The sequence below is a fragment of the Varanus komodoensis genome, unplaced genomic scaffold, assembly GCF_004798865.1.
Source record: "Varanus komodoensis strain SLA01 unplaced genomic scaffold, ASM479886v1 scaffold5, whole genome shotgun sequence".
In the NCBI taxonomy this organism is placed as follows: Eukaryota; Metazoa; Chordata; class Lepidosauria; order Squamata; family Varanidae; genus Varanus; species Varanus komodoensis.
Genome location: NW_025336087.1, coordinates 50,634,916 through 50,779,094, shown reverse-complemented (window position 1 = coordinate 50,779,094; position 144,179 = coordinate 50,634,916). Strand labels below are relative to the sequence as shown.

General features: G+C 42.1%; 1 protein-coding gene, 2 long non-coding RNA genes and 1 other non-coding gene across 4 annotated transcripts in view; 2 read left to right on the top strand and 2 right to left on the bottom strand.

Annotated features, from left to right (window-relative positions):
* The window catches only part of LOC123031560, a 15,228-nt gene extending 7,157 nt beyond the window's left edge, over positions 1 to 8,071 (top strand). The window contains exon 4 of the long non-coding RNA XR_006416319.1: positions 5,587 to 8,071. This is a non-coding gene — a long non-coding RNA (uncharacterized LOC123031560). The remainder of the gene's footprint in view (positions 1 to 5,586) is intronic.
* Positions 8,072 to 37,748: 29,677 nt separating this feature from the next.
* LOC123031618 lies at positions 37,749 to 89,740 on the bottom strand. Its single transcript, XR_006416337.1, has 3 exons — positions 89,478 to 89,740; positions 40,833 to 40,964; positions 37,749 to 37,943 (listed from the first exon to the last, which is right to left on the bottom strand). It is a non-coding gene; the product is annotated as an uncharacterized LOC123031618 (long non-coding RNA).
* An 8,170-nt stretch (positions 89,741 to 97,910) lies between these two features.
* On the top strand, positions 97,911 to 98,018 carry LOC123031693. The gene has a single exon (XR_006416374.1). It is a non-coding gene; the product is annotated as a U6 spliceosomal RNA (small nuclear RNA).
* Positions 98,019 to 136,429: 38,411 nt separating this feature from the next.
* On the bottom strand, positions 136,430 to 143,889 carry DMRT2 (doublesex and mab-3 related transcription factor 2). The gene is made up of 3 exons (XM_044446620.1): positions 143,398 to 143,889; positions 141,682 to 141,784; positions 136,430 to 137,592 (listed from the first exon to the last, which is right to left on the bottom strand). The coding sequence occupies exons 1-3, from the start codon at positions 143,887 to 143,889 to the stop codon at positions 136,559 to 136,561; spliced, it is 1,629 nt and encodes a 542-aa protein (XP_044302555.1). The 3' UTR covers positions 136,430 to 136,558.
* Between the last annotated feature and the right edge of the window lie 290 nt (positions 143,890 to 144,179).

Here is a 144,179-nt window from a genome sequence, read left to right as displayed (position 1 = left end):
CTGGGCTACCCCCTTTTAGACTGCATGTTGCCCAGGAAAATCTCTCTGCAAAAAACTCTAAATAAATAAAAATGACATCTGCTTAAATAAAAATAACATCGTATGGAAAGAACTAGAATGACTTTGCCCTTAAAAATACTACAGTCTGAGGTGAGAAGCACATTTGCTGTTGAAAATTTACAGAATGAGAATCTTCAGGAGTTAAACAGAATTTGCTCAGCACCGTGAACTCTTATTATAACTGTTCACCAAGTTATAAGGGTGTAATCCACATGCACTTATGGATACATCTGCACATGCTCAGTGGAGAAGGTTATGAGAGTGAAGGTTATAAGAGTGCCCACCATCATTATGGGCAGGAAAGTGAAGTTCCACCATCAGTGGAGTTGGGGGAGGACTTTGGGTGTTGCCTGCTTGGTGTGTAAGAAAGGGCTTGAAACGTTCCTTTATGGGGGGAAATGACAGCCATTTTCTCTAGAAGAATGCTCTACTAAGACTGTGATGAAGGAAGCAAAGATCTACCTACTTTCATGTGGTAGCCAAGAAATTTGCAAGACAAAGAGAGCCGCAATGTAAAGACTACCTTAAGATAACCCTATTTAAAATTTAAATGGGAAGATATAGGTATGTATGTCTATATCTATGTATGCATATATGTGTGATTAAGCAAGATATCATTTACAAGATATGATAAAATTACTTGCTTTCGCATCAATTTGCTGTGAGTCCCTCTAGGGGGCCCATATTAGAACACATAAGCAAAGGATGAAGAGCGCTATTTGGTTACCATGGCCCTATCATGAGGCAGATGGAGGCAGCCACCTCAGGCCACAGGAGCTATGGAGGAGCTGGAAGGTTGCCAGTGATGGCCCTGCCGATGCCTTCTCCCCAGCAATTCCCCCTCAGCCAGCACTGTGATGGTGCTGAGTTTTGCCGGTGGATGTCCTGGAGTAGCAACTTTCTCCCAGTGTGTTACAGGCAGCATAGATCGGGAAAGGCCCCTGACCAAGCAGGTGGACAAAGAAGCAGCCAGTCCAGGCCTCATGGTTCAGCAGGCGCTGATTGTGCTGCTTCTCCACATTTACTTGAGCCTAAAGCAAAGAGCAGCCAGGCCCAGCAGTGGTTGGGTGTTTGCATGATGCTCTCTCCCCAAGGCTTCCCGGCTGCCCTTGGGTCCTTTGGAGGTCCCTGTCTGGTTGTTAGTGTTCGAGCTCGGAAAGCTTCTGAATATAGCCAGGAGGAAGGCAGAGATACCACCTTGTCTTTTGCCTGTGGCATCAAAATATCTTAGATAGTACTAGTTCCCTTGGCTTCATCTCAGGTGGTACTCAGAACTCCTTCCTTGCATGTACATACACCTTGGTTCTTGTACTCATTATGCTTTCCTTAAAAGAAAAGAAGAATTTCCTTTGTTAATGTCTACTTTTCATTCATCTTCCTGATGTAGTCATGACCATAGCAATGTCCAAAACCTTCTCTGAAGTCTCCCTACCTTGTTTGTGAACTTTTTAATATGAAGCATTTATTTCCTGCTTGGAATTCCCTACTCACAGTTCTTTATGGATTCTTTGGATGTCATCAGGATCTTCCAGGGTTTTTTTCTTTAAAAAAGGGAAAGTCTGGCACTACATTGTAAAATACAAAATAAAACTCTTTCAACTTGTGTATTTGTGCTATTCCACTATACCACAGTGACACTAGAAGTTATATGGTGGAAAAGCAAGAAAGGAAACAGTCTTTGGGTAGCACTTGGATCTCAGTTTCACAATGAAACTCAGAGTGGATGCAGCTGATTAACATCTTCAAGTAGGAAAGCTCTAAACTGGTAGGTGACTCTACTCTCTGTTTTTTCATCTATCATTGGTTTGAGGCTTTTGGTGCTCTGCACATCTCTTCAGCTCTTCCTATAGACAGCTGCATCAGTTTGAATGGAATATGATCTTGAGAGAATGAATCCCTCACTCAATATGTTGCACACCTGTTTTTGACCAAGGGAAGGGAAGCTGAGTCCCCCAGAGCAGTGAAGCTAAAGCTTTGCTGTAATATTTTTCTGTTTATCTTCACTCAGTATCAGATGCTCCACGTATATACCAGCTGGAATAATATGGTACTTCAGTGCTCCTGCCCACCTACTAATAAAAGCTATGCAGTTGACTCTGTAGCTCCTATAGGTTGTGGTTCTGTAATCCAGTAAACAGATAAAGGCTGGTAGTCATTCATACAGGGGTGGGCAATATGTCAGCCTCTGAATGTTTTGGCCTGCAACTTCCATCGGCCCTAGCCAGCATCACCAATGGGGAAGGATGATGGGACAGAGCTGAAGACTGAAACATTTGGAAGGTCTCAAGTCACCCACCCTGCTTTATACAATCTGAAAACCACTCTTCTTCCAGAGCTGAGGAATATAATGTACCAGTAAAGACAACTCCCATCATTTCATTTGTTTCTGCCAATGTAATCATACCTTTGTCTTAAGACTTTTTTCTTTAGTTTTATACATTTGGGCAAAATGCTTAATATGAGCTCATATACTGGACAGGAATTCAAGCAGGCATTTGTGGCTTTTGATTATAGCTGTGACACTTGCTTCTGTGTGAGGATTTTAGTAGTGCCAAGCTTCTTGTGATCTGAGGCTGTTGCCTGAGGAATATGCTTGTGCAGTCAGGTTTTCATGTATTCTTTTCTTCTGCTACACTTCTTAGCTGCTTTGCAGGCTCTTGCCTAGCCCTGCATACTTCCAGATCTTTTTCAGCAATCTGACCGTTGAATGTATCTCACATCATGCCATACTTTGCCATCTTTATTCCACATACATATGTTAATGAGTGATTCACACAGCACCCCACATCCTGAAGTTTGTAACAGTGTTCTATCATACCATGCCTTTTCTTTTATGTCAAGTTATAGTCAAGAATTTCTTTCACAAGAAATGTTTTTTGGGATGCTTCCACCTTTCCCAGAATGGTATCCTCAAGATGCTGTTAACCTACAGCTTGCAGCACTCCTGATCTTTCACCTTCTAGGCTGGAGGTGACAGGAGTCAAAAGTCCAAAACATCCAGAAAGTTCCAGGTTGGGGAAAGCTGCTTCAAATATAGTAACCAAAACTTGATTCCCCCACAAAGGATTGTCATTGAAGCTGAAAAGTATTAAATACTGCATCACTAGCATATAAAGAAATAGTGCTTATTGAATTATCTCATCTTTCTTTATTATGTATTTATTTATTACATTTTATGCTCCACTTGCAGTGCAGTACAACATAAAATCTTGATTCCACCTTCTCCAATTCTCTACAGCATTAACTTCAAAGCCCAGATTTCTTGTAACTGCTGCTTTAGCTGCTCTCATCTGTTTTATGTTCACTCCTTTACTTTCAGTTTCTCTTATGTCACCATGTAATATTTGCTGTTGCAGACACTGTAAAATAAAGTCCCAGCAGAGAAGTGTGGAATACGCTAATCTTAGGTAATACATCCAAATGGCTGCTGCTTGTGATTAATTTGCTGTGGTATTGCTCAGAAATATTTCCCTCCCTCAGGCGTTCAGCAAGTTCATCACTCCCATTATCACTAGAGGAAAAATGAACCTGAAAAGAAGTTAGGAACAAAGCCAGAAACTTCTTTGTGGATCTCCTAATTTTGTGGATTCTGAAAATAAGAAAGCCTTCTGCCTAATTTGAGCCTTGTGAAATTTGGAGATCTCAAAGTATTTGGCAGCAGAAGAGGGGAGATCTTAAAGGCTCAGTCTTTATGAAGCGGGACTAAGGGCTATTGCACAAAAGGCATTGGCCATTGGCTCATGGGAAAAGCCACCAGGAAGACACAGCTGCTGGTGGGTGGAGCCAGAGACAGAAAATAAAGGGTGGGGTTTGCAGGACTGCACAGTTTGTTTAATGCCTCTTGCTCTCTGCCACCCACATGAAATTAGACTGCATTCTAATTAGGTTCACCACCCCAAGAGTAGAAGGTCACTAAGTTCCACATAAATCAGAGAACTGAATACAACCTCTTGCTGTTAGGAGCTTTCATACTTGCCTAATTAGATTCAATATAGACACGGACCCAAACTAAAAATATTTTGATACCTTATAAAATTTATTGCAATTTATAGTCAAGATAAAGTGTTTATCTTCTTTCTGTTTAGCCTAAGGATCCTTGACATTTCTAGTTTAATACTAAAGAGTAAGTCCTATTACTGTAACACTGACAACTCTCTTAGGACTTCTCCACATAAGGCTTTTAACCTACCTTAACTGAATCTTCTGCTTCCTAATTCTTTGCAGAATTAAGATCAGCTCCTTTACATGATTTTCCCCTCCCCAGGGTAGGGGTGTCCTTCTCTGCCTTTCTGTATGTTTCATTACACAGCCACAAGATAGCAGTGTGATATAGCAGAACTGTGAAAATCATTTCATTCAGTAATGCTCCACTTGCCTCCATTTAAAAAAGATGCAAACATGCTTGGGAAGCACAATAGAGGCCTTGACTCCAATCAGAAAAAGCACCACAAACTACAGTGAGAGAGAAATCGTGAGCGCACAATAAATGTCTTGCAAAGAAGCCTAAACTTGCCCAGTCTGCCACAGCTACACCAGAAATAATGTAGAAAACCAGAAAACTCTTTTAAAGAGCAGATTGCAAAAATGCTATTCATCTCTTAACCTTGATTTCATTCATTTAGATTTTTCGGAATAGAAATGATCTTTTTTAGAAATTATAAAAGAAAATAAAAATTGAATGCTGGGTAAAATTAGCCAAAACCAAATCAGCAAGGAGACAACCATTTTCCGTCAGGTGAAAAGGTGAAATAAAATTGTCTTGGTAATTCATCCAAAACTTAAAAAAGGAGAGACCCGACTATACTGCTAGAGAAAAAGGGTCCATAACTTGGGTGCCATGAGAGACACGGCCCTTTCTCCCATTGTGACCCAGCCAGTTGGACACAGAACAAGGCCCTTCCAATCACTGAAGGCTTTGTAGATTTAAAAAACCCTGCACATTAGTTTGATGGTTTGTTTATGTAATCTGGGTGGTTTTCTCTCTTGTGAAATTATGTCACAAATCTGTCTATGAAGACATTGGCATAGGCCGCAGAGTAGACAAATGACAAAACATTGTTTATTACTTCCTAATGGCACTTTTCCGTTTATTTATTTTTGTAACTTTAAAAAATCCATATGGTGAGCATGCGTTACAAAGCTTCTCACATCACCTAACAGCCCCTTGTTAACATATGGTCTCCTAAATGTAGATGTTCATCAGCTTGACTTTTTTTAAAGCTACTAGTAAAACATAACTAAATATGAAACAGATGCCCAAGTGCACCTTGGGATAAATGTATTATGGAGAGAAAACCATCCCATGTCTCTTCAGCATTGCATTCAAATGTAGCTAGTTTTAAAAAACAAGCCCAAAATGTGGCCATGTGGCATACACCTGCTTCCTGACCGCAGAGCAGTTTAAAAAGGTGTGTGTGCGTGTTTATCTTCTGCATTGTTCATTTTCATTTGTAGGTTGCATGCTAAGCCAGTAGCTGCAAGGTCTTATGGGCATTTTTAAGATAACGAGTTCTGAATCTCTTTCAGAGACTGCCTGAGCACCGGAAGGGCTTTTGAGTACTGGGCAATGCTGAAGGCAAAAGAGGCAGAGCCAGAGGGGCCAGAGGTACTGTGTTTACTGCCACTAACTGAGGGGCATTTCACCGTTTTATAATGGGGTGGGGGGAATGTACAAAAGCCAGGAAACTACCAAGTATTTGAAGGAAGAGGGGAATGCGCCTTCATAAAGGGGTTGTGTGTGATCCTCTGGAGAAATCAAGGGCATCTGATTGGAGGTTGTGCAGAGCTGTTTTCAATAATAGGAAAAAATATGACAATTCACAAAACAACAAATTTTATACACTTGTTGGTCCTAACACTTCTCTCTTTCTCGGCATACAAAGTGATTTAGGGCACAGTGCTAAACATAATGCTAAATGTTGTAAGCCATCCTGAGATTGTTGTAAAGGACGGCATATAAATGTTTTAAATAAATAATTAAAATAATCACACAGGGAAAAGGTCTGCGACTCTCAGCATGTCCCAGCCAGCCTACTGATTGAGGCATGTTGGGAAATGTATGGTCAATCAGGGAAAGGATTGTGCTGGCAACTAGCCTTCAGGATACACAAAAGTCCAGAAAATGTGTTCATTCAATACTTAATTATTAAGTTTCTTTATCATATCAGGTGAAGAAGGCCAGGAGAACTGATGCCTTTAAATTAGGATTAGATAGCTTTCTGAAGGATAGTATCATCAAAGGTTTGTGATCATCTTACTTAAAAAATGAAGCTACTCATGGGCTCAGTGAAAATCTCAATCAACCACCATGAGATGATTCCATTCTTTGAGATGATGCAAAAATCAGTACTTATTCAAAGCAAGTGAGAACTCACTTCCACACTCCAGAAACTTCAACATTTTAAAATATAAAGAATGGGAAGGGATTATGTTCTATAGTTCATTTAAAAAGTCATGACCAGTGTCCCTCTGTGACCATCTGATCAAATAAGGCAAGCAACTTTCATATAATATAAAATAAAATTCAATTTTAAATCTATATTAATTCATGAACTCACCACTATGTTTGCCACCCCAAGTTGATTGGCACAAACGTCGTTTCATGCTGACCTTTTAACTAAAGGGTTCAATGCATATCAATATCAGAAGTAAATCCATTCTTTAGACACTGTTGGAAGGTCATTCCCAAATAATTTATGCCACAATCTGAGCATATTGTTAATAATACATAAGACCATGTCAGTATCAATTGAAAAAGTCAAATGACACAGATTTCAGCATGGATAAATGGCCATGTGAATTGGTTTTGGTTCATATTCTGTCATGACAGCCTCATACACCTTACTTGAAAATAAATGGAAGTCTCACAGATTGATTTCAGGTTTCAGCTAGTCTCAAATAAATGTTCATAGTTTCCCCTGTCAGAGTATGCCTCATGTTGACATGGGCACTGCCTGAGCGAAAACTTGATTTGCTCTAACATACTGACCCATACATTGGCTTTGTTTCTCTGTATCAATTCTAAAATCCTAAGCTTTTAAACTTTTTAAAAAGATAAAATGCAAGCTGGTGTAACTAACTTGAGTTGAACAAAATTTTTAATTTCAGAAATCAAAGGTCCAGTTTTTTAAATCTAATTTCCATTATATGCTGTCAATTCAGAGGTAAGATCTAAATGTTAGCATTTCTGTTGCCAGTAAAGGGATCTTAATGTTGCAGTCTAAACATTTCATCTACCTCTCCATATTTCTATTCCCACTATTCAGTTCTAACATCTCACAGTCCATTGACTTCCATCAACAGCACTTTAGGTCAATCAGGGAATTCATCCACATGGAGAGAATTCTGTATGCTTCAGATCTGAGAGTTCAGTTCAACAGCAGCCTTGTGCTAACCAGGGGTGAGTCTATCTGCATTTTCTCATGCATTTGGGTTTCACAGGTATTCAGCACCTGAACAGACATATAGTGGTTCTGTGAAAGATGCGCTTGAGATGAGGGGAACTTTGAGCAGGTAATAAACAGAGAGTAAAGCATGCTAGCAGAGGCAAACATTCTATTCAGCATCACTTCATTGTTCAGTTATTAACAAATGTTGGCAAGATATCCACAAATATTAGGCATATCACTTTCATATTGAGGGTTGAGCATGGGCTTCCTTTCCAGTTAAGGTCACTCAAGGAGGCATAAACCAATTTTGTTCCAATTCAGATTGTAGTCACGGACTATAAATATGTTGTTTATTCATGAAATTATTATATTGTATTCAGCAACTACTTTTAAAGTGGCACACAATACGGTAATTTAAATCTTAATAAGGACAACCAGAGTCTTGTGACACCTTGAGCTCTAGCCCTTTAGCCTAAGTCTTCATTCGTACTTTCCCCAAAACTCTTTGTGGCTTGTGCTGCAACGAACTAACACTGCTATTCCTAAAATAGTATTGAAACAACAGTAAAACTTAAAGCGAACAAGAGTTGGATCCAGAATCTGCCTTCTGTGAGAGGATGCACTCCCACCTACCACAGCCCATCCCCTGCCTCTCCATAGCATTGCCTGAGTGTAGGAGAGGCTGCCATGCACAGACAACCCAAACGTGACCAAATAAAGGATTAACAATTTGCTCCTCTTTCAGGAAACCCAAAATCAGCTGCCTGACCTACAGCTCATTCGGACTAACAGTATGCCTGGCTCCAAAAGTGCTTTACATATATTGACTATTAAAATGGCTGCTAGTTTGAGAGTTTGGACCTCTGTACATCCGATTTATTTTTTACATTTATACCCCCACCTTCCTTCCTATGAGCTACCTAAGTCAGGAAGGGAAGGCCTTTAGAGACCAACTCCAGCATTTTAACCTCCACACTCCAGTGGTTCTATAATTTGTCTCTAAGCTAGAATAGCATTTAAATAAAAATACAGTCACAGTATTTGAGTTAGTTGGTCTCCCAGTCTAGCACTGTGCACCAACTGAATTGCAGCCCTTACTCCCTGCAGAATGGGGAGCACGGTGCTATCATTAGGCACAGTGGGTCTCGGTCCTGGCTGCAAAGCCTGACCTTTATTGTAATCCTGCTAGCTATCCATTAATTCTGATATCGATACCCTATTTATAATCATTCTGTTGTGCAGGGCATGCATCCAAAGAAACACTAAAGAAATTCTTGGAATAAATGGCATTTCAGCAAACAGAATGGTCAGCAAATTTGATTTCGTTATGCGAGCTATGCATATGTTCTTTAATTTCATGCTCCACGATGGAACACAAATACATACCAAATTACAATGGAGCCCCTATGTGTTATAGTATATCCATAACAGAATTAGACTTCAAGTATTCAGTATAGTGAGTGTGACCAATACATGCAGAGGGGAAAATTAATGTGGAAATTTAGCACAGGAAGCGGTGCTGTGAATTTGAACAAATCCTTTATAAGCTGAATTACGGAGCCAAAATACTAGTGCTTAGACGAAGTGTCTTGACCATTGGTAATGGAACATTATCGTATATGCACATTTCTGGAGTGATACACCTGTGAAAATATTTAAGCTTGGTATGCACATTACATTTACCTTTCTTGCCAAACTATTATAGAAATTGCTGTTATGTGCTGTCGAGTCATCTAGACTTCTGGTAACCCTATGGATAAAAACTCTCCAAAATGTCCTGTCCATGACAGTCCCACTCTGTTCTTCTAAGTACAAGGCTGTGGCTTCCTTTATGGATTTGATGAATCTCATATTAGGTCTTGCTTTTCTTCTTCTGCCTTTGACTTTCTCTAGTAGGAGTGCCTTCTCCAGAGATGAGCCTTCTCATGATGTGCCCAAAGTATGACAGCCTCAGCTTTGTCATTTTTGCTTCTAGAGAAAGCTCTGGTTTGATTTGATCCAGGACCCACTTGTTCTGTCAGTCAAGGGTATTCGCAAAGGTCTCCACCAGTGCCGTGTTTCAAACACATACATTTTCTTCCTGTTGGCATTCTTCATTGTCCAGCATTCACACCTATACATTGTCATTGGGAATGCAATAGTATGGATGATTTTAGCCTTGGTTGCCAGTGAAATGTCCTTACACTTGATGTTCTTTTCTACTTCCTTCATTGCTGCTCTTCCAAGTCTCAGTCTTCTTTTAATTCCTTGCCTGCAGTCTATTTGAATCAGTGACTGAGCCAAGGTATGTAAAATCTTTCACAACGTTGATTTCTTCACTGTTAATAGTAAAGTTCTGAAATTCTTTGCTATGCTTTTTGTTTTCTTACTATTCATCTGCAGTCCTCAGGAGCCATTTCAAATCATTGCTGCTGTCTGCCAGTAGTATGGTGTCATCTGCCTGTCTTAAATATTGATGTGTCTTCCACTAATTTTCACTCCTTCCCCTGAGGCTAATGCAGCTTTCCTTATGATATGCTCCGTGTACTGATTGAACAGATACAGAGATAAAATACAGCCTTGTCTGACCCCTTTGCCTATGCGAAACCATTCTGTTTCTCCATACTCTGTCCTAGCTGCAGCATCTTGTCTGTAAACAGTACGCATCGGAACAATCAAGTGCTGACGCATCCCCATTTCTTTCAGGACCATCCATCGCTCCTCATGCTCCACACAGTCAAACACTTTGCTGAAGACTATAGAGCAGTGATGGCGAACCTTTTGGAGACCGAGTGTCCAAGCTGCAACCCAAAACCCACTTATTTATTGCAAAGTGTCAACACTACAATAAAACGTGAAAACTGAGGTTTTAGTTTAGAAAAAACAACACACAGCCAGTCCAAGCAAGGCAGTGCACCGACCAGCCATGCGAAAGCTCGGACAAGTTGCAGCTAATGAGTCACGGCACGTGACGTCATCACCTGGCACCACTACTCCTTTCCGAGCATACGCATGGCCCCTGTGTGCGCTCTTATCCGATGCTCGGCTGCTGGGGCGATGCTGGGGCGATCTGGCTAATATGCTGACAGAGAGGGCTCTGCATGCCCACTGCAGCCTGTGTGCTGTAGGTTTGCCACCATTGGCCTAACCCTACTCCAGTGCACTCCCCTAACCCTAATATATGGCTAAAGTTCCATTAAAAAGAGGGAGATTTTGAAAAAGCCTTCCTTGAGTAGCTTTTTCTGCACAGCTCATCATTTCTGCCTCTTCTGAACACATTTCAACCATCAAAATCATGTCAGCACACCTCATTTTTCTAACCCTAACCCTACCCTGGTGCACACCTCTAACCCTAATATTGAATATAGAATACCATTGAAAAGAGGGCGATTTTGAAAACGCCTTCCTTGAGTAGCTTTCCTTGCACAGTTCAACATTTCTGCTCCTTCTAAACACATCCCAACCATCAAAACCCTGCCAGGACACCTCGTTTTTCTAATTCTAACCCTATCCTGGTGCACACCCCTAACCCTAATATTGAATATAGAATACCATTGAAAAGAGGGCGATTTTGAAAACGCCTTCCTTGAGTAGCTTTTTCTGCATAGATCATAATTTCTGCCCATTCCAATCACATTCCAACCATCAAAACCATACCAGCACACCTTGTTTCTCTAACCTAACCCTACCCTGGTGCACACCCCTAACTCTAATTTAGGGCAAATGTTCCATTGAAAATAATGCAATTTTGAAAACGCCTTCCTTGAGTAGCTTTCTCTGCACAGTTCAACATTTCTGCCCATTCCAAACACATTCCAACCATCCAAATCATGCCAGGACATCTTGTTTTTCTGACTCAAACCCAGTGATGGCGAACCTTTTAGAGACTGAGTGCACAAACTGCAACTGAAAACTCACTTATTTATCGTGAATTGCCAATACTACAATAAAACCTGAAAACAGCTAGTCCAAGCAGACACACACACACACACACAAACATATATATAATTGGCAGCGCACTGACCAGGCATGTGAAAGCTCGGACAAGTCGCGGCTAATGTGTCACTGCTTGTGACATCATTCCCTGACACCGCTACTCCTTTCCGAGCATGCACATGGCTCCTATGTATGGTTCTATTCAATGCTCAGCTGCTGGGGCAATGCTGGGGCGATTTGGCTCATGTACCGACAGAGGGCTGTGCGTGCCTGCTGTGGCACTCGTGCCATAGGTTTGCCATCACTGCTATAAAGCATAGAATGTCTTTTTCTGAAATTCTTTGGTGTGCTCCAGTAGCCAACATATGTTTCTTATATGACTCTAGTGCCTCTTCCTTTTCAGAATCCAGCTTAAACATTAGGTACTTCTCACTCCATATTGGATGCAGTTTATTGCAGCACTTTGAGTATCACTTTGCTTGAGTGGAGAATTAATGCAATGGTCTTGGGGTTGCTGTACTCTTTTGAATCTCCTTTATTCAGGATTGGAATATATATTGAATGTGGGCCAGTCTGTGGGTCATTATTTTCTATATTTGTTAGTATATTCTTGTTAGGAATGAACTTATTCATTTTCTGCAGCTTGGAATAGTTCTATTGATGTCCTGTCTACTCCAGTTGCTTTATTCTTTGCAAGTGCCTTGAAAGCAGCTTTAACTTCACTTTATAATATTGCAAGCTCTTCATAGGATTTCTTTTTGAAGAAGTCTATCATCCTTTAATCTCTTCTGTATGGTTCTGTATATTCTTTCCACTTTCTGTTTATTTTGTTCCATTCAGATAGCATGTTCCCTTGCTTGTCTTTTAGCATTCCTAAACTAGGTTTGAATTTCTATTTGATTTCCTGGATCTTCTGGAAGAGGTCTCTTGTTTTTCCGCTTATGTTGCTTTCTTCTATTTCTTTGTACTGATCATTTTAATAGTTCTTTTGTCTCTGTGTGAAAATTGCTGAAAGATTGAATTCAGGATTCTGACCCTATTTGGGGTATTCTTCTCTAATATCTCTGGTTTCAGAGACAATTCTTCTGGTTCACAGTCAACTACATCAAGTAATGAAAAACTATTCTCTATGGTGATTTTACATTCCTCAGGAATGTTACTGCAGTTGTATTTTGACACTAATTTTTTGTTGCTAATTTTTCTCAGCTTCACTCTGATTTTGGCAGTGAGAATACAGATTCTCCATCTTCTGCTTCTAATACATTGTCTATTTGATTTCTGTATTGGCCATCTGATGTCCATGTATGGAGTCATCTGACTGGTTGCTTGAAGTATGTATTTGCAATAAAACAAATGTTGACTCCACAGAATTCTATTAATCATTCTGTTGCTTCATTTCTTACCCCTAGGTCAAATTGCCCTACAACATTTGTTTTTGTTTGCTTCCTATTTTTGCATTACAGTCACCTAGGTTTAACAGCATGTCTTGTGCCAGTGTGTTATCAATTTCTCTTGAACATCTGCATAGAAGTTTTCAACTTCATCCTTTTCAGCATCTGTTGTTGGCTCATAGACTTGAATTATAGTTATACTGATAGGTATGCACTAATTTTGATTGCTGTTATTCAGTTGTATTTTGGGTTATAGCCCCTTACTGTCTGTGCCAGATCTTGCCTCAATATTACAGCCACACTGTTTCTTCTGAGTTTGCCATTTCCAGAATAAAACACTTCGTGTTTGTCTGACTGGAAATGTTCCATTCCAGTCTACTTTAGTTTGTGCACACCAAGTACTTGATGCTTAACCATTTTCATTTCCTGCCTTATGGTTTCCAGTCTGCCATGGTTTGTATGTCTCACATTCCATGTTCCACTTGTATGTGTTGTGCAGCATCAGACCTTTACCTCTGTGCATATCAGCCACTAAACATCCTTTCCACTTTGATCAAGTCGCATCATTAGCAACAGTGTTATTTGCACTTGTCCTTTGATCTTCCCCAATAGCGTATGGAGTGCCTTCCAACCTGGGTGTCTCATCCTCTGGCACTGGCACTTGTTGCATGCTGGATTGTTTCATCATAGGGTTTTCAAGGCAAGATTAGGGTTTGCAGAAGTGGTCTACCGTTACCTTCTTCTGCACAGTACTGAACAGGGTTATTTTGAGCACTGCTGTCATTGCCTGGGCAAGATCTTCCACCAATCTTGCCTTCAGCTTTCACTGCTGCCAATAATTGCCCCTCGGGAGTTTCTCTGCCCCAATATCTGTCCAAGATACCCATTCTCTTTTTCTCTTTGACCACATGGGGGTCTATATAGAAACATCAGCCGTCATAATTTGATCATTTGAGCTTTTTTTGGGGGGGGGGACAGGGGAGGAAGCTAAATCTTCCATACTCTTGGCTATTTAATGATTATATAAGAGAAAAGTAACATCAGTTGAACTTAGAGAATTTGAGTCACCAACACTGGGAAACACCTATTGTTTTTCAGAGCTCACTAGGCAAAGTGCTTGGCAACATTTGATGAAGAGAGGATGGAATCTAGTGAGATATTTTCTCAAAGTATCTGTTTCCATCAATGGAAGGAAAATGGAACCATCTCCCCTCCCTCTAAAGAGCCCCCCCATCATGCTCTGAAAACCTGTTTGGAGAATTAGGGTCCTTCCAAGGCAAATGTCAGGGGCCACAGGGAGTTGCAAGGGGGAGAAGAGCAAGACATTTATCTACCTATCCATCCACACTTCACTGTTCTTTTTCAATATATTTGTTTGTGTGTGTGCGTGCAAGGTAAATAATACACATGTGCCTTAATCCAATATACCTAGCACATGTGCACATTGCTCCAGCCAGAAAGCTCCACAGAGTCTAAATCTGCTACTAATATCAATGAATGAGTTAAGAATTTAACATGCAGAATAATGCCAAGTGATTTTTACCTTCTTTACAAAGGTAAACTTAATACTTATATGTATTTTTGAAAAATCCCTTTCATTAAGAAAAATGCTCCATGCCAAGCGTCCTCTGGGCTCACATTTCAGGCATCCCCTGTTTCACTGCTTCTGTACAGAGAGGGGGTTGCTGGCTGACAGACAAAATACCTTAATGCACTTCAACTGAAGCCATGAAGCAGCACCAGCCTCGTAGGAGAATATGAGACACCTCAGAGGTGCTTGTTGATCACTTTGCCAAGAAAAAGCATGTTTCCAGTGTTTGTGGTGGGGTGGGGGCATAATCAAATTACAAACAGTGAATATGGGCTAAGAAGCAACCTGCCACAGGAATCTACCCTCTGTCAAACAAAGGATGGCTCTGTTAGTTGAGACTTTTTCAAATAATTGAAATCAGTGGAGAATTTAAACTTATCTCTCCTGGCATTGTTATTTAATGAAGATGTTTGCTAACTGCAGTGTTTGGTGTATTTGATGTTAAGGCTTCTATACATTTTATATATTTTTCATATTTATTATGATTTATGTAATGTATTTTAATATTTGCTTTGTGAATTACTTAGAGCTTTGTTCTGATTTTTGAAATGGTAAGTAGCATCTAAATCTATTGAATAAACAGTATTGTCATCACAGGATTGTATACACACACAGGGATGGCTCCACTAATCCTTTCTTGTCCCTCTGTCTGTCCTACCGATGCCAGTAGTAATGGTAGAAGCATATGAGGAAGCCAGTTGACTTCTTGACCCTCCACTCATTTTGTAAGATGTCACAAGGATGCCAAATGTGAAGCAGAAGGTTGTCAAAGATGAGCTGGTTCTCGAAACAAGACCGTAATCTGTAATACAAAGCAGAAGGAGCCTCTGGGGAACCATTTGTCTTCCTAAGAAGTCTTGTGAACTTCTTTTTAGTATCAGGTGCATCATCTTGAGAAACCATCCTGCATTCCAAGTAAAATTAGTTTAATGTTCCCACATAAAAAGGAACCGTGGCCAGGTGGAAGATCATTACAGGAGGCACATGGGTGTGGAACTAAAAAGGTTTGCACGCTGCTGGAAAGAATTTATGTGGAAATTTATTACAGGTCCATTTGATATGTAAATCACAGCCACTTATGATTCAGTTTCTGGAAGAGGGCAGTTTTATGAGTGCTAAATATCTTTATGAGTGCCAAAATATCCCTTTTCAGGTTAGCCATTCAGAGAATTTTGGGCAAGAGGATTTTAAAGTTGCATGGAAGAACTTAGAAAACATGGATCAGTCCAGAGCTACAGTAGCAGCCATCACAACAATAACTGTATTGAACATATTGTTTTCTAAGCATAGCCGCATGATACTTGGGAGATTCAAGTCTTCCTAAGTGTGTCTACAAGAAAAGTGCAGAAAGTAGAAATAACTCTGGCCTTGGGGAGTGGGTATCGCTGACCTAGGCCATGCCATCTGCCCATACTTCAGTTCCACTTGAAAAGTAGACAGCATAATCCTGAGAAAGTTGCTGGAAGAGCTTTCAATTATCACATACAATGAAGGTGATCTCCATTCTTCTAGTGCCTATTCTTATATGAGTCCTTCATGGCACCATCTGTACACAAATGGGGAATATCAACAGATACCCCCCCCCCCAGTATTTGCAAAAGTACAACCCTAACAACAGTTGAATGTGGAATGAGCATCTTTGCTGGCCACAGAATGTTCGTTTACTGTTAAAGAAGAAGAAACAGTGAACTGGGGGTAGGTAAGGGGCAAAATGGCTCCCCATTCTAGAACAGAGTACCTGAAAAAAGCCTCAGCCTTACTAGCTGGAACTCTGAAATGGAGCACTCCACAGAGTAGCAGTTTGTTGCAAGACACAATTCTGTGGTTAAGAATGCTCTTAATTCTCCTGCATTGAGCTCATGCATTGAAAACAATGTTTAATGATGGCTAGATTATGCTTCATACTGCTCTATATGTCACAGTTGAGCTGAGATGCCTGTCTTGTTTCACAATATGGAGCCTTCACCACCACCACCACCACCACCCTGGCTTAAACCACAGACCTCCACTATCCAAGAGATTATGCCAATCTCAGAGTTAAGCAAGCAGCATCTTTTGCTAGAAGGAGAACTTAGTGGCAAAAAGAGATCGGGCATTCTTCTCATGTTGGGTGCTAAGTATTATAGGCCTCAACAGTGCAATACCCAGACCAATCAGAGGGACAATGTTGGGGCTTCTTGTGATTGAATTGCTGATTGATGAAAATCCTAAATGTAGCAATAATAGTATTCTGGCCCAGATCTTAATCAACATTTAGCCATTAGACACCTGATACATGTAGCTACAATAATTTGGCTATAAAGTATTTAGTGGTTCATCATTTCTCCACATGGATTCATTCATGTAACCAATCAGGGAAGCATATCACCAAGGAAACACATTGCATGTTCTTGTATCTTAATAAAAATTTGATATACAGGAAATAACTGTTGAAAAAAATCATGGCATAGAGATCAACATGACCATCTGTTGATTGCTGCACAACAAACAATGAACCAAGGAATAGCTCTGGCTGTTTCAAGAGTTTTACACATATGAAGATGTATTATCCTTAAAAGGAAAGATGCTGGTTTCTGGTTTTTGAACAGCATTTAAGAACAGATTTCCCGTTACCCAGCAGTGGTGTTTACTACATAAAGAGGTCCATGTCAAGATGGCATTTCTTTGCTCATTTCATCATGATAAGTGGTTAGCACATGTTATTTCAGCATTGCAACATGTTCAGACTCACACTTTGTTAGAAGTGTCAAAGTTCCATCATGACTCACAAACCATATGTTTCAGGTTGGTTACACTGGGAATATAGTTAGATCCTTGTTAAGTGTGGTACAGTGCTAGTGAGAGACTGGGAGGCATGTCTAGCTAGTGAGGAATTAATGTGAAAAGCGCAATACAGATAAAATATAACTTTTTCTCTGTCAATTAAGTAAATACTGCAGGGCCTTCTACTTAACCTGCATGACTGAAGGATAATACTTCCAAGTCAAGTCATTCAGTGGAAAACTGTTTTTTTCTTGTTTCTGTCTAGTGCTAATGCATTAGCCTATTATAAATGATTCTATTATTCTTGCAGGAGGGACGGGTAATTTACACACACTGTCATCTATCAGTAAGACAGGAAAAAGGATAGCCTATCAGAGGAATAGCCAAGGCCCCTTGAACATATTTCTTTGATTAACATTTTAGAACATCCACGGCCAATCGAGTCAGTGAGTGTGCCCTGATTAAAACGGGACACTTAACTTACCCCTACCTCCTCTGGCCCTCTGAAGAGAAAGATACCCAGCAGTCTCTCACAGCCTCTCACTTTCAATTTGGAGAAGGGAAGGGGCACCCGCAGCAGTCCTTGGGACATGGCTTCCTCCTTCTCCGAAACGCCCCGCAAGGGGCAACAATTCTGCCTCTCTCCCAAGCCCTCATGAGAGGTGGCAATTTCTTTCAGAGGTGTGAAGGTGAACAGTAAGTAAGCAGGGGATCTTTCCTCTGTTCCTTACTTCCTATGTGTTGCCAGTGCAAGTAAGAGAAATCCAAAACCCTTTGAACATGCTGCAGAACTTTGAGCGGGGGAAATGGGTTGATGCCAAGGGGAAATAGAGGTTGGTTAGGAAAGCACTGGAACAAAGGGATTTGGGAATGAAGTCTGCTCAGCAGTAATGGAGAGTAAGAATCCAGTGCAGGTTAATGGAAGTACACATGTCAGCCTTATACATATCCATGCCAAAGCATCAGCATGTCCCCACAATTTCAGAGGCCAAGAATGAGGCAGCTCACTTGGGGAAGCATTTCAGCTTAGTTTAGTCTTATATCACCCTGGCAAGATGCTGTAACTGACGGCAGAGTCATTTCAAATGTTATCCTGTACTGAAGTTAAGTGATGGAATGGGGACACTTATCTGGGACTCTCCCCTGACTTCAATGGGCATGTTTTGATTTATTCAATAGATCCACCTTTCCATTGAAAACTGTTGATTTTCTGCCTCCTTGCCTATTTGTCTGATGCAAGGGTCAGTTAAAGCAACAGTTTCCTTGCCAAAAAAAGTAACAGCTGTACCTGGGATACACTGTACCAGTATGCTCTGTCCTTTAAAGATCACAAATTTGAAAACGTGTCTTTTTTGTGCTCCTCTCTTCCATGAAATTGTTTTAAATAGAAAACAACCTGCCCTTCAAACACATACACAGCCTAATGAAAATCTAGTGAAACATGTTAAATGATATGCTCGCTTTTGTGTACTAAATAGAGAGTGTTTTTTCTTAACTATTCACAGTTAAACATAAACAGTATTCACAGTTAACTGTGTTCTTCCTTCAAAGTACTTAGAGGCCTCATAACCCAAACCTGTTTTGTACACATCAGAAATATAGTTAGTGTGTTGTATACATTTCATTTAAATGGTGTAATAGCAGAACCTAATCTGGGCACAATACATACAAAGTTCAAAGCATATTTACGTACCATTCATTTCACTTATACAGTTAAATGTGTTCTTTCTCCTAACATCTATAACGGCATCCATGCAAAGAAAATTCTTTGCCCCATCTTCCCCTATGCAGCTTCCTGTGCCCCCAAAAGTCTCTTCTGAGAGTTGGAGACGAGGCATGGGATATTTTGGGGGAGGGGCGCTGCAGTGGAGGGGAAATGGGGTGGAAGCAGCTTGTGCATTGTGCAATCCGTTTCAGCCAATTTTCCCAACTGCTGTTTCCCATCCCCACCTCACCTCCAAACCCTTTACACACAGCCTCCCAACTCCTATGAGAGGATTTTTTATGGTGTACAAGAGCTTCCCTTCCCATAGATGTCCTTGTGCAAGACCTATGTTACATGCAACCCATTTTTATAGATGTTTGATATTGGCTGGGTTGTGCCTTATATTCAAAAACAGAGGTTCCAACTAGACATCCAGCAAGTCTCCCTCCAAATGTCAGTTTTTTCCATGATAATCAATTGTTATGCGAACAGGCTGAAACACCTTTCATGATCCTTTTTGCATTTTATAATTAATTCTCCATTATGATGTATCTTTCATGTTTACCTATAAACAACTTGCCATTTATGCACACATAACTAATGTATCATTTCAATGGGAACTTCCATATCTCTGCACTGTAAGATAGATCGATTCAGTAATGGAAGTATAAAACTACAAATGCTACATTGGCTTCCTCCAACCTCATACCTTCCCTTTTTCTCTATTGAAATGAGCTCTCTCAACCCATCATTTCCACTGCTCTAATTCTAAGACTGTTGTATGTATATATGATTTTTTAATTAGTACAAAGTTCCTTATTGTTTAAGACTAATAGTGATTCCTCTATCGTATAATACACAATACCTTTTTCCTATGTAAAGATATACTTCAGAGTAGGCTAAAACAATAATATTTGGACTGATTAGGCATGTCAAACACCAGACAAGTCTTGTAATAAGAGATTCACCTTTGTCCAAGATGAATGATACTCTTTTCATATACCATGGAGGAGATTAGGAAAGGCTTTTATTTCTGCTTTATTATATGTATGTTGAAATATTGCAGTCAAGAAAATATAAACTACTAAACAAGATACCAGAAAACCCTGAAAACATGAGAGGGAGTAACTTTGACATGGAAGAGCAGAGCCTATTTCACCCAGCGATTTTGCTCCTCATCATGAATTATAGGTATATGGACATTAAGTGTTGAGAGCTATGCATTGATTGATACAGTTTAATTATTTATGGAATTTATCAAAATATCCATGTGTCAAATCCAAAACCAAGTAAAGGCAAACATAGAACAAATATTTAATATATCTTAATATAAAACACCTTTTCTAGCTATCATGTTCTTTACTTCTGGATAAATCATGCTGCAGGTGTGGCATGAAAAATTGATTTCTGTATGAGACATAAACTACTGATACTGTCCTCTGCATCAGAATTTTCTAATCTAATTAATAAACTATGTGTCGCTTTCCTGAAAACACTGCAGAATTTGTGCACAAATAATGAAATATAGGATTTGAACCATTTGCTACATTTAAATTGTAGTAGCATATCAAATTTGTGTTAATATTGCAGTTGACAGACAGATTCTGATTATTGACCCTCAAAAAATCCATTAGAAGGTGGCATATAAATGCAAAAATAAATAAATAACCCAACAAACATTAACATTCAGTGAGTTACCATATTGGTTAGGCCATTTTCCTCCTTTAAAGGTCTTGTACATTAATTCATTGCAATGGGCTATTAAAACAGTATTGTATTATACATTAGCAAAGAATATGCCCATTTTGGCCTTCAAAATCCATAACAGTTTTGGCCCCATTATTTACCTGTATGAACCTGTCCATCCATTGATATCAGAATGGGAGGCCCTACATATTGGCTCACCTTTAAGATAGCCAATAGAGACAGGGCCTGCTCAGTTGTGGCCCTACCTTATGTGTCACCCTCCCAAGGGTTGTGATGTTGGCCCCTTCAGTTGAAGTCCCTGAAGTCTCTGAAAGCCCATCAGTTTCAAATTAAATTTGAATGGATTTTTATTGGTCATTTGTCTGTTTAATCAATGTGTTATTGCATTCATAAACTTGAACTGTTTTTATACTTTAATTATATTTTACTTGGGGTTGTATTTTTTAATTTTATTCTCTTATACAAAAAATATTATTGAATATTGAACTGCTGAATCTTTAGGCTTGAATGTTGTTTCTTGCCTTGCATAGGCTTGGTCCAGAAAGGTGACTTATAAACATAAAAACAAACGAATACATAAATACAGCAAAATGCAGCTTTGAGCAGAATCTTTTAACTCCACTGCAGTTTCTATGATTAGGAAAGTATGTGCATAGGAGGCCAAACAAGGTGTTGTGATTATTATTTTGGAGCCTTTTAATGTTCTTTAGTATAAGAACCACTCCCAGAAATGGGCTTGGTGGGAGGGGAAGAGGCACTGCCCTTTCAAGTGAACCATGTGGTGTGGGCAGTGGTACCTGAAGAAGTTGCAAAAGAGCTGAAGGGAGTTTATTCTGCACCAATCTTTTTACAGATTTTGGTGCAGCCACGGAGCCTGAACTTCTACTACTATTAACAGCTACTAGTTTTACCCCAGGCAGAGTGATAGAAGGTGGGAATGAAAATGAAAATGGCAAACAAGGTTGTTTTTAAAATTGTGACTTGGTGGGAAAAAAACACATGGTTGTCTGCAATTCTTTGGAGATCCAGTCCATGCACTGGCAAATATACATACCAGGGAGCACCAGCCCCTTTTGAAAATGGTGAGGCTTACTTCTGAGTAGACAGGCATAAGATGGCAGTACATGGCTATAAACTTCAAGAAACTTACTACTGTGAAAGGCTTACTGAGTTTAGAATTACATGGATATGGATTAAGAAATGTGAGTTATGGGTAGAAACACACACACACACACACCCTGTCAGGGAAATGTGAAAAAATTACTAACTACTAAACCAAACTAGCTTTCCTAGTTTAAATACAGTTAAATACTGTGTGAAGTGCATCTAATCCAAAAAGCTGGATTATTCTTGCTTTCTTTTTTGATACCAGAGAAGGATGTTTCTCATTGCAAAGAAATGGTTTAGTTCATTTTGCAGACAATATTGTTCAATTTCCAAGGGGCCTCTTTACCTTATTCTTTGTCTCTTCTTGAAAGACTGGCATAGAGCCAAAGGTTTGTGTGACCAGCTGAAACAAAACAAGGCTGTGCAGAAGAAGGAAACTTTGCAAGGGCAATTTCTCACAGCATTCTAGAGGTAAGGAAATTTGTGCCTGCTGAAGTCTTCTGCAGTGGACTGACCATAGCACACTGGTTAGAGCACATGCGAGCAGAATGTTCCACAGTCAGTTCCTGGCATAACCCAGTTAAAAGGGCCAGACTGCAGGGATAGGAAAAAAACTTGACTGAAACTTGTGATAATACTAGTTCGAGGGACAAGTAATTTCACTTGCAATGGCATGGGAATAAGGAAGCCCTGTCCTCTATTGAAACCATTATGGCTAACTTCAGGACTAGCATGAAACAGAATGCAAAGCAAGTTTTTCTGCATTGGTGCCTTAGTTCTAATAATGGAGTTGTAACAGAAGGCTGTCAGAGATTCCCCTTTCCCCTAGGCCATTAGGCTAATTTCCACCCTGAAATTCCCTGGTCCCTCAATTCCTGGACCAGTCACTGGATTCAGCACATGACAACTCAGGAAAGGGGAACAAAACAAGTTTATTAAAAGCATAGAACAAAGGGGTGGTGGATACTAAAGTGTTACAGCTAAAAGGATAACACAGGGTAAAAGGAAGAGGGGAACAGAAGTTGGAGGGCAGCAATTGTACAAGCTGACCAAGCACCCCACCAATCCTGGGGTCTTGTTGGACCACTTGGACTGAAAACAGTGATGCGAATCCCCTTCCAAGCTACACACAGAAACTCTACCTTCAACAGGGTCACAACCTGCAGGATGTCACATCATTCGTAGACACAAAGGGTGGACAGTGGACAGAAAACCCACAAGAGGAACAAAGGCCTCAGGTCACCAGTAGGGAGATGGCCCCTCTCTTGATCCTTGAGAGGGGGAGTCATTTACTCCAGGTGTCAGTTGTAATCTCTGGAATCCTTGAGGCTATAATTTTGGATAATACCCAAAATACTTCACAAAGGGAGAAGGATGATTCCTAAGATCTTGGGCACCAGACTCTTACTGAGCTGGCACTAGAATTTATAACATGTCACCTCTAAGGACTGAACTCTTTGCTCACTCTCTGGAAGCCAGAAAGCCAGTACACATTACAGGTGTATTCTGCAATGTACCTATTAATCCAAGTAACCCCATTTCAAATCCAGTTAAACTGATACAGTAGGACTTAAGCCTCTCTAAAGTCACTGAATTCCATGGAGGTTAAAAAAACACCAGAACAGCAAGGATCTGAGGGCAACAGGCTTAAAGTGTGTTTAAGCACAATTCTGCCTGTCACATAGATAGAAGGGGTGGGGGTGAAGTGAAGAGTACAGGAGATTTCCCATGCTAGCCTGCAGCTTATCCCCTCAGTTCTATCCCCTCAGTTCTTACCTTCTCAAACTCTGATTCTTGAAGTGTGCTTCTATGAGAGAACTGAGTACCAGCTACTGCCCTGCTCTGCACCAATGTACAAGCACACCCACCCCCTGCCCCTCTCCCTCTCCCTGCTCCCTTGCTGCACATGTGTCCATGCTCCCCCATGCAAAGAACTCGGGAGCTATGTTCCCACTGCAGCCAGGCATATGGAGGGCATCAATGCAGACACCCATGTCAGGGACTGAGATGGCAGGCTCACCTAGGAAAAATTTCTCGGGGGAGTGTTTGTGGGCATCTGCCTGGGAAATTTTCTGGCCGGACGCAAAGAATAGGTTTGTTCACAGGTGTGGCAGGATGGCAGGGGACAACCGGGCTTGTGGACAGTTCTTGGGAATGTCAGGAACAAAACAGGGAAAGAGGGGAAGGCACGAGACAGAGCAGGAGACATAGGCTTTTCAGGCTGATCGCCCTGATGCTGATACCCTTGCATAGTCCATATGCTCCTCATGTGTAAGGCGACTTTCACAAGAGGAGACTGTTGGCTCCCAGAGTAACATAAGGACACAACATTTTCCAAGCAGCTCTCCAGTAAAGTGAAGCAACCAGACTGCACAGAAACGCCATTTCCTGGTTCAGACATGGAAACAAGCCGTGGTGAAGTATGGAAACCTCACAACAAGCCATTGATTTTCCACAGGGTTCCATGGAGACCAAATGTGCCACACCTCACCATGGATGCTGGATTTAGATATAATGACATTGTGGTTTCCACCATGGTTTGCTATTACCTTTGAACCTGCCCACCAGACAGAGGCTGATTGCATTTTCTGCAATCTATTGGGGATTTTTACAGTTCATACCACTGTAACATTTTGGTTTTTTCAACAATGAAGAAAACCACCTGTTGTAATAAATAAGAATTTAGGTAAGACTGTAGATCTTTCTTTCCTTTTTAAAATTCAAGCCATAATATGCATTGCAATATCCTCCAAGACATTTTATTTTACATTGTGAATGATTCCTTCTTACCTTTTTTTGAAGATTTGACAACTGGGACTGAAATTATATTCCTTTAAAAGATCAATAGGATAATATATCTATTGCAAAAAGTACTCTTACTATTTGAAATTTAGCATGAACGATGAATGAAGACCTAAACAATTAAAGTAACATGGTTCTTCCCAGGGATTACGATCAGCAGCAGAGTATATCTGCACAGCACCATTTTGCAAAGGCCAGATGTTCCCTCCCACCATGCATCCCTACCCCTTGCAAACCAGACCAGGCCTGTATGCAAGCTGCACTAGTGTTCTGGCTAATTTCATTGCACATCAGTTGGGATTAAATAAAAAGAGAGGCTGCTTTCCATTAATAGGCTTGGCTTTAGGCTCCGTTGAACATTTACTTCTTTACCTTAAATATATGAAGATTTATTGAGTACACAAAACTAATGCTTACAAATAAACAAAACATTCATTGGTGGAGGGGGGATGCAAACCTCTTACCTTTACTTGTAAAGAAGGAGCAACTGGTGGCAAATGAGAACATCTTGCTGGTAGGCATCTGTTACAGAAGTCAGGTTAGTCTCCTTTCAAAAATCAATGCTAAGTTGTTTGTGCTTTCACCCCTCTTGTTCCCTTAGCTCCTGAAAGTATTGGGGTCACCAGTTCTTTTGTTTGTTTTTGTTTTGTTGTAAGCATTCCCTTTCAGAATTAACCAAGCAGTAATGGGTTGATTTAACTTAGTTAAAAAAAAAATCCTCTTAAGGAAAATAAAACCATGTTTGGGGTTAACAGTGTAGAGGGCACCCAGATAGGAGCATTGTTTTGCAAGTGATGCTTGAAACCAAACATCTTTTGGGAGTTGTATAATATAAAATCCTTTAATAAACAGCCTTACTACAAATTCCACCCGTTCTGAGTGGCACCCACACAACACTTCATAGGTGAAAGGAGGTCCAGGTCTCCTTTTAAAATAGAGCTTTTGACAAGGTTTTTTTTGACAAAGGCATATGCATGTGTCTTTAACAAAAACATGTAAGTATTGACATAAACCTGTCAGTAAACTCTGGGTGGCCTTGTTTGGGAAAAGCTATATTTTCAACAGAAACCTGAATTTTGACATCTAGCTGCCAGAGCTCTGTGCTCTGCCAAATGGAGTGGAATACCCTTTTCCACTTTCCCAAGCACTTGAAATCTAAGGAATGGTGGAAAAGTGTGAGGACATTAAGAAGAGTCAGGTCCAACAAAACGCCTTGAAGGATCTGATCCCAAAGGGGGTAGTATGCTTACCACCCCTTTGTGAATGAAGATGAACTGCACATTTGCTTTCCTTGACAGCTTCCCTTTTGACAGCTGTCAAGAGAGTATACATTTAAAAATGGAACTATTTGCAGTTTCTCTATTCAATGTCCATGGTTGGTGCCAGGTGCACTTTGACAGCAGACATTTATTAGGACATTGTCTAGATAAGATTTCCAAATGCTTGCAATCTAACTAAAAAGTATTTGTAAAACATTAATGGAAAGAATTGCTCATTTCTTGTGCTTAAAAGAATATAGGAAGTGGCAAACCGGTGTCAGACCTTTCAGTACAGTACAGTACAGTACAGTACTGTGTAAGGGGACTTTGTAAGAGTCCTCACCAGCTGTTACCTGGGAGATCAGAAAAAATAAAAGAAAGGGAGGAAAGAACAGGGGAGAAGCTAGTGTGAACACAGAGGGACAACACATCTTGAGCTATAACTCCCTTGGGATGCTGGCTGGCCACTGACGGGGAAGGAGTGAGGAAAGCCCTCAATGACTCCAATCATCTAGTGGGCATACCTTGCATTCTGCAAGCAACCAACACATTAGTATTTTCCAGAGTGGAAATTTGTGATGTGTATTCACGATTACTGTAATTTAATAAACTTTTTTGTAGCATACAGTAGAATGCATGGTTTTACTGCTGATTGATTTTGCACTATGTTGTTTTATTGTTATATTTATTGTTGTTTTGATGCCAACATATCTGAATATTCACCAATTTGATACATGAAAGCTGTATATAATTTAGTTAATTAATTATAGGAGCATTTTCCAGGCAACACCTCTGCTGGACAAATGAAGGGGGAACCCTGGGATATTTTTGACTCATGCTGTGTTCAAAGATTGGCATAAATCTTACTGACACCCGCAACAGTTGTACAGAACTTCCAGCAGTCACTTCTCTTGCCCACAGACAGGTTATGGAGCATATCTCTGAACTGGAATGAAGCTATTTATTGTATGTTCTGGGGGCCTTAAAATCATAAATATGAGTCAAAGTCCTCCAAAACATTATGAAGAGGCAGAATATAAATCTAAATGAATATTAAAAATAGCAGTTCAGTAGAAAGCAAATGTTAGCACTGCTATTAACATGAACAAAATGTTATGGTCTGGCAACAGAATCAATCTGGGGTTGTGGGAGAAGAATCAGAAATGATGCCAAGACTATACGTATGATCACAGGAGTGCAATAATCCATTGGACTGACTCCAGTCAGAACAGTTTCTTGGAAGCAGTTGAGGAAAGAGTTTCGGATTGGGGCCATAGGGAGCCAAGTTTCTGTTTCCTATTGTAAAAATGAAGTTTGTTAAAATGGGGGGATCATAAAAGAAACATAGTGTGAGAAGTTCAACAGTCCAAAAGGAGTGTGTGTGTGTGTGTGTGTGTGTGTGTGTGTGTGTGTGTGTGAAGTAGTGCTGGCAAGCACTGATCCATTTGATGATATTACACTTTTCGCTATGTTGCATTTCAGGACTTAGTCTGCATAAGCCAGCAGCTGCTTCCCTTGGCTCAAAGCATTTATGACTTTATTTTGGACAAATCTTTAACATTTTCATTTGATTTTTCCCAACTCAGCTTTGCACTTCAAAATTTGTTTTAGATTTTACGGTGGGTTCCCCCACCACTGCCGCCCTCTTGCTTTTCTTACAGCTGTAGCCCTTGGAGCCTAACAATTGTGGTGTAGCTCCTCTCAGCCAGCAACATACTTGTGGGGGTGGGTGTTTAAAGGAAGGAAGCAAGCAAAGAAGAAAGAAAGGATGCAAAGAGGAGGAAGGTTACTTACTAACTCTTTGTATTTCCTCAAAACAAGCTATGCCTAACACTATATAAATACTGAAGTATGCAGTAGACTAGAAGTATTCAATAAACATTTACTGTGAATGGAGGCATTAGGAAAGGCTTAGGCCTTGCCTGAATTCCCATGAAATTTATAAATATTTCTTTCATTTGTTCTCCATTTACAATTAGCTGCGGTCAAGCTGATCAAAGACAGGCGAGGCCTGTTGCATGTGAACAGCATCCCTCACAATGACATTCACAAAGCAGAATGAAATATGAAATATCAGGTTTCTGCGGATGTATAAACTTGTAAAAAATCTGAAAGAATAGGAGGCTTTTCACACTGAGTAATGTGAAACATTTGGTGCGGATGGTAGGCCTCTAAAAAGGAAAACCAAGAGCCCAAATCCATCAGGCAATAAAACAGAAGCAGGCAAACTTTTTGAAAACAGCCCTTCACTGCAGTGTTTTAAATATCAATTTGTTGAGCCTGTCCCACTAGAGTAGCTCAGAGCAGTGGTCGCTCCAGCTATTAGAAGGAAAGCAAATTAAAAACAGGACAGGATGGGTTCTTTTTTGTTCTTATACCAGCACCACCACCACCACAACCATCTTGGTGTCTAGCATTTCTATCACGTACCTCAGAAATCCAGCCCAAAGAGAGGCCAGTGTTTCCCTTCCTATTAGTGCCAGGCCCAGGCCAGAGGTTCAATCCTGGGAAAGTGGTTTCTGATGAGGCTGCTACCCGACATCAGAACCCCTCTTCTGCTTCCTGTCTCCACCACCACCGCCAAGGGCTTCCTGGCAGCAGGCAGAAGCATCACAGGGCACTGGTGGACCACAGTTCTACTGTCTGGCCAGAGGCTCACTATTGAAAAATGTCCCGCAATGCCCTGACATAGTATTGCCCTGGGTGAGGCCCCCTGACTGTCACTGGTGTGCCCAAGACGAGCCTCTGAGTGTGAGCCAGTTTCCACGTCGCAGGGAGAGCAAAGAGCACATGGAAACATGCTTGTCCAACTGGTGTGTGGACAGCACCGGGTGAAGTTGCCCAGACTGTGACAGTGTAGCAGCCCTCTTGTCTCCCGCTCGTCATGGCCATCTCTGAGAGGGAAATGCCTATACAGGGCTAGCCTCTTTTGTGAACATTGTTCACGACTGGCTCAATTTTTTTCTGTCTCTTTAGCTTTCTGTGTGTGTGGTCCCAGACTTCTTGGGCCTCACTTCTCAGCCCACTATTGTCAACTGGGCCAGACCCATGACACCAAGCAGTATTCAGGAACAAGAGTGTTCCTATCTGAAATGTTGGATGATACATCATGGTTATGAGAGAAAATGTTAATCAGGGTCATCCTTACTGAGGTGAATGTTGTGCACAGTTTAATTAATCTCATTTCAATTTATAGAGCCATTAGAAATAGATAAATAACTTCAAGAGTTGCAAGCCCAAGAGGTTAAAAGTAAACCTCATCTAGCTTTCATTTTTCTGGTTTTGCAAAGCTTGTTTCTGTTTCTTTCACAGCTGTCAATTTTTAATGGAGCTTAGAAAAAGGAGGATTTTTTAATTGTTTTTTGCATCCATTCCCATAATATCTCAACAAGTTGTGTAGGAAGTCTGTTCTCCACCATTTTGTTACCTACATAATAAACATTTCTGGCAACATGATTCCTTAAGGAAATCATAAGGCATCTGTATGTGGTATTTTTCTTCTTTCTTGACCTGCAAAAAATATGAATGCCTTAAGCTGGACATTTGTTTAAACCAAGGCTTGGTCCCAGCACCTAATTTCAGTCCTAAGAGTTTCTTCAGCAACACAAAAAATAGTGATCTGGTTCATACCATCACCGCAGCTTAAACAAGCCCATGGGCTCTTACTAGGTTATTTGAGGTTTGTTTAACCCTCCAACAACCCAGCCATGTCTGGATTTCATGATCAGCACAGGGATTGTTCAGATTGTGTCTGGTGTGTGCAGAGGTTTAAACAAACCACTGTGGTCACAGTGATCTGACCTTGTGCCTTACCATTGAATGTCTTTCTTCACCATTGTGGGAGCGGACAACCAAAATCCACATTTTTAAATGAGGAAACAGGCCTTGAGCCATTGTATTTCTCTTTTTACAAAACAAGCCTTGTGAGTAAATGGATATAAGAACATAGAAATACATACATGAAATACAAGATGCTACAGACTCAACCTGTACTCCATCTGGCATGCATTGAGGTCAGTTTGGCATAAAAGTTAGCATGTCAGGCTAGGATGGTGGGAAAGCCTTACAGGTTACAAACCATGCTTTAACCAAGAGACTCATTGAATAACCCTGAGAAAATTTCTGTTCTTCACCACAACCTCCCTCACTGGGTTGCTGTGAGAATAAACTGGGGTGGTGGGGGAGATATGCATGCCAGCTTGAGCTTTTTGTAGGAAAGCTGAAAAAATATATACAATTAGTCAAACAGAACATTAGTCTTTTGACTAACTGGTGGGAAACATTAATACTGAGAAAAACAGAACAGGTTCAACTCTTAAACCCTTAAGCTTTGATGTCTATTAGAACTAACTATGTCCCCTCAACATTCACATCTTAAAGGATACTAAGATATTTCAAAACCATGGCAGCGTATGGCACTCCAAACAGTAAAGTACGAACATACTTTATGTGTGTTATACTCTTAAGGTAAATGTTATTTGTCAAACAATCCCTACAACAGGGAGAACTGCACACACATCCTATTATGGTGTTTCTGATAACCGTGTTCATGGGTAAATTTCTAATTCTGTGACTGGAGTAAATTATGAAAATACAGCACATTTGGACACTCTCAGTTCTTTCCATCAGATGCTCCTTTGCTGGTTCGGGTTCCAATCCTACATACACTTACATGGATAAATGTCAGTCCGTGTGATCCTAATGGAATGTATTTCAAGTAAGATTGCATAGGATTGTGCCACTAGAAGGCAGGTCACAATTTTGGAAGAAAGACTAAAGGGAGTCATCAAACACTGAGGGCAGGAAATGTGAGAGCTTAAGTCAAGGAGGATCAAGAACCACAACAAGAACAAGACTGGTAGCAATTCTGAGGGAAGAAATCCCAACTTCAGCTCCTGGAAGATCCAGCCAGACCCTTCTTCTCAACATGTAATTAACAAAAACTGCCCATCATATGGTGCTATGTTGCTGTTTTGTTTTGCTAATCATGAGGACAAGAGCCTTTTTACAATGGGAACAGAAAATCTTCACAGTCTGTACATGCATTCTCTGCCATCTTATATAATTTGTAATATAACTGTAGACTGTAGCAATTAAGATTCCCAGACCTCCAGCAGAAACCAGTGTTCAATGTATCACAATCTCTGGGTGGTACATAATTTGATGTCAAAATCCAGATTACTGTGACATAATTTAATGTTTTATGCATTTCAGATTACTTGCTCCTGCTCCCCCACAAAAGATTAGGGAGTTTAAAGATTAAAAAGGTAAATGGGTGGTATAACAACATTTTTACATCATTTACAGTGTTTATAGTATAAACCCAGTTTTACCTATCATGATGTACCTGGCAAAGAAAAAAACCGAACAGTAGCATATGCAAACAAAGTGGAAAGTGTACCACAAGAGGTTTAAACTACAAGTTATGCAAAAGGTCACACTCATATCCTAGAGGGAATATTTTTTAGAGAGGTGGCTATGTGAGAGGTCACAGTGCTTGCATGCCTTTCTGAAAGATTTTCAAATGCTCTTTGAACAATTTCCTAGCAACGGCTGAGTATCTATAATGTTTCTTGCAATGCAGCTTAAAACTTCATTTGTAGACGAGTCTTCCACTTCGTGTGGAGCAGACAGACATTCTTCTGTGTTGCTAGATTTGCACCCTCTGCCATCACTAACCACTAAAATGTGTCTCAGTAGAAGTCACCTTTCCAAGGAGGGAATAAGCAAACCATGAATCCCAGACTCTTGGAATATCCTTTGATGTTATCACTTCTGTTCTCTAATCAAACCCCCAGATAATCTGGATTTTCATCTATTCCCTCTTTAAATCCTATTTCTATATAAAGCCATTCCTGAACCATCCTAGGAACATCTTGCTTACACCGCCACAGACCCATTAGCTCCACATATAGCCCATAACTCTGCCCCAACCTCATCCTCAATATGTTGCTCTGATATACAGCTTAAGCCCTGTTGTCATTCCATGCTCTGCACAGAATAAAATCTACTACCCTGGAGGCCATAGTGATGAATCTCCAATCTGGAGTTCCTCAGGGTGCTCTTTCCACCATTCTGAAAAACATTGTATTGCTTGTTAACTTGGCACACTTATGCTCATCCTTCACTCCAGATCACTTGTGAATACGTTAAATATCCTCCTCTCAAATGCAGATCACTGCTCAGGATGAAGTGGTAGATGAAGCTGTTAACTTACTGTTAAAAGTTTCTGGATTCACCACAGAATTAACACTGGAGCTTTACATACAGAGCTTTTCTTTTTTCTGCAACATTGCCTCTAGGTGGCACAATAGCGAGGACTTGCACTTTGTTGTGGGATGAAATAAAATACTGCACATTCCTACTCTAAAACAAAGAAGCTGTGAAAGGGCTCTTAAAAAGCGAAAAACTGGAGGGCCAGGATGTTGTTTAAAGCACTTGTAAACCATTGTGAGTGAGCAGTGATGAGTGCACAATAAAAGCCGCACGGAGTGAAGCTCTCCAGCCGCCACCACAAGAACCGCTAGTCCCTCCAAGCCTTTACTTCCTGTTCCTTATCCACTCACCAATCCAATAGGCTCCATCCTCTTATCTTATTCCTGCTTATGTTTCTCAAGAGCCTTTGTGTAAGACCTTGAGCCCCATAAAGACAATCTTCTTTCCATGTGAGCAACATCACATGGGGAAACTTTCAGGGCCCTGCCAGCCTCAGTCTGCCAAACACACACAGGCTGTTCCTACCATTAGTAATCCCAACCGTGTATTTAGGTTTCCCCGAACTCCCACTCAGACTTTTCTGTAGTGCAAGGATGCCATGGAGCCAGTCTGCATGCACCCACTCTTACAATCATAGAATCATGCAGTTGGAAGAGGCATAGCAGGCCATCAGGTCCACCTCCCTTCTCAATGCAGGACTCAACTCACCCATCCAGATTTCAACTCATTCAAACCCTGCTTAATTTCCAAGATTAGGCAGAATCAAGCACTCCAGGCTATATGGAAGCTCAAACTCATGTGGATCCAAATCTTTCCCAGCAGAAGAACTCTACTTGTGTAAAAAAAAAAAAAAAAAAAGGATCTGACTCTGTTGTCCAAAGCCTTTTTGCAATCTTAGTATATCTAATGGGTCCATTCATACTTGTTATTGCCTCTGGAAAAGATGTCATTTGCGCCCTTGCATGTTCTGGAGAATCTAGGCAATGAAGCTAACAAGCCACTGCATTCCAGTATTTTCCTTGTTCTCTTGTTGCTTTAAGAAACAGCCTTTCTATACAAAGCATTTATTATACATTTGTGATTCCTCACTCATGGTAGTTTGCGAGTGCTTTACCTGACGATCTCATCTCCCAGGGCCTCTCCCATTGCTTCCTCTCCCATTGCAACTCCACTGTATCATAGCACCACCTACAGTAGTTGTGTCGTAGAACGAACAGCGGGGGAAATAGAATAACCCTGGGAAAAACTTCTGTGAAGGAGCCCATCTTTACATTAGCCTGCCACTTTACAGAGACTTCTGCTTCCAGAGACTTTGCAGGATCAAAACTGACTCCTTTCCACATCTTTCCCCCATGGGTTTCTTTATTTGCCTTTTTACATGCTTTATTAATAAAACCACAAGGTGACACTGTGGTATAGTGAAATGCATTAGTTTTCTATAGCACCATTTCTAAATAATACCACACTTTTCTTAATCTTAAAAAAGCAGCAGAAATGGCTGCAAAACACAGGAGAAGCCCTGCGTGGGTAAAACACCCACAAAGTACTGTGAGTGAGGATTCTGGAGCATGCAAAAATGTCTTGTGTGCAAGAGCTATTAATCGCACAAAGAAACTGGAAGCAAAAGCGTCCATAGAGTGATGGGTTAAAAGTTTTCATGTACTAAAGCGCAAAGCAATAGTTTAGTTACATTTTCAGTGTAACTGCAGCACCAAAGCAATTGCAGTTAGAAGCGAGGTGCTCTTGACATGGATGAATGGTCTGGAATGGTAGTAACTTTCTTCATAGCTTTTGATGGATTACCTAAGTGCTTCTGTTACCTGCTCTGCACCCATGCAGATTTTTTTTTTTTAACAACAAAAAAGTAAAGTTAAAATTATGCTAATATTTTTCATATTTGTTTGCTGAGAGAAGGAGCAAAAGATTATTTTCAACCCTTCTGTCTCTCCTTTGCCCACCACCAGCCTTTTGTTTGGTGAGAATTTAACATTAATTGGTTGCATGCACTGTGGTGACTATGACTCATTTTGCCCATAGCAGCACCAACTTGTCAGTTAACTGATCAATTAGATGATTTGTTGAAGCATTCTGGTGCAATTTTGAAAAATCAACCTCTAGTTGGCCAACACAACATCCAAACCTGGGCACTAAAGCTAACTTGTTGAGTAAACAACCCAGAGCTAAGTTACAATTAGTAGTTAGATTCACTGGTTATGTAACCCCAGATTAACCTATACTGTTTGGGTTTGGACATGTCACAACCTCTGACTGACTTGGTTGGATGCTTGTGGAATGTGCCCAGGGCCCATTATGGCAAATCCATGATTTGCCTCAGTTACATAAAGATGGGATCAATATGTCCAGCAATGTATTCCTTTCCTCACTACTTTTCTGTATTGCACCTTTATTTTTTTCCAATTTTTAAAAATCATTTTTGTTTTGCACTTCCGGTCCACCTGGCGCCGTCGTTATTTGTTTTTCAGCGCCAGGCTAAGACCTTTTTATCTAAGCAACATTTTAAATGCTAAATACAACTGAATTTTATCTGGCCAGGGCAGCTTATTTTATAATGTGTGTTTTAATTAAGATTATTTTATATGAATATTTTAACTTATTGTTTTATCCATGTTGTAAGCCGCCCCGAGGCTTCGGCGAATGGGGCGGCATAAAAATGTTTTAATAAATAAATAAATAAATAAATTTAAGTGCACAAGCAAACAAGGGATGGATGGATGGATGGATGGACGAACGAACGAACGAACTAATGAACGAACAAAGGCTGGTACAATAATGCACTGCCTACCTTTTTCTTTATCCTGCAGGGGGGCACGGAGGGGTTGTGAGGTGGGATGCAGTACTGTGCTATGTGGCGTGAGGAGCCACAGCAACAATCCTACTTCCAGCTGATTGCGGAAAAGCTATACCTTCACATTAGGAAAGGACCCAAAGACTATTATATGCATGTTGACACTATCACGTAATTTCAAAATTTTGGACAGGCAGAACTTTCCTTGGCAGCATCCAAGCTGATTCTTCTTTGGCAAGATTTGTTCTTTTAGATACTTTATTATTTGAGCTTTAATAACACTTTCCACACCAATTAACCCAAAACGGTGTCAGACTCAATGACCTGAAATTTCCTTGGGCTCCCTCTCCCTCTCTTCTAGCTACACCCACCCCACAATCCCCTTTTAAAAGATTGTGCTGCACTGGCAACTTTCCACATTTCTAATTAGGAAAGCAATTTCTGGGAACTTTGAGCAAAAACCTGTTCTGTTATTCCTAAAAATAAAGCCGTATTTCCCCCCGCCCTTTAAAGCCCAGACTTTAGTAATGTGGCAAAGAAGGGCAGCCGACTGTCCCTCAGAATGGTGACTCAGAGACTGGGCATGCCAAACAGTTACTTGTTCATCAGAAGAAAGAAAAAATGGCAAAACATAAATAGGAGAGACAACTGACCAATCGGAACCACACATCTGGATGCTTAAACGCCTTTCAAAGCAACACAGTGTGCTTTCCATCGGGTTCATCTGCATCTGTGCTTGCTGTGATCTTGCTCTCGGTTAGTTTACTTCAAAGAGTTCTCCTTTTGCCCTCTTAGGTTTCAGATCATTGGGTTAGATCCAGCATAAGCCTCTGTGGATCAAAGTGCTCATTCCATCAGGAGCAGGCTTTAGACACAGCAGAGTTTTTCAACTGCCTGAACAGCTGAATAGAGGAGGAGGAGGCCATTTTTGCCCCTACCTCTCCCCCTGCAGTTCCTTGATCTCCCCACCAAGGCTTTCTGCAGGTGGTGCAGTTGGAGGGGCAAACCATGTGACTTAGCTTCCCCCCTGCTGTCAGCAGGAGCAATCCAAGGGCAAGGGAGGCGGTAAGACAAGGGGTGAGGCAAGGGGTGCTTCCCTGCGACCCCGACTGTAATCCTGCCCCTTAAAAGAAATAATAATATTGCACCATTGCTGGCTTCTTTAAACAGTAGCCAGCTGGTCTCTTTGTTGCATTGCAGGACGATGCATGCGTGCAGACTGAACATAAAATTGTAACATCATAATAGAATAGAATAGAATAGAATAGAATAGAATAGAATAGAATAGAAGAAGGTTGGAAGGAGCCAGGAAAGCGTTTGGGTCCAAACCCCTTGCTGGTGCAGTGCACCAGCTTACAGCATCCCACTCAGATGCCTGTCCAGTTTCTTTCTGAAGGTTGCTAGTGTGGAAGAACCCAGCACCTCTCCAGGCACCTCTCCAGGCACCCACCACCTCTCCACTGTCGGATTGCTCTGATGCACAAGAAATGGCCTTTCCCTTTCCCTGCACAAGAAAGGCTTTTTGAGGCTGCCTGGCAGTGGAGCACAATCCCATGCCTTGGGACAAATTTTAGAAAGAATGGTAGCAAATTGGCTCAGCTCAGGCCAATTCTGTGTGACTCCAGAGACATCACCAATCACCATTTAGTTCATGCGTGAGTCTGGAGAAGTCACAGTCTGTCTTATAATACTTTTATCAGATTGGAGAGCTCATGGGCTGGTTTAAAACTCATTTGTGAGTCTGGAAAAAACATAAATTGGCTTATAATACATTTACACAGTGAAATGTCTCTTTTTAATGTGCTGGATGGATAGCCAACATTTCTATTTTTAAAAGCTCCTCTACACAACGTGAGTCCCACCTGCAGAGACCCCTGGCTTCCACCTCTGTTGATTTGCTTCCTACCCCACCAGTCAAAGGGGCCACAAGCCCAGTAGCCCCAGAGGAACTTGTGCTGGGGGTGTTCTCACCATTGGAATAAAATTCTGGATCTGTTCTAAGGAAGAGACCAGCTTGAAAGAATCAATATTGATTAAGAGTTTCCATGCTTAGTTTCAGAACCTAGAAATAGGATTTTGACTGTAAGCCATCTTTTCTGCACCAAACAAGATTTCCTGGGTAGTGATTACAGTCCATATTATTCTACATACTTGTGCTTGAACTTTTATCTTCTAGGGACAGTAAATCTTCATTTATTAAATGAAATTGCTTTTCAGGCCTACAGGCATCCGTCCAACATTTTAGAAGATGTAACAATGAGGGTCATGATTCAAACCTGTTTGAAAAACACTAACAAATGATAACCAGTTGTGATAGTCATCCACATTTTTACAATATTTAAAAATATGTTTGAATATCCAGAAATGATCTTGTGATTTGATTTATTCTCAATCCCCTTGAAGTGTTTAATAGATACAATATGGTACAACCAAAAAATCTTGCTTATTACTGTTATTAGCTTGGTAATTCTCCAAGATGAAATCATACTTTTCAGGTTATAAATATACATTTTATTGTTGATTTTATGCTGAATTTGAAATATTGCTTCTCTGCTTTCATATTTTCAGTGCTGTATTACAGTACTATAAATCAGCTTAGGAGTAAAGGAATTCTAATTGGTATCAGGTGATTTTTTTTTTTTTTTTTAAGAAAAGGGGAAAAGTTAAACTTACATCCTTTTTGAACAAAGATAGGTTCTGGTGAGGTTCTTTTAATAAAATCAGATGTGTATAGAATGTATCTGATTTATCTTCCTGAAAAGACCACTTGGTTAAAGGAATGCACAGCACACATCAAAGTGTATATAAAATCTGAAAACCACCATAAAGGAACCCTTTAAATTGGTTACTAAGCACATAGAATCCTTTTTTCCTAATGTTTTCCTTATCCATTTTATTTTTATTTTCCATTTAATTAACTGACAGAGTTTCTGCAGCTTCTGCTTATGCTCATTAGATAGATAGATAGATAGATAGATAGATAGATAGATAGATAGGCAGATAGATTTAAAACCACTGAAATAATGGGCAAACCAGTGTTAACATTCCAGCATCTTTATTAAAGTCAGTTAAAGTCCCCGATCATTTATTGTGTCTCAGTGTTCTGACCAGGAACTGCATCCTGTAACCATCTGAAGGAAATGCATTTCAGGTCAGCTGATTTAAAGAACCAGACATGGATCCAAAATGTCATCTTGTTTCCTAATGTCTTCTGGAAGGAACTGAACAAGAGCCTGAAAAGAAAATGTGGAAGTTTCTGTCAGCACTATCCCACCACTTCAGTAATATCATAGAGAGAAGCAGTAAGAATAATAGAGTGCAGCATCTCCAGCTGCTGGGACAAAGAGGTACCTCCAGGCCCACCATCTGGATCTCTAAAGACTCCAGAGCTACACTTCTTCTTCCCAGGCCACATCCCTCAGAAGCTCCACTCTGACCTACTGATGTTATTTACACTATGACACACTTTCCCCCAACTATAAAAGTGATGGACACGATCTTGCATATATTTGAGAAAGGAAAATGCATGGCTGTGAATGCTTTTAAAAATCATGTTGCATGCTGAAGAAAATGTAAGCATTATTTCTACAGCTGTACCCAGTGTTGCAATGCAGACTACAACAGGTTTTCCTTGAGGGAATGCTGGGAGTCCCCACCATTGTCACCAAAGCACAGTAATTGCCTAGAAGCAGATGCTGAGTAGCCCTCTCAGGAAGCACTGGTGCCTAAAGGTACAACACCAGCTAGTTACCAGATCCAGAAGTACTCAAGTGATGATTAAGGATTCCTCGCACATAGAGATATACGCAAGAGCAGGGCTCATGAAGAACATCCCTGTGCCATTCCGCAGAGCATTGTTCGCTCGCTCGCTTGACAGGAAGAGATCCAGTGACCAAGTAGGTAGCGGCATGCACCACTTCTTTTTCTTGTCCCTTGGTTAGTGTGGGGGCAGGTGAACAGGCAGTTTGCACTGGTGAAAGTGAACAGATTCAGGAAGCCCCAGCTGATGGGCCCCTGCCTGGCCATACCTACTCTTCATGCAATCCCTAAGTCCCTGCCTGGGCGAGAAAGTGGTTGGCCTTCCAGTGGGCTTCAGGGGATTTAAAGGGGAGTTAGATATATTTGGGGATAGATTAATGAAAAAGAACTCTGATACCTATAAGGACATTCCAGGTTAAGACTTGGTATCCCCTGAATATTACTTGCAAGTAACTAGTTTACTTGACAAAGGCCAGCTTGACTAGAGACACCATTGCATACCAAAAGAAGGGCAACAAAGTGGGAGCCAATTTGTCCTCCCTTAACAGGGAGTTCCAGAGCCTGAGAGTGGCCACAGAGAAGGTTCTCACCCAGCATGCAATAGGACCAAGAAAAGGGTGTCCCCAAAGATCTTAAATCCAGGTAGGTGTCACAAGCTAGGTTCCCTGCTTTGCACTCACAGAACAACAGACTATTCTTTGGCAAAAAGCTCTTTATTCTACAATGCACTTCCAGCAACCAACAAAGAATGAGTCCCCATGCACAGAGCAGTTCATTAAACCCAATCCAGCAAGAACCCTCCTTTTGAGTAAGTCTTGGTCCCATCCTTCTGGGAAGGCCCCCTTGGATACGGACTAGCCTCATCGCTATTCATTGACCCTCTAGTTGACTAGCCCTTCTCTCCTGACTCCATGTCATGGGTCATACCTAGTCCTCCCCAGAAAACCTAGTCCTTCCCAGAAAACTCACTGTTCAAATTACCCAGGCATCAGGAATCCTTGCCCTGACCCTTCTCTTTCCTTGAATCCATTCCCTTGTTCAAGGATCCCGACATCCCACATTTCTCTGGATCTTTCATAGAAAAAGAAACAGAGAAGAAGGTAGAAATTATATGCTCTATGGACAGGCTGTATGGTTAATATCATGGGAGCCCCATTCGTAGAATGATCAATGAGTTCTAGAAAGCAGGCAGGGCCCATCAAACACCCCTTCCTAGAATACTCCTGGGACAGGAGGAAGAGAACTTCTGTGGCAGCTTTGTTCTGTGCCAATCTTTCTAGGGCAGCTTCTAGGGTAATCTTATTTCTTTGCTACAGTCTCCATTTGAATTAATGATTGAGCCAAGGTATCCAAAATCTTTCACAATTTCAATTTTTTCATTGTTAATCTTATGCAATTCTTCTGTAATCATGGCTATTGCTTTCATAATGTTCAGCTGAAGTCTTGCGTTTGTACTTTCATGTTCATTAGGAGTCATTTCAATTCATTGCTACTTTCTTCCAGTAAGGTATCTGCATAGCTTAAATTATTGGTGTATCTTCTGCCAAATTTCACTCCTTCCTCTGATCCTAATCCAAGTTTCTGTATTATATGTTTTGCACACAGATTGCACAGATGGGAGTTAAAATACACCCTTGTCTGACACATTTGCCTATAGGAACCCAATCTGTTTCTTGATATTCTGTTCTAACAGTAGCTTCTTGTTTATGTATCAGGACAATCAAGTGCTGAGGCATACCCATTTCTTTCTGAATCCTTCAAAGCAACTTGTGAATTTGTAGGCTAAAAGTCTTTGGTAGTGTATTCTAGTTGTAAGTACCTTTTGAGAGTCCAAATATATCTGCTTTCAGACAAAGCAGAGCCAAGGAAAATATTGGCCCAAACATGGACTTGACTACAGTAGCACCATACCTATTTACAATGAATGTCACCAAACAGCTGAAATGGTATTATACATAGTCGTAGTAACTGAGTGAATTGGAGAGGTAAAACAAAGGTTGTAGTCATTGCAACATAAATGCTTAGCTTCCTTAACTTGTATAATGTGGGGTCTAACTCAAACATGAATGAATGAAGGGAATAAGTGGAAGACCCCAGCAACTGAAACTGATAGAAAAGCTTGAACTGTTGCAGTTCTCATTGCTAGAGGAAGTGTTCAGTGAGAAATCATATCCTATAATGGCTATTGTCTAACTATTTGGAGAGCATTAACTAATTTAAATGTTAGAAATCTTTGTGAGGCTCAAAAACTCTGGATTTAGTGAAATCCTTGGGCAGGAGGGTTGATCTGGGAAACCTATTGTAACTGAAAAAAAATCACTTCATCTCTTGGTTTAGAGCATTTATAACATAGGAACCCATACCTTTGTTTTAATGGTGATCATGTAACATCTGTTTAATTTTAAAATTTATTTGGAGGCTTTTGGGGAAATCCCTTGGAGTTTTTCAACTTTCTATTTTCTCGATGTACACCAAGGATATAGAAAATTAATTTCCTGTGCAAAAATACAAAATGACAGAAGGCTCAAGGTTAAACCAATTTACAAAGAAACTCACTGCCAATATTTGTAATATACTGCTCCTATTTGAAATATTTAAGGTGTTGTTTGGCTGTTCTCATGGTATTTATACATATTACGATTCTTGTACAATAAACTTCAGTGTATTTTTGAAAACACTTTGTATTGATTGTTCCCTACTGAATTGTGAACTGTCTGCGCATATGGCTATCCGTTTATTTTAATAAAGAAGAACTCGTTGGAAGCTCCCATTTTCCCACCCTTAGGCCTGTTCTGGAAGGGCTTAGCATGCTCCACAATGCTTCAACCCTAGAGGGAAAACTGATGAAATATAATACCATCAGTGGACGCATCCATTGTTATTCTGCAGTCTTGACTGTAGTGAATGAAAATGCAGGGGGAAATGCAGGGAGGGTGATAAAGACTGTGTTTCAGTTGAGAACCCATTCACACAAATATTTCAGGGTGAAAAGACAATAAATGAAATATGAGCACCAAATCCACATTCTCATTCAATTGATTAACTACTTCCCCTTATTGTACCTTAACAAGCCACTGTAAAATTTATCCAACATGGATGGACAGAGGTAGTGTGGCACCTTGAAATCCAACATACAAGCAGTCAGAGGGGTGCTTACCTTTTGAGAAAGAAAGCCATATTCTCTCAGGCTAAGAGGGTTCAGGCTAAGAGGGGTGAATTGGTCTCAGTGAGAATTGCTCTTAAATAGACTCTCAGTGATTGTGGGGTTTGATTCTGCTTGCTACTGAACTGAACCAGCCGCCTCCAACTAACTCAGCAAGTAAATAAGTGTTCGATCAGTTTGCTTTGGGGTGCTGGGATTTGGTGGAACAGCACAGGCAGAAAACTACCTTCCCTTTTACTTTCAGAAAGAGTACCCCATTTTCACAATTCAAAAAGTCCTAGGAAAGCGCACTCAAAAAACCCCTAAGAAATGAAACTGGGAGATTGCGGCAACATAAGGAAGCTATCAACAACTGTAAGGAAGCGAGACTGCAGGACAAATGCTTCATGTAGAAAAGTGCTCTAACTGATGCGGCGGCATCATTACGCTGCATACAAGACAGATGACACAAGCGCATTCGCCGCTTCAGGGAAAGGACTTTCCAGAAGAAAAGGTCAATTGTCAAACATGTCAAAGAATCTGTAATAAACATTATTTATTCATGCCCGTACATGCTTGATCGAGAAGGGCCATGTTGCAAGCAAGGACAGATAATGAGGGCTGATCATTGTAGAGAGCTGAATGAACTGTATGATCACAGTAAGTGTTCTGCAATATTGCATCTCTATACCAGAATCTAAATTACATTGCTTGTGGCTCCCAGTTTTGAAAATGGAGTGGATGACTCATCTCGTAAAGGAGGCGAGAAAGAAATTCCAGAGTTTTTGAAGAAGGAGTTAGATCTGTTCTAGATGAATTTGTGCTCTACCTGAAGAATCAGGTGTACAGTAAATGGATGCTCCAATGTGGTGCTGGTGACCTCCAATGTCCTCTCTTTTGGTAGTGCTTGAGTGGCTACCCTGTAAGTATTACATTGGGACCCACGAGATGCCTTCTCCCAAGAAACCAGGGTGAGGGGAAGATTATCAGGGGCCTGGTCACTGCAACATGAAAGAAAAGTAGCTGTTACAGCACCTTCTCTTTCTACAGCAAGAGAATATGAAGCAAAAGCCCTGTTTGATACCCCCATGGTAGTCCACATATTCTGCTAAAATGTTCCTGAAAATGACACAAGGTGTGAAGTATAATCCTGGTAGTAGTTGGGCGTCTGGTGCTATGACTTCACCAGGATGAACCTGACAGCCAGTTTAGGTTATCCGCATAAGAGTTATTTGTTGAGTCTAGAAGCATTATGTAAACCTTCATGGAATGTGCAGGTGTGTGCAAGACTGGGAAATAGGTGTGCTGTGACTGAGCATGACAGTCATTTTATGAATGGCCATTTGGGGACCCAAAATGATTAGCCACCCTGTCCTAGGACTACTTAGTCTCTTGAGATCCAAGTGGCGTGAGCGCTTGGCATTCCTTCCACCAGCTGAAGCCAGGATAATGGCAATTTTACAGAGCACAGCGACACTTCTCCCCACCTCCATCCCTCATTACAATCAATCCCATGCAGGTTCTTCACTGAAAACTTGAAAGAGTGGACATCTGCATCCTCAGCCAAGTCTTTTACTGTGTATAGACCTAGCAAGTAGCAAGAGCACTATAAGGTCTAAATCTAATTGTACATTATCAGGGCAACTACAGTTGCTGAGTCTGGAGAAGGACCAGAAGAGAGATCGGGCCCTTTCCTTCACTTCAATTCAAGCCCCAACACAATGGCTCTCCCCGCCTGTCAGCTCTGCATTAGGAGAACCCCACCCTCCCTCCTCTCTGGTCTAAAGAGAAAACACATTGAACTCATCTAAAAGCATATCCAGGAATGAAAATTCAAGATTAGATCATGTATTTGCACACCACAGAGGGCAGAAAAAAGCATAAACCTCAGGAAAGCAAGCAAGAAAGATGTCAAAAGTAGCACCCGCTTAAGAATCTAGTTGAGTAATGTGCAGAAATTTGAGACACTTCAGATTGCTCTATCCAGTAATTCAAGGCTATGGGAGATGAAGAAAGTATTTGCTTTCAGCTCCGTTTTCCTTCTCATTCCATTAGCACCCTGTTATCAGACCAGAAAATCTGACTATCTGCCTTGAAATTGCTTACTGAAGCAGTATCTTCTCCGACTGAAAAATAGTCTAGGAACTATTTAGCATAACGACAGACAGAACACCTGATATATGAAGGATTATTAATCATTGGCTTAACCTGTTTTGTATGGTGTTTTCAAGAAATATAAAGATCTGTCAGTAAAAGCATGAAAAAAGCCTAAGATTTTTCTACCACCATACAAAAGTGTAGATGGAAATGCAGGCTGGCTCATGATACTTCACACCTGGATATTATTTCCATCTTTTCTTTTATGTGTAGTTCTATACAAGTGTGCTTGTTACTTTTAGAACATTTGTTCATTCTCTTCCCATTATGTTATAAGAGAATGTATGAAATCCATCTTCCATACTCCAAAGTACTATATAAGATTTCCCCCACCTCATCACACTTTAAGAGAATAATTGCAAGCAAATTAATGAGATATCTGATTTTTTTCACTCTCACCCTACGAAAATTCGACAGTGACATTATGTTACATTATATTAATAGGTGGCTGGTGTTCTTCACATTTACCTTGAAGTAAGTACCACGGAACTCAATAGGAGTTACTGAATAAAAATGCATAGGATTGGACCATAGAGTTGCTATCTAAAGCACATGTGCTAAGTGTTTTTCTTTTAAGTCGTTATTTTTTTAGAAGTACTGCAAAATATTAATGTGTTTGACAGAAAAATGGTGAGGCAAAGTAAAGCACCCGACAGACAATGATAGTTCCATCACACCGCCACCGTCTATTGTCTTTTGACCATCTCCTTCTGACTTTATCCTGAATCAGACTGGGAAGGATGGGCCAGCATCTCTCCCTCCATCAGGGGATCTACTTGTTAGGAAGAATGCTACGTATCCTCCTCCCCAGTAGATCTACTGATGTGAAATGAAACAATGTGTTTAGTTGCAACGTGTTCTTTCCAATCCAGGTCCTTTAATGAGACACATCGTCTTCCCCACCAACCCCTAAAACTGGAGTCCTGCTGAGGTGCGGCGTGACCTGCATGAGCTGTTTCCAGAAAGTATCTGGTAGTGACACCCATTAATATCTTCTGACTCTGATTTTATAACAGTGCTTGAACAGGAAATGACCACATTTATGAAGATAAATATTGCTATAGCCCCTTTGTGAGATATCCAATGGAACCTCTTCTGAGTGTTTATCTGATGGAAAATTATCTCACTCTTCACACCATTGTTTCCATTGCTCCCCCTCCTATGGGGACAATTCCCCCCATTCACTACCTTCTCCTACTGCAAGAGAAGGCTCTTAAACCCCCTGGAAACAAGAAAGAATTGGAGTTAAATTTCCCTTGAGATTGTCTCAAGTGAAGATTTGGCCTTCACTCAGCATACGATGAAGCTAAGCTAAGGCTAACAAATATTTTTCTGTGTGCAGTACCTCCAGAGGATCCTAGCCAGAAGTACTCATTCCTTTGACAAACCCTGAAGGTGAGATCTAAGAACCACACCCTGAAATTCCCAAGGCAAGCTGGACAAGACACCATTCATGCAGTTAGGAATTGCCTCAGGATCTTTAAGATATAACAACATAACCTTGAACAAGGTTCTGTAACTAATAAGAAGCAGATAAAATCAATTTTTCTGCACCAAAACATCTATTTTAAGAGTCCAGTTCTACAGCATAATAATCCTGTAAAATATTAGGGAGCCTGAGTCCTCAGTTATTACTTTGAAATATCATTTCATTTGCAGCTTTAAGGGCACAGTCCTATGGCTGCCAGACAGATGGAGAGGGCCATAGGGGAGTTTGGTGTCCCAGCTCTCACCTTAAACTCACTCCAAGGTCAGAGCTGGGACTCAGAACACAAAGTGACCCTAAACCTTATGGTCAGTGTGGACAGAACAGTGCTGGCTGCAGCTCCAAGTTCACAAGACCTGGGAGACAGAGTTTTGTGAGCCTTCTGTGGAAGGGGAACACATGTGACATCTTGGCAGCACCTCAGCCTTCTCTTCTCACACTCTATGGCAAAACGGTTAGGTAACCAAAATCAGCTATTTGAAGGGCAAGGGAAGTACAGTAGCACCTTTCACTTCCATGTTCCATCTGCCCTCTGAGATGCTTGTGATCTCCTGAGTTTGGAGGTCGTAGGCAGCTGTATTGGAGTGCAATGCCCATGTATTATTTAGCCAAATTAGGTTTGTTATTCTTCTTTGCCATTTACTAATCATTAACCAACAGTGGTACATGAATGAATTTCAAGCAGAATGCTTGAAGAGTCATTTTTAAAGTCACAGCACTTCCTAACTAGAAGCCAGGCTGCTATGTCTTTTCCTTTTGCAGTTAATAATTCACCAGTATTAAAATCCACAATAGCATTTAAATCTAAATGTCCCTATAGCTACTCCTAAAGGTCCCTATACATTTAGCAATGTCAGGTTCCCATATACTTAACAGTGGTTTTTAATTATAATCCCCAGTGTCTTTCGGTTTATCCCCGTTAGTCTAGAAATCCAGTCTTAGAGAAGATCTTTCTGCTGTTGAATCCAGTGTTTCAAGCTTCTCAGAGGTTAGTTTCTCTCAGGAAACTCGCCTCTTAGCAAAGCAAAGTTCCCAGAGGCATGTCTTCTGACAAGACTCCAGTCCAAGGCCCTAGGATTTCTGCCAAAACATTGGTCTCAGAGGGTAAAGATATCTCTTGTTATTTTTCTAACTCATCCTTGCTTCTACTGTGCTTTCTGTATATGCCTGAACAAATAAGTCTACCAATTCTTGCTGGTTCCATTTAGAAGAATATATGACACAGATGTAGATGGATTATGATAAATTAGTGACATCCAGTTGCTCTCCTAGATTTCATTCATTGAGATTTGTTTTAATGCAAGATGCCTTTTTCCACATGATCAAACGCCTTTTCAACATCCAGGAAGAAGATTCTGTTTAATTTTACTTTAATCATGATATTTCGTCATAATTTAATTCAGTTTTTATTCAGACAAATATGAAAACTTTTATAAGATGCTCATATATTTAAAAGTGTAATATTATATATAATAAATCCTATGGCTGGGGGAAGCTTCCAGCAGCACAGGATTTATTCCATCTCCCTCTCCAAAGGCAGAGAGAAAGTGGGGAGGAGATTGAGGGAGAGCCTCAGAGAAGATCCAAGCCCATGAAATTATCCTGTGAATCTGTGGAAGCTCTGCAACCTTTGTTCCTCAAGCATCTGAGCCAGCGACACCTGCTGACCAGTGGGGCTGGCAGGAAAGAGAGCAGAGCAGTCTAGTATATGGTAGGTGGAGTTAATGCATCATATTAGGCAGAGCCAACTAGTTCTAGTGCTCTCCTCCCCCTTGCAAATACCTTAAGGAGCCTTAGTCATGCATTACGATTACAACTCAGCGTCTAACTAAACTCAAAAATAATTTCTTATCTCATTTCAAAAGGGTTCTATGATGAAAGAATAAAATATGTTAACCTGGTGCTTAAACATAATGAGATGAGCACTAGGCAAGTTTCTTTGGAGGAGAGACAGAAATACATCTGGTCATAGTGGGGGAGGCTGTGACCAAATGACCCTTGTGCCTGCCCAGTCTGCTGTTGTCCAGGCATTCATGGCTGATGGTGAATTATTTCCAAGGCTACCCTGTGACCTCCTTTCTTATGTTGCTTTAAACAGGCTTTGCATGGAACAGCTCTTCTGATAGATATCAGGCATCTGTATATGAGCCATACAGCCCACTGCTTGATCAAGGCTTCTTCCATTTTTTGCAGGAGGATGAACACATCCTTCACGTGAGGTTCTCCAGGAATGTTCCTGTATGTCTTTCTATATGTTCCTATATGTTCCACTGCACAACACAAGGAGGCTGGCTTCCCATAACTTGAGCCTGTTATTCTTTGTCCTACACTCTGATATGATCAAGAAGTTCCTCCTCTTTGTGACAGCCTTTCAAATACTAGTAAAGTTCTATGTCTTTCTCCTCAGTCTTCTCTCCTCAAGGCTATACATGCCCATTTCTTTCAATCTTTCCTCACAGGGCCTTGTTTCCAGTTCCTGGATCAACCTTGTTGCCCTCCTCTGAACACTTTAGAGTTTGTTTTAAACTGTGGTGCCCAGAACTGGACAGAATACTCCAGATGAAGCCTAACCAGTGCTGAATAAAGGAGAACTAGTACTTCATGAGATTTGGAAGTAATATTCTATTAAGGTAAAGGTAAAGGTAAAGGTTTCCCCTTGACGTTAAGTCCAGTCATGTTTGGCTCTAGGGGGCGGTGCTCATCTCTGTTTCCTAGCCAAGGGAGCCAGCATTTGTCTGCAGACAGTCTCCGTGGTCATGTGGCCGGCATGACTAAACTCCGAAGTGTGCGGAACGCTGTTACCTTCTCACCGAAGTGGTACCTTTTTATCTACTTGCATTTGCATGCTTTCGAACTGCAAGGTTGGCAGGAGCTGGGACAGAGCAACAGGAACTCACCCCATGTGTGGATTCGAACCGGTGACTTTTCGATCAACCAGAACAGCAGCACAGCAGTTTAAACCACTGTGTCACCTGCATCCCAATATTCTATAAATGCAGCCTAAAAGAGCATTTTCCGTTTTTGCAGCCACATCACATTGTTGATTCATATTCAGATTGTGATCTACCAAAATTCCAAGATCCTTCTCACTTGTGATATTGCTGAGCCACGTATTCCCCATCTTGGAACAATGCATGAGTTGTATTTTATTAGTTCATTAAGAACATTATTTACGCCCATCACTCCCCTAAATAGCTACTGTTAAATACATGTTCGTCTGCCCTCCTCATCCTACGGATAAAACCAGAGCCAGCTGTGAAGCCTATGCAAGGCCTTGCAAAAATGATGCATTCAAAAGGGTCTGAATTTGACCTCAGTTTAACATTGACCAAAGTGTCATGACATAGTGACAGGGATCCAAAGAGCTGCTTTAGGAATGTCTAACGGGTTGCAGTGTCCAGTGGGCTTTTAGATTTTCAAGCCACCCACCTTTTGAACAGTTGACTGCTAGGTCACTTTACAAACTGCTTTAAAGTGGCCCATTGTTGGTATTGCGCAAGTGGAGAAATCCAAGCCACTTTGGGCTCATGGAACAAGTTGCATGGTTCTTTGGATCCCAGCCAATGCTCTCTTTTGAATCATAAACCATAGAATTGTTTCACAATGTCCAAAGATGGGTAAAATTTGCCACAGGGGCCCTTGCAAGAAGGGGCATAAAAGGCGCTTATCTTCTTTCTATTATGGACCCTCCCCCTTGGAAATCCCATATAAGTAGTAATTCACATCTTTCCCTGCAGATTTTAACAAAATATGTGCACTTTCTAAGTAAATTGTACTCTAGCCTGTCATATATGCGGCATCAAATTGAAAAAAATACTTGCATGTCCTAAAATTGAACATTTTGAAAGCTTTAACATGGTGAGGATATTTGAAAGTGTCAGAGAAGAATATGGAATGTGTAAAGTTTAATTCAAGGCAAATTCTTTATAAAGAAAGGTGTGGAATGGATAAACATCACAGTGATTGGAGTGAGCAAGGTAAAGTGAACTTAAATGGGACATTTCCAGTCAGATAATCACAAAACGTTTTACTCTGGAAATGACATACTCAAAAGGGTGGCTGTAATAGTGAGTCAAGATGTAGTGCAGGCAGTAAAGGGCTACAATGCAAAGTCCAACGGAATAATATCAATCAGAACGCTCAGAAGTCCACTCTCCAAGGATAGCTCCTGAAGAAGAAACTGAAAACTTGTACACAAGCATCCAAGAGGAAATTGATAACACACCAAGACATGCTGATAATCCTAGGTAACGGGTAAAGTGGGAAAGAAAGAAGAATCCACTGTTGAGAGAGAATTTGGCTTAGGGGTCAGATATGAAGAAGAAAATGACTCAGAATTCTGTGAAGCTAACGATCTGTTTATTGCAACTGATCAGATGGAAGTCAAAGGCAGAAGAGGCGGAAGACCAATTATGCGATGGATCAATTCCATAAAGGAAGCCACAGCCTCTATTTACAAGAAATGAGCAGGACAGTCAAGGGCAGGAGATCTTGGAGGGCATTCTTCCATAGGGTCATCATAAGTCAAAGAAAATTTCATTGCACATAATAACAGCCACAGCAATAAAAAAGCAGTTTAAACATTGAATTAATTCCAATTCTTTATTAGCCAGGAGGGTGAAGGATCCTGAATAAATGTGGCTGCATGAACTTGCCAAAGCACTATATGTTATCAGATCTTCTGTCTTATATTCCACTGAAATCTTTCACGTCAACAGTATCCCTGGAGCAGGACAGTGTGTACATATGGTCCACATGGGATCAGAACAGGATTCCTGTTCTGAGCCTGATCTAGAAATTATATCTTTTGATCCTAACTGGCATTTGGTTGCTGGTATTAAGCTGAAATTTATTTGTTAGTTATATCCCATCTTTTCTTCCAGGAGCCCAAAGAGCTACACATGATCCAGCTTTTCTCAATCTTATCCTCACAAAAGCCCTGCATTGAAGGTTAGACAGAAAGCCAGTGACTGACCCAAAGTCAGCTAGTGAGATTTATGGCCAAGTGGGGAAAGAACTTGGATCTTCCACGTTCTAGTTCAACACTCACAATTATGGCACAAAAGCTCTCACCAGAATGTAAATAGCTTTCATCGTCAGATTTTACAGAAATTCTATGATGCTGAATGACAAGTGGTATGTTGTAAGTATATGGCTGATATTTTAATGTACTTGGCTTTTGTGGCATGTTGTAAGTTCATCTTTCAGTGAGATAGCAACCTAAACATAGTCCAAACTGTATTTCAAATCATTTCCCTTATGGCAGCATGGACCCATTGTGCTCTTTATGAAGATATGCTAATAACCAGAGAAAATAATGTATGGAATGAGGTTGACCCTATCTTTGAAATTGGAAGTGAGATACTTTGGTGCTGTTTTTGGTATTTCGTGAAGAAGGATAGATTGATTATTTCATCAGTCCAGATATCTGGCACAATAACTTTGCATATCACTCACAGATATTGCTATCACCAACCAGTGTTACTACAAAAAATAGCCACATTTTTCTGAAGGGGCATGTGTGTGCTTGCCTCCCCTTGTTTTCTCTGACCCCTTTCCCCCACCCAGTCTTCTCTCTCTCTTGCTTTGCTTTTTGTTAGAAGTTAAGAGAAAATGGAAAGTTGCCTTAACACTGTTCAAGTATTTCAAAGTAAATCCATACCACCTTGGTTAGTACATTCTAACATTTCCAAGACCATAAACGACATTCCATGCCATAAAATGTTGCAGGGAGTTATACTTTGTCTTTTTTGAAGAGCTCGGTTGATTCCATTGCACTGAAAAGAATCAGATAAGTGGAACATGGGAAAGGAAATAAAGGGCAATCAAAAATGAGACCAAGGGTGGAGGGAAAGGTTCTGGGTTCACTCTGGAGTTAACTCCATTCTCTATTTCAATCTCAGATAAAACGATTGCTTTAAATCAAGAGCTTCGCTTTCAATGTACACAAACACACACACACACACACACACACACACACACACACACACAGAGGCACAAAATCCTTAATACCCTGAAGGGCTGGAACATCAAAGCTTAGCACCTGAAGAATTCCACATGCTCTGGCTTAATAACACAATATAGAGCATTACATAAATCCTAAACAACATTATTCATGGATATACATACAATAAAATAAATTATTGTCAGGATCAGGTAACCGATATTTAATACCAGTCCAATTCCCTATCAGACAGTGTCCCCACACATTAGGAGGGTGTTGACACAGGGCAGTGAAACATTCTTTGCTTCAAAACTTTTCTGCTTCCTTCCCCATTCACAATTGACATTTCAGTTTTTGGATCTGGCTTCTGCACATCTGCAAGTTACCCAACGGAAATTCCAGAATCTTGCATGCTTCTTTGATTGTTACATTTAAGATATCATGTGTGCTACTAGCTCAGCTGCTGCAAAGCATTAAAGTCAGTTACTCCAAGCTTGTAAAGTACTTTGGAAATACTATAGACAAGGATTAGGGAAGATGAGTATTCCACATGTTTTCAGGGGAGATGATTAAAGTAGGAGTTATACACGACACAGTTAAAGTGATATATTGACTGCATGCTGGGAACAATAGCTTGTGATCCCCCTCTGATGATTTTTTTTCTTCAGTGTTTTTGAAATGATGTTTATTTCAAGCTGTTAGCATTTCTGAGAAGAGTGAAAGGAACATTTTCATTGAAGAATATTTATGAGGACAGATAAAGGAATGATTCTCCCCTTTTAACCTCATTTGTAGTGTGTGTGTGTGTATGTGTGTGTGTGTGGCTGCATGTGATTCTGTGCTGTTTCATTAAATGGGAATCTAAACTGATGGAAGTATGGTTAATACTATTCACTTATTTCAAGAATCCATGCTTTATTTTGCTTTCATTTTGGCAGCACTTAAAAAAAAGAATCAAAAGTGCCAGAAAGACACAGAAGCAACTTGGAATGGTCACAGTGGTGTTTAACTGTGTACCCATTAAAATTGGGTACACAGTTAAGTACCCATTAACATTGCAAGTTAGAATGATAATTGCATGATAATTGCTTGGTGCAGAAAAGTCCCAAGAATGGGAAGGAAACTGCACCAAGTCAGGAAATCACCAAATGATCAGAAGCTGAGAGCAGGAGGACCAGGAGAAAGAGCTGCGTCCTCCTGGGGCTGCATTTGGCCCCCAAGACTGCAGTTCTGCATCTCTGCTGTAACAAAATGTTAGAGCATCAATACCACCAGCAGCAACAATACATTTGGGAGCCACCTTCAAGCTACCACCAAGATGAAAGCAGCATCCAATAGTTCCCCTTGCACTTTAACTGAGGCTAAAATCAGGAAGAGAGTTCTCGGGATCCATCAGATGCAAAGCAACTTTTCCCCCTTTCCACTGCTTTCATATGAACTTTTCTGCCCACTGTGACCAATGACAGAGACATGTGGAAAAAGCCCAATGTGCTTGGGAAAGGCAGGAGAAGACCCACCCCGCCTTCCTCCATGGGCAATGCTAGCAGGACTCCGAATTCAATGATAAATCTTCTCTGCCTCACAAAGGAGTGCTTTGTGAGATACAGCGCTAAACCAAACAGTACCATTTCTATTCCTGGTTAGATCTCCTTTCCGTTTCTGCATAACTCACTTGGTTGATCCTAACCATTCAAGAAACACATCATTAAGTAGATATCACTTATCACTGTTTAGCTACATGCTGATGCCACTGAAGGGAAAAAGCCAATTCAGATGGAAAACAATACTGTTTGGATAGGCAAACACTTGTGAAGCAATGAAAAAACCACAAACATACATATTTAAATGTGATGAGCTTTTTGACACTGCTAAAAATGCTTCTGGAAAACAGTAGGGTACTTTCAGCTCAGCTTAAATCAGTTTGCCAATTACTTTTGCTAGAATGTACCATAAACTGGAAAATTTAAGATAATGCAGTGCTTTTTCAGCATTATTATTCATAGGACTGTTCAAATGTTCAACTACAAATTGAATTCTATGTATGTACCACAAGACTACATTCCTTGGGCTTTTCTGTTTTAACACAAAATTGTTCACACAGACCCAAAGAGAGTGGATTTTATTACATGGCAAAGAGAGATCTGGGATTTGGTTTCCTATTTTCCTCCCCACAGCATCCCAAAAGCAAAAATTTTATAGCTCATATTTAAAGTGCTATCCATTAAGTTCATCTTATAAAGAACACCACGTGCATTCTACAAGAGTAGAAACTGTTCTCATCAGGAAACCAGACTTGGCAGGAGCACTGTGAATAATCAAAGCATTTAGTGATCCCAGTGATTTTCAAAAGAACTAAGACCCAATAATCCTAAACTAATCAGGGAAGGTATTTTTGCTTTTTTCTTGTACAATAGAAAAACAATCAAACCAAACCATGAGAGAAAAAAAGAAAGTAGGAGAAAAATGAAAAATTAGAATATTTGAATTTAAGAAAATGATTCATAGCAATGGTTACATATATATTATATACTTGCATATTCTGGTATATAACTGTACATACTATTATTAAAATACTTATGTATATCCTTCAACAAAAGCATCCCAAATATCCATTTCCAAATATCCATTTGTAAATTGCACTTAAAGGCTACCCATACAAAAACTTAAAGTTTCATTAAGCCCTCCACCCATTGTGCTATTCAAGGTAGACCTCTATCCTCCCAATGTTGTAATATTAGTCTTTTAACTACCAAAAGGATGCAGAAATGCCCCTTACCTTGACTGTCCAAGAGATGGGGAGGTAATCCAAAAGTAAATATGTATCCTTAAATATTAAAGAATTTTCCATCACAAGGTCCGTCTGAATTATTGTGTCTTCTTGAAAAGACACCACCATTGGGTATTACCAAAACATATGGACAAAGAAGAATTAGTGGCATTACACCTCCAGCAACTGGCTGATTTGATTAAACCTTTATTAAAGAGACACTGTCACCTGATATACTCCAAACACCATTTTCTGTTGAATTATTCATTGCCTGAGATCCACAGTCCTTTGTAAAATAGATATTGAAGCACCCAAAGGTTGTACAATATGGGATGCCCATTTCATTATTCCATGCTTGCTTGAGACCTTGAGTATGTTTTCAACCATAACTTGTAGGTTGAGTTAACATTTTGGCTTTGATCAATACTCCTAATAACACAGGCTGTTCTGAAGCTGTAAAAGCAACAAGGCCAATCCTAGATTCTAACAAATCTTTCAGTTGCATGGATTGCCATGCAGCCATAGTTGACAATCCTTATTTAGCCTCCAAAGCAGAGGATGGCCAGATGATGATAAAAATCAGGACTAACAAGCTGATCTAAGTAAAAATCCTCTTATTTGTTTCAAGCATCCAAAACTACAGGCAGTCTCTTTGCAAATAGCTCTTTATTGTTAAGTCACAGCTAGTAAGCTACAGCAACTGGAAGATTTATTTCTGTGCATGAACAGAGTGGTTAGTTAATCCAAACTAGAAACTATGAGCACTTCCAAAAACCCTCCCTTTCAGTAACTTTGGGCTCCACCATTCCCAACATCCACCAAGAAACATTTTCTTGCCAATTTTAAAATCTGGATTTCCCCATAAATGTAATTTTGCATGTGAAGATGAAGATACCAAAACGGAACAGGGAGAGGAATCTAAGTTAAGTGGAAAAGACCACAGTTGAGTATATCTCAGCTAAAAGGCCCAATGCCATAAAGAAAGGTCAGGGCAGTCAAATCCTGCTTTCAGCAGAAGTTGCTTCCTTTTCAAGGATATCTGCAGTGGAGTAGAGCCCATAATATTTATAAAACAAAGCATTAAATCTCTGAAGGCAGTTGCCAGATAGAAATAAAGGAATGTCACATAAAATATAAATGATTCAAGGTATTACATTAATGTTAAGTATATTTACTCTACCCCATAAACTCAACTTTTGGATTCCCATCTGTCAATGTCCCTTAATACCTCATTAATCAACTCCCTCAAATTTAACTTAATAATTTGCAATATGTTTCTTGAGACAAGAACTCCTAAATAAGTAATACATTCAGCTCAGAGTCTAGGGTACATATGTTACCTCCAACAGATGTAAGTTCTGGCTGGTAAATTAACAGAATAACCAAAAAGGTGTCCAAAATCATTAATCACCTGCATCAAGGCTGTAACTGATAATGGGAGTTCCAAAATAAAAAATAGAAGACCAGCAACATAAAGATCAAGTGTATAATCTAACACATTATAGGCAAAACCATGACTATTAGGATTTTCTCATAACACACCAGGGTTCCAAACATAAATCAAAGGGGAAAGAGGACACGCCTCTCTACTACCCCTCTCAAGAACAAACAACTCAGAAAAGATGCCATTGGTCCTAACTCTGGCTCCAAGCATTTCATAAGAGTTTTACATTTTAACCAATCTCTGAAAACCTGAAGGAAAACCAAAATTTGTCAATTCAACAAAGATCAATTTCCAATAAATGTTGTCAAAGGCCTTCTCTACATCCAGGGAGACAATGGCAGCTGTGCCTGTTCTATCCTTATTTAATGCAATCAGATCAACAATCTAAGATTCTCGGCTCCTTGCCTATTTTTAATGAATCCAACCTGGCCTTGTTGGACTAGCACTGTAATAACTTGTAGTCTGTCAGCCAAAATTGCAGTTAGTATTTTAATGTCAACATTAATCAATGAAATGGTTTGATAATTAGTACAGAGGGTATTATCTTTGTCTGGTTTAGGAATTACTGCAATACAAGCATCATTGACTGCTGATGAAATAGAACTATATTCAAAAGAGTTTTACAACCAGTAAAGTTTAGGAACTAGAAAACTTAAAAACGTTTAATACTGCTCAGTTTGGAAATCCATCTGGACCAGGTGCTTTTTCCATTTTCATATTAGTTATTGCTTTGGTAATTTCATCAATCTGGAAAGGCACCATTAAAAACTGCCTTTGAAACATATCTAGACAGGGAATGTGAACCTGAGGGGGAAAAACATTGATTTCAGGGTCTGGTATTTCACAGCCACTACTGTACAATTCTGAATAAAAAATTTTAAATGGAAGATTTATACCTTTAAGATGAGTAACTATCTTGCCATTCTCACATTTAAACATCAGGATAGTAGTTCAAGTTTTTTGTTGTCCAGTCTATGACTATGTTGCGTCCGCAACTAGAATATTGTGTTCAGTTCTGGGCTCCACATTGCAGGAACAATATAGCCAGGAGAGAGTCAGTGCAGCGTAGGGCCACAAGGATGGTGGCCGGATTGCAGGGAAAGCTGTATGAGGCGGGACTGAGGGAACTGGGCCTTTTCAGCCTAGAGGAGAGGAGACTCCAAGGAGAATCTGTTGGCGACATGTAGGTACGTGAAGTGGTGTCACACAGAGGTGGGTAGAGACCTGTTCTCCCCTGCAGAGGAGGGCAGAATGTACTCCGACGGAGTCAAGCTCAAGGAATCAAGGTTCAATTTGGATGCCAGGAAGTACTTCTTGACAGTTAGGACCCCGAGGGTGTGAAATGGGCTTCCATGGGAGGTGGTTGAAGTCCCATTGGAGAGGATGTTCAAGGATAGACCGGACACGCACGTGGTAGGCATGTCATGAGTGGAGCTGGCTGGAGCCGGGGGTACAACTAGATGGCCCGGGAGACCCCTTCTGACTCACTCAGTTTCTGTTTCTATGTTTGTCCAGGGCAATTTGCCAAAGTTTTACTGGGCTGTTCACCATTCTCCCAATATGTCTGACTTAAACAAGTTAGTACAAATTCTACCTGCTGGGAATTGCTTTTTTTCCCCTTTCCATTCATATTTAACATGTTGCACCTCTTGAGAAAATTGTGGATTTGGAGAGAAGGAAAACTGACTTATAAGGCTTTTCAGCCTTAGGTCTCTTTGTTGTTCTTTTTAAATTTTATTTTTATGAGGAGTATAGACAATAATTCAGTCCTAGATGAAAGCTTTGCTAGCCATCCATTCAGTGCAGCATGATTTTCTTGTACCCTCATCTTTTTCAAATTATCCTAGTAATTCAGCAAGAAACTGATTTTTAAAAGGCTTATCATTTAACATGGAAACATTGATGCATCAAAGAGGTTTATTTCTATTTATAAGTAGTTAATCTGAACAGATTTGGGTCTAATATTACTAATATTTCAATTTTAGAGTCTCTGATTTCACATAACAAGAACATGGAAACCAAAAGTTAATAATAATAATAATCATCATCATCATCATCCAACCAAAAACAATTATGGTGAAGCAATAATATAGATGTACGTATAATCTCTCTCCATGCCTCATTCTGAATCAGGCCTTATTCTGCCATATAAGCTTGAATCTCACCATTGCTTGCCTCTTAGGGAATAATGTATTCTGACCAAGAAGGAATCTAGATCTCATTAAAATCCCACCCCTCCCCCAAGCCCATAATCACAGTCAGTATCAAACAATGGCTAGAGAGTCAGCCTGTACATATTAATTGGAACCATTACTTTCTTGTTTTGTTTTCTAACCAGAATCAAAACCAACCACCTGGATCAATAATGGTTTGTGAACTGAAAACAAACATTGATTGTGAATTAAGATCACTACTTCCTTAAACCTGGTTGAAGTATCTGTTGCATAAATACCTCTCATGCAGTATCTTGTCAGCTGATGTGTATCTGCTGCCATCAGGTGTGTTTCCTGCAAAAATCCACATCAGTTCCATGTGCCTTTCATTTAGAAAGCACTTTTCTGTTTAATCCAATTCCACAGCCCTTTGACATTCTAAGAGGTTGCTTTAAACATGTAATTATTAGGAATATATTATTTGCCCTGGTACACATACAAATCTTGCTCTTGCTACAAAAAGATATTTTTCAAAATAATTCAAGGTATAGGTTATAGATACAATACTCTTCATAATACCATCATTGTGCCCTATTAAAACCCCACTGTGTGAAAGGAAAAGTTAGTAAACAAAAGCTGTCCAAAAGGAAAGAATATCAGAAAGGCAAAATAAAACAAAATACATCTTTTGGATGTCAGCAAGCAACAGTGCAACCTATCACGTTCCACCACTACTCATCCATAAATTGTATCACTGATTTTTAAGACCAGAAATACCATTAATTAACAAAAACACTCTAAATGGAGGGAAGGGGTGGGGAGAGAGAGAGAATTAATTTCACTTTTCAGAAGTTGCTTGGAAACTGATCAAGGAAGCTGAATCCCAATTGTAAAATATTGTCAAAACACATAATAGAGTGGAAGTTGTTCCAGCGTTTAAGATCTAGAATATAAAAAGTTATGCCGCTGATTTGCCTAAAGGAAGAGAAATAGTCCTGCACTTAAAAGCAAGTTTACCTGAGACAAGAAAGCACCTCCTCCTCTTTTTCCTGGGGGTGGTTAGTTGTATCAGGAAAAATGCAACTTTATTCTACTTCTCAGAGATGATTCATGATTAAAGCAACTCACAGTGCAATTCTGTACATAGTTATTTGGAAGTCCTATCAAGTTCAATTACCTGGCCTTACTTCAGATAGTGGGCATGGGGTGATAACCGAGGAAGATACTCACTTTGAGTAAAAACAATCTTTTTAAAACAAGCAGCGCCATTATCACACTCAACCCACATCTGAGCAGATGTGTAGCATCCTTGAAAAGCTACTGCCTGAAGAAGGCATCCCCTTCGGAGGACACGATGCTGGTGAGAAGAATACATTGAGTGGATGAACATTTCAGCACCACTGTAATCCAGGTCATGTGCTTGCAGTGGGGCACTCACAACAATAGCTTTGCTATCCCATTTTAACAATAGTGTGGACTGGATGAGACAAGCTATCAAAATAACCATGCACTGCCTGGGAGAGCCCCAGCAACTTTAAAAAAAATAGTTTTTAAAGCTAAACAGATGAGTTTATTCTGGATCACAGAAATCTATATTGTGTGCGTGTGCAGTGTACAAGAAAACAAGCAGGGCTTTCAATGACAGAACATTTTGGAGGACATCCATTCCCAGGATTGTCATACGCTGGAGACAACTTGATGGCATGTAACAACAAAAAGTGTGTTTGTGTGTGTACTAGAAACTCATTTTCCATATGATCAAGTGCCTGAGTCTATAGCCTCAGAAGAAGAGGAGCGCTGCGTTGGGTCAGTTGCCCGCCTGCCCCCAGCCCGTAGGGCCTGAGGGTGCCTCCCTGCCTCCTCCAGGGGTGCTCCAGAGAGCCCTGCCAGCATCTGCAGCAGCAAGAGAGCAGCTGGTGGGGTGACCGCCCAGCTGCACATCTGGGGTGCACAGCAGGAGTGGCCACGTGGAGAGGAGTGAAGAGCAAACCAGGCCGGCTGGCCGGACAATGCGGGAGCAACCACCTGCCTTGCGCAAGGTGGCAAAATGCATGAGGGCAGATTGTGCACAGCCCGAAAGGAAGTTTTCCTAGCGTGTGAAGGCCATCAGGCCATCATTATATGCATTTCTGTGCGTAACAAGCCACTGGGGCCTGAATTCGCTGGAGCCTCCTGGCATGCAAGTGTTCGTAAGATGACAGCATGGCTTTGGTATTCAGGAGATTTGCTACCAGTCCTTCAGCAAGCTGAGGTTGTCTTGCATCCCAGCGTCTAGTGGGCTAGTTCCAGCCTGTGATTCAGGACTGGTCAGCGGGGCCGTGAGGCTGCTTTCCCAAGCTGTGCAGCCCATCCGCTGGTTCCTCCCTGCAGTGGGGAACCCTGACTGTGCAGGACTGGTGAACATGGTGAGGATTCTGGGAGCCCAGCCAAGCATTCCTTTGCTCACACGTAAGCTGAGCTATGTGCAGTTGTCTCCCTTCTCTCCTGCACATACACACAGCCTCAGACTGAGACCGAGCATGCAGGGCCATGGGGGAGTCCTCTGCCTTGTCCTAGCCCTGTCTCTAGCCCTAGTTCTAAAAAAAGTTTTCATCAGAATCAGTGCAGATTTTTTTAACACCTCCTCTGTGGGTGATGGGGTGCAAGTGTAGGATGCAAATTTGTGGGATAGAGCCTTACACCTCCTCTGCAAAACGGGCTATGATCCTAATCTAAATTGGGGTCCTGTGCAAGAGAGGTCATGCTGAAAGGAACATTCAGTACAGTCCTGAGTGGACTTGGCAAGCCAGTTATGTATCCCACATGAAAGTCTCTGTCCAGAATAGAAACAGTTAGAGTGGCTTGCACGGGCATCCATGCAATCTGATTCACACAGAGCTGAATCCAAATATGAGTTTATGCACCTGGACTTCCTCAAGCAGGCTTTCCTGCTCTCTTTTCTCCTTCCAGTCCCTTCCAAATAGTATATGAAAGGTCAGGAAACTGAGCAAAGGAGTAGGGAGCAGAGTTCCCCAAAGCTGGGGGTGGGGGGGCACCTTCCATAAGTGAAACCCTTCTGTCAACAGAAGGCAGATACTGTATCCCACCCTTAGTCTCTATGGAGTTCTGTGTAGGGATGCAGTGGCTTGCACCCAGTGTTAGTCTAACTTCAATCTCATTCATTTCAGTGATTGTGCTCCAACTAAGAATACCAAGTGGGTTGGATGCAACCCTATGTGTACATAAAACCAAACTGGGTTCATAATGAATCTTGGGAGCATTCAAGTTAGGGATGTTGGAAAAATCTATTAGGGGCACAAATCAATTCAGATTTTTATGAATCTAATCCATAGATTCTACTACAGACCAAATTTTCCTGGGTTGCACAGATTCCACAAACTTACAGACAGGTTTTTGTTTTTTACATTCCATAATTTTACACAAATTAAGTCATAAAAAGTACAAAGAATTTTAAAAAATCACTAAAATGTGCTTTACATGGCAGAAACTAAAACATGAAATGGCACTTGTGAATGCGTATGAGTGCTTTTTTTGGGAAATTTGCATCTTTTATGGAGATTTGCACATTTTCCAGAGTGCAAATTTGTGCCAGGGTGAATTTGTGCAAATGCATACAAAAGCATTTGCACAAAATTTATTCTCTCAGTGGGCAGATTACAAAATGAGAGCTGCTTGAAAATCCACAAAACACAGATGGAAAGAATTTTATAACATCCATACATCCCTAATTCGAAGCAGGGCCAGAAAAAGAAGGCAGTCTGAAGAATAGCTCAAGATGTGTTCCAAAGATCAGAACTGGCTCCTTTTCGCAGTGCTCTGTCTTTTGAAATGTGAAAGAGAACTCACTGGCCTCTGCACCGAATGCTTGCAGCTGTTCCAAACCATTGCTAATCTGCACAGTGTCCTTCACAAAGAGGGGATACTTTGTTTCTGCCTGACACATGGTATATTATTTAAATGCCCACAGAAATGTGATATGTCATCTTTCAGCAACCTGTTATAATTTAGCATGATTAGCACTCATTCGTCTGACACATCTATTAGCGCTTTAATGAGGCACTCTGGTTGGCTGGCATGGAGGAAGGATCTGCTATATTACTGGCAAAACGCTCTACATCAGAAGCTGGAAGGAGGGAAGGCGTTATCCGTTATAAGAATGTGTGTGAGGATCGGGCCTGTTCTAGTGGTTAAAACCAGAACCACCACCACCACATTTGCTGGGTTGGTCCCAGGTCCTGATGGAGCTCTCATGCAACTGATGAGCACCAGCTGGGAGTCCTGGGGGAAGAGCCATATGCGAGCAAGCTCTTCCCTCCAGACTGGCCTCAGTAGCACAAGCCGTCCCTCGGCTGCGGTTCCTGCAGTGTATCTGCCTTGCCACGTGCCTCGGTAGTGCAGGTTTGTCTGCTAGCCGTGGTTCAGCTCCTGACCCTGCTGCATTTGGTTCCTGTTGTCTCCTGCATCTCGCCATGTCTCTTGCCTTGCTGTGTCTCCTGCCCTGGTATCCTGTCCAAGGTAACTGCACCTCTCTTGGTCCTCCTGGTTCTTGACCTTGGCCCATTTAGTTATTACAACTTGGACTTTGCCTTTGGCCTAGCCATTAAACCTATGCTTGGACTCTCCCTTGTCTCGAGATCTGGTGTTCCGTCTTCAATTTGGATGCCAGGAAGTACTTCCTGACGGTTATGACCCCGAGGGTATGGAATGGGCTTCCAGAAGAGGTTGTTGAGGCCCCATTGGTGCGGGTGTTCAAGGATAGGCTGGACATGCACCTGGTGGGCATGCCATGAGCAGAGCCAGCTGGAGCTTAGGGTCAGACTAGATGGCCTGGGAGGCCCTTTCTGACTTGCTCTGCTTCTATGTTTCTGTGTCTTGTCTCTGGCCACCCACATCCTGGCACCGGATCCTGACAATATGCAATGAGAAAAACAATAAAAGCTAAGGCTCTACGGAGCATGGAATCACACTTCTGTTTACAATCAAGCCCAAAACTGCAGCACTGGTCTGGCCATGCATCCAGGTGAAGTGACCAACTTCAAATAGCATATGGGGTGGGAGGGGGCAGAGTTGAAGAAAGGTACTGGTACCTAAATGAAGAATGTGTAAAGGGTTGGCCATAACTGAAAGTGTGTACTGTCAGCTCCAGTTCAGGTGTCAAAACATCTTTGAGAACTGCAATCTTGACACCAGCATGTGTCAAAGAGCAAAATTCAATCCCATGCCCAATTGCCTGGGAGTAAGTCCCACTTAATTCAATAGGATTTACTTCTGCATAGCTGTTTATAGGATTCAGCTGTTTGGACAAGGGACAGAGGATTTCTATAGAGGTTCAAGCCTCCAGTGCCAAGCCCTACTGTGGGCTACTAGAAAAAGTGCTCCAAAGTCAGGAGTTGTTCTTGATATGCCTGCCCCTTTTTATTTTTCACTTTATGCTATTTTGTTTCCTGTTCACAGACGTATTATAATTGACAGTTAATATGAATACACACAGACGACGTCAATTCCATGCCAGCTGAGACCTGCTGGGAGTTGTAGGGCTTTTTCTGCCTAAGTGCACTATGTGCCAAATGCTAGTATTAGCATTACTGTTGCTGAAAGAAGGAACTGCTGCCTAAACAATGCAGTGAGACTTTTTTTAAGGGTTGGCCCTAGCTGCACAGTTAATTAAAATGAAGTCATATAATTAACTTATCCTTTTGTTTCTCATAACCAACCCAGGAGATGTTCCAATTGGAAGCAGATATGCTTATTCTCATCATTAAGCATGCATAGCCTCACCCAGCTGCTTTCAGGTAAGCTTTCTTTGCTCACAGCACCCCATGGAACGGGTGGTCAGGTGGGCTTTAGCCAGTGCCCTATCGAATTTATCTCTGCACTAGCCTTTGCCCCAATCACTTCATTTCCAGCAGCTCCCCAGAAGAGTGGGAGCCATGCTCAGTTTTTCAGTGGAAGAGGACACCTAGGAGCAATTATGCCAGCTGTCCAGGTCAATTCAGTATGCTGCAAATCAGCCAGGTTATCAATAAGAACTCTTGTCCAGTTCATCTGGAAAATCCTTGAAAGCAATTGGAATTTCTACTGAAATAAGTAGACTCCAGAGGCCCTCTATTCTACTTGTCAAAGCTTCTGTCAATTCCAAACTCACCAGGTAACGATCTGTCTGTGACAAAGATGTCACAGGAAACTGCTCCACCTCAAAGATCACCCTCTTTGGAGTACACGCTGCAGTGATTTCTGTGATTAAAGGAAATTTTTTAGATCCTTCAAGAAACCCTCACTTTTCAGTGCTGGATCACATCATTGGCCTTCTACAGCTTAGTTGCCAGATAAAGTTACAAATACAGGATTGTAAAATAGATGCCAAGCTACTTGGCTTTTCTGAACTGCTTTATGAACGATATTTATAAAGAAACACTCAACAAATCCTCGTAACATATCGACCCCAGTGTTTTTGAGGTAATAGTGCACAGCGCCAGGTGAACACAGAGCCTTTGTTTATTTTGCCAGCAATATATATATGTATGCATGCATGTATAGGAACATAATCCTTCTTTAAATATTATTGCTGGGAATACTTTATCACCCAATCTTGTGCTTCAAATTGAATTTTATTTTATCACATTCCTTGGACTTTATTTTAAATCAACCTTATTTACATAGGCAAAAAAAGAAGACTTGATTCTGCTCCGTGACTGTGGAAAAATTCAGGGGAAATCCTGCTCCCTGTATCCTGAGAGTGAATAACTGCATTTTTCAGCATTGCTGGTTTATGGCAGAATGTCTGGAATACAATCCAGGGAGTTTTGCTACGGTTTTGCGGCACCTGCAACCAGTATGCAGTCCTTTCAGCCAGAAGGTTGGTGCCTTAGTTGCTGCAGACTAACAAGGTGGTGACAGGTGGAAATGGGAATATTTGTTTCAGATAACATTTATGACATTTTAAAAAGATTGTATCTGTTCATCTCTATGTAGAACATAGTTCAGAATAATGCAACTGGAAAAGTTGCTTCATGTGCTTAAGTAATTTCATTTCTATACCACACAATAGTGGAAGCTCTTTAGGTACTTTACAAAGATTAAAATCTTTCAAATGCATTGTAAAAATATCTTTGCATATAAAGAGTGCACACAGTAACACATACCTGAAAAGAATGTTGTAGTTGTTATTAAACAATCATCAAGCAGAAGGAGTCTTAACCTCTTAGTTGCAAAAAAGTTTACAAATGTGGCAACCCCGGGGTCTCACTGGGGAGATCATTCCTAATTGGGAGCCACCACTTAGAAGCCCTCTCCCTTGGTACCACCTTTTAAACCTCTCTCAGAGGAGGAACCTGGAGAAGAGCCTTGTATTATGAAGATAGTGTACAAATAGGCTCATGCTGGGAGAGGCACCATGCCAAGTACTGCAGTCACATTCATCTCGGCTGCAAGAAATTGGGGGAGCCTCAAGCAGAAGCCCGAACTTTGGAAGCAGTTGAAGTTGGTGAAGGGAAAACACTATCAAGCAGGAAGAGGTCCAGAAAGTGTGGCACAAGCAGAGCACAATCATGAGTGCGACACTGATACCAATAGGCACGGAAGAAGCTGCCTTACTCCAAGAGGGTTTCCAGATGGATGGTTCTCAGCACTAAGTCAGCAGTTCTGTCTTTCCCTTCTTAATGGGTACGTGTGTCTTATATGAAAAGAGCAGTGGGAAAACATCAGAGGGTTGCAAATGGAAGACAGTAACATCAGCTCCCACATAATATCCCATAAATGAGACAGGCCAGATGCTCACTAAAAGGCCCATGTGCACATGGTCGACTTGCTCATCTAGCCCAATATGGTCCTGTCCAATTGGCAGTAGGTCCCCAGAGCCTCAGGCACAGCTCTCTCTCCCCATTTTGCCACCGTGTAGATACAGAGATGGCGCCAGGGCCATCTTCGTGCAAAACCTTTGCCAAAAACAATGGTCCCGCACAGCAAACATTCCATGTTGCTTTCGGAGCTGTGCAGCCAAAAACATGACTGATCATGGCCTCAGTTTGACCATCTGCTGCTTGCAGTCCAGCTGTGATTAGAGGACTCTGTAACACCAGGCTGTGAATTGTTTGGGTTTTTTCTTTCTATTTTTCAAAAACAATAAACAAAAATATTTTTCTGTGGGTTGATGGGCCAGACCAATGTTACCACAGTGAAATGGTTTGTGAGATGATAAACATCTAGTTTTAAAATACCCTAATCAGCCTTAGTCCTTAGTGCAAAGCCATTCTTTTCAAGCATCTCTCTGCACAGGCTTGCCTGACAAGGAACACCTTCCTATCTGCCAAGGAAACTCCTGTGCAATGCAGATCGTTTGATGGGATTTCTACAAGACAAAAGGGGACTTACGGCAAGGTAGTGTACTGCCACCCTGCCTCATTCACAGAAGCATGGAGCAATTCAGACAACTGTGTCATCCATGGTGGTGCTCTTGGCTTTTCCCACTGCTTTTTCCATCTTTTTTTAATTGTGGAAAATCCATTGAGTAAGTAAAGGTGGGACAGCTGCACAGCACCTTCTGCATACACTAGGATCCATCCATCCTGAAACACCCATAGGTACTAGAGATAGATTACTGGCTCGACTTCTTGTGCCTCTTTGCCTCCTGAGTAGTATGCATTTGTGGGTCACACCCAACACATGCACCATTGCAGGGTCAGATAACTGTAGGTATGGGTAAACCATCTTTCCTGAAAAGACATCTTTCTCTGTCCTCTTGACTGATCTTCTCCTGGAAAAGTGTCCGATAGGCTTCTGAGGAGCACCAGGGTTCCTTGGAACACAGTTTGAACACCACTGCATGAAGCAGTTTTCATTTTGCTACATGTATGCCAGAAAGATCAGCACTTGAAAATATAGGAAGAATCATGCTGAATCAGCCAAAAGCCTTGTCCAGTCCAGCATTCTGTTCACACACACACTCACTCACCAGGTGCCTGTGGGAAGCCCACAGGCAGAATAGGAGTGAGTACACCAACACGCTCACACTTGTGTATGTCACTTCCCAGCAACTGCTATGCAGAGGCATTCTACTTCTGGTACTGGAGGTAATTTAAAACCATCATGACTAGTAGCCATTGATAGTCTTGCCATTCATGAATTGGTCTAATTTAAATCCACCCAAGTTAGTGGTTGTCAACCTGTGTTCCTCTCCCTGTCTGTGGGAAGCAGTCAAGAGGCTGGCTTGCCACCTCTCACTTGTCAAAGGGCCCTCCTCTTCAAGAGGTTGAGAAGCAGTTGCTGACCAGACTTCTATGCCTGCTATGCTGGCACATGCACAAGCAGACTGAAACAACAACAACCCAGGCCAAAACATATGTCAGTATCATTTATTGAACTGCTGTCTGACTGAAAGGGGTTGAAGCAAAGTTGTGCTGTTCCTTCATCCATTCACCCATTCGGGTGTTGGGTAGGTCTTCAGAACCTCACATGCCTCTGCAGAACTGCTGGCCATGGTGGGCACTGGACAGTGGGCACTGGATTTCTCTGACTAAATGGATCAAAGACCAGTTCAGTCGAACTGATAGCCAAAAGACTGATGCTGTTCATAACATTTTCTTGGAAATGTTGCTTTATTGATGCAAGAGGAGTAAATTCAGAGTTAGTCAGAGTATGAAGAGCAGCTGAATTCTGAAGGGGTCTGCTTTTCTTTAAGCTTCAAGTGACAGGCTTTAGTTTATATATTAGTACACCAATTTTATCTCTGGGGTTCTTAAATGTGGTCAGATGAATTTTTGACACATGCTTCAGTAAACCTTAGAGTCCATAAATCAAGTGGAAATAAATACCAGGGCCATAATCCAGCCAAAAATAAGCTTTTTGAAATTTACATTATCTTAATGGATGACATTTAAACACTTGCTTAACTTTCCCATTGCATTCAATAGGATTGAAAGTTTCATTTTGGCTAGATTGTCCCTCCCATTATTTCATTAGATTTTTCATCCCTATTTCTATGAGGAAGGACGCTCATGTATAAAAAATAGTGCCCAGCCTCTCTCTTTTCTAAGGAAGTCTATTCTCTAAGGAATCTATTACTGTATAATGATTTTGCTCATTTTTGTCTACCCTACCATTCCACAACAGACTTCACTTGAAACACCCTGACCTTGCTTGGCTGACAAAAATTGAAAAGGGGGAACAGATTTTCATGTTTCTGTCATGAAAGGACACATCCTTCCTTACAAAAGAAGAATGAAAATGGAGGATCCAAGCTGGAACAAATTGTCTTTAAGATCTTTTGGAGTTTTCTTTTGGTTTTTCCATTATCATTTTTATAGCAGAGATTTCTGCAAGAATTCATAGTGACTCGTTTTATGAGGCTGCTCTGTACCATCTGTACTGAAGAGTTTCCCATCGCTCTAGACGTTACGTATCTCCTCATGGCAGCCTGGACAGCGCAGGGAAATTGCCAAGCCAGGTCACACGCCAGTAGGCCATCACTCATCTCCAAAAAGGCGGACAAGATCTGGTTACAATTAGGTGCAGCCCCTGGTTCTGGAGAACATGTCTCCGTGGCTACAAATTCTTTACTGCCAGCTCCCCACTGGGCTCAGGAGGAGCGCTAGCACTGGATGTTGTTGACCAGGAAAATAGGGGCTTGGACATAATTTCCTTTTATTCCTTTACTTTCCCTCTGCAGAGCAGCCTGCTTTTTCTACTGCCGGCAAATATAATGGCGGATCACAATGAAGCACAATAATACCAAACCACAACATTCCACAACACTTGCATACAAACTGTGGGGACAATCCAGCAAGCATGTTGTCTTTGATTTTAATGCCAGAGACTAAGGGCTGGCATAGACATTACTTTAAATCTGTGTCCAACAGCTGCATCTCTTAAAAAAAAAAAAAATCTACCCAGCAGGGGTCCCAATTCAGGCCAGGATCCTGGCATGAGGGGATAGTGAGGCTTTTAGCTCTGCTTCTGGCTGATCTGTGCCTACTGTATGGTAAAAATGAAGAAAACAGTGTAATTGTTGGACACAGTTTTCAAGTAATGTTTTCTTTGGCCTTTAAGTTCATGCCAAACCAGAAATGCATGAAATACCAGACGTTGCACTGCAATTACCAGCCATCCTATCCAGCAAAGCCAATGGACAAGGATGATGGAAGTTGTAGTTCAGCAATTTCTGGAGGGCCACACATTTCCTATGCCTGTACTAACATTTTTAGCAATTTTTTAAAATGCACAAATTATGGTCTGCCTTAGAGATATGAGTCCCTGAGCTCACACTGCAGTGAATCAGAGTCAGTGTAGGAACAAACCAGTGTAACAAACCAGAACCCAGGGGAACAAATTGTGAAAATCTACCAAATTTCACTCACACCCATTAGAAACCTCCGAGATCCCTCTGCCACTCAAATGTGGGAATGGTTAAATTTCCCTCCAATTTCTGCTATTGACTCAACTGCCATTTCAAGGATATCAAAATTCTAAAAGGAAAATGTATTCCATTGCTAATGATCAGCCAGAAATAGCCAAATTCCAAATCTCACAAGCAGAATGTTACTAGTTTCTACGATACAAGAAGAATAAAACCTGATAGCTGAGATTCATCTAAAGGTGTTATAAAATTCCCACACAGAAACGTCACTAGTAGCATTCAGAGACAGCAACATTTGAGAGGGTCCTTTCAGGAATTTGTGAGGGAAGCAAAATCCAAGGAAGCTATTCTGGCAGCCTGTCCTTTTCTACCCAGAAGCCCCCTTGTCACAATTCTGTGCTGTGGGATTGGTAATTCTGGGATTTCTTTTTTAAAGGGCTTCCCCACCCCAGTTGTTTCTCTGGGAAATTGCTATTGCTGCTGAGAAACAGGTGGTAGATTAAAAGGAAGACATTGAACTGAAGAGCATTTGAGTGCCCCCTTAACACCCAAATTTGGCCCATTTAAGACATAGTTTTATCTCATTTTCCATTTCAGGGGTATCGATACTGGGTGTATTTATGCTGATGTTACAGGACTAAGAAAATACTAACTTAGAACCTCATCCCTGGAGTCCTACCTACAAGTATGGCTTTACTTCATTAATTACTTCTTTAGTTTCCGCCTTATCCAGTTGCAAAGTAGGTAGGTCAACCTTCTCCTACACTCTTAATGTTTTGAACTACAACTCCCTGTATTCCTGAGCATTGGCCATTCTGTCTGAGATGCTGGCAGTGGGTCCAACTCATCTGGAGGGCACCAGGTTGAAGAAGGTTGACCCATAAGGCTCCACTGTGAACCAATAAGATTTCTAGAGGTTGAGAAATGGGTTACCTTTTCTTCTCTCTGTGTGTGTCCCTCACCTCAACTGCCAAAGGTAGAAAAAGCTCTACAGAAATGCAGTGTACATTTGCAAAATTCATACAGATTTGGGGATTCATCCTTTCATGCCATGGATTTTAGATTTCATGGTTGTGAATTTTTAACTTTTAAAGATCCCCGCCCTTAACATGGAGTGATAACTGATATTCCATCTGGATGGTTAATGATATCAGTATCCTTGTTAAAAGTAAGTCCTATTTCTCAGAAATGATCGATCCGTGTTTCTTTGTATCCCTTCAAGCTGTAGAGAGGAGATCCAGAGGATAGAATGTTGCCGCATTCCAAAATTTTCCTCCAAATGCCAGAGAGGAAGGTTCTAGGCTACTATCCACCCTGAAATCTAGTGTCCACATACAGGAGATGGTGTTTGTTTGGGGGTATAGAGGAATGATGAGGGTTTTTCTACACCAGACGTTTATCATGTGCTCTTAATTCCCTACCCACAGTTGTTTATGGGTTCTTTAGATGATATTGTAACCCTCCTACATCTACACTGTAAAGTCTACAGAGAACTTTCAGGAACTATTTCCCCCCTTTTAGAACTGGGAAAATGTGTTATCCAATAGTAAAAGCAACAGAAAATGCTTTCATTTCAACTTGTGTATTTGTGCTATTCTGCCTTACAACACCACCACCTAGGGGATACATAGCAGAAATGTAAGAAAGGAAATGTTACTTGTGTAGTGCTTGAATCTCAGTTCTGCAACCATGCAAAAAGTAAATACAGAGAATTAACAGCTTCATGCAGAAAATCTCTCAATTGTACGCACAGAGAAGCCAAAGATATATTTGTCATCGCCGTGAATAAGACTAAGGCTCAGAGCACCAATGGAAGAATTACTCATACCATTCCTAACTATATGCCAAGATATGAAAATTAGTTCTTCTGGAAATCATATGAGTCAAGCCCTGATAATCTAGAATGCTTTGATTAAGGCTGCATTTGTGATCTTTAACAAAATGTGTTGGTATTTCATTATTACAACATGTAAAATCACCAATAAATGAAACCCTGAGATTTCTTCCTGCTGTGCCATTCCAACACACAAGATATTGGCTTCTGGTATTCCTCTTGACCTGTTACCAAATATTAAAACTCCTTCCCCAACCCACTACAGACCCATGTACACAAATTTAATGCCAAAATGAGGCTTGAGAAGGAAAAATCTTTTATGCAAAATCTTGAAAGCAGGAATTTGTTCTGTACCTTGATATCTTCGGCATTCTCTTTGAGTACCTGCATAATCTGTTCCACAATGAGGAGATACATTATCTTTCTATTCAAATTATATCAATTATTTGTAAAGGCTCCTGTAAAACCTGCACAAACTTCTTTTGCAAATTGTTTTAGCCACACACACACACACACACCTTCTTGGTGATCTGTAACTGGCCATCCTATATGTTTCTAGCAGTGCCCAAGCAGATTATTTCCAGGAAGCCTCCAAGCATGGTATACTAGCAATAGCTCTTTCCCATGGGTTCCCCCACCTCACAGAACCAAATGTTCAGTAGCAGAGGGCCTTTGAACATATAGATTCCATACAGCTATTATGCTAACAGCAGTTGATAGACGAAAAGTGCTTTAGACAAATGGCTCCTAGAACTTGGAAGACTTCATTCATCTATGTCATCTCCCACTTCCCTTTATTTAATGGATTTTCTGTTTTTCCTTGATGTATTCTTGGTTTAACATTTCTTCACCCAGGCCATTCACAGAATTTTACAGAGCATCTAAATTACATATTCCACTCGTAATCCTCCTGTGTTATCCAGATGCTTCTTGTGTCTTTTTTCTCAGCTCCAAATCCATTCAGGAGAAAAAGGTGGGATAGCTGCACTATACCTTCCGACTGGCCACTCCAGGAGCCCTCCATTAGAAAGCACCATACTGGGCTTCTGGTTTATCACACTATATGGCAAATAATCCAACTGACCAAATGACTAGACATCTGTGGAACCTGAAAGTAATAAGTATATACAGAGGGGAGCGGGTGTCTTTTAAAGGCAGGGAAATAAGAAACTAAACATGTGGCTGAATATCAGTTTCTTAGGTATAAATAAACAGTCTGTAGGCCACATGGTACAGTAACCTAAAACAACACGCATTTCTGTTTTCCTAAACCTGGCTCTATTTTGCTGTAGACCAGCCTACTGAGTACGTATATCCAAGTGATGAAAGATTCTGACTAACTCGGATAGCCATAAACATCAGTTCAAAAAACCAAGTTTACCTGCAGTCGGACTCACCAGGCACTACTTTGTCTTGACTCCTACAATTATTTAAGATGTGTTTAAGGAATGCTTTTTCTACTGACTTATTAATTTAAAAACAGGCATGAGGCACATGCAAAGCAAAGCTAAGCATTTTTAAAGCCCACTGATTTCACTGGGAGGATAAAGCATATGTTAAAGTTTTCTGTTTGCATTCAATGAGACCATATTTGTTTGTTGGTTCATTCATTCAGGCTCAATGACCATTTGACTGTTCGGTTCAGGCACATTTGATCATTCATTCTGGCAGGCCACAGGATTCTTTGGAGCTTCGTTATGATATCACAGCTGGGACCCTGGAGGCGAAGTCCACACCGTAGCTTCTCACAGCCAGAATGGAAAGAATCGTGTAACTCTCTCAGAGGGAGGAAGAAAGAGGCATGCAGAGTGGTGGGGGAAGAATCTGGGCCCACAATCAGTGCCAATCAGTGCCCCAACCTCCCTCTCCCTTCTTCCTAGCACTAAACCTAAATCTCTGGAAATAGCCATCTGGAGAAAATGCAAGGCATAAGCTATAGTGGTGGCAGAGACCAGAGTGCTCGCTGCACCTTGCTTCTGCTTGCAAGCCTCTGACATGAATAATAGGATTGCACCCTCCATGAGTCTCTTGGATGCCGAAAAGTCCCCCAGATTATGTTAAGTTTAAAAGTTCATAAGATTAAATTTTTTAAAATATCAGGCCCAGCAAAGTCAAGAGAAAGAATGGTCTTGAAAACAGAAAACAGAGCCAATTCATTTAAAACCATTCCAGAGCTAAGTGGAACAATAGATTTTAATAGCTCACCTAAAACTAAACAAAGATACCATTCTAGTCTTCTTGGGGAGAGAGTTGCAAATCAGAGAGCCACAACAGAGAAGCCCCTGTCCCATGTGCTTACCAACCTAGGACCTTGGTTTGTGCAAATTTGGCCGGATGGTGTGATTGGAGAATTGCAGCAGGAAAACAAGGCACAGGCAAAAACAGTAGCAACAACCTTGTAACTCATGAGTTAGATCCAAACTTAGGCTTACATAGAGCATATGCGCAGAAATCAGTGGGACATAGGCTAGTCATCCTCTAGCTCAATGAATCTGCAGAAAGAGGCTTTCTTTTCTTTTTCTTTATGGTTTACATTGCATCCTTCTTAACTAAGATTTCCTTTCTGATAATGCAAAGACCAATACTTTAAATCCAACAATAAGCGTACTAAAGGATGCAGTGTCCAGTTCGCCTGCATTCTTTCATATGCCATGTCAATTTGGAGCGCATATACAAAGGAAGAAATGTGAATACAATAAATACCAGCCACTGATGAATAAATGAGTAGTTCAGTATATTAACAATAAATGCAATGAAATATTATGTCATGATAACATAGGCATCATGACAGTAGGTAGGGGAATGCGACCATCAGCTTCAGAGTGATTATTCTTGAATACGCAAAGAACTTTCAGCATTCAATCTAAAATATTCTCTCATGTCAAACCAATAATTACCATTTCAAAATAGTGCCAGAGAGAGTCATATATACGGCTGAGCATAAATCTTTGAATTCCCTCTTGCAATGTGAAAAGCCTCACCTCTCACAAGAAGGCTGCTGCCGCTGCCGTTGCTGGTACCCACATTTTTGGCAGCTAAAAAGCACATGTTGGCCTCCCCATCTGTCTTCCCACAATTTTTCAAAGTCTCTCTTGATAAATGTCTTCAGAAAAAATATTTTATGAGGTGCTTACCTATAAAAATATATCTTTCAAGGCTGTGTACACATTGTGGCCTCAGATGCTAACCACACACAAGAAACTGTATTCATTTGCTCCACAGTCTGGAGGGGAGGAAACCAAAAACAGTCAGGACTTGGTTAAAGCCAAGGTGGGATGCATTAGCAGAGCATTGCGATTTGATGCTATTCACCTGTTGGTTCAAGATGGCAGATGGCCTCCTGTTACAGCAGCGGTGCGCTATTGTGCCCTGCAGCATGCTTCCCCCCTCGCGCAGCAGGAAGGAAACAAAGTTCTGTGCATCATAGGAGGAAGACTTGACAATCAAGTCGCGTGCCTTTGTTTGCCACTAAGCTTCTTCATACAACCATCTGGATACACAGGGACCATTTGAAAAGCTTCTGTGTGGCACTCCACAGTCCACAGTCCACAGGTAGGAACTTGCGAACATGCACTGAAACCTGAAAACACGTACATGCTGGCTTACTAGAAACTGGAGTAGGACAGCATGTGCAAATTTTTCAAGCAGCTACCTGGTATCTAAAACTCATCTAAAATGGCCATCGCACTCGGGGTGTGTGAGGAATTTAATTTAGTTCATTTTTCAACCAGAATTTTCCCTGCTTGCGCTTCTCAGAATGAAACATAGCCACCCAGGCACAATTGTTCGATTTTTCTTGAATTGCATACATTCCCAAGCTCAAAACACTATTTGCATCTTTTAAAATACATTAAATGTGTATGAACATGTGCAAAACATGCTGTAATCAATATGGGAAAGTATAAGCACAATTGATACAGACATTTATGAAAATGTGCACAAAATTACCCATGAATTTTCATACTTAAAGAAAAAAATCACAAACCGATATGGGCATAAGTCAGAATGAGATTTGAGACAAAATCCAACGAGCCTTTACAAGATCACATTTGGCTTATTTGCACATCCCCTAGTTATACTTTATGAGCTTCACATAACCGCAATCTTACATGTATCTATTCAATAAGTCAATTCTACTAAGTACCCTTGTGTTTTCTCCAGATGTTGTTGTTAATTACATTTCTATACCACTCACAGCCCAAGCTCTCTGGGTGGTTTACAGTAAGTATAAAAAAATAAAATACACAAACAAAAACATTAACAAGAATTATAAATTAATTTAAAATAACATAAAAATTAAAAGACCATAAAAACAGAATAAAAAGAATAAAGCAGCCAAGAATGAAAGCAAGGCACCTGGCTAATTGCCTCAGGCCCCTGAATGACCAGGGAGGTCTTTAAAGGCCTCCGCAAAGACGGCTGTCTTAGCCTGGCACCAAAAAGATGGCAAATTGCAGCTGTAGCCTTAATTTCTCTGTTATATTACACATTTCCAACTCCTTTGGAAACAAGGATTATAACTTAAAATGCATATGTACAAAGGGTTTCTAAGATTGTCCAAGATAGTTGATTGTTACAGCTTTATATTCCGATAGACAGGCTAAGTTGGCTTGACAAAAACTGATTTGCCAAAAACGGCCAATGAACTTCATGATTTTATGTGTTCTTACGCATGGGCCTTTCACTCAGGAAACTCAGTGCCTCATCCACTGCATCCCCCTAACTATCCCATTAAATTGGGCCACATGCTGATGACATAAACAGTAGAAGTGGCCCTCCAGGTGAAGATTTATGCAACTCTGACACAATCCAAAGGGAATGCTTGTAACCCTCCGAAATGGGACCTTTATGGAGTTATGCAAAAGGGCTCAGATGGCTGCTTAGGGCAGTCTGAGTCATTTGCACCTGCATGGGAGGAGAGCAAGCTGAAGCACCACTGAGATACCTGGTGGACCCTCACTCCTCCCCTTCCCGCAGCTCCAGCTCCAGCTCTGAAGTCAGCCTTACAACCTGGGAGCTGCAGCCAGTATGTAAAGAACCACAGTGGCTGCAGGGAGCGGGGGGGAGATGCTGCAAATGTGGGGTGAGCTGTGACCTCGCAGTGTTTTTCCAGGATTGGAGATAGGACTCCAAATTCAGCTATGGACAGTGTCTACGGACTGCACCCTCAAAGCCCATCTCCGTCTATATTGTTTTGTGCTACACATCCTTTGCTGTAGGGACGTGAGTTTCATATGGAAAGGAAGAACAGTGAAACAATTCATTTCAGCTATTATTGACACCTGGAGGAGTCATCTAGGAAGACCATGGAGAAGCCTGCTAACCTAAATTCCCTTGGTAAAACCATGTAAGACCAGACCACAATTTGTTCTGGTTTATCCTAAATTGGCTACAACTGCAAACAGACCATCTTCTTTAGTCCTCAAGAGTTTCCTGTGCACTAATCTATTGTACAAATGTCCAAACGCAGCATGGCAACACTTTCTGGGAACTCTCCGGGGTACATCTCACCTGTAGACAATGATTAATGTCTGTTTTGTGCATATCTATCTACCCTAGCTTACATTTTGAGAGAGGCAATCATATGGATTAAGTTAGCAACACTCATTCTTGCACTATCAGACATTATTGCCCCTGCTAAATCATATTTGGAACCTGCCAACCTTTCACACCTACTTTTTTCCATGCTGAAAATTTCCAGAGACCAATTAGTCTTGCTTCACAAATCATGATGGTTGCTGCCTTGAATAAATTGCCTTACTGTACAAAACTATGAAGAAATTGGGAAGAGTCCACATGTCTGCTGGAGGTAAGGCCAGTCAGCATAGCCACCTCGTTGTTAGAATGAATCCACAGAAGATTTCGATTAGGTCAAATGTCCAGTGATATCTCAATCACCTACCTCGTTCTTCCTGTGTGAATTATCAAGATTAATTTTTTTTTGTTTTCCCCAGAGTGTATATTTCAGAAACTAGTTTTATGCAGGTTGATTCTAAACTACGTCAACACTTTTATGAGGGAAGAATCTCATAAAACTTAGAAGGAACAACTGAATTACACTTCACAAAACAATCCAGAAGAATTTGTCTGAGTGACTGCAGAGTGTTTATAATGTGGGATATGTGCCTCACCCTTCTCCCGGCTCTCTGTTCTCCAAACTTTCTGCCAGTTCTCCAGTCATTCAACAATCTTTCATTGTGGCCCATACAAATCAACTGGTTCTCCTGGCCATGTTTTCCCTTATCTCAGCACTCCAAAGTCTGAAGGCCACGGCCTGCAATTGGACATTGACTTCAGGAATCATGCTGGTGAAATGCCAGGAAGAGGCTACCCAACCACTTCCACACCTGACTGTCAGTCCATCTGTGGTTATTTCCGATGAGCTCTTGCATCACTGTCCACACTGAATGGTTATCAAAAGACTTGCTAGATTGGAGGTTGCCTTCTTGGACTGGTGAGATCTCTTCCTTAGTTTAAACAATTTTAGGACTTCATTGTGAGACCAAGAATTAAGTTCTCTGGGGAAAGTACGATACAGTGAAGTAAATAGGAAAAGAATTCTAAGCATATATTCTACATGAAATGCACTGCAGGAGCTATTTACAAAATTGTGGCTAGTTCTACGTAATTGGTTGGTGCTGTTTATTTCTTTTATTCTGCTTTAAAATGTGTTTTTATTTGTTTGTTTTATGTTATATTTTAATTGGATTATGTTTTAATCTGTATTTTATTGTTACACTCCTTGAGTGTTTTGTTAGTCTCCTTGGTCCAATTGCAAGATAAAGATTTTAAAAAGAGTAAAGAAATATCCCCGAGTTCTTTTAATTTGGTACATTTTTATCCTAGTCTTGTTCCACTGAGCTCAGAATATCATATATGCCCCCACCTTTCTGGCCTTTGAAAAGGTGACTGGGTTCTGACACACCACTGTAGATCCTTAGTTATTTGACCCACAATGAGCTGCAGTGCACACTGGTCCCAAGTTGTATATGCAACCTCCACTCAGGTTGTGGGAATCCAGCAAGTATAAGTATTGCAAAAGCTAATTTTATGGTTTATTTAAACAGGCCATGGTTTATGCAAAGGTTATTTAACCACACATAACTCAGATGGGCTTAACACAATATAATGACCCTGAGCAGGTGGCTGCACATGGCCCTCCCATAATCCTTGGTGTACTGTTGTGTCATGTGAACAGGCCTGATGACTGGTCCAAGGTCAGCCGAAGAACCTCACAGCTGCATGGAGAGGTGCCCAAGGAGTTCCCTGGCCGAAGGTCAGCATTCCAGCCCCTGCACTGCACAGGGGCTTCCTAAAGCCTGAGTCACACCTTTCATGTCTTTTCTCAGTGTTGCAGTGGGGTGGAAGCATTTCCTGCTGTCGCTCTATCAGCAGCCCACTTTGCAAATCAATTTTTGAAGCAGCTTTATGTCTATCCACAAATGGCTCCTCCAACACCATAATGGCAGTTACAGTTCTAAAGCATTTAGGGCATGATTGCCCGATCAACAGCTACCAAACTAAGAAGAAAACATGAAAGCCAGCATTGTTCCCTTACTGGCCATGCCTGTTCACTGGCTGCATACCGCTGCAGTCATGAATCTGTCTTAGTCGGTTAAACACCCTCATAGGAAATATAAACTATAGGTCTTTGTGATCTTTGATTGAAGGGGAAACAATTTCATGTCAAAACCAATTCTGACAAAATGTTCAGCTTATGAAGGGTTAGCTAGAATTTTGCTCATGAAGAATGAGGAGGGTGGAGCCGATGGATGTCTCTGCTACTCTGGGAGCCTTCACTTGCTGAAAGCCTTCTTCTTTTCCATCTTTTTTCCATAAGAGATCATACCTGTACATTTTAAAAATCTGCATTAACAATACATTTCTCCCTTTATCTTGTGACCTTGATGCAATGTATGCTGTTAGTCTCACAGCATTTACTATCAATGTTTAACTATATTGTAACTTGGGAGACATTTTTATATCTTGCTGCAACTCTCTCTTTCTTCCTGGTGAAGAAGGGACTGAGGTGCATTTATCTGCAGCAGATCTGTGTGATGGAAACATTCCTGGCTGCACACAAACATACACACTGTAACATCTACACCCAGCTTGGCTCATGAGTCAACACATCCAGCTTGGTTATTATTACATCTCTTGCCTGCTTTCTTCCTAAATGAAATGCAGCTGCATTGCCCGTCACACTTTCTGAAAACAGCCACTTAGCAGACCTTTGAGTTAGAAACAATTAGGATGCACTTGATGACAACAAACAATAAGGAAACTAAATACGACTTTGCTTTGCCCAGCTGTCGTACTTTCTGACCAAGTACCTAATCAGCTATTTATTCCAAACATGAACAGTACATTTTGTTTATTTGATAAATAGAAGTGTGGTAATGTGAGTCACAGCTATAGACATTCTCTTATGGATGAAGGTCATTTAGGGTGCAATCTAGGGAAAATCTGGACAGAAATTAAGCCTGCTGCTCCCAACATAGCTGGCCGGACCATGGTGGGAGCCGGGGCCTTTTTCTAACTAAACTTGTGTAGGATTGCATCTTCAGCTGTTCATGATGGAGAATAGCATGACAACTTGTCTGTCAGCCATTCAAGGAGGATGTGACATATTGAGCAATTCTTAAACTTTTTCACATCTGGGGATACTGAACTTGGCCAGAAAGATCATAATATCTAGAACTCCAATATTTCTGAGAAGGAGCAAGAGAAAGAGGAGGGAAGGACAGAGCTGGCCAAGTTCTCTCTGAATCTGACCTGTTGAAAGGATCTCTTGAGGGACATACACACGCACACATATCTGCACACATATACAAACACACATGTGATGTGGAGGACAGCTGTTTTCAATTGCATCTTCAGATGGGAAGATACCCCACTTAGGGTCTACAATCCCAGCAATCACAAAGGAAATAGAGAGTCCAGTGCATATGGCTGTCAGTTATGCTATTCGTTGTACATGATTTCTGATCAGCACGTCAGTGAAAATTTTCTTCAAGTCCTGCTTACATCATATATATGGAACTTGATTCCCACTGTAGGACATAAAGACATTTAAATGGCTGGTCACAAGGGGTCACCCTCATTGTAAATGGATTTTGGCTCATAAACTATGTGAGATTAGCTTTTAAGGCATCACCTGAGAAGTCTAGCTTTGCAAACTCAGAACAAAAGCATTCAGGCCATAATGTCACTATGTGATTTCTGTGTTCATCTTTGGTAAGATTGCTGTCTGTGTGTCCCCTTTAAGTGATGCCTTTTCCCTGGGGAGCTATACCTCAGAGACAATTTTGTAATATTTGGAAGACTACACCAGTGTTTTGGTCAGAACTGGCTTAGGACTTCAAAGCCTCCATAGCAACCCTGGGTTTGTTCCAGTTAGTATCTGGCCTCACTCATTCAGCAGAGCACTCTTTGAATCTGGTATTCTGTGTAGGGTTGGAGGTGGTGATCTGGGCATGGAGGAACTTTTTATACTTTTGTTGCCATAGACAAATCACTGCCTTGTGAGGTTTAGACTTATTGGGATTCAGAGTCTCTATGGGAGTAAGGTGCTAATTAGGATAGTCCACCACCCAGAGACTGACGTATCTGGATGGCTTTCTGGTGGCTCTTGGCTCTTTCCTAACACCTTTGAGTGATTTGGCCAAAATCCTGATTGCTCTCTGGATGCCATAGTTGACACAGGTCCAGTGGATGTAAATTTGCATCCAGTTGGAACTATTCTAACATGTGACTGCTCAGAAACACCAGCTAGTTCAAAACCCTGCAGTCAGACTATTGAACAGGGTGGCTACAGGAACATGTGACTCCTCTGTATAGTTAGTTCCACTGGTTACCAGTCTGTTTCCAGTCAGAAATCTAAGTACTGATTACGACCTATGAAGCACAACACAGTTTGGGACCAGGCTATCTGAAAGACTGCCTTCTCCTGCAGAAACCTGGCCATTTTAAGATCTTCTGGAGAAGCCTTCCTTTAAAGACTGCCACTTTCAGAGGCTTGTTTGGTGGTGACCCAAGAGAAGTCACACCTGGGCTCTGGAACTCCCAGCCAAGAGAGGTTAGGTTGGCTTCCTCGTTGTTGTCCAGCTGCTGACAGGCAATGACTACATTATTCAAGAAGGCCTTTGGCCTGCTCTTGGGTTGGCGGGGAATGTTTTTATTCTGTAATTGTATGCTTTGCTGCATTTTATTGTACTTGATTATTTTGATCAATTATAATCATGCTGCAGGTTGCCTTGAGTGCCATTTTTTGGTAGAATGGAGGGGCGTACATCAAATTATTAAATAAAACATTATATGCTATATGCTTTCTCAAATTATCCATGAGCCAATGGTGAACATGGAAGTTAGATCCTTGTTACTGAAGAAATGGTAGGATAGAATTGGTATCATAGAAATTAATCGGAACCACACATTGAAAAAAGTGATGAGATGAAAATTCTGTGTATTTGGAATGATGAAAGAGCAAAAAAACAGGCAAATTTTGGGGAAGGGGACAACTCACCACCCACCTCTGCCATGGGAAGGGGCAGGAAAAAGATGGCCACCAGCTAGCAGCTGACAATAATGTTCTGGAACAGATGGTGAATTTCCCCCATCTTTCCTGCAAAAATCCAAATTTGCCCATCCAGCCATATCACTAACAACAAAAAGGTTGCATTCAGGTGTCTCTATAGCACTGTGGCTATTTCTCTTTAAAAGCACAAGGTGCCAAATCCTGCAGAACCAGTTTTGTAAACAAAAAGGATCCGGTGACTTCCAAGTTTGTGCAATTTACATGCAAACTGTAACTAATATGAAGGTAATGAGAATTTAACAATAATGAAAACAAAGCTGTGGCCTCAGAATTAGAATGGCCCAAAGGCCACTTGCTGTTTGGATGTGAGTCACTCACATGGCGTCAAATGAAGCCGGCTGTAGATCACTGATGTGTTGTATTATTTAGCCATAACATCACCATCTGCCAACATTCAACAGCCATCCCTTGCTGTTGTTCAACTTTCTTTTTTTAGGAAAGGAAGAAAAAGAAACCTGTGTTGCAATGTACAAAGACTCCGAGTCTTAAGATCTATCACTGACACGAGAACGTAATGATGGTGCCCCTTTTCAGCCAAAGGTTTCCACACACGAGCCCGACTGTGTTTTTCTTTCCGCTCCCATTATTGTCGTTGTGGAGCATGTAATTCCTTTCTCCTTTTTACCTTCATCTGATCTGTCATCAAGGATCTGCGTTCCTCTGCAGCGTCCCTGCCCCCCTGCAAACGGCCTTCCCTGCTTCTCCCCTACCCGTGGCCGTCTCGGAGTAAGGCCCGCATAGCCAGTCCTGTAGTGGGCTAGTTTTGCAGCAGGAAGCTAAAACAAGCAAGATCAAAAAGTCACCCATGTAAGCAGATGTCAAGTGGTCCCTGGAGGTGCCTCCTTAACCTGTTGCTCCAGCTTTGCTGGCCTGATGAGAAATCCATTGGTGAGGCAGGGGGCTGTTTTTCTTAACTGTTTGTGAGCTCTTTTATAGGCATAATCAGCTGGACAGTTCACTTGCCTCACTTTGCTCCAGAGTGCAGCAAGAGAGAGGCAGGACAGGAAAGAGAGATTACAGTACGGGTCAGAAATGCGGTAACTCGCTGATATTCACATGCGAATGATCACAGTCCAAGACAAATGCTATAACTCTCTGAAAATTCAAAGCAAATGCCCCCAGAGCCGGAACACATATGTTACGTGTCCTGATCTTCCGAGCTTCTGCAAAGTTCAAGGCACTGCACTAAAGGATTTCATTTTCTTTGAATAAAACTAGGAGAGACTTGGGTTATTTGCTTGCCTTGCAAACGTTCTGGAATCAAATGCACTCCTATAAATGGGCCAGGGATGACACTGGATTTCCTTTTGTGTGACAGGCATCACCATGATGGCATTTCATCAGAATGGCTCTAGGAAGGAATGCCTGTCTCCATGTACCCCTACAAGGCCACTTACTTTGTGACCCTCCCCCTCCAAAATAAAGCGAGGGGGGAATTGGCCAGAAAAGGGGCTTTCACTGCCATTGCGCCTCGCCTTTGGCATTCTCTTCCCAAGGAGGTGTGACTAGCACCCTCGCTGTCCCGCTTTTGCCACCAGATAAAGACCTTTTTATTTAGTACTTGCTTTTAAATCACGTTATTGCTGCTGGTTTTATTGATTTACTGCTCTTATTGACTATGGCTGGCCATCTATTTCCCTGATTTGTATTTTATATAGCATTGAATTTTAAATGGTTTTAGATGTTATAGTTTTAATTTAACTATGGTTTTATGATATGTTGTTCTGGGAGCTGGCCAGAGATCTCGGAATATGGGGTGGCATACAGATACAATAAATAAAATAAAATAAACTGCTGTGGTGGGACATACAAATGAATAGTGCATAGCATCCACAGAGTCCCTGATGCTAATGGGTGCCACACAGCAATGCAACTGCAGGAAAAGTAGGAGCCGTTTCCTTGTTTCTTCACCTTTTTTACTCAGATGTGCATCTTGGATAGTGCGCAGCAAGCGGGGTTTAAAAATATCTTGTACATCCATGCAAAGCTGTGCTCCACTGTACATGTGCATTCTCAAGTAGCCGGGCGGAAGGAAACAGAAGAGGAGGAGGAGGAGGAGAAAGATGGGAGAGATGCCGTCCAGCTACTTCAGCCTCTGTCTCCTCATCTGCACAGGTCAGCTCGCACGAAGCCCACTCACCCCCAAGGCCCTTCCTCTATCTAGCGAAACGACCCCACGTCGCAGCTGCCTTGCGCTGCCGCATCTCCTCCTCCCCCTTCCTTGCTCTTTCCTCGGCTTTTTTCCTGCCCACAACATACAGTATCTCTAAAATCAGCATGCAGAAAGAGCAGGGAACAAGAGGAGGAGAAGGAGAAAGAAGGGTCAGGGAAACTGGCTAAAGCCACGGCTATGAGGACTTCTCCGTGCGAGGTCTTTATTGCGCTCTCATGATCCCTCACTCACAGAAATGTGTGGAGACATTTCATGATGCCCTCATTCTTCAGTCTTTCTCCTGCTTTTCCAGCCCTTTTCACATTTTTTAAAGGAAAGCTTGGTATTAAATGTTAAACCACAACAAGCTGGGAAAAGAGCCTCATGTACTGCCCCGAATTTGCTACAGTGCAGCTTTGCCACTGTACTGCCTAGTGTTTGGTTAAGCGAATATATAGAAAGGCAGACAAATACAAACCCAGGAGAAAATTGGGTGTAAAGAACACATTTTTCCTCGTCCAATGAAAACAAAAAATGCCTCAGTAACGTCATGGATTAAACTCCTCATGTAGAGAAGCTCATGTTACTGCTGGGGTCTGTCACATGTGTCTTGCTAGTACACAAAAACTGGAAGTGCTAGAAAAAACATAATAAAAGTAGTTTGGAAAACAGTGGAATACTGAGGGGGAGACTATGGGCTGGGGGTCTGGTGGGCAATGAGCCAGCAATTATAATGCTGGTAAAAAGAAAAAAGAAACCACCTCACTTAGATCATCTCCAATAACACTTATGAAAATTCTTCATAGGGCTGGGCAAAATCCCCCCCCCCCATTTTTACTGACCAATTCATTTCTCTTAGTAAATACTCTATTGTTTTCTGCAAAACTCTAATTCACTCAAGGAAAATCTACAAAACTATGGGAAATTTCCAAGGAATAGGGTTGTGTAGCTGACAACAGGGGGCATTATCACTGGATGGGGTTTTCAATGTTTCTTTAAAAATCAGATTTAATTTTATCTTCAGACTGGATCGTCCACCTGGGCTCTGAAATGTACTGTGTGGGTCAGATTGCAGCCAACCAAAGAAGTGAATACTTGCCACCCTAGATAAGGCATTTCATTAAACCAGCCTGCCAAAACATGAAAGCAGTTCTTTCTGGCATTTTGTGTTCATCCCTACTACTTGGCATCCATAAAATGGCTGTGAGAAGTATTCCCATTGATGCTTTCCATATGTGAAAGCTTTTCCCATTTGATCCTGTTTGAGAACATTTGTTTGAACACAAATGCACTTTGTAAGGACATCTTTGAACAAAAGAGCTGGACAAAACTTTGTGAATGCTGATAATTCCTGGCCATGTGCTGTTTCTACCAACATGCAGACATGACAGTGGCTAGGCTGAATGACTGTTGTCCATTCAAGAAAGGAGGAGAACCTCACCACACCTGTTCAGAAACCCACAGAAAGGAATGCTGCAGTTCTGTTCATCTTCTGGCAGGCTGAGCACCTCGCCCATTGTAGAAATACCTTCAATAAACCTTCTTTATCACATATATGCTGGAATTATTACAAAGCATGTATGTGCAAATCATGGGCAGTGACATGTCCATAGACTATGGATCACTGGGCAGGTGGGCAGTGATAGGACACGGACTACGGACCACATGGGCTGTGATAGACTATGGATGGGCCTCAGATCTTTGGAACTGCCCTGTTTCCCCTAATCTCCCTTAATACAAGCCCTCTAAACTCAGTAGCCTTGCAGTTATGAGCAGCTTGTGAGGTTCAATCACTAAACAGAGAGAGTAACATGCAGGGAACAGGCTGTTGGTCGAGAGGGGAGGCTCCTGCCATCCCTTCCATAGTTTCGCTCATTCTTTGCATAAGTCCAGAGGCCAGGATGGCCTAAGAGCCCCACTGCCCCACGACTTTCTCATGGTGCACCAGATTCTGCAGAGCCCTGCCCAGCCAATTGTCACTGGACAGCTGACCTTGTGTCCTGGACCACTGCAGGCAGCAAGACCCAGATAAGAAGAGCAGATGGACTAGCTTTGTCCACATATCAAATGGTGGGCTGGAGGGCTTCTTCAATTCTTTCTTAAGCCGGCCCAGGCTGCTTCCTGTGGGGAAAAGAGCAGAAATGGGCTTCCTTGCAAAATGGGTTTGAATGTGCAGCAATGGCTGAATCTGGGACAAGGCAACATACAAGTGAGCAGCTTGCCTAATGGCACTGCGGCTTCTTGGCTCTGAAATCAACTTTCGGAAGTGCAGCTGCTTTTTGCATGGTCCTTATGGCCAGATTCTGCTGGAAGAAGGTAGGGGATTTTCTGTTCCCCTTTCGTGTTCAAAAGCTACAATGTTCTATGGCCCCTTAAAGACTCACCAATTTACTGTGGCAAAATAAGCTTTCATGGGCACAGGCCCACTCTACAGAAAGTTGCTTTGAAAGAGCCTGTTTTTCATGTCACTGTCAAAGAAGTTAAAAAAGGAAATGAAATGTATCCAGCCTCTTGCACTGCCATTGCTCTTAGTTATTATCATGCATTCTAAGTGTAACTTCAGGTATAGATATGGATATGATTATAGATATATTGCTATAGATTGATATAGATATAGACATAGATAAGCATCATTATGCAAAGCTTCCCTTAATATACACTTTCTCCAAGACATGCATTTCTGAATGTGATATCTGAGGTGAAAACTGCATTGCAAAATTCTGGGAAGTGCAGAATCTGAGCAATAATTATGCTTCCGTTGACATATTTGTCTGAAAAGCATGGATTAGGATAGCTTCATGAAAAATGTGGCCCAAACTAAATTCTCACCCTCCACACCCATGGATTACTTCCTGTACCTCTGAGGCAGCCTTCCCCAAGCCGGTGCCTTGACATGTTTGGGGGTTTGCTTCTGCCAGTTCCAACCAACAGGGCCAGACTTCCTAATACGAAACACCTAGATGGCCCCAGGGTGGGCTGCTTTGGGTATGAATGCACCACTCGCTCAGTTCAGCACAGGCCCTTTCAACCAGCATGCCATTTATTTCTGAATGGCCCTTTAGCTATCTTGAAAGTGATCCTGAGCCAGCTAAGATCAATGAATTGCAATGGTTGCTTTGCTACATCTAGTAATGTTCCTCTGGTCCTCTCTTCTGAGAAGGAGAGAAGTAAGAGAGAGAAGTCCCCTTTCTGAACCACTGCAGCTGTACAGCCAAATTCTCCTTAAAGTGTGAATGTGAATATGTGTCCTTTATAAAGATGCTCAGTGCAACTATATTCAGTTGCTATGAATTCAGGATGCATTGAAGCGAAGTGTAAACAGTCATCACATTTTGCAATGATGAGACATAATTAACAATTAATGTCTCTTGATGTAACAGTTATTACATCAGAACATGGGCAAGTCTTCTCCCCACTCCTTTGAAACTCAATTCCCAGAAAGAATAAAACATAGCTCTGATGCAGTTCATCTCTTTTTAGAGCTGCCCTCACTTTTTGCAAAATGCAGCCTCAAGAAGAGCACACTGTGAGCAGCGAGGGGGGCTGCTTTTATACAGTGTGGCGGGGCTTCTCTCCTTAATCAAAAGCATTTGATGACTGAGCATTAATAATGTGTTTGTCAGTCACTGAAGCCCAATGCAGTCGCTGTTCTTTGAGCTGAAGTATCACATGTGGATATGCGGCAACTCCACAGTGGCTTTTACGGCGCATTCGATTTCACTTTGTCCTTGCAGCAAGAGATTCAAGTTCCCTATGAAGCGGCAGGCAGAGGCCATGGATCATCTGCAAAGGATGCTGAGCAGTAGGCACACTTTCCAAGATGCAGGCTGCTGTATTTCAAGTGTTGTAGTTCATGCTGACGAATGTAACATTGCACGCCACCAGGTATAGCTTAAACCTGCCGTTCAAGGAGGCCCTCAAACTACAAACAAGGACTCGGGGCCGTTTCCTTCCACTGCAGTGCTAAGTAAAGCTAACAATGAGTCCAGCCACAACAAGACAGAAGATGAAATGAAGCCATCCTGAGACTTTTGTATAGGATAGGATAAAAATGCCCCAAATAAAATAAATAATAAAATAAGTCATGAAAGGAGTAATCTGTGATCATTCTGAACACCCCAGTTTCTGCTTTTATACAGGAACTGATCTAATGCCCACACAAGTCCATAAAAGCTTGCGCAAGCAGTTAATTATTAGAATACTTCTAACACCATTAGCCGGTAAGCTAACCTAAGTCTTGATCAGGGAAAAGATCTGCACATCTATTTAATTACTGTATTACACTTAACATTCAGGATGGCACTGAAAGAGCTTAGCTTGGAAAAAGCACAGGTTAAGATTTCACTGAAATCTTTCACTGAGCAACTTCTCAGCTGTACAAGGAAGTGTACTGATAGGTCAAGGAAGTGTACTGATAGGCTAGAAGAATGTTTATGATTGTTCTCCAAACTCAGGTCCGCAAAGGCTGCGTACAAGTCTGTGGTATTGCTGTTTTCAATTCCGAATGAAGATAGAGTCCTGGTCAACACAACCATCAAGTCATGTCACCTGCTGGCCCCACATGAGTTGCTGTACGGTATCAGATTTGTGCTGTGCTTTTTATTATGCTCTGTTTAAAAAGGTCATGGTAGGCTGAGAATCCTAATGAAATTCAATCCTCCCATTTAACAAGGAATCTAGTGAGAGGGGAAAGGGAAAGAATTGGATGCATCTTAAGCTGTGATTATGTCGGAACTCTTTTGTGACACAGATAAATGTAATACATCTTGTGAATATATATACAACGCTACACTTCTTTATTTTTGCAAACATGACTAAGGAGACATTCCTACATGTGAAAGGACGAGCATTCTATCTGATGAGTCAGGGCCAATTATGGCATCTAAATACTAGCAGAAGTCTCCAATCCATAGATTTTAATATTGTGGCAAGATGGTACAATCCAGGCCACCTGGATAAGGCCCCTGAGGTCTGGTTATTCTATCTCTGGTCGATGGGCATTCTGCCCTCTCTTCACGAGCTCCAAGGAGCTGGGCCGATGCCTCAATTGCTTTGCTAATCTCCTTCATCACCGGCTGCTCTGTGAGTCAGCCCAGCATCATGCAGAAATAACAACTGGTTCTGCAGCTGACAAGTTTCCCTCCGAAGGTGTGGTCTCTGTGAGAGGACAGGACAGGACAATGGCTGCTTACTTGATTTCTCCTGGTTGTCATCAGTAGTCATTTAAATGAAAAGCTTTTGTTAACCTGTTTGAACTGCCTGACTGTGATGAAACAGTTTTCATTAGCAGCAAGTGTATTCTGTTACTTAAACTTCCCCAAGTTTATTTTTCCTTTCAGAGGTAACATGAGCCCACAGGTTATGTTTAAGAATTGCTTAGGAAAGTAAGTTTGTCTGGAGGCAATAAAGCATTGCCTCTGGTCAAATGAAAGAGTGAAGCAAAATCTGTCTGCCTTTACTTTTTATTCATGCTGTTTGTCTTTTTCATAACATCCACGAACCTTCTAGCTACAGGTTCAAGAGACAGGACTTACTGCCAGTCTTTTCAAGAACAGAACTGGTTCCTGAATGGGAGTTATTTTTATGAGATCCACCCAGCATCCTAAAGATGGCATACACATATTTTAAATGCAAAAGCAACCTTGAAAGGAACACAAAATTAATTGTGTACACAACTGTCATGCTTTTATTGTGGAGAATCTGCTAGCTTTCGAGTTCACAGTCTATGCTTCTCTTTCTTTCTTTCTTTCTTTCTTTCTTTCTTTCTTTCTTTCTTTCTTTCCTTCCTTCCTTCCTTCCTTCCTTCCTTCCTTCCTTCCTTCCTTCCCTCCCTCCCTCCCTCCCTCCCTCCCTCCCTCCCTCCTTCCTTCCTTCCTTCCTTCCTTCCTTGAGAGCACCAGTGAAGAAAAAGCATGAAGATCAAAGGTTGGATGCAAATCACATTACAAAGGTTGGGCTAATAAAAAGGATCTCCTCACCTACCTTGAAACACTCTGTTTCTGTGGGAATGACTCAGCAGTAATGGGTTGCCACCGGGAAGCACTAGCTCGATACCATGACAGACTGCCAGCTATGCTCCAGGGAACTGACATCCACAGATTCCTCGGAAACTTACTAGATATTCTGCATTGCAGAGATAAGCAAAGGCACATGATTTTTCTTGACAGATGTTTTGGTCACCATCACCACCCCTGATGTTCCTCCGGGATGCACAGACACACAAGAGTGCTGGGGATGTGCTGACCAGGTATGTTGGAGCAACCTGCAGCAGATTCAAATGAATTCAGATTTTTATGAGTTTGATCTCTGGATTTTACCATGGACTGACTTTTTCTTACTCACTTGAATGCCATGGACTTGCAGACCATTTTTTTACTTTTGGAAGGCATTAGCACTAATCCGCATTAACGGACATGAATTAGCACAAGTAGAATGAAAAGCTGATTTTTAAAATCCATCAAAGAGCAGACACCAGAATGAAAGTCTCTTGACAATCCTTGGAACATGGATGGGGTAGGGTTGACATTTTGCCACCAAGTGAGGACATATCTTTTCTCTGACTATTTTAACAGTTGATTTTAATGGTAATCTTGATTTTAATTTGACCCTGTTCTTGGCCTATAGTAATATTTTAGTTTAAATCAATTCTTTAAAGTTTTCATGCAATGTTATTTTTGCATATATTGCAATGATTTTAATTTGTTGATTACATTTTGTATGCTGCTTATTTTGTTAATGCTTTTAGTACTCTAGATTTTAGAATGTTAAGTTGTTTTAATGGATGTAAGTCACACAGGGAGCCCAACTTGGGCTGTTGTGGCAGCATATAAATGCAAATAATAAACAAACAAACAAAATCCATGCATTCCTGTCACTTGCAAACGGGCAGCACAAGCCATCAGAGAAGGTCTTTCACAGGAACCTAAAACATGCCATGGCCCAGTGTTCCAGGCCACTGCAGCTGAAGAACAAAGCCCAGAGGTAGCCGGGGCTGTGCTGCCTGTGAGCCTCACTCACAAACTTACCACATCTTGTTCTGCCTGTGCTATTGAGTGAGCAGAACATGTTGGTTGATGGATGGCATCAAATCTGACGTAGGAGTGATATGATCAATTGTCTTGCTGGCGCAGCTGCATTTACACTTCAGTTACCTCTGATGTCATTTGCTCAGAAATAAGCAACAAGTATGAACTCGCCTGACATTATAATGGAGAATTAGCCCTGCATTCATATCTGGGTCCCGTCTGTTAATGAGTGCCATCCAGCGTACATAAACCCATTCGCGGAATAACAAATGTGACACACGCCACTCTGTTAAAAATAGCAGCAGTGCACAGCCACGTGTGCCTTCTGACTGACAGCAGCCTTCGAGGACTTCATTTCCCAGCCATACCTGCTGTGGATTGGACCTGGGGCCTTTGGCAGGCATGGTATCTGCTCTACCATTGAGCGGCAGCCCTTCCTTGAAACGCGTGCATCTTCTTTGCACAGCAGCCAGGCTAACTTGCTCTGTATTATTTCAGTTTTTGCATACGTGGCACCAAAGCAAGAACAGCGTCAATTCAAGCAGGTAAATTGAAATAAAAGAGGTGTCAAAAGATTAAGACTTAATAATAACCTCTCACTCTGGCATACTCAACAGGTCCTGGACCTGCAAGAACCCAAACCACTCATTCACCCAAGAAATCCCCAAAGAGGCTCTGAACCTGCACCAGCCCTAGTTCATTCCCTCCAGGCATGGGCAATGGGACATGGATAGAAAAGAAAAGAGGAACAGAAAAAGGCTCCCACTCTGGCCCCAGAGAGCTGGCCAGGCTTGGGGTCCGGCTGTTGCTCTGCCAGCGGCATGGCAGAGGTCTTGTGCCTGGCTGCAAATACCTCAATGGGACTTGCTTTTGATAGGATTGCACTGTAAAGTGTGGGTCTTCGGGAAGGGGCAAGACGATGCAGATGCCCTCACCCAGTGATTCATAACCTTGAGATCTCCAGGTTTGGTTTGGTTTGGTTTGGTTTGGTTTGGTTTGGTTTGGTTTTTAATGCAAGTCACTAGCCCTTGTGGAACCCAAGACATGAGCTGACCTGTGCAGCCACTGTTCTGCTCATTGGCGAGAAATGAGCCTGCTCCTGCCTTTCAGTGTTTTTAGCCAAAGAATAAAGTTATAGCAACCCTTAACATGCCCAGTATCTGGGTGTGTTAACTCTTCTTGGGGTCTTCCTGTAAGGAAGTAATTGCGGTGTCATAAGAAACAATATAAAAATCCAAGAGTTCAGTCAGGTGAGTTTGGGCACTAGTGAGTACATACTATTTCTTAGTCAGGTCTAGTTCCAATTTTTTCCTGCGTTAATACCCATTTTAAAAAATCGCAGCAATGTGCAGATACAGTTCAGCCGAAGGTGCTGTTGAGGGCTTCTCACTAGGGCTGGATCTCCAGATCTTTCATCTGGAACCCCGAATCTCTAGGAGACATCTGTCCCGCCACTCCGCTGCCCATGGGTGCTTGCTGAAATAAACGCACAAGGGCCCTGCCGGTCTCTGCCCCCATCAATGACCACCCCTCATCCTCCCACAGGCCTCACCCCCATCACCATTAGAGCTACCCATTTTCTCCTGTTGATGTGGTCATTACTTCTGAAGCGGCTGGATACATCTTAGTCTGTTGTCTCAGCTTTGACTGTTCCACCTTGGGAGACCCTGCTAGGAGACCAACCTTGTGAGAGAGTCTGACCTTGTGAGAGAGGTCTGACTCTGCAGTATTAAAGAGCCTCCTGGTGGTCTTCTGTTTTGGGAAAAGGCAGGTGGGCCTGTGAAGCTGGGTGCAGCAGTGGTGCAATCCAGGAAAGGCTAAAGAGGGTGTTTCTGTGGGTATGTTTGAAGAGATCCTGACATTTTAGTGAGCCTAAGTGGAGCCTTTCCTCATTTTCTCTTAGCACAGAACTTGGAGTTGAGAACGTCGTTTTCTCATATGTTGTAGTGACGGCCCTGTTCTGAATGTGCTTGAATCTATTCTGTGTTGCGTAGAGAACACAAGAGTGGCTGGGGCCACTGCGCGGGTGCAAGCAATCAGCGAAAGGGCTGCGGGCTCCGGCTGCAGCTAGAATGACACCTGCTCTGCCCAGTGTGAAACAAGCCCCAGGGGGCCCATCTCTCCGTCTTGGCCATTCTCAGCCCTGGCCTTGCCTCTGCCAGAAATGGTGGACCAGTCCTCAGATGTTAACCTGGTTGCTGTTTTCAAATGATACACATACACAAAATGTACAGTTCCAGAAAAGCAGATGCCCAATTCCCAAGTAATATTGCTGCAGTTCAAAATCCTACAGAAGTTGGATTGTTTGCCGGTGTAACAAGTGGCTGATAAAATGTGAGCAGTTATGTGAGTAATCCAGCCCCTTCTAGAGCCCTAACCATGATGCAGCATCCACAGGTCTCCTCCCCTCTGCAAAAGACACTCCCCACCGGTGCCCTCCAGAGCACCTTCCTCAGCCTGGTGCCCTCCAGTTGTTTTAGGCTACAGTTCCTACCAGCCCCAGCCAGCATTGCCAAGAGTCAGGATGCTGAGGGTTGTAATCCAGAATATCTGGAAGGCACCAGGTTAGGCAGGGCCGCTTGAGAGATCGTGCACCAATGCTTCCAAGATGTAGGAAATGATTCCAAGCAAGTCACATGAAATTGTCAGCATTACAGTACAGGTGGTAATGCCATAAAATATGCAATACGATATTCTTAAGTTAGCTGTATTATGTTTGTGCATTTAGTTTTTTTCTTGCTCTCTTATTCCTGGGGTGTGGGGGAGGGGGGATGAGCTTTTCCCTCTCTCCAAATAAAGCTTTGTCGATGTTCATCGTGCCTCTTGAATATAATGCTCTTCTCCCAGGGACTTCCCAGGGACTTCTGGTACTCGGTGTGGCCTTTTAAATGTCATGGGATCTGATGCAAAGCGACAGGAAACATACCCAAGGGAAGTGCAACAGATGCATCACAGTGGTGTACCTGCATGCACCAGTCACAAACACAGAGTGCTTGTACATGGCAGCTTAGCCCCTATACACACTCACGGAAAAATCCTGTGCATCTCCATACTGTCAAACTCAGAGTTCTTTTTCCATCACTAAATCTAGTTTTTCCCAGTCCATGAATTAAAAAGGGGAGCAATTAAGCACAGCACAATTCCATGCATATCTACTCAACGCTAAGTTCCTTTGAGTACAAGAAGCCTTACCTTCAGGTAACTAGGCAAATACCTTCCACTGAAATAAATGAGGTGCCAGAGTGCTTAACTTCGGCTGGACCCAGCCCAAATAATTTTGTATCACAAAACACCAAGTACCTTGTGAGCACTTTGTAATTACATTCCCAGAAGAAATCCAAAACAGACTTCAGTAGCAAGGATGGAGTGATGTGTACAAAAGGATGAACTGTTCTTAAATAATGCTCTTAATATGCACATCAGGCACAAACATGTTCTCCATTAGCAGTAAATACATACCAATGTGTACGTGTTCTTTTTAGAAGGGGTGGGGAAGCTTGTTGGTGATTGGGAGTGTTCCTTTATTGAACCCCAGGTTCTCCAGCTATCTCTGTTTCTTCCACCCAGTTTCAGGAGAGGAAGAAAAGGTGGATCATATCTTATAAATCTGTTTTGCAGAAAAAATCCACCCTCTTATGTATTTACCCACCTAACTAGCTTTAAAGATAGGCATGTGGGAAAGGCCTCTCATGATGATCTTAAAGGGTGAGCAGCTTGATATGCATGAAGGTAGTCCTTCAGGTGATTTGGCCCCAAATTGTTCAGTCAAATTCTGTACTTTACCGATCGGATCTTGTGCTTTAAATAGGGCTTGGATACATAGCAGTAATTACAGTTATAGACATTATATGATTTGATCACCTCACCCAGCAACACTCAGGCAGCCATAGAAGTTTCCAAATCATGGCAGCCCCAAATGCTGTGCATTACTGTAGTCCATCTTGGAGGCCACTAATGCATGCATACATCTGCAGGTAGGAGCACAGCTGGCTTCCCAGGCCATGCTAGCGAAACACACTCCTGGACATTGCAGCCACCTGGACATCCCCTGTCAGCACGGAATCTAGGAGGCCTCCCAGAAGACACAATTGGTCTTTTAATAGGTTCATGAACCATCTAAGATCGGACTGCGCTGGACTGCAGCCAGGCCTTCTAAACGACAGTCTCTATGGCTGTGTTGTGATTATCCAGTCTTATTGCATTCTAGTTTTAAACTTCCTTCTGACTTTAATTATGGGATGGGAATAAGATCATCTTGAGAACATTTCATGAGAAATATGCAGAGCAATAGATAAAACACACTGCACAATATAATAAACACTTTTAAAAGAGGGAGGGAGAAAAGGTCCTTCCCGAAAAAAAACAAAAACAAAACCAAACACCTACAGGTACTCTTCTGACACGTTTCCCATCAAGTTTCTTATCAGGAGCAAAATGTGCCAATTGCAATGATGACCAGGAAACATTTTTATGAAAACAAGAACTGTGTACTGTAAATCAGGGGAGTTTTTTTTAAAGGCCATCAATATTGACACTTCCTTGTGTGGCATTTAAAATGAACCACTGTAGAGATTCATGCAATGCCAAAGCAGTTCATTCAGTATCTCTAACCCCATTAGATATGTAGGGTTGTTTGAGAACTGGGTGGAGGGCTACTCTGGAGGCAAATATACACCAATTACTTCAAGCTAGTCAAAGTAACAATTTTATATGGGCTCTAGAAAGTTAGGTAAGATTACTGTCATATTATGGCTGTCTCGTGTGGGTCATTTTAATCAGCTATCTCTTCCCTTATCGCAGTATTACTAATGTCTGTCACTTTTTCTCTCTGTTCTGATTTTTACAAGACAGGTTGCTCTCACATCTCTGTGCACTTCTCATGATTATTTTTATCTGAGCTCCTTAATCACCAAAGGTTTCCCATCTTGCTGTGGCTGAATGTCCTTCCTCCTTCAGGGTGGGGCCAACTTGATAGAACTCCATTCCTGGCTCCTCACCCACAGATGGCAGCTTCAGGACAAGGTTCCCTGAGCCCTCGCCCGTTGGCTGCCATCAAGGTGTTGTGTCTTGGCTCAGACACCACCCTTTTATTTACCTGGTGGGGAGGGAGAAAACAATCTCAGTCTGGAGCAGGTGAGGGTACAGCCAGCAACGAGGCGCTCTAGGTCCTGTGACACACACAGCAAGCCACCATTAGTACCAGAGGCAAGCTTTAAAGCTGAACTTGCCCTGCCAGGAGGCAATCTGCAGCTGGGGAAGGAAGGAGGAAACCCCTCTCCCATGCTGCAATTAGACATTTAAAAAGGCTTTCAAAGTTGTCAGTGGGGGTCTTTTAAACCCCAAGTGCTGTATGTGCAAGCAAATTAGGCAGCTGAAGAGTAAATGGGGAGGGAGAAATGGGGTAGAACAGACAGGCGGGCAGAGGTGACTTTAAATTCACCCGACCTGCACCCACCTAACCCAGGGCACCAGACATGGCACTGAGCCACCTGAAAACCCAGCCACATTCCCTACCCTCAACAAACGCTCCTGGAAGAAAACAGAATTCACACCTGGATTGGGCACAGTAATCACACACGATGTTTGCCAGAACAGAATTAAGATAATTTATTGACTCCAACAGAGAAGGTACTTGCCCAGGCAAACAACTGCTTGGCCGGATGGTCAGGTCAGAACAGTTCACAGCTGCCGATGAGCATCCCATGGAAAGAAGGAGGCGGCACGCAAGAGTTTCTGCGCACCATGCCAACGTGAACAACAAGGCTGGGGAGGCACCGACTCTTTTGCCCGGAGAGCTGCATGCAGTGCTGGGTCAGGGTCAGGGCTCAGATGCACACAGATGCACACACCACACACCCATCCGGCCTCCTTGGAAGTGGAGGGTTACGCATCTGTGCTGTGGGGAGGTCCAAAGGGCCACAGCATGTAAATTTGAAAGAGTAATCAAGACATGTTTCCTCTGCAGATGAATTCAAAGCCTAAACAGATTGCATGCGACCAAGACATAAACTAGAGATTAAAATAAGCCTGCAATCCTGACCATGTGCACATTTTAAAAAATCCATTTATTATATTTAAGGCCCATCCTTTTTCCTGCAAGGAACCTAAGGCAGCTAAGGCTGCTTGCATCAACCTTACGCACCAGTTAGTTCCATCCAAATCAACAGGATGGAGCCCTTCCTTCATTTATTACACTTCTACCCCACCTTTGCTGTTTCTCACTGCTTTGCCTCCTTGACCTTTGCCTTCGCAGGCGTCTCTCCAAGGGATTCTGCTCCTTGGATACCCAGGCAGCAATCAAAATATTTGTTCCATTCTGAAAATATGATCATAGCAGTCGAGTAGCCGTCCAGGCAAAGAGACATCAATGCCGATGCATCCATACAGAGAAGAGTGCTTCAACACTCAGCATCGTGGCTCTGAGTCATCACCAGCTACACTTGGGGTGGGAAAAGCAGGTTGACGGAAGTTCAAACGAGATGGCGTGATTTATTTTGCACCACTGGAACACGATTACATGTACTTGCAGCACTGGTGGCCATCAGTTCTGCAAACTGCTACTGAAAACGTAGCTCCTTCATTTCCATGACAGCAAAGGGAAGCAATGCATGCTTTACATCACTCGGATTATTTATTATACAAAAGATAAATGGAGATTACATCCATCTACTGCGGCAGGTAAAATAGCCAATCTTTTACAAGGTTCACTGAGAGTTTGTGGGAAAGGAGCACCCTGGAGTATTTGGCCAGAGTAGGAGCCTGGCAGCGTGGCTGCATGAAGATCAGGCTCTGTGATCTATTTAGTATGTTCACTTCAGTCAGCCGATGTTGTAACCCAGGAGATTATCTGGGTTAATGAAGAACTGACTAAATGGCTTTCCAGTCAGGGTACACAAAAATGTTCCCTGTGAGGTCAAGCACCTCCCAGCCGAGCCTCGAGAAGGTCCAGGGCTCCGAAGGAGAGCCCTGGTTTGGAATGACTAAGCTCTTGGATTCCCTTCCCAGCATCTCCAGGTAAAGCTGGGAAAGACTTCTGGAAAGCTGCTACCAGTTTGTATTGACAGTGCTGGACTTAGATGGGCCAGTGATCTAATGCACTGTTAGATCATTTCCTATGTGTGTCCAGGCTGTTGCCTTTGGGCCAGAGAAGCATGGATTTAAATCCCTGCTCAGCTATAAAGTCCACAGCACAACCCTGTGCCAATCACTACCTCCGCCTGAGCTACCTGGCAGGGTGGAAAGTAGGATAGCACGTGCCACCCCTTCCTGAACTCACAAAGGAAGTTGCAGATATCGCTGTGTTTGATAAATTAGCATTTCCACAAGAGGGGTTTTTTTTCTCATGTCCACTCAGATGTTATGCACAATCCTATCAAACGTGTAGGATGCAGTGCTTACTTTGCAGCAAATATACTAAAACTGGAATGATACCAAGAAGACTAGCATGGTCCCTGCACAAGGATAGCTTATAAATGTGTGTGTGTAGAAGCAAATGTGTAAACACTCAAGATCCAGCTAGGATTGCTTCAGACAAGGAGGATGGGAACCTTCCCTTGAGGCCACAAAGGGTAGGCTCTTTTCCAGAACCTTTGGATGGAATCTACAGCAAAACCCCTTCTGACTGGATTCAAAACAGGCGGAAAGCCCTCGCCCTTAATTAAAAATAACAGCAAGCATGCTTAGGGGATTTATGTTATTTTGGTGGGTACCTTCTACATTTAATTTATGCTTGCTGAGGGTTTTACTGCACCAATGCAGGGAGGAAGGGCCTCTGTACATGTTGTACCTCTTAAATCAAGAACCATGACATAAGATGACCTCTTGCCAAACAGGCACAAAGCACTTCCAGGCTCTGCTAAGATCTGTAGTCTGCAGTCGGGAGCGTGGAGGGCTCTGCACAGCAAACAGGGCACCTCACCTCAGCGGGCGCTCTAGGAACGCACACTAGCTGGCCGGGTGCCATGCTTTGCAGAGGACAGTCCTCTACTTGAAGTGTTGTCAGATGGCAGTCCTCTACCTGATAGTGCCGCCAAAGGCAGGCACATGGTTAGTTAGGTCATTTATTAGAACTGCCTTTATACTGCCATGGAAGGGGAGAGGCATTTGTGAGATGCTCAGCCTCAAGTACCCAACTAGTCCAGTAGGGAAGAGGCAGTATCTGCTACTCCACCTCTGGCAGCAAATATCTTGCCCTGGAATAAGTGCTTAGAAAAGGCTTCCCTGTTCATTGGTAATTGCCTTTTATAAATGTGTTCAATGCACAGGATCCTGTATGAGAATAAAAGCTGGGAACACTGCAGCACGTACCTGATGACAGAGCTAACCTGACACTGACACAACCCTCCTAATTTGCCTTACAAATGAACTGGTTTTGTTTAAGTTCTGCGCTACCTGCAGCATTGCAATCCCCCTGTGCTCATTAGAATCATGATTTGTTTATTGGTTGTTTGTTTAAAACCATTTGTAAACTTGTCTCTCCACAGAGACAGCATTCATGTAAACTAAGATGCAAAGAGCAATACTAAAAAAGAAAACAATAAAAGAAAATATGAAACAGCTCATGCCTATAAGAGAAGAAATAAAATCAGCTACAGGGATTTGATGAGAGGAAGAAATATATGAGATGTTTAAAAGTGCTTCACATTAAAATTCTGGGGAAATAGAGCAAAAGTTTGATTTGTAACCATAAGGGCACAATCGTATGCAAGTTTAAACATGAGAAAAGTCTATGACTCCAGACATGTCCCAGCATAGCTAGCTAGAGCGTTCTGGGAGTTGTAGGCCATTTTTTCTGTCTGAGCATTCCTGTGTGACATCACTGTTCTGCACTCGGACTTCCCAGTCTGTTTTTGTGCACCCCAACAGTGCTGCTTCATTTTTGTTTACTTAACTTTGGTGCCTGGATAAAAACATATTTTGCTCCTTTACAGTACTGAGTGTCTTGTGCACATCAAATAGTAACAATTCCAATTAAATCCATTTCAGTGCCAGGCTGTAAGCAACAAAATATGAAAATGTCATGAAAATATCCACATGTTTGTTTTACCTGAGAGGAAAAGATCCCCAATCTCATTTCATCTCAGGGGAGATGCTAACACACCAACGACTCTTGAGCCAAGAGGTTTTTTTAATCGAGAAACCAGCTGCAGCGGGTGAAGCTTTGGCTAACGCCATACAAAAGAGTTTCATCCCACTCTCCTCCTGTTCTCAACAGTTATGCCCTCCACTCTCCAAGGGATGTACAAGTCTAAATAGCCAATCAGCAAGTTACAGATTTTGGCAAGTTTCACCTCCTCATGTCTAAGATGATGTCTTCAACCTTGGCCCTGCTGTAATTTCAATAAGGGTGTCCAGGGAGTGTACTTTCTCCAGCTCTTGAGCCATACTTGGATACGCCTCTATACTTCTAAGCTACATTTTTGTGCAACAACAACAACAAAACCTCATAGGATTGGGCTGTTTGGTGTGTATCCTTAGGCTAAGAATTTCAGAAGCACACAAAGGGCTTTATAGATTAACCTATACAGAAATCCCATAATACATGGGATTTACAGAGTATCACTGCAGAGCCTTTAAAAGAATGCGACAATATTCCATAAAGACGTTGCCCAGTATTGACACCAGACTGACTGTGGCTGCATTTGGCCCAGTGCTAGCCATGCTGACTGGCCAGCCTGCCACTTGGATCTCCTTTCAAAACTGAAAATGCCAAGAACTGAACCTAGGATGTTCAGCATATACTACATGAGCTCTACCGCTACATTATGGCCCCTGTGAGAAGGATGAATAAAGACAGCAGGGAGAAAAACAGGGCAGGAGACCTTGCTGACAAACAGAAAATAGACACCCAGTCCAAACGCTAGCATTCGTAAAGAATGCAAATGTGAAACTGTTGAGCTTCTAGCAAAAATATGTAAGACTATCAGATGATTAAAGGGGGTCTTTTAAAAAATTTGAAAAAAACAACATTTTATTAACAGAACATTCCAACAAATTTTATTAAATTTTTAAATTAAAATTACACGCCAGTTAACTTAATAACTCTTTCAAGTAAATTGGTCACAATTTTCATTAAAGATGACATTGATAATTATATAGAAGTAAAAAGCCTACTGAAAAGGATTCAGTGTGATTTCTGCAAGAGTAAATTCTGTCTTTTAGAGTGCCTTTAAAGTCCTAACAAGCATGTGGATAGAGGCAATACTGGCAGATACTGTTTTTCAGTCTTTCCACTGGCTTTGGTCAAAGTCTATTACAAAACACTCCTGAACAGACTTAGGGATGAGAGAAGATATCCTTTTATGGATTTGTAACAAGCTAAGGGACAGGAAACAGAGCATAAGAATGAATGAACACTTTTCAAAAATTGAGGCATATAAGCACAGGGGTTCCCCAAGGAACAGCTCTAGGATCAGTGCTTTTTAACTTGGTCATAAATGCTCCAGAGTTAGAGTAACAGGTGAGATGGCTCAGTTTGGATACACAGAGCACCGTCCTCATCCAGGTATGGCTAGTTGCAGTCAGGGCTGACCCAAGACCTGCCACCTGTGCTAGCACAACAGATGGTGCCGTCACCATCATGGTGGGCGGTGTCCATGGCCATCCCATTCTTTGGCAGGGCATTCCACAATGCCTCCCCCACCCCCACCCCCCACCCCTGCCAGTAAAACATCATTCGAGCAAATACAGTCAGCAGCCATGTGATGAGACCCAGCACCACAGCTGTTCAAAGTGGCTGCCTCATTCTGCCGAAGGGAACAGCCAACCCCGACTGCTTCCTAACACCGGGGCCCTGCCAGAAGAAGGGTGACAACACGAAGTGCTGGTGTGCAGCAGACCAATCTCTGAGCATGTCCTGACAGCTCTAAATCGGGGCATCCTCCTCTGCTGATCCTTGCTCTCCAGATGTACGCAAAGCGCCCAAGGCCAGCCAATTATGGTGGCAAACATCTCACACACACCCTCCTGGACAGTAAAAATGCATTAATAAGGGATTAAAGAAGTAATAGTTGTTGCCACAGCTGGCTGCATGAGGCTACATGGAAGGGCCAGCCCTGCTGAAATCTGAGACTCATTATTCACAATGAACTGAGACCTCATTAACTTCAGAGGAACCTGCACACCTCGTATCTCACAGTTGCAAGCTGGTTAACTGAGATGGAAGAGAACTGTAATCAAATTCCACAATCCTCATACCAGAATATCTTCCCTGGCTAAAATTATCTATTTATTTACTTATTATATTTATACCCACCTTTCTTCCTTTGGCAATGAACCCAAACCCTTTCATTTTATCCTCACAACAGGAGGTAGGTTGGGCTGGGAGTCTGTGAATGGCTCAAAGTTTCATGGTTGAGTGGGGACTAGACCTTGGATCTCCCAGGTCCCCAGTCCAACCCTCTAACCACCACACCATACCTTGCATGAATTGCTTTAAGACCATTTGTAAGGTGGCCACTTACATACCACCTAAAAAGAAGAAATGTGTAACACCAGGAGAGGAGGAAAAGGGGGCACTGACTTGCAAATCATTGGCATCTGCTGATTTATTTGTATGAATGCAAAGCAAGAAAGCATTACTATAACTAAAGCAGAAATGGAATGCACTGAGCCTCAGTAGGTCACAGGCGACCCATCTGTGCCTGCTCAGATATTTGCCCACGATGGGCAACTTCAAGGCTCTTTCAGAGAGTTCATGAAACCTGACTTGGATTGGGCAGCCCTTCAAATAGAGAACTGACCTCTGTAAAGAACATCTGGCCACCCTAAAGCCTTGCAGTGTAAACAGTCTGAACTAAATCCACTGCTTCTCTAAATGCTGGGGAGAGCATATGAAGAATGTTGAGTCCCCAAACAATAAAAATTCCTTCCATGAAGTAGGTTCATGATTTATTCTTTTCAGCTCAAAACTGAGAGAAGGATTATGCTGAGTGGAGAATTTCTGAAGGCTCGCTTTGAGAAATACAGGTGCAGCTACTCGTAGCTACGCTCCTACAGTGCTCCATGTGGTTTACACGGACCGCTGTAAATCAATTACTGCAGCACAACCTTAAGCCAACACCCCAAATGCTGGTTACAGTATCCGTAACTCATGCACTTTCTACAAAACAGCAACTTCATCATAAACCTAAAATAGGTAATGACAGAGAATATATTCTACTTTCAGAAAAGAGAAAAGAATGTACAATGCATCTTGACTACACTTTAGCGTAAGCTTTTTATTAACAGCTCTAAAAAGTTATTTTCCCCCTTAAAGCTAAAGTGCTTCAAACTAGATTATTACCTTAATTCAAGAAGATAATTGCAAATTACGTGCACATAGGGATGTAAGAGAAAACTGCACCAGATTCAGATGAGTTCAGATTCTGGGGAATTGGATCCGACTGTTCCACCACAGACCAACTTCTTTAGATTCACTCAGGCTTGGAGAATGTTTCTTCTACAGGGATGTGTACAAGTGCGCAGTAGCCACAAGTAGCATTTGCAAACAGGAACAGAATTTTTGCAGACCCACACACGCAAAATTGATTCTGTTGAGGAACAGATGGCGGAACAAAAGACACCTGACAATCCATGAAACACAAAACAAAATCTATCCATCCTAATGTGTATGCAAGAGTATGTGAGAGACACTAGATGCTTAAGCAGCTTTAAGAATAAGGACTTCAAAGGTTTTCCTGCCAGCCATGTTGACTGACCATATCCCTGCAACTGCTCCCCGATGGAGCGTGTTACGAGGATAAATATGTATCTGGAACCAGGGAAATGGAACAGCCTGGGAGCCATTTGGAGCAGGAAAAGCACCAGAAGGGAAAGAGCCCGGCATACCCTTTCCATCATTCTTCCTCCATTCAAAATCACACCATCCCATGGTTGCTTCTCATTTTTAAAAAGGCCACTAGTAAGACTACATCATATTTTATTTAATGAATTTATATGCTGCTACAATAGCCCATGTCTGGGCTCTCTCTACATATGCATGTAACATTGTGTTGCCCCACACAGGAAGTGGTGCAATTTTTTAAAAAGATTAAAGAAATTCTACCATCTATTTGCATGCCAGGAGAAAGCTTCCCTTGTTAAAATCAGAAGCTGTCAGGATGGAGAGGAGGTATTTGCACACAAACTCGCACACGTGCCCATATGAACATCAAGAGAAGTGGTACATGCAATCATGTCCTCATCCATTTCAGCCTCACAGCTTTCCTAGGTATCAAGGAGGACAGCCAGTTGGAGCACCAAAGCTAAGCTGCTTTCAGTTGCTGAGAAAATTGGGGTCCATTACACCATAGACACCTGCCCCATTCTATAGAATTTCTATATACAGTCACTTTGAAAATGAGGCCCCAATTTACTTGACCTATAAAAAGGGAATAAAGATGCATTTTTTAAAATTCAGCCTTTTACACTGCATAGTTTCTTAGAGTTTTAAGGTTCAATCTCACGCAAGTTTACACATGCCTGAAGTTGTAGGCCATTTTTTCTGTATAAATTTGCATAGGATTGCACCTTAAATGTTTTTAATTGCTGCAAGGTTTTTTGTTTTAAATTTCTAAACACTATTTTGATAGGGTTTTAGCAGTCAAGACAGTATATAAATGTTAACAGCAGCAACAGCATTTTCTTTTTCCCCCTTTTATTTTTTAATGCAGAAAAAAAGGAAAAACATAAATACAAGCATCTTTTTCTTCAGAAAAGGAAAAAAGGAGGGATACGAATGCATCAGCATCACCATTCACGCTGTTATTGGTGGTTGAATCAGTCTGATGGTTTCTCTACTGTTGACCCCTTCTAAGGGAAATGTAGCTGTCTTCTTTACCTTGGGGTAGACTGGACTATTTCTGCCTTTAATGTACAAGGGGAAAACCACAAGAAAAAATGTACCTTAGTGTTTACACAGGTGAGTGGAGGGGGGTGGGGTGGAAAAGAATGTCAGAAGCTGTGCAAGAAAGAGAGAAAGAGCTAGTGAGAGAAAGACATGAATTATGACAACAGTGAAGCCCTGCCTTCACTGTGGTGCTATTTAATATACACAGTCGAAAAAGCTGATGGCAAAAGGTGATTAACATGCTAGGATGACAGCCATGCAATCTGACAGCCTTTGCACAAAGAAGCGAGAGAGCATTGGCTGGGCTGGTGTGAGCTCCTCCGTGCCCGTTCCATCCAGGACTCACCTGGAAGGGCCATGCCAAGGTCAAAGGGACCTTCTATTTCCATAGCCATGGAAATGGCGGCTTCCATCCCTCCTATGGACACCATGACCCATGAGATGGTGATTATTTTAAGGCAAGTGTTTTAATGTTGGAGGACATGGAGGGAAAAATCCTACTTCCAAACTTTTTTTGTGGGGTGGGGGGGAATGGGAAAATGCAGCTTCTCCCTCTCATGGGAAGCTGCCCCATGGCCAGCACTTCCGGGAAGAGGCTTTCCTGCCTGACCAACTTGGCATGGTCTATTCTCACTTCAGAGGATTTTGGGGGCCAGGCCCTGGGGTCTTTCCCGCCAGTGGAGCCTTTTCCATGCAGAGAGCAGGGACCTTCTGCATGCAAAGCAGGGGCTGCACCATGGAGCTTCCGTCCCTCCCCTGAGGAAGGCAGTGCCCTCCCCACATGCACCTGCCTGCCCAGCAATAGAAAGTGCCAGGAAAGTGCATGGACGGGAATCTGAACGGTGGTCTGGAGATGTGGAGGACCAGGGAGAATAGTTAGAGAAGGGAAGATGCCATTCCATTTTCCCAAGGATGTTTTTGTTTTTGTTTTTCCAAAGAAACAATTAAAAGGTTAGGGGAGCACTGTAAAATGTCCCGTGTGGCATTTTCTTGCATTTTCTTCCATTGATGCAAGAAGCACCTGCATGTGTTCAAAGAGCTTTGATGACCTGCAGCTAATTCACTTACCATTTTCTCTTTCCTGCAAGAGCCACTGGTCTGTTGGCACTGCAGGTGGGGAACTTCCACGGGTAGCACAGATGACCTAGACAAGCAGAGGAGGGACGTACAAGCCAAGCCGAAAGAAAGTTCTCTCCCCTGAACTTAATATTTGCCAGCATGGGGAACCTGGTGTGAGATGATCCCTTCCAATCTTATCTTTGATTATGAACCTATAGTGGGTCCAGCGCTCCTGGAGTGCAAGTGCATTTTGGAGTCTCCAATGGGCAATTAAGTATGAATTAATTTTACATAAGACCATTAGCTTTTCCTGTCCCATTAGCTTTGCAAAAGATCTGCTCCAACTAGAGACAAAAAATCCTAGAACTAGTTTCCCGGTATGGTTCAACACAGCTGCGTGCATGTTTTGACGTTTCCTGGGGATGTAGCTCTGGAGCTGTCTTGGTGAGCACTGGCACTTTGAGATGCTCTGCTGTGCCGACAAAGACAAGCACAGGAGACTCCAAAACGCACTTCCTTCCGCACACATTGCAGACCGGCTAGATTTGGCGGGCCTCCTAGAGGACGGCTCCCCCACAGCTGTGCCCAGGGCGCCACACACAACTTCCCTCCAGTTCACTGGGCTTGTGCAGAGTCAGGCTTGGGGAAGTGCCCAGTCCCTTGCCGTACACGCTAGCTAGACATATGATGAAGCGAGCTTCAGTCATGAACTTCACCAGCTGCCAAAGTCTAATACCTTTAGGGGTCTAACCACTTAACTGACAAAACATTTGTGAAGGAATAGGTATGAAACACATGAGTAAAAGTATCAAATATCCCTAAAACATATGTGGATTAAGCTGGTGAAAAGGTGAAATTTCTCTTCCTACTGAGTGAATGTGATATTTTTCTTGGAAACCATACCGCTGGCTTTTCTTTCTTTTTCTTTTTCCCTTTCTCTCCGCCCTCCCCCCTTCTTAGCATTTTACACGGGTTGACAAAAGACAAGTTGATTTAGCTGAAAGCATTGACATCTTAAAAGCCTCCCTTTGTTGTATCTCAACTTGCACATCAACAATTAGGCTGTTTATATGGGGGCTTTTCTCTCTGTTTGCTTGACTCCATGGCACAGTGTGTTGATATGAACTTAGACAGCACACTTTCTGCTTCGAAATGCTTTCCTTGGATGGGACCCTTTACAATGCTGCGCTAATCTTTCTTGACTGATGGTTTATTAACATGGATGACAAACTAAATCCCTCATGGACTATGTTAATCCATCACCTGGCTTTATGATACATATTTTACTTTGGGGCTTATTTGGGGCTCTCTTTCAAAGTGATTTTTTTTAAAGGTAGATGTCGGAGCTTGTCACCATACTGCACAAGGGTGAGCAGAAGTGGCTTGCCAAGCACAGGGTGGCCATGTGTCCTCCTTTCCAGAGGGCAGTTGCGTATTTGAAGAGCTGCCCAGACCAAAGCGTGCATAAAGGTAAGGACCCATAAGAAGCGAGTGAGCGTGAAGAAGACCAGCAGCAGGGAGCACCTGGGCAACCGCCAGTAAACTGAGCAGCTACATGAGTCACCTAGTCGTGCTCTGGACAGCCATACTGTAATTCCGCCTCAGTGACATAAAGTATTCCCAAATGTGCATATATACATATACATATGCATTGGCATATGCATTATGCTTGTTTGATACCACCTGACTGGCTACCCTGAACTGACTTAACAATATAACAACGGGCACCTTAGGCTGCTGCAATTACTCAGGAAGAATAAGGTCTTCTGAAGTAAGATGGGTACATTTTGCTGGGGATGTGTGGGAAGGCAATATTGATGTGGGAAGAAGCCATGCAGAGAGCGTCTTACATCGCCCAAGTTGTGCAGGAAGAAGGCATGGTGCAGAGGCTCCCACTTTCCATCCAGCTGGAGGAGGGAGCCTAGGGAAGACTTCCAGCAGCAGCCTGCCCACGTAGCAGGGACGTGACTGGGAGGAAGTGTAAGCACACATGGTTTCCACACACAGAGCCTGCTCGCCCCAGCTGCACGGCAGCCATTTTGGACACGATGGCAGAAATGTCCTCAAAGTGCTTGTCCAGCTTCTCCCACCTCTTGGAGAGCTGCTAACATGTATATTTTAAAATTAGATTTAAAATGCATATTTTAATTTGATTTAAATACTCCAAGACCCACAGCAGTGTGGGTTGGGGTACAGGTGACCAGGCCCCAGTACTCTGCACCCTACAGCTTCATCCACATCACTTCTGGGATTTCAGTCCAGTGATTTCTTCCTAGGTTTATACATAAATTGTCTCTGGTCAATAAGTAGGGGGCTTTACAGGGCTTCCCAGGACAATCCCACCATCCTCTGATGGTCACCAAAGAGATTATTCACTTATTATAGTGGTTCAGTTTGAAGTCTTTTTTTTAGAAAATGTTTTAATGCACTGTTTTCCCTTAATCTTCAATTTGAACAACAGGTTGTCTCCTTCCTCCCCTCCCCACAGTATTTCTTCCAATGCAGTCCAACTTTTCAGAATAGATTTAGGGGGCTGTGAGAGCCTACAATGCCAGAGAGGAATCCATTTCACCAGCAGCGTCTGTTCTGCCAGTGGATGGACAGAGTTGAATACCATGCTATCACTCTCTCAATTCTTGCCCAATGTGTGGCACTGGAACTCACTGGACATGTTTACTCTCCTTGTTATTCCTGCTGCACAAGCAAAAGTTCCCTGTTACCACCTGGAAATGTTGCTGACTTAAGAAGTGAAAAAGAGTCAATGACACGCAAGTTTCTGTCTATTTTAGGAGCATAATTTGGCAATTCTCAGAAGCAATAGCACGCTTTCACTTCCTCCTTTTCCTTTTATCCATGTGTAAGCTTCAAATCAGACTTTTGAATTAGCAACAGAGCTCAGCTCCTCTGAAGCTAAAAGGTTTGTTTTGAATTCTAGAGACTACATGGCTCCATTGGATACCAGAAAGCAGCATATTTATTCCATTTATATATTATATATATTTAATACACACATCCTACTGTCCTCCAATGGCAAGATAGGGGCTTCATTTTGTTGCCTAATGTAACAAAATTCAAAAGTCACATTTTAAGTCTGCATTTTTAAGTCAGTAACTTGGAAAACTCAGAGAATGGGCTTTTTTAGCTGCACTGTGCAGAATGATTACAGGTTATACTGTAATCCATGTGGGCACAAACGACGTGGCCAGGCAGGGTGTCGTCGGGGTCACCAGGGACTTTGAGGCCTTGGAGAAGAAACTCAGGGAGCTGAAGGCCCAAGTGGCCTTCTCGTCAATCTTACTGATCTGGGGATTTGGGACAGGAAGGGACAGGAGGGCCTCCAAGGTGAACGACTGGCTTAGGGTGTGGTGCCAGAAGGAACGCTTCAGGTTCCTCGACCCAGCACCTGGTTTCTTGCCAATGGACTTCTGGCAAGGGACGGGTTACACCTCACAAGGATGGGGAAAAGGTCCTTTGGAGATGCTCTAGCGAGCTTCATCTGGAAGACTTTAAACTGAGCCGGGGGGGGGTTCAGGCCCCCCAGAAACGTGTCTGCATTGGACAAGTGTGGGGAGAGGATCAGGGCTCTGGGAGCAGGGTTTTAGAGGTACTGCAGGAACTGACAGTAGTCCTACAGAGAGGGGCCAGGTATCAGGGAGGATGGGAGAAAGGAGGAGGCTGGGAACTCCAAGGAAAGGAAGTGGTGGGAAGGAGTTGAGGTGCATGTACACCAATGCTAGGAGCATGGGTAATAAGCAGGAAGAGCTTGAAGCTCTCCTGGGAATTGGAGAGTATGACCTGGTGGGAATCACAGAAACTTGGTGGGATGAAAGGCAAGTCTGGAATGTGAACATAGAAGGGTATCACCTTTTTAGAAAGGACAGGCAGGGAAAGAGGGGTGGGCCCCTTCTGACTCGCTAGGTTTCTGTTTCTATACAGTTAATTTTTAGATGCACACACACAACAGATGAAAGGTTATGCCCTATTATGTCATTCTTTAGACAGATCAGACAAAATCTAAATAGTTTTTATTTAGAACATATGCTAAACTGAGTAATGACAATTTAATAAACTAATGCATAGAGATCTGGCTATGAGATCGAATAATCTAGGTGGTGTTTTAAGATATTTAGACGTGAAATTATAGGTAAATTCAACCTAGGATTCATGACAAATTCTTCAACTGTGAAAGGCAGGACTGCAATTCAAAGAGAGTTTCTTCCCTGCTACTGTTCGGAGTTCAGGATGTCACAGTGTTGACACTTTGTTGGCGAGGGAAATCGGTTTCAGGGAAACTGGTCTGATTTTTATTAAAATAACAGATAAGTGACAATGCTGATCTGTGCAGGTTGTTTTTAATTCATCAACTATCATATCCTTGATTTAAAAAAACTGCTTGCAAAAAATGGGATATGACGCTTAGAAATATTCCATGTCGTGTATCAGGAAATACAATTACGCTGACATGCAGCAGGTGTTTCTCTTCCATTTTGTTTGCTAAATATTTACAAGAGCACATTAATAGTGGGCAAACAGATATCAAAAGCTTTCATAAAGGTGCTGATAATATGCCATATAAATTAGTACTGTATTTCTTATATCCATATAATTCTATTCTGGTTTGATTAGTAAAGAAAAATAAAATAAAAAGATTGATTCATGGCCATTCTGGAGCAGTATTTGGGATCAGTAAACAAACAGTTACTATGTTTTATTCACCTTTTCTGGAAACATCTGGAGTTATTCATGGATAGGAGATATTAATTACAATTAAACACAAAGGGAGGAAAGTATTATAAATATTCTCATTTTTGTGGATATGTGAATGATCATTCAGTGACTGGATAGCTTATAGATTGGAAAAACAATGCCCCATGTGCAACTATAAATGCAAATGTACGAAGATGCCTTTTTCAATTCAGTCTTTAAAAATATGTAACTTAAATTAAATATGTAATTAAAATATTAATTTTAATTGGTATACTGTTTTAATCTTCTTGCTTTTTATTGTAGTATTATAATACTAAAATAGCATTGTTTTAAGGTTTTACTGATTAAATTTTTGTACACTAATACATCATTTAATTTTATTATTAACAAACCATTAATTTATTTTTAATTTATTATTTATTAATTTATTACTTAATAGTAAAATAGCTTCGTTTTAACATTTTACTGATTGAACATTTTTGCAAAGTTATTGTGCTTCGATGGTTTTCCAGCAGATAAACCTAAATAATAAGTTTTATAATAAATAATTATGTTATAACTGTATCATTTGGCAGGGGTGCATACAAGGCAGAGTAAGACTGAGGAGTACATCTTTGCTGTCTTGCAACAGATCAACAAGGATTTCCAACTCCCAGTTGCTTTAGCAATAGCAACTTTAGTAACCTGGATGTAGTTCTGTATTTGTGCATGTATGTCCTCCTAGTATTTGATCGTGGAGTTCCATAGATGGTTTCTCTGCCCCCTGCCTTTGCACACGTGTCTCCTGTAGGTGGTCCTCAGAGTTCTAGCCGAGTCTGCCCTCTCCTGTTATATGGGGTGATCTATTCCATGTACACCAACCACACGTGAGAGCACCGATCCCCCTACAGCATCACTGGTCCCCATCCTGCCCCACGTACACAGGACTGCCCTTCCGGGTGGCCACAGGCTGTAGGGTGCCCATAACAGCAGGCACTCTCACACGCCTGCAAAGCAAGTTCAACCTTTTTTCTAGAGAGCAATATTTCTGTGCAGTTACTTCGCTTCAGAAAATATAAGATGTTTTAACAGAAACAACCCAAAGCAGTTCAAGGCCGTAACAAAATACGAGGGGTTTGAGCTAAGATTTGTCTTCCACAGACAGAAGGTGCTTCCATCTGGTTTTTGGTGCTGCACAAGTCCTATTCCGTCATCCACTGCCTGTCCAGGTCAAGAGGGTCCTGTGACCTTTTGTGTTAGATTTCCATGGGGCTGGAGAAGCCCCACTGAGAAAGGGAGAACTCCATTTCTGAAAGTCCAGTTGCATGGGCCTGAGTTTGGATCCAGCACAACAAAACCAATCAACAAAACAGTAATGACGATCTCACTCAAAATCGCCAGGGGCAGCTGACAATGTGAGCCATCAAGAAAATGGCTGATGAAACAAATATCCCTACATTGTCAGTGGAAAGACTCCAGAAACAGGTCTGTGCCGCAGGAAGTTTACGACATCATTTTTGTCAGTGTTGGAAACAAGTGTGGGATGAAAGGAAAGGGACAATTAGAGATAGCTAAGAGCAAAATATTGCCTTATTGGGGAAATGCCTCAGAAATTGGCCTTAGGAAGGCATATACTTTTTTCATATTCCTGGAAATAATCTGTTTGCCGAGGAAAGCCATCATAGTGCTTATATTTTTGTGCTTCTCCGAATCAGACTGAATCTGTGAGCAAGATGCAGTCCAATTCGGCTGTAATAAAGCAGGCAGAGCTGTCTCCTGGAAATGCTCATTGGGGAAGAGAGAACAGTTTGCAGCCAGCAAGGGACCAATGTAATAAGGATTAGTAAGTATGGCTTAACGTTTTCCAGAAATGAGATATGGATGACTTTAAAAGGCTTCACGTGCACCGATTTTGTCTGCTCTAGAGAGATTCCTAGATTTCGAAGAAGATGCTTCAGAGGTATTTCCTGTTTTGTTTCCAGTTTTCATCAGCTGAAATGTACCGTGAAAAGCCCAAACGACAGACTAGTCAATAAATGAGACTAAAACCTGCACACATTTTTCAGTGCTATGAATAATATGAAAACAATTCTGTTTTCATACTTGTGAAACAAAGATACCATTTGTGCATATGTTGTTAGTGCTGAGGGGGAAGGGGGTCCTTAAAATAATCAGCCCGTTTGCTCTGCATGACTAGCTCTGCCATTGGACAAATGGGGCAATTGTTCTGCAAGCCTCCAGGGGGAAGCAAGTCGGCCAGCTGCAGGGTGGAGATCAGAGGCAGCCCCAGTGATACGAAGCATTCTTTTTTTGTGATGGAAGTGTTTTGTGGGATTCTGCAATTAGGTTGGGCAGCTCTTGCTCCATCTGATCACTGAGCACCTGCACATTGTTCTCATAGTCTTTCCTTGATCTTTTTTATTGTTCAGCTTCTCTTCCTGATGGGCTCTTCCAACGTGGATAGCTGCACTCATAAAGCGCAAGCCCTCTGAATCATAGATTGAGTCCACAATTTGGTTCTGCAGGAGAGGTTGCGGCAGAAGTATAGATCCCGTTCCTTTTGCTTTTACAGAAAACAACCCATGAACTCTCAGCCATATGAGCTTTAATCTTTTACGCTGCTTCCAATTTTAGGGCAATCGGTTTCTCTCTTGCCACTATTCCAAAACACAAGTCTCATCCAAGTTATGCTCAGTTTCACAGAAAAGAATTCACACAAAAAACCTTTTCTGGAGTTAGTTGGCCAGCCTGCAAAGCATGGTCTCCTGTCTTTGTTACGACATGCAGCTGAATCACAAATCATTCAGCTTCTATAGATGATTCCTGTGCATAGCAATTATTAGGGTGGCCACTTAAGTATCCCTGGAAAAGGGGACATAAATCTGCATAACAATTAACTGAGCTCATTAATATTATAGCTGAAAACTTGGAAGAAATTGCTTCTCACCATCACCATGGCTGGGTTCCAGGGAGAGCTGGGTGAACAAGAAGGCCGCAATGGTAAAGCAGAAGCACAAGACCAGCAAACTCTGGTGAGTGATGCCAGGCTGTAGCTTGGGCCCTTGGCAAGAGCCCAGTTAGGTCTACACGAGATTAGTTGAGTGCTTGGCTGAATGAGAGATCAATTGTCTTCGTCTCAGTGAAGAACACCCTACTTCCTCAGTGGCCATTTCTTGCTCCACGAATGGGAGCTATCCATGCCCCCTCCTTGTCAACTGGCTGTTTCTGCTGGTGGAATCTGCCCAGCTACAACTTTATTTGTCGTCCCACTTCCAGGGCAGGTGCCACATGAACCATTTGACACTGGAACATGCCTGGGCATTAAATCTAACACAATTTCTACAACTGACATTCTAATACTACAGTGTGGGAAAGTTTAGAGATTAAAAACATAGCTTTGGGCTCAAAACAAACTAGGCACCTCAGCTGTAGATGGACTGTCCACAACCCAAAGCATCTTTGAATGTTTTGACTATGATTCTTACAGCTTCTTAATTTTTAAAATGGAGTATCATACTGTAAAAGCATGTGGGAAACACTCAAAGAAAAACAGTCTTTCCTTTTACATGCTCATTTGCAACTCCCACCCCATAATGATGTTTTCATAGAGCATTCTCTTTTCTTCTCAGCTACATCAGGCTGCTATTATCCCATAGCTCAACATGTGCTGCAGACATTCACCCACCCAAATTAAATCAACATTTTGGCCAATACCTGTTCAGCTCTAGACTTTATGGAGCACATGTGGAGCCCATGATGCACTCAGTGGCCTCCTCTCTCCCAGTGGGAGGTGTTGTCTTATATCAAAATGGCAACAGTTTCATCGCTGAATAGATTAGCAAAAATGCTTCCAAATATGTCAAATAGATGTTGGAAATGTAAAGACAAACCCGGTACTTTTTATCATTTGTGGTGGACCTGTGTTAAGGCAAAAAAATATTGGGTTAAAATACACAAATGCCTTGAGGAAATGCTGCGTAAATCATTAACACTTAAACCTGAAGTTTTATTAGGTATTGTTCCTTGATAAATTCGATAAACAAGCCATATATTTGACTTTACATATATCTATTACGGCGAGGATTGCATTTGCCCAACATTGGAGAAGCGAAAAGCCACCTACTGAAGAGCTGATTTTAAAAAAAAAATTGGATTGCACGGAGATGGACGGATTGACTTTGTCTTTGAAGGAGAAGGAAGATACATACTTCTATCAAACTTAGGATATTTTCTATCATTGGTTAGAGAAACGGGGCTATGCATAGAACTGCATATGGTTGTTGAATGTAAAAAAAAAAAGAGTGAGATCTCGACCCAGTATGTCCAATGTCCTGAATAATTGTTGTTTTTAGTTTTGGATTTATAGAGAAAATAATAAAGCTTGTTTTAAAAAAAATGGCATCAGTTTCAGAAGTGACATTCTTGCTTTGCTTAGACCAGGGTCCTCAAACTTTTCCACCAGGGGGCCAGTTGAAAACTGCCGGTGCTGGGCGCGGGCCGGAAAGGTGGTGCCGGCGGTGCTCGCGAGGCCAGGGGAGGGAAGGTGAAGGCAGGCATGCGCCATGAGGTGGGCACACAAGGCAGCAGCCTGCTTGCTTGGAAATTGCTGTCTCCAAGCAAGCAAACCGCTGCCTCCCTGCGCGTGGGGCGAGGTGGGTGGCAGCGGGTGTGCGCGTGGATGCGGGCGCGCACGCGGTGGGTCCAAATGGGTATGGCGGGCCAGATAAACGGGCATGGCAGGCCGGATCCAGTCCCCGGGCCATAGTTTGAGGACCCATGGCTTAAACCCAATAGATGGGGAATAGATCATCCTCCCATGACCTTTCTTGTGCATGTCAGCCTGATCTTCTAACTACATAAGCAAAATTGTGGCTCTCCATCAGGATAGGTAGTTTAACTGTGAAATAGCTGAAGTGTCAGCCAACAAGAAGAGCCCTCCTGTATTTAGGCATGATCGTGGAAAGCCTCTTGCACCAGTCTCAGTCCCAGGGCATCCTTACACCCTGTAGAAAGAGGACTGTGAATGCATTTATCAGGCACTCCTTTGCAAGCAGCTTGCTCTGCATACTCATCCTCCAGGGCCTCTCCTATGTTTGGCAACCACTGTAGCATTTTCCAACAAGGAAAGCAAAGAAAGCAATGTTTCTGAGTATAGTGGTATGACACCATCATGTTTTTGCATGATTCCACTACTCCACAGTCCCACCTCATGGTTGTGTTATGGAGCCTACAGAAATTCAAAGAAAGAAAAACCTCAGGGAAACATGATAAAGGAGCTGATCTTAACCCCACAAAAAATCCAGAAGCAGCAGCCATGGTAAAGTAGTGGATTAAGGCCACGTAGAAAAGCCCCAAGACACGCAAGATTCATAGAAGTAGGTTGTGTTACAGCTCACAATACAACGTTGACAAAATTGTATCTTCTCATTCTAAAGAACTGAGGGTAGGAAGGGCCATAAATATGGTCACTTGCCAGTGGAGGCCAGAAATGTTATCCAAAAAACAAAGGTGTCTCGTGGCTTCTTCAAGACTAACGCATTTACTATGGCATACGCTTCTATGGGAATGTGCAGCGCAGGGCAAGGAGAGGACTGTAAGCAGCGAGGCCAGTGGGAAATGAAATGCAATCAGCACGGAGAGTGACCATTCAACCAGCGCTCGTTTGAATGCATGCAGGATCAGTTCAGTGGCCCTGTGCAACGTCAGTGACAGGTGATAGCACAATCAACCCAGTAATGCAGAATTTTGCTGCAACACAAATTAACCAACACAGCTATACCTCCAGAAACTTAGGGCAGATTTGCCTGATATGCCAAGTGACGTGGGGGGGGGGTACAAGTTGGTCCATTAAATCATCTGAACCCTGCCGCGGTATTTCAGTGTGGTTGTGTTTGGTTTTTAGAAACCACGAACAGAAAAGGCAGGCTCTTCTATGGCTTCCTGGTACCACGATGGCTTGCTGTGTCTTCCAAACCAGAAGACACAACTCATCGTGATACCAGGGTCAGCACCATAGAACTGTTTGGTCCTGCATCCTGACTTGAGGACGTAATCCATAGAGGCTGCCTGGCGGCCTTAGCAAGCCGAACTCAGCTTGCAAACGTGGCTGACGAAGCACGGAGCCTCATTCCTCCTTGCAGTGACTCCTGGGATGCCACCTGGAGGACTGAGAGGGAAGGAGGTGGTGTGGGGGGAGAGCTCTCATGATGAGCCTGACCGTATGTCAGGCACGTCCGCACAACGAACTACAAAGCATGGAAACCAGCGTGGCGTCTCGCGATGTGTGAAGCGTCCCTTAATGCTGACACGCAAGAAGAACCACCCGTTTGCTCATCACACATGTAACACCCTTTTAAAATCCACTAGGAAGGAAGCAGTGAGACCTCCTTTTTAAATTATGTTTCTATATACACAATTTTAATATATTACTCATACAAAGATCATCTTGAGATTAAAACTTAAATCAACACAACAAAAACAGAAGGAATATGATCTCCAAATCTTGAATATATTCAATATTATGTTATAATCTTTCACTGATGTTCCCAAAATCCCATCCAGTGATGTTCCCTACCTCTTTCCTTAACCCACCAAAAACAAATCATCTTTCCCTGCTCAACAATCTGCCAAACTCTAAGCAACCCCTCTTCAGGTCTGGGCTAATGACCACCTTCCAGTGTTTGATGTGCGGAAGTGTGCCGAGAAACTCATCAAAACCGTCTCCCTTTGTTTTCACTGAATGCCAAGTTCACACTATTTTGAATAGCGTCTGCTGTGCCTGCTCTCTTTTCCTACCCCAGAGCAAGTGTGGGCAGACCAAATACAGATCAATATCCTGGCATAGGTTGAAAAATAATTTAGGCCTGTGCTCCTGCTGTGGTCCAAATCTAAAGCGGGACCACGTGCCTCTACTTTGCAACTGTAGGTTTTCTTCACTATGCAAATTGCAGGTACAGAAGCACCACCTGGCCTGGAACCACTTGATCAGCTAATGACCAGCAGCAACCAGAGAGGTTTTAACTGGTACCTTCATGCAGTAGCATCAGGGCTGATTTCCAGAGTGCAATGCAATAGCATTTGGGCAAGGGTGCAGAGCCCCAGGACTGGGGCCAGATGGGGAAGGCTCTGGACCTCCCAGTGGGGCCTGCTGAGCCCCCTGAAGTTCCTCCAGGGAACAGGGCATGGCCTCCAGGTACTGTCTCTAAAGGAATCCCCCTGGAAGATCCCTCTCAAAAAACTTGGGACAGTTTACTTCTGCCCTCTCACCCTGTCAGAATCAAGCCCCCCCCCCCCACATCTCCTTCAGTTGTCCCATAAGGACTTTCCCACAAGTTTAACTCCACTGAAGTCAACATGACTGAACAGTGAGTAAAGCCATTGAAGGCAGTCTGATTTACTTCTGAGTAATCATGTGTTGCAGCTGGTTTTTTCTTGAGCAAGAGGACCAAGAAGGGTTTAAAGATGCTGCAAGGGAAGGGAACAAGTCAGAGAAAAGCCTGGGGGAGCAAGGGAGGTGGCAGAGCAACTGAAGGACCTCCAAATTGGTGCTAACAAAGTCTCAAAAGGACACTTCCTCTTCCCATCCTAAGCCTGGCTCCTGGACAGTGCCACAAGTTTAGCACACACAATAGATGAGAGACAGATAGATGAGAGAGAGGGAGAGAGAGAGAGAGAGAACGAACATATAAGCATCCTGGGAGATGACAGGTCTGAAGAAACTCACCACGTATTGGCAGAAGAGCATGAAGACAAGCTGGGCTGCGTGTCATGTAACCCGCCAGTGAGTCAGGCATTGCAATGCTGGCAAAAATGGCGAGTGTGGATTTCCCCTTGTTGCTTTCAAAGATCACACTACCAGTAGTTTCTAAGATGTCACTGTACTCTTCTGCTTATGGGCACCTGTGACACTGCACCCTTTAGCAGCGCATTATGTAGCATGTTTTATTTTGGCTTTGGAGAGCCAAGGATGTGACTGGCTTCGTAAATTAAAATACAATAATTTGCCTGGCTGGGCATAGCCCAGATTATCACTTGATCTGGTGATGTCCTTCCTGCCCCCTATGTTCAACTACATGTGTATATTATTTCCATTATGTAAAACATGTGCCATATAAAACATGATATTCAGCTGTTTATGAGGAGGAAGGGCAGTTCTGCTCACACAACACCAGATAAATGAAAGTACAAAATCGTCGCAGCTTCAAAATCACAGACGCCCCCTAGTGGCGGCCGTCTGCAGCTCAGCGGGATAGGCACGCTGAAGCAGCCTAAGCACTGAGAGCTTGTGCACACATGTAAACGATTCCACTTTGCAGCCAGCTAAAAAGTGCAGAAGTGCACAAGGCAGCCTCACAGCTGCACGGCAGTCCAGCCACATTCCACAAAACTCGCCCGGAAACTGCAGCCAAGTCATCTTACACTTTTGCATCTTATCCAGGTGGACGCAAGCAAGCAGTTTCATCCAATTCTTCTACAGAATACAGGGTCCAAGATGGGGAATGTGGTCTCTTCTACTGGATCTACATCTAGCTTTGGAGTCATGGATTTGTTAAGCAAAAAAGGTTAACTGTTACTTAGCTCCCAGGGCAGGCTTTTGCAACACTCCAAAGCATGTACGTTTTGACAACAAAAGAAGCTGTCTCAATAGAATCAGTTCATCAGTAAAGAATGCATGCAGTTAAAAGTATTATATCCACCATCTTTTGCTGGCTTATTTTTCATTACGCAATACACTAGGAATCAATGTACAGTTGGTTAACTTACGTTGTGAATACCAACTGCATCTGCTTTTTCAAATTACTTAGTTGACCTAACCAGTTTTAGGTGAAGTGTCAAGTATTGTAAATAATTTAAATGCACATGTCTGCATAAGGCTTGCTGCTAGTTTGAAAGAACGAAAAGATCAGATTTTCCTCAGGCATAAATTAACATTCAGTTTCTTATTCTGTGTCTAAAATAGCTAAAATGTCTTGGAGAGCCAGTGTTTTAGAGTATCTGCAGTAGCCTTTTCCACCCTAGTGCCCTCTATATGCATTGGACAATCCACAAACTCCCATCATCCCAAGTTGGCAAGGCCATCATATCTGGAGAACAGCAGGCTGGGAGAAGTTGGGTTGCAGTGTGGGCCAAGGGAAATGGGCTGAAATTGTATTTATTTATTTATTTTTTTCCTACCCTTCCTCCAAGGAGCTTAGGGCAGTATGTCAGTGCACTGAGTTGAAATCTATCATACCCTGTTCATACAATCACAGCAGCCCACCATGCCTTGTAGATGCCATACAAGGCTACAGCCACTGGGGGCTCCAGATCGCCTTCTCAAGCCCCGCCTATGGCTTGGCATGTCCTCCAAAGCTGGGTCTTTTCATGGTCTGTTGCAGGGTTATTTCAGGGCTGTTTAACCCCATCATACAGGTTCAGATGACACAATAAACAAGGGCAATCCCTTGCGGGGGCAGGGTTAAATATTCAAACAGGCCACCTGCAAACTGGTCCAGTGATTGGTTCAAAGTGAGTTTCATTTAGATATTGCAAGGAGGAATATTGTCCCTCTGCTCTTGTCACCCATCCCTGCACAGGCATATGCTGAGCAAATTCCATTCTGGCTCTTGCCATTTGTTTCTTGACGTTTTGAGCTATTTTAGCATTTGATATGCCACTTTCGATTGCTCAAAGCAAAGCACTACACTTTCGAAAGGTCAGATCAAATCCCTTGGAAAACACTGCTTGAAATGATGCTGCTTATATTCCCTTCTGTGACCAAGGGTCATATCTCAGCTCCAGATACAAATTACATCGGGTTGGATCCAGAGTTTTCCTTCCACAAGAACAGTGACTCCAATCATACTAGGTCCCCCCATCTGATTTTATTTATTTGTTTGTTTGTTTATCATACCATCTGTGTCTATTTTGGGGGACGCCTCAATCCCACATGCGTGCACACAACAGCTCACTCTGTTCACCTGATTCTCTGTGTAGCATTTTCAGCAGACTATAGTGAGTGCCGAGGAAATGGCAGGGAAGTCCCATTTTGCAAATGCAGCTGATGATGTATGGATCTGGATCCAACCCTGTGTGTTGCAATAGTCCCTGTATCCAGATACTTAGCGCTACATCCTCCAGAAGCCCACATCTGCAGCATAAGCCTCTGCATCATTAATCCCAGCAAGGTCTCTGCTTGGCAAAGTTGAAGCTAATCAAAGCTGAAGCTAATCTTACAGTTAAACTATGCATTTGGGAAAAGCATTCTTCAAAAGACTGGGCCAATCAGGGAGCACAGGAGGGCAACCACCCAGCCAAATTCTCCTCCATATCTAAAATTCCCTGTATATGGAAAACTATCATATTAGAGAGAAAGATTCTAACCTGACCTTCTCCTTCTCCTGCAGGGATCTTTTGCCATAGCAAGATATCAAACCTATAGTAGCACCTGCATTCTGAAGTCGTATAGTCCCAGAAGAAGGGCTGTGTCCCACTGTATCTTTTGTCTTTTCTGAACATGCATGTGAACACATACTGACTTGGCAAAATCATCCTAAACACAATAATATTTATTACAGACTAAAGTTCACTGTATCTTGCTATAGCAGCAGCATTCAGCCACAGTCAGTAAGAAACTTGGCATTGGCTGGAAATCTTTGGATGCAATCTGCATCTCTAGGATTAAAATATCACGGTGCCATTTTCATTATATTATGAACATGAATCTCTCCAGGCGGGAAATTAGATTCTGTCCCTCCTGAATCTCCAGCTCCACACAGGGCCAACCCCGGCCACAGTGCTGCCTGCTTCTGGTGTAAACCAAGTGAGACTTTTAGTATTGGGGTGGCAGATAATTTTTTTAATAAAATACTTAAACAAATACAGTAAATGACTGCAGCACAGCATGTCCCGATCCAATGTACCATCCAGCCAGCCATGTCTCCATTCATGGCACGCCATTCTCTTACCCCTTCCCAGTTTTCCATGCCCTCCCCCAAGAGCTAATCAATATCCCAAAAAGGGTGGGCCCAGGAGCTGCCTCATATTATCCTGAACAATGTTTTCTCCTCTTCCCTGGATGTGGCTTCTCGCATTTCTACTAAGTGGTAAATTGCACAATCAGCAGTGTAGAAAGCTGACATCTGGATAAACCCTTGTCACTTTAATGCCAGAAATGCTGCCGCACAGGAGGATGTACAATTAATGTTAAGCCAAACAATATTGCACATAGGAAACTAAACCGTGCTTTCATGTTCGTAATGTTCATTTATCCCCTGTGGTCTCCTGGAGAGACAGTAGGGCCGCATTTCCCTACTACCGCCTTCTCCAGTTCACATTTCCCCAGCAATTGACCGGTGACTCAGTCCTTAGCTTATCCCGGCAAAGTGTGTGCTTGTCCATTGTGAACAATGTCTGAGACAGGATCAAATGCCTCTGGCTCTTCAAGACCATGGGAGATTGTAGTCTGGCTGGCCCAGAAGGCAGGAAGGCAAAGACCCTCTGCACCCCATGAACCCTGCAGGCACGTCAGCAAGTCACCTGGGGAGAGCAGGAAATTGCAGCGGGACTGGGCGCCCCTATGAGACAGCCAGGGAGGCCGGGCTGCCAACCGGGCTTCCGGGTGTCCTTGCATGGTGCTGCTGGTGAGTCCTGGCTGCTGCCAAAGCCATCAATCGCTCTTCCTTCTCCTCTACCCCTTCTTTGCTGAGCCTGGCCAGCGTGCTGGCAAAGGCTGCAGCACCAACCTGCTAAGACTGCAACAACTCCGCCAATGCTTGGTAGCAGTGATCTCGCATTGCAGGGCTGGGTGGGGGGGGCGGTGCTGAGGGCACCAGAGCAACTTCAGTCTCCTGTGTCCTTACTGGCCCTCCTTTCCCACCCAGAGGCAGCATCTGATGGGTTTAGGTCACTGCTACCTCAAATGTGAGGTTATTTTCTTTTCCCGCATGCCCTGCCATAACACTCCTGTTCACCAGCAGGTCCCCCGAGGAGGGCGAGGAGGACTGTGGTATCTGCAGCAGCCCTTGGCAGCTGCCCACCCATGCTAGCCCCTGAGGCTGGCCTGCTTTCCAGAACCTCAGCAGAAGATAGCAGAGCGTGGCCTGGGATGTACACAGCAACCAGCCGCCACCTGGGCTTTTTTGCTCTTCGCCTGGAAGAGGAGCACCATTTACTGCATACAAGATTCAATTCCACCAGAGTTTTTGCACCTGTCGCATGTTTCTGAATATTTCCCAAATGCAAGATAGCCATTCTTCTTTTCCAAAGGATTACCAACGCATAGGAAGATGGAGCACATGGTAAGCAATCACTGCTACCCCATAACATTACGCAGGGATGCTCTGTGGTGCATGGAAACCCTAAGCATATGCTGAAAAGCTAAGGACCAAATTCTGTTTTTGCAAAACTCTTGCAAGCCCATTCCAGTGGTGGGTGGAACCAAAGGCAAAGGAACCAAGGCAAAATACCAGTGTCTTTTTGCTTAAATATCTTACTGCCATTAACTAACCTTTATGAGAGGCACTGCAACCTTTTATAATGCAGGGAGAAAACCATGCAAATGTTTAAAAACAGGCGAACAGTTGGGGCAGAGGGGGAGTGAGGACACCAAAAGGGGATATGGCTACCTAAGGACTACCCTTGGTTGGCTGGATGGAGGCCCCAGGTGGGCCTGCAGGCCTGACATTCAACACCCCTGCCTTAGTGGAACCCTTAAACATCCCTGCAACACTCAGCGACGAATAAAATTCCTATTCCACCTGTGCAAAGTCCACTAGGTCCTCTCTTTACCTACTGCCAAAAAGAGACACCATCTCTTAGTTATATTCAACCCTCTCCTGTGAGAAACAGGATGTAAGACTCCCCATCCAGCATGTGGGGATGCGCATGTGGCTATTGCTCTCGATCCTGAGATTCGGGGGGGCTCGACTAGACCCTGCCCATCTAGGGGCCTCCTTCTGCCTCAGCAGCAGAAGGCCACTTGCCTCAGATCAGAAGCCACCATGGTGTTGTCTTGTTGTTCTAAGGATCTTGGTATACAGAGGGCCTCCTGCATAAGTTTAACTGACGCTCATGCCCCTGAATGTACCCGCTTTCACCTTGGGAGGGGGACGGGGGCCATAAATACGATGCTGAAATAGCTGCCTGACTGCAATCCCTCGCGGAGCGCTGCGCTCTCTTGAAAAGCTCAGGCCAAGCAAAATACTTTCAACAACCTGACAGGGGCATCTATAAAGCAGTCACAATAAAAGTTATATTTCAGATTGTATTAAGTATTAAATACTGGTATTGTACTAAGAAAGAAGATACCAAATATCTTTCTGAGGGATATTACTTCAATCGTCATGCTTACTCTTTGACCTTTCCAGTGGTGTTACCACCATTCTTCATGCAAGATCTTTTTGCTTAGCAAAATAGCCTCGATCACACAGAGAAGGTAGAACAAGCTAAAAACAAAGCCTGACTTAGGTTTGGGAGGCAAACATCTGAATGTATTTAGGAGGAAGGAAATTCTCCCCACCACCACCACCCCAACTTTCATTTCTTGCTTCTTTTATCCTTAAGCTCAGCAATAAACTAGCACTCCATGGTTAAAAAGTCAGGCGAACAGATGTACAATACAAATATTTCAGGATCTATATTTCAAACCCTAGCATGTAAATTTATAAAATGAGCCCATCCTGAGAGGTCTTGATACCATGCAGCAGGCTTTCCCTGCAGTAATCTTATCACTGCTATTTTTATCCTAGTCATTTTGTTATATTGAAATAAACAAGCGTAAATGGTGGCAGGGGGCTTTTTTTCCCCTGAACGAGACATTTAAAAGAACTGGGCACAATTGAATCACCTCTGGATTTGATTGAATCTGAACTGGGAGCCCTTTGTGCTTAAAAGGGTGATGGTAATGGATAGATCTTTTTGATTTTAAGGGTAGAATAAGCACAAGCTCAACTCTCTGAAATTTCATTTGATGCAGGTTGTTTCTAGTGATGGTACTTATGTTTGCCTATGCTCGGAAAGTGAGACAGGCATTCCTTGCCTGCATTGTGGGGGGGAGGGAGAGACAACAACATTCTCAGTAAATTAATTGCAAGTCTTCTTTAATGCTGCCACTCATGAAAATGCTGGGAAGTAATTTGAATGATATAGCTGTTGTAGCTCCATTCAATATTTATACATTCCAGTATAATATTTCAGTAAAAGTATCTTATACATTCTGATTATCTTATACGTTCTGATTAACCAATATATGTTCATCTGAAATGAAAACTGTGATTTGGGACAATTTAGTAATTTATACTGCCCACAGAGGGGGCCCATCTTAAATCCTGAATCCAGGTTACAGCTTTAGATTTTTCTGGTTCACACTTCTAACAACAGTGGCAAAAAAGAATTCTTATGTAACATATGGGAGAATTACATGCTGATTCTGTGAGGCTCAGAGGAAGAGATATGGATTGCTGGTGAAAGTGTGCTTTTAAATAAAATAAATATATTGAGCAGAAAAGACAGAGTTGAAAAGTAGAAGACTAAAAGTGTGGAATGCAACCAGAAAAATTCAGGTGGAAATTTTTCTCCCCCAGTTCTTTCCCTGAGATCCAATACAAAAAACAAAAAAAAAAAAAAATAGATATGGTAGAAGAAATTGAGACTGATGTTGGAAAACTATTTCCAAATGTTGCAGAAAGTAGACTATCACCTGGTATTTGAAATTGGGGATATGTGTGATACTTTTACTGTATCATGGAGGTAAATCCTTTGTACTTCACTGCCAGTTACTCCTCTTTCTTCATGCCTGCTTCCATTTTGTTTATCTTTTTCATCAGAACATAACAAAACTAACATGGGAAAGAGCTGACAGGCTGGTTTCTCTTTCTGGGAAGCTTCCATTTTCAGAATACAAAATGATCAAAGGGAAAGCTCAGGGGTCCATTTGGCAATGAGCTGCAACTTTGGTACACCTTTAATCCGCTTAAAATATTTCCCTCCTTTTAAATGGATCCCAGCTATTAATCATGTTCTAATATAAGCTTTGGAAACCATGCAAGGCTAATGGCAACAGCGGACCAAAGTATTAGGGAAGGGACCAAGTGGACTGGGGGTAGGCTAAGTTGCCTCTTTCTTGGCAAGATAAATCACCCTATTGTACACAGGAATATCCCCACCTTAAACAATGTTCTTATTCCTGTCTAATGTCCTACTGATTTTAGCAGAGCTGACATCCTAGTTAACAGGCATAAATTTACAACTTTATTTTACAATGTCCCACTTCCGATTCTGCTATAAAGGAAAAGTTTTTCTCCTTCAAGTAATCAGAAGGTTCCAGAAATCGTACTTCAACTGGAGATATGAAGGGAAAATGAACATGGACACACTCACAAACACAAAGGGCAGAGAAGTCAAATTCCCCTCTTGCATCTGCTCTGAAACCGCTTGTGTGGATGGTGTTGCTTGAGCAGAGATTCTTGTTTCTTCTACCAAACCAGGAATGCCTTTCCTGACTTAATGCCCACATGACAAGTCCAGGCATTTTCTAAGGAAAAAATCTGCGGAGAATCATTAACAACAAATTGTTATACACCGTAAACTATGCTGGAAGCCTGGCTAATCTGACCCAAATGCTACACTGCTCTTCTTGGCAAATCTCGCAGAATATCGAATTCCCTTGCATTCTGCTGGCGAGGCCAGATGCACTCCCACTATCTCCTTTGTGCCTTCGACATTATTCTTTGTGCCCCGTTCTTCTAAAACTAACCCGAAGCTGAGATGTTTCCCTCCAATGTTATCAGGCAAGTCTCCAGCACAGACGTTCAAAGAAGCACAACTCTGCATCTCCTGAATATGATCCCCTGAACAGAGTTCCCTCTGTTCATATGATCCCCTGAACAGAGTTCCCTCAAAACATGAATGGTTTAGGCAACTTGACATCTACAGGTTGCCCAGGTTGCATTTAACAAGCCTTAGGAGACTCTGTTTGGGCCACTCTTGCAGAGTAGCATGTTCCCATGCATTCCGGTGGTGGGCCAGATGCCCCCCACCACTGTCTTCTTTGTGCTTTCTGTGTTGGGTAGCCTTCGACAATCAATTCCCATGACCCCAGAGGTACGGGCAGTGATGCATCTTCCTAGCCCTAAGCTGAGATTTACACTTCAATTTTTTCCAGACAATTAGATGACATGCAATGTAAAATAATTGCAAAAATTCATCACTCTTCAGATTCCTTTGGAGAGTTGAAGACAGTTGACCCTGAACATTAATTTATACACTCCATGAGCTCTGCTGGATGTCCAGTAGTCTACACACAAACCCTGCACGGATCTCTCTAGAAAATCTCACAGAATGGCACATTCCAATATATTCTGTGGGCAAGGCCAAATGCAATCCCCAGCAGTCTTCTTTGCACCTGGAATATTCATTAACCTGATCCAATCAATTTCCATGGCCTCAAAGCTATATGGGTGCTCCATTGTCATAACCCTGAACCTAACCTGAAATTTTCCCTCCAAAGTTTCCAGGACAGTCTACAGCATACAGCATCAAAAAAGAGAAAATGTGCATCACATTGAGGGTTCAAAAGTTTTCCTGAACAAAGTTCTCCCCATCCATGAATGTTTTAAACCAAGTGACATCCACAGAATGCCCAGTAATCGTTTCCCAAACCGTGAACTGATCAGTTTGGTTTATCATGTGGAATAGCATAATCCGATGCATTCCAGTAGCAAGGCCCTGCATCTCTTCTTTGTGCCTCCCACATTTGGTAGCATGCTGCAATAAATTTCCAGGTCCCTAGCTAAGGTGCACAGGTGTCCCACATATGAATATTAAGAAACCTTGAACTATACTGGATGCCCCGTGCCTTCAACAAAACCCTACACAGAACTCTGACAAATATTGCAGAAGAGCAAATTCCCCATTCTCTTTTTTGTGTTGTCTACATTCTTTATCCTGCTCTGATGGACTTCCCGGACCCTGGAGCCATGTAGGGCGCCCTGTTTTCCTGACCCTAACCCTAATCTGAGATTTTCCCTCCATTGGCCCCAGGCCAATCTACTCCATACACTATCAAACAAGAGCAGCTCTGTGTCTCCTTGGGTGTTCACGTGTTTTCCTGAACATAGTTCTCCCCACCCATGAATGTTGTTGGCAACTTGACATCTACAGGATGCCCTGTGTTCATTTCCCAAAGCCTGGCCTCATCTCTTTTGCCAGACTTGCAGAATACAGCTTTCTCATGCATTCCGGTGGCAAGGCCAGATGGGTCCCGACTGTCTTCTTTGCGTATTCTATGGTCAGTAGCCTGCTCCAATCAATTTCCAGGCCTGCGGAGCTACATAAGGTGCCTCATTTTCGTAAACCTAACCCAAAGCTGGGATTTCCCTTCCAATTTTTCCAGGCCATTCGATGACATGGATTGTCAAATATCTGCAAAAATGCAAAACCCCTCTGATTCCTTTGGACAGCTGAACACAGTTGTCCCCAGATATGAATTTTTTGACACCTTGTGCTCTGCTGCATGCCTAGTTTTCTTCACCTAAACCGTCATCAAATCTTTTTGGCAAAGCGCTCAGAATAGGAAAATCCCATGCATTCTTATGGCCTGATCCTATGTGGCCCCCACTGTCTTCTTTTGGCCTTCTATCTTCATTCAGACACTGCCTTTCCCGCCACCCCCAAGTTCCAAAGCAACACCAGGGCATGGACGGAAACGTTTCTCCCTCTCGTCACAGCTGCAGCAGCCTTTTACGCTGGCACAGCTAGACTCTTTTTGTCTCCAGATAGAAAAGCCTATCCTTAATGGCATTGCTCAAGATCCTTTTGAGTACCTTTTGAAGATGATCCACAAGGATGCCCAGAAGTAACTTGGGAGGCATTCCATGATCGCTCACTATTTTTAAAAAATTAAGTCTGACACTCAGTGCAATTAAATGTGCTCAGTATTGGAGGGTTTTAAATTTAAGAAATTGTGCCATCATTTGCACATAAGGGAGGGCAGACGTTTTAGCACCATTGGGACTGGGCCCTTTAGCACATCATACGAGAAAGATGGTGTAGATACTGGGCAGGCTGGGAAGCTGCTCCCTCAGGTATCAAAATGGCTTCACAGCCTAAAAGAAGAGATCCTTGAGCTGAGGCTGAAGAAAGAGCCATTTGCACCATCAGCCCAGGGAATGAAATGCCTTAGGGCCAGCCCTGCTTGCTTACGTGTGTCTGCAAACCCCACTGGACCAGGATTTCAGATCCGTGCATGTAGAAAGACACTTGTGCATATCCGTATGCATAATGTTCACACTTTATCTGTTTGGAGAGAAACATCACTTTTTCCATAGAAAAAGTAAAACATACAGTGGCCATTAACGTTTATGAGGATGATAGACTACCAAAGAGTCCAGGCTTGTTTTTTGAAGTTTTGCCTAAATATTATCTTTAAAATGTGCAAAGGCTAATGGAGAAAACAGAAGCACATGAGTGTGTTTGTGTTTTTCAGGAAACAGCTTAAAAAAAAAAAACCTACTTCCAAATCAAAGTCTTTCCAGCCTGAATAATTTACTCTGTGACATCAAAGTATCAAAAGAAGTAGTTTACAGACACTGCTGTCTGGATTTAAAGGGGAGAAAGAGAAAAGAACAGCTAAGCCAGATATTTGGCTTCCCCTTGCCACTTTTGTAGGTGCTGCCATAAAATAATAAGTGTCAAAAGGGGAGGAGTTATTTCCTGTCTTGCATATATGCAGTGCAATCCTAGCTATATCTGCTCAAAAGAAAGACATTTTGACTGGAGTGCTATTGCTTAGGTAAGCATGAGTACAGAATTTCAGACATTTCTGTTAGATTTGATTCATATGAGCAAAACTGGGTGGAGCACAAGATTAACTTCTGGTTCTGTTTTATATTTTGGGTGAGGAATTGCTGTCTCAATCTACTTATAGCTGAAGAACTGAAAAGAGATGGGGAATAATTACTTTGGACTTCTGAACACAATCTGAATCAAAGAAGTCCTGCTTGTTCAAGGGAATAGCTAAAACGGAAGGGTAAGAACCATTAATCATGGGTGACCTCAGCTTTGCCCAACCTGGCATCCTCTAGATGTGCTAGACTACAGTTCCTATCATCTCCAGATAGAATGCCCACTGGGGAAACTGGAAGCTACAGTCAACAAATGTGGAGGGCACTAGGCTGGTCTATCTCAAAGAGGGACTAGTTTGTTGAGACATAAAGCTTTCATGTGCTGCAATCCTCTCCATCAGTTGCATGAACTGTAGTGCTGAATTCCCATCATTCAACTCCATCAAGTAATTGAACACAGGATGGGGATCATATGCAGATGAATGAGCATTGGATTGGGGTTAGCTTAGTTTTCAGTAACCCCCAAGTATGTTTATAACACAAAATTAAGTCACCTGAAAAGAATGAAAAGGACAGAACAAAAAGGAGGACAAAAATTTAACCCTCACCCAGACACTGAGAGTATCCTAATCATGTTCTATAGCACATTCCATTATGTTTTCCCATAAAAGTGAATGGCTGCCATTTATTCATGTTTAAAAATAAAGCAGTGGCCTTGGAGACAAAAACAAAATGCAGAACCTTGACTGTCATTGTCATAGCCTGGGTGGGCAGCAGAAGATACAATTGGATCTGACAATGGATCTTTGGAAAATCTGTAGTACCTCAGCAAATACTTCTGACTTGAAATTAGCAGCAGTAAAATGACTTCCATTGCTACTCACAGACTAAATTATACAGCTGAACTGAAAAAAACCTTGTGGTTACCAGAAGTGCAGTTTTGTGCAACGGACTTATTGCTGCTCTGTTCAGTTGTGGTGCTCAAGCAAATTCTTGGGTCACAAAGGTGTCCCAGGCTAAAAATAAGCCTGTTAGTAGAAAATAAGGCAGATCCCATATGCCTGACTCTGCCCATCCCTGTAAAAACTTCCAGTGATTGAATCCATTGTAGGGGTAGAGAATATAACTGCAGAATGCAGAGTGATCCAATGCACCTTTCACCAACCCTTGAATTGCTTCTGCAATGCATAGTCGTTCCCTTTGCAAAACCCTTTCCCAAGAGGATGTATTCAAGCTCTTTTGGACTACAGCTCCCACTAGCCCTGACCATTGGTCATTGACTGGCACTGATAGGACTTGTAGTCCAAAACCTCTGGAGGGTGCCAGGTTGAAGAAGACTTTTCCACACACAGACATACACACCCATCATGACACGTTTTTCATTATTACATATACAAAATGCATTTTTGTTTTTCTTAGACAGCAGAAAGGGAGCAATGGGACAATGACCAACAAACCCAAAGAATCTTCTTTCTGCAAAACAGGAGAAAGCAATCACTAGAAGGATGGTTTTGTTTGAAATTGTGTGATCATTAACAGGGCTACGTATTTCATGGTGATGGGGGTGGGACTGAATCATCACCTTTCAGTGCTCAAGGCTGGCAGTGCTTCATCTTTCTTCTCCAGGAGTTCGTGTATCCGAGGTATCACACAGCGGATGCCACTGGCGGCAGCAGCCCCTTCTCCCAGAGGGGCCCAAGGCTGAATTTGCAGGGAAGGAAGCAAGAAGGTCAGGAGGAGTTGTCTGAGGAAACCTATCTGGTGTTTTCTGCATTATGCCTGACTCAGGCTATTAATCTTACTTTTTCATGAGCCATAAATGGACTCACAAAATACCATAAGGAAAGAATGGAATTAGGAATTGGGGATTTTTAAGCCACATGAAAGATTTTAATCATTTCACAAAAATCCGGAAGACCACAAAGGGGGAGGGTGAAAGACAGCACCAGTGGCATCTGGCGATCCTTTTCCTTTGTTTTGTTTTTGTTTTGTTCCCTCAAGTCTGCTCTGAGAAACTATATATACAAGGTGATTAAATCAAAACCATTTTGTTAAAGCTTTGATTGTACCCATGAGGCTACATTACTTAAAGAGGAAGGCTATTTACTTCTAATTTCCTCTGGGATCAAATGATGTCAACTTGACTACAGAAATGCAATTCTGTCTCAGGTTTAGACTACAAGTTATGCTCTATCACATGCAGTTTCCCCCCCAACATGTTATCATTTGAACAAAAGCAGCTTAAATCCAACATACTATTAGCAAAAGAAAGGTGTGCCTGGCAGAGCACCGCTACCTTTTTCTGTTGTGCAAGTGGAACTTTCTCTTCTTGCACCATTTTGCAGAATGTTTTACCAGAATGATTCCATTAGACACAACCCATAGGAAGCAATCTGGAGCAAACCAGGTGGGCAGAATGAGGGAAGAGTTCCAACTGTCATATTTTTCTCACTTAAATATGTTTTGCTTATCTTTCTCACACACCCAGATCTGCTGCTGCTGTTGTCTTTTACTTAAAGTCACACTAGGTTTAAGTCATGCTTACTTAGGAGAGTAAACGAGGCTGCTTTGTCCTATTTGAGTGGCAACTCCTTTATTAGAAGACTTTGCTGGATCTGAGGATGCAGATCTGCCTTGAGCACAGTACTCCTATTTGCTGAATACACTTGCATAATAATGACTTCTCAACTTGTGCCATGACAACAAGCTGCTCTGCCAGGTTCTCATGACATGACAAACTATGCTGCCTTATGGTAACACACCCAGCACAACGTCCAGTATGTTCTCCGAAGAAAGCAAGCCAAATCACCATAATGAAAGAATTAGTTTTGCCAAACAACTGGGTTGAAAAAGATACCATGCATGCTCTCCATTCGGAAACTTATTGTGTAGGTTTCACAGAAAATATCTTGTATAGGTACTCCAATACATTATTATTTGAATGACTGCACCCTGGAAAAGTTTTGCAACATATGTTTTGCATACAAGCAGTGCACACGCATACTATGCATATATCAAGAGACTATGTTCATAAAATCTGGAGCAATAAGTCAGTAATACAATAGCACGTCAAAGGGCCAAGTCCTGGCTCATTTGGGAAAACCCATATATGAATCTGAATAAACCCAGTCTATTTCTTTTTCTTGGGTTGTATTCCTGGTTAGAAGTCAAAAATATCACTCAGCTTTCAATTATTGATCTGGTTTGGATGACACAGCAGCTCATCATGGCTGAATTAACCCTTGAGGCATGTGCTATCCACCGTTACAAATACCGTATGTAAGCTCTGGCCAGGGGTGCCAAGGCTTGTCATGTTATCCAAATCCAGCTGGGGTTATTTAAGGATTAACCAACTGACACATGTCTCACTGGCAGTAAAGCCCTGCCACCTGAGTATGGACAACATGACAAGCCACAGCAACTGTTGGGTGAGGAGTGCATATTCATTTGGATAGCAGCGTCTCACAAGCAAATTAAGCCATGGTCCATGAACTGACCCAACGCCTTGCAAGGGAATGGGACCTTCTGAGAAGAGTTTCATAGAATCACTCACAGAATCTGTGTTTTCTTCTGTAGAATGTTTTTTCCAAAGAAAGTTAAGATCTTTCTCCATAAATGAAAAAAAATGTTTGCTAGCCCCCTGATGATTTCTTTTTTACTTTTCGCAAGCACAAATCCTAGATCCCATGTTGTAAGATGAAAGGAAATACCATTTTAAAATGGCTAAACATGTACATACTGGGACTCTTCCATCAGCTTTGCACATCTGGATCATACAGTATCTGCCTATTCTTCCTGGCAAAACTGCTCCAGTTCTGTCAGGTTGGATGGGGACTATTGGCAAACAGCAACTTTCAGGTTTTGCTACAGATTCTCAATGAGATTGAGGTCTGGTCTTTAGCTGGGCCATTCTAAAACATTCAAGTTCTTTACATTAAAACCACTCCAGTGTTACTTTGGCTGTGTGTTTAGGGTTATTGTTCTGTTGGATGATGGCCTGCACCCCCATCCCAGGCCCCTTGCAGACTGAAACAATTCTCCTGTATTTGGACAACTCTTGCTTTCAGCCCTGACCAGTTCCTTAGTCCCTGCCAAGGAAAAGCATCCACACAACACAGTGCTGCCACCACCAATGCTTCATACTGTTGGGTTGGTGGTTTCTCCAATGAGCACTGCTGGCTTTCCACCACATAGGCGGTTTTGGAGCAAGGCCAAATGGTTCAGTATTAGTCTCATCAACCCAGAGAGCCACCCGTTTTTCTATATTTGCTGTCTCCCACATGCCTTTTTGCAAACTCCAAATGCACTTTGCTATGGGGTTGTTTCAGCAATGGCTTTCTTATGGCCACTTTCCATAGAACACAGCTTTGTGGTGTGCCTGGGTGATAGCTCTCCCATGGACCATTTCTCCATCTCAGCTGTGGATCTCTCCAGCATCTTCAAAGTTACCGTCAGCCTCTGGGTTGTCTCTCTGACTAATGACCTCCTTACCCAGTCACTGAGGTTGGGGGACAGCCTTCTCTGAGGCAGAGTCACAGTTGAGCCATATCCTTTCTGTTTTGTCACAATAGATCCAATAGCGCACCAAAAGATGCTCACTGTTTGGAATATATTTTTATTACCAGTGCTGATTGGTGCTTCTGTACAACTTTATTCTGGAGTTGTTTTGAGCACTCATTTTCTTAATGATGCTGTTTCTTTAGATATGTCTCCCAACAAACTCTGAGGACTTCCAGAAACAGGTGTACTTACTCTGAGATCCAGTGGCACCGAAAATGCACACAGGTGGACCTTATGGCACTCTGGAGGCCATGGGTTGCACCAGAGCTTATTTAGGAGTGTCAAACCAAGGGGGCAAACAGAACTGATAAGTGCCAGTTTGTTCTACTTAATTTTTGTGTCACAATTTTTAAAAATCACATTCATACTACTGGCTACCTTGTGTACATCAAGTGGGGATAAAGCCAATTAAATCTATTTCAATTCCAGGTTGTAACACAACATGTGAAAAGATCAAAGGAGGACAAACACTTTGGCAAGGCACTGTACTCAAGCAGCCTCATAGCTGGAATGGCAGCTAATAGAGCTTCCATGAAGTACAGGCAGTCCCCCAGTTATGGATAACCCATACTTATGAACAAAATGTCATAAAGCATGTTAATTTTTAAAAATTATACTGACTCAAGAGTGGGGAAGATTAATATTTATGTGATCAACAAGTGCTAATTTGCTTTTATTTGGCTTTTATGAAACAATAAAAATATTTTGCAGTATTAAGTAACTCACAGTATTGAGTAGGTTGTTTACAGCAAGTGGTAATAATGTCAGTTAATTCCATTCATTTCCAGGTTATCACACCTGGAAAAGAATGTGGGAAAGTCAAAAGAGGGTGAAAACTGCAAGGCACTGTACTGTATAGCTGACATATGTATTTTAACTGCTGTTTTTATTGTTATTGTGTGTTTTACAAATTGTGGTCTGGCTCAGAGGGCCTTCGGTCTGATATAGCAGATAATAAATTAAAAAATAAATATTCTACTACATTTGAAAAGCTGGTCAACCAATATTATCTTAGCCTTATTCTCAGTGTTCATACTTGCATAGGTAAGATAAAACCAAACGTGCAGAACATAGATTTTCTCATATTATACATTGCATATTGTAAATTATTGTAACTAAAATATTTGTTCCACATAATCATCCCATGAATGTTTTTATTGCTTAAAATGGTGTAATTCAAAGCATGTCCACTCAGATGTAAACCCTACTAAATTCAATGGGGCTTACTTGCAGGCAAATGGCTTTGAAGGTCGCAACTGCTCTTTGGAAGAAAGGTGGGCTAAGAATTTAATATTTAATTTAGGATCAAATTTAAGATTGAATTTAGGATTAAAGCCGAAGTGCCATGTACCTTAATATCTAAACCATGATTAGAAGGTCATTCTTTGAACTTCAGAGATCACAGAGTTAAACATTGTTTAACTGTATGCAGTTAGACTACAATTCACGTGACATTGCATTTGCTTTTTTGGAACATTGCTTATTAACATACCCCAGTGTAGCATTTGGATTTTCATGGCATGCAATTTCAGCTACTTTTTATGGCATAATACAAGACAAGAGCAATACATTCTCAGCATCATTATGTATGGAAGTTCAAAAGTAAGGCTCTGAAAAGTAAGAGTTTTCTAGAGCTTTAAGGGGATTTCTTGAATATCACCTTCCACTGGGCAGTCTAGGGCAAATATGTTGAAGGAAGTACATTACAAGCTAGTCAACAATGAAAAGGATGCCAGTCATTCCAAACAAGTGCTGAATCAGTCCCTGTTATGAGGGTTGTAAAGTTTCTAACAATTACAGGTGTAGATTCATGAGAAAAGCAGCATTTTTCTTTTTCATATGGGCTGTCCAGGAGAGATCTATTGTCTAGCTATTTTTCTTCCATTGACTATGGGTGGGGGTAGTTCTTGATGGAAGCTCACTGCAGTTTTAGCCAATCTAAAATAAATTGGTAGATATCTAGGTATCTTCTCGTATGGCATGATGAAGTGTGTTTATTGATCTTAATGTCAAGCATGCTTACTGAGCTAGTCAGGCCAGAAAGTAGTTTAAATATTAAATCTAAGGTGTTGGCTCATCTAAGTGCCCCTTTCCTATTGATTTAACATGAAGTTTTCTGCAAGTCCTATTTGTGGAAATAAATGAATCCTTACCCAAAAAAAAAAAAAAAGAATCCTTACCAAAAGAATTAAAAGACCCCTGTTAGAAACATCTGCCAAGATTTTTTGTTTTAAAAAAACACTTTTTTGTTATTGTTCAATGGTCTCTCTAATACTAAATTTGAGACAGGGAATCCCAGATGCCTTTTTCTATGCAAGCAAGGAATCCAAAGAAGATAGCATGTGAAAGAAACAGAGAAGAGCACACATCATTTACCCACTCCATAGTGACAAGTTGGCTAAATTCAAAAGTGACAGTATGAAATTCTATGGAGTTACAATCCAATATATGCTTAAGTGATTTTAATGGATGTAATGCTACTTGGCATTGTGGCCAAAGTCTTTGAAGTTCTCCATAAGAAAATAGTGGTCATTAATGGGAATTAAGTAAAACAAAAACAAATAAACCACCACACCCTAGTTTAGTTGAAAAACAATTAAATATATTTATTTCCATATGAAAAACATGCATATTTATATACACTTTAAAATTACCATTTACATCCCAAATTATTTTATATAAAATTGTGATGAGGCAATCGACATTAATTCTGCAGAGGGCAAGGCAATAAACTTTACACTAAAAATGTTGGCACTGTCCAATTCATACATGGTTTATAAATTTAACCTATGCTCAATATATTATTAGCTATATATCACGAAGTCAGCCGATACCAGTGGAACCAAAGTTATAACCCTTAACTGCTTTACCAAGAAATAATTTCCAACAAAATCCCTGGAGCTTCTTCCAAGATATATATTTTAGAGTAAAGCATGAAGTATCTTACTGCCCGGAACATTTTTACTCAGGAGTTAATTCAACTTATTCACTTCCTGGTTCATATGGTCAGGATTGCCACTGTAAGTGCAAATACACTAGCTTGAGTCATTGGAAGGTCACACTATTTATCTATACAATTGACAGCTATTGAGACACATTGGTGAGCATTGAAGATGGTCGCTTAAGAATTGATTCAACAGAAAATGACAAGGGCTCATTTGTTGACAATTTTGTTACAACTTCTTTTGCATATCTGTCAATGGTGAATTTGTACTTTTGGTTATCTTTGATGTTAGACTCTCTGTACTTCTTGGATGCCTCATCAAATGTTGCTTTTAACTCTGGTCCTGATTTGTTGTATAATTTCTGCTGGAATAATGAATGGAATGGACTGTACTTGGATGGCAGTTGTGGTAAATGCTGTTTGGCTATTTCTTTGCTGAACTTGCTGAGAGAAGGTTCTGGAGGAACCAGAGTCTCCTTGTCAGAGATTTGTGAGAAAGTTCTCTTAGGGGGTGAGAAGGCTGACCTCTCTCGTGTCTCCTGAGGGATGTGCTGGAGTTCATTTTGAGGCACCTGAGTATCTCGAACATGAGGAAGAAGGAAGGAGCTTTCATTCTTTGATGGCAACATGTCAGCGTCAGGCTTTGGATAATCCGGACCTTGTGAAGCCGTGGGATCCCAGACTGCCCCAGGTTTGAGGGACTGGACCGCAGTAGCATTGAGGAGGCACTGCTGATACAGAAAGGCATCGTTGAGGGAACCACACTTCGGCCACACCAGGAACCTGGAGGGTAAAGGGTATTGCCTGTAGGTGGTGGCCACACTCACATTTGATGAAATCAGCTCCATGTTCCCTGAACCCGAATACTGCATAGTTAAATCTAGGCAGGCTGGCAGGAAGCCACAAAACTCTTTATTGGAAGCGTCGACCTGATTAGGAGAAAAAGCAGTTTTGTAAGGGATGTATTCAGCCCCATGCATTATGCGATTAGGCAAGAAAAAGGCAGCCGCCTGTGTGGCTTCCATCATTTCTCTTTCTTTATACTCCCTCTCAAGCATGATGTTCTCCAGCTCTTTGTCAGCAAAAGCTCGCCTTTTTCTCATTCTGTCACTCACGGGAGTTGGCAAGGATGAATTTCCTCCAAGGTAGGGATCTGCTGGAATGGGACGATAACCTGAAAAAACAAAAAGGAATTCATCACCTGAATTCCAAAAGAAAAAACTCCCCAATCCTAAATTAAACTCAAACATTTTGATTATCTTATTTAAAAAAGAGTAAAAAGCTGAGAGTGTATTCCTGGAACACAGTATCTGCTACAAAGTAATTCATCCTGGAGGTCATAGTTCATGGAACCAATTCAGGAACCCAGTATCTGCTGCATAGTCATTGATGCCCCCAAATCCCACTGAAATTTTATTGCCATAGGTATAGCACTTTTAAGTATACAAAGTGCTTTATGGTTCTTATCAGTGTGTGCCCAGATACAGTGGAGACTTGGGAGAAGAGAACGTGAGTGACCTGCGCTCCTTTCCATGAATCCCAAGAAACATCCAGAGCAAACTTGCAAACCTCCCTCCATGTTGATTTATGAACCATCTTTTTTATCAGGAGTTCCCAAGAATCACTATAGGAGAAGATGTGCAAGTTGTTGCACAACAAGAAGTGTTGCACAGGAAGTGAGTATTACACAAGAAGTGAAGAAACTGGAAGTGCTTTTTGTCCCGACTACTATCCCATTTCACCTTGTCTGAAACCACACTATTAATCTCACAGCAACCCCATATGATACAATCTTTATGTTCCCATTTTATGGTATAGATTCTGTTCCTTTGTTGAGACAGTTACAATATCATTGCCAAAGATATCTATACCTATAGCTGGTGCATTTCTATTTTCTAAAGATGAATCGCTATGTACACAGAGATGGTAGAAAAATATCCAAGGAGTACTAGGAGAAAAGAGAAAGAAAGTTAAGACAAATCAAGGAAAGGAATGTGAGGAAGACTGTTCTTTGTTCTCTGCAGTGAATGTGAATTGTGGGCCAAATAGTAAGAGAGAGAGAAATGTAACTTAAATGAAATAATTTAATGAAGCCAGAACACAAGCATGCACATTCTTATCTAGAAACTAAATTCAAACTAGGCTCAATGGCCCTTACTCTTCAATGAGAGTGCAGAGGTTTATACCTGTGGCCTTCATTATTTTTGCTTGTTCTGGATGCTTCCAGATAGCTCCTAGCTCTACTAAAGGGAATTTTACAGCTATTCCATCTTTTCCTCCTTAATGTATTATTATTCTGGTAAGAAAAAAGGCAGAAGCAGCAGCAGAAAAAACATGTTAGGGTTATAAATCAAAGGTAACACCTAGACCACCTGTGAATTTCTATGAATGCAGCAGGAGGACTGCACAAGAAATGCCTCATGTGGAAGCACATAGGTGGTTTGATTAGTAGCTACTTAGCAGAGAAACATGAAATTTAACTATAAGAGGAGCTAAGATGAGTCCTTCAGGCCCTTATGAGACACAGCCACTGACCCATGAAAGCAATACATCCATCAGAGCACAACTCTGTCAAGTCCACTATAAATGCCCGGATTGATTTTGATTAAGACTACTCATCTGCAGGTGTAATTGCAGAAAATTAAAATTAAATTATCCTACAATGTATTGCTTGGTTATTAAATATTATCCAGAGTGTTCCACCTTTATTGCCCCTTCTCTTCACAGGACCATCAACCACCAGCTGTTCACCCTGTGAGAAGGCCGCTAAAAGCTTGTTATATTTTGATATTGTTTATTATGATTACATAAAAATATTTATTTTTATTTATTTTTCAATTTATATCCTGTCTTTTTCCTACAAAGGGCTCAAGGCAGCTTACATCATTTTCCTCCTCCATCTTATCCCCACAACAACAACCCTGTGAGGTAGGTTGGGCTGAGAGTCTGTGACTGGCCCAAAGTCACCCAGTTGGTTCCATGGCTGAGCGGGGACTAGAATCCAGATCGTCTGAGTCCCAGTCCCATGCTCTTAACCACTACAACACACTGGCTCATATTGTGTTACTTATAAGCAGCGGTGGAGTTGCTTATAAGTGTCAGTGTTCATTATGACAGTTCCCATAGTCACACCTCTAAGAAGAGTCAAACTTTGGACAGCTGCACTGATTTATATCAACAAACCAGTACTAGCAGTCCATCTCCACCAAATGGACCTTTTCCAAATGGGATTTGATTGCTCAATCAAGGCCAGCAACAGCAACAGGTAAAATATACTGTTGCTGGGAAAAACCATCCTCTGTCTGACTTCTAGCCTGGTTCACATGATCATGGAGTGGGATATAGGCCAGGAGAGACATGGCTTGCCATGTCATGGTAACCCAGCAAGGGTGGCCATGGTTAACCAACCACCCCAGCACCACCAGGTATGTGTGACACAGCAAGCTGAACCAGCAAGACTGGCGCAAATCCCCCTAGCATGTGACCTGGATACTCTGTGATCATGCAAACAGGCCCATTGTGAGGATTGCATCTAAGCTCATGAGGAATACAGAAATTTAAGGGTGAAGTGGCAGATGATACCAGTGTCTTCGCTAATAAATAAGGGCCAGTGCTAAATCCTCATAAGCCCTGGCTCCACTACCCCACAACCTATAAGCAGGTGTGGAAGCATTTGTATTCTGAAAGGTGGAATATAAATAATTTTAAATAAAGAAAGAAATAATCAGCAGCTTTTCTAATGGTGCATTCATGCAGCCTCAAAGACTGCAAAGAAGCTAAAATTAGATCAATTTGCTGCTGTTTTGGCAACACTTGAATAATTTATTTCATACATGTTTGAAGGCAAAGGGTAGCTATATTTATTCTGTCCTAAATGAATGAACCGGAAGAAAAGTCTGAAGAGAATTCACTACATACCCTACATTTCTGACTGCTTGTGTACAGATTCAGTGCCGAGATTAGATGAGCTCCTCTGTGCCTGTTTACCCAAATGTAAATGCCATCAAGTCCCATGGACTTTCTCCAAGTTTGTGTGCATAGGATTGAACCATTGACAGTGCCCATGTGTCTGCCCCACTAAGTTCAATGGGATTTACTATGCATGCCTATAGCTAAGTAAGGCCTACTGAATCCAGTGTGCCAAATAAAAGTGCATTCCCAAACAATGTGTCCGTGATGGCTGTATCCTAAAAGTGTGCACGCAATTTGCAAGATCACAATCTTTATGCTTTTGGCATATATTTTATAGGAATTGGTAGACATCACTAATGTTTACATAAATATAAACGTTTAGATGTTTTGATTAATCAAAACTGTATCAAATGAAATTGATGCAATAATGGTGAAAATGTTTCCAAAAAGCTTATACTTCTCTTAACCAGTAGATCTGCTGTTAACTATTACAGCTATTTCTCTGTGAAATAATATACATAAACTAATAAATAACTTTTACAAAAATTGCTTTCAGTTATTTATGTTTAGGTTTAAATAAAACAATAAAAATTAATACATGATTTCTCATGCAATGATGCCATAGTCTGTGTGTTTTTGTCGAGAACATATGCTACAATTATTCAAATCTTCAAATTATCACAGCAGCATTTTCCTTAGTCAACTATATGATTAAAATCAAGGCAGAATGGAAGGAAACCTATAACAGCAATGCATTCTATTATATGATGGAGATAGTTTGGATTTTTATCCCATTAAATTATCTTTGGTATTAATTAGAAGCTGTTTATTCCACATATTGGTTTCCCCTACTTCCCTCTATAACCTAGATTAACTTCCCTAATTTATTTTGATTATTCCTTTGAACAAGAACAGTATGAAGTTCAGTATTTTCTACATTTCTATATTAAAATAAACCACTTTTTAGACCCTGAGGTAACAACTAAACAGACTCTAAGTTACTTTGTAGCAGAATATAGCATATTTGCTTCCCGCAGATTCTGATGCCTTCAGCATGTCATGATGCAATTACCAAAAAACTTATGTGCGAACAACTTCCACTGATTTTTTCTAGTACAGTTAACATAAATGGATACAATCCAACTTGGATTTCATGCCCTTCAGTCCATTGAAATCTCTATTGGATCACAGTCCATTAGTATTTACAAATAAATGTGTTTGTATAGCAATCCGTTAACATCAAATGAATACAAAAAAGAGTTACTGTTAGTCATTTCACATATCAACAAATATAACACTGATCACTAAGATACCTATAGATTGATAAATGTCAATTGTTTAAGTATACTACCTTCTAAAATGCTTTTAGCCAGCAAACTGGGTGTTCGGACATGCCTCTGGTACACTGTCTTGCGCTCAAAGTTAGTCTGTTTCCCAGTCAGCCCCTTCTTATCCTAGTAAAGAAAGTTAAAGATTAAAAACTAATCAGAAGCTTTATCAATGATATCTTTCCGTAATGAATGTTTCCAGCTGTATTTTTTTCTTTGTGATATAGAAAGAATAAGGAAGCATTTTTCCTGATCTGTGGAGTTTTTAAAAAAATTGTCCTGATTTGTATGAATATTCATCAAACCTCCCCTGTCCCTAAGCATAGTATTTAGAAATAAGCCCTTCTGATGCTAATGGGATTCCTTCTAAGTCAATGTGATTAGGACCAGGTTTCAAGCTGTGAGTGTAAGCACTCAGGAAGGGACTTCAATTTCAAATAATGGGCACAAATGATCCAGCCAAAACTCTATGCAGCTCTATCCTATTAAAGTTTACTCAGGAGTGTCCAAGTGAGTTTTAAAAGGAATTAGTTGCCAGTAAGTATGCACAAGATTGCAGCCTATTAATACTAATAATAGAGATTTAAGTCAATGTTTTCACTCTCTCAGTGAAATCAATGGTACTTAACTTTAGCCAGAATTTTCTCAATGCATTTAGATTCAGGATGCTAGGAAACAAAGCGGGGGGGGGGCTGGGAATATAGTAATCTACACTCCCACAAATGTATATTGCATTTTCTATTGTACATAGCACACCAGATGCTTAAGGGAGGAAAAGGGATATCTGGGGTCATGCATCTTTCTGTCCAAGGCTGTATGACAGAGAAAGGTCTGACAGAAACATTAGTTAAGTATGTGCCTAGTCAAAATTAAAATAATTTCACCCACGTGTGTTCTACAAAAAGTAGGATTGCTGACACTTCAGTACTCAATACCGTGAAGAAACTAAAGGGGAAAATTGGGGCAAGTCAGTGATGGGATATTTGTCCCAAAGAACTTACAAGCATACCTATAATTAAATCCTTTCAGGAAGCCATGGGAAACCCTGGGGAGCAATGCATTTGAAGTGGGAAGCAACAATGAGAAGCCCTTGATCCATACACCCCAAAATACAAGATGGAATCCCTGGACTGAAGTCGAATTAGTCTGGCATAAGATGTGATCAGCAGCAGAAGCAGCAGCCACAGATAACATCCAAGCACTGCAGCTGCCAAGGCCTAACCCTCCTGTCCCAAGCAGTAATAATGCTATCATACATCTATGGCCAAAATGAAAAGACAAGCCTGCCATTAAAAGTAATGTTTTGTCCATTTAAGTTTGGGGAAGAGAGCTGCATTTCCTAGCACTGCTAGTATCACTCCAGACACACGTGGTGTCCCCTCCTCAACACATTCACATTCTTTGGACTCTCTTGCATGTGCTTGAACATCCTGCTCCAGTCCAAGAGAAAAACTGCTCCCTTGGCTTCAAGGCTACAGGCTCCAAGTTCACAGTGTCAGTTCACAACCCGTTTACTTGGAAGTTAAGCCCCATTACTTTTCAGACAGGTGCAGCCCTTGGTGGCAAGAAAGATCTACAAGAAAGAAATGGCACTTGACTTCCGAGTAAAGGTCGTTCGACTCTTGCTCCTGCGGACAATGCGCAAGACGGGGGGGGGGGGGGGGGGTGCTGTTCTCTTCGACCTCGCGGAAGGCGCGGGTCTGCTGGCAAGGGCCGAAAAGCCACGGCCAGACGCTCACCTCGGTCGCCTGCTGCCGGCGGAGCGCCACCTGGGCGGCCATGACGCGCTGCCTCTCCACCACCAGCAGGCAGTTGGCGCACTGGCAGTCCCGCCAGCGGCAGAAGCGCTTGTGGCCCTTGAGGCACGACACGACGCCGTGGTTGCGGCAGCGCGCGCACTTGGGCGTGCGGCTCAGCTTGCGGGCCTGCGGCTCCCCGGCGAGCCCCGCCGCCCGCTCCGTCGCCGCCGCGGAGGCAGGCGCCAGCTGCGGCTGAGGAAGCGCGGGCTGCCGGAGAAGCTCGCCGGCCGGCCCGTCGTCGTGGTCGTCCTCCTCCCCGTCCTCGTCCTCGTCGTCGTCGTCCTCGTCGTCGTCCTCGTGAGCTTGCAGCCCGGGGCTGTGCTCCGCCGCCGCCGCCGGAGCCTGCTCGCCGTCGCCCAGCTCCTCCAGACTCTCCACGTCGATTTCCCAGGCGTCCCCGCCGCGGGCAACCTGCTGCTGCCCCTCAGCCATCGCTCGCGCCGCGCGGCCCGCGCCTTCTCCAGCGCGCTCACTGCAGAGCCAGAGAGGAAGAGAAAGAGGGCGAGGCGGCCCTCGCCGCCGGTGGATTAGGCGCACAGTCGGGAAGGAGCCTGGCCCAGGCCTCGCGCGCGAGCGTGCCCCCGTCGCGGCGCCCTCGGCCGCCGCGGTCCTGAAGGACGCGTCGGGCGCCATCCCTCGACAGAAATCCCACAGCTCCTTCCCAGCACACCCCAGCCAGCCATGCTGGGAGTTGTAGGATGCAGCTCTGCCTAAAGAGGCGC

What these genes read in the sequence shown, in the direction of transcription:
- DMRT2 (XM_044446620.1), bottom strand. Translation starts at nt 143,889, where the DNA reads ATGGCTGAGGGGCAGCAGCAGGTTGCCCGCGGCGGGGACGCCTGGGAA. An exon ending in GCCGGCAGCAGGCGACCGAG is followed by an intron (nt 141,785 to 143,397) that starts GTGAGCGTCTGG and finishes TTTCTTTACTAG; the next exon opens with GATAAGAAGGGGCTGACTGG. An exon ending in GGCTAAAAGCATTTTAGAAG is followed by an intron (nt 137,593 to 141,681) that starts GTAGTATACTTA and finishes TTGTTTTTTCAG; the next exon opens with GTTATCGTCCCATTCCAGCA.